Source organism: Petromyzon marinus, chromosome 12, assembly GCF_048934315.1.
Source record: "Petromyzon marinus isolate PM22_M1 ecotype Great Lakes invasive population chromosome 12, UKy_Petmar_22M1.pri1.0, whole genome shotgun sequence".
Classification (NCBI taxonomy): domain Eukaryota; kingdom Metazoa; phylum Chordata; class Hyperoartia; order Petromyzontiformes; family Petromyzontidae; genus Petromyzon; species Petromyzon marinus.
The window spans coordinates 3,082,164-3,211,968 of NC_133678.1; the positions used below are offsets into that span (position 1 = coordinate 3,082,164).

Sequence of the window (129,805 nt, forward strand, 5' to 3'; positions counted from 1 at the left end):
GCGCCGCGATAACGAGTTGTTAACTACCTCGCCTGGTATACAGGGGGTCGTGGGTTCGATTCCGACCCTGACGATGCCTGCATATTTGGAGTTTGCATGTCTCTGTCCCCGTGGTCGCATGAATTTTTCTCCAGGTTCTCCGGTTTTTTTCACTCCACATTTAGAATCAACATCATGCGTTTAGAGTATTTGGCTGCTATAAATTCCCACATGATAAGCCACTTCGTTGAGCTATCATGTGTGGCCAGGTCGCTTCTGAAAAAGGGATATTTAGCTCAGAAGGCCTTACCTGGTAACATAAAAATAGTTCATAGTATGTACGTATGTTGAACTTATTTTGCACCGTACGTAGCCAATCGGAGGTTCTAATTGAAAACCAGAGGTCGCTGATGGTGGCTCTCGTACGCGGAATGGAAAATAAAGCCAACGCATCGAAGCGGCGGCGGTGTGACACACCGTGCAGAAGCTGTCAAGGGCATTTTCATTGATTTATTTTAGCCGCGAAGTGAAAATGTCGGGACGCTGTCGTGGTGTAACGGATAGCGCACTCTGGACTTGCAATCCAGGTCGCCGTTTCAAGTTCCCGGCGAGACAGCTGAAACAACAGACCAGATTATTGATTTCCATCCCCCTGCCTGTGGTCTGCCTGGCATTATAAATCGCTAAACCAAAGTGAGTTGCTCAGCGGGCCACCTGTAGTTGGGTAATAGTGTGGGTGCTCCCGCCTCTTCCAGGGTGTAAAAATATGAGGCTAAATACCCTCATAGAGGGAGGGGGCTCTCTCTATAGCTCCCTCTGGTCGAGGCCCTTCCTCCTCCTGTATTATCGCCAAGCGATAAATTAGTGTCCACTTGAAGAACCCATCGAGAGCCCCCAAAATCGCGAAGAATTCAGGAGAAGACTACTGTTCAGTGAATGTAAATGAATATTTCAGTCACAGTCTGCGTTATTTAGTTTAAAAATAAGTGACGCACAAATTTCACTTCGTGGCTTTGAATGTTTTTTGCTTCTGAATGGCTTCTTGACAGTTGAAATAAAATGCCATAAGGATGTTAATGTCGAGTGGTGCTTGCACTGTGTTATGAACCCGTTGACCTGAGTTCGATACCTGGCCATGGCTAACATCAGTAGTGAGTGACATCTGAATGAATCCATGACCCTCTCCTTCAATTACATAACAACCGTCGTTCACCACTAAGTGGCGGTGATGTCACCATGGCGCTTTGTGCCATGCTATGTGCACTGTGAGGCCACGTGATGTGTCGTAGGCCCGCTTGCGGGAGGTCACGAAACAGACCCATGTGCCGTGGGTTCACTGAGATGGCTGTCAGATGCACCGATTGTATTCCCCACGCTGCCAGCTCTTTGCGCTTTAGCCACCCAGTGCGCTGCTCGTTGTTGTGAGCTTCTTCACTAACCCTATACTGACCAGCACAATTTAATTCTGGCCGAACGATTCCCCAGGGACATACATGGTGCGGGGAGACCGTCATGCAGCAGTGGGTTTAAAAAAATACGTATATTAACTTTCAAACCGATTCTCCAGATCGTAAATGACATCAAAATGTACATGTACAAGTATCGTCTACACATGCATGTAAATCAATTTAAAGCCAAGACGTTATTTTTACAATTCACAGTTTCACGACAGCTTGTAAAACGTAACCAAAGTTGTTGGCATTCGATCCGCTGCTGCTGCTTGCAGCTACAAACATTCTCACAGAAATCCTATCGCGTTGCAAATCGCCGTTGTATAATTATCATAATTGCAAACACAAGGCATAGTTTCTGCATTCCAAGTATAACTGCCATCCAATTAGTCAACAGTGACTCTTATGTACACATTTTGTGTTCAAACCCTTGCATTAAAATTGCATGACATTCTCAATATATTTTTTTTTGGGTAAATATAATCTTTTTTAAGTGTATAATTTCACATTAACAGGATTTGCAATTCTGTAATTATTAAATGCATTTACCGTTCACATTCTGAAAACTTGAAAAAAATGTTATTCAATGTGAGAGGGTGTATTTTTAAAGTGGAAATGTCAATTAAAATGATACAATATATTTTATGGGATATCCGATAAGGGACATTAACAAAGCGCATTCGTAAAAAAGTTACATCTGCAGCCAAATTGGTATGAAGAGTTCTCTTTCTTGGTTAAGGTCCAGGAGTGGGGAAGTATTACTCTGTAGACAAACAATATTTAAAATATGCAATGCCTGATGGTAACCCTAATGAGAATTACTTTTCCCACAATTACCTCTAACAAGCCATTAAACATGTCCACTACGACCGCGTGATGTTTGGTGACTCGGGATATGATCGATGGGGTACGCGGCTTTATAAATTGTGTCCTTATTCCGCCCGAGGCCATAAACATGTTGCACTGTGGAAGCTTATCTTTCTGTGGGAGTGTGCGATTGTTTGAAGTGGCAGTCTTCTGTGAGCTCTCCTTAACCATACCCCCCCTCTCCCCATCACCCGCCAACCATGAAACAAAAATAAACTTTCATGCTCTTGAGGCAGCGGGTACCGGCTGAGAGGTTACGATCTGGCGTCATGGCCCGGCTATCCCTCAACGATCCCGACAAAAAAACATTGAAGCCGGCTCCACATGTTCGCAGGGTTGCACAGCGTGATGGAGAGCGCCATCTCTAAAAAAAATGGGACGCTTAGACCATGTTGGCGCTTGTCTGCTTGAAAACCAGAGATATAATAAAGTAGGTAATAACCATTATTTGAAAGTTACAAAAATATTTTGAGAAGTGTTTTGATTTATCCGTTTGATGCCTTTCGTGAAAGGTTACCCACACAACCGTGCTGGCCTGCCAGCTCCATATATCACAATGGTTTAATGAAAATTGCATACTTGGGTGAAACATAAATAACATAAATTTGCAACTTATGTCAGGTTTTCTTGCAGTTCTGCAAATATGCATTCCCTACAAATATATACACATGTACAATCAAAATATGGCACTCATGACCATGACATAATTTTGTACTTGGCATGTTCACATGAATTCCTTTCATATTTTGCATTATTGCAGAGGTCTCGTAATGCAAAGCATTATTACAAAGCATTATTGTAGAAAATAACTTCTAAGGCAAATTAGGTATTGCCTTAGTTGCCTACGAAACCCAAGAGCTGGGTTATGTGTGTTGCGTTTGTTAGAATTAAAACAAATGTGAAAACTAAAAGGACAATAAAAAGGGCGTTTTTTAAAACAAAAAAACAGAGGTAAAAAAAAATCGCTGCAATTTTCTCACGCGAATAAAAAGGAAACATAATGCAAGAACTCGTCAACAATGCGCGACCTACCGATGTACATCAGGAGCGGAGAGAGGGCAACCAGCAGAACCAGGATCACTGGCACATCCATCCTTCTGGCTTCCCCCGTCATCGTCCACGGCACCAAGAGAGAGAAGAGAGAGAGAGAGTCGACACCTTCGATCGCTGCGCGAGGAGCGAGGTCTACTGGGCCAAAAGTCGACACCCCTCGAGGAAGTTCTTCTCCTCCCTTGCAACTCGAGCGTGAGAGTGGCCGTGCAATTCGGCCCCAGGCTGACGAGGTCACCAACGCAATCACCTGGATGGACGAAGCCAGATGTTGGGATTTTTTTTTAAATTCTACCTCTCTCTCTCGTCCGTCGACGTCCAAATTGACACGCATGCGTGCCGATATGCTGCAGCTCGCAAGTAGCACCGAGCAGTTTAATAGTAGCCCCCTCCCCAAATACCCGTCCCCTCCCAACTCTCTGGTCCAGCCCCAACGGAGGAGGCATTTCTTCTTGTTTTTATTTTGTTTTTATTTTCGTGCATCCTCTGCACTCGGGGTGGGGCTAGGAGTTACCGTCGCACCGTGCGCATGCCAGTATTCAGACCTGTTTGCGTGCACCTATCTTCAAAGCAAGGCCGTAATTATAATATATATTGGGGGGGGGGAACACATTGGGGGGGGGAACACATTCCCCCCCCCAATATTCAAATATGCTCAAAATATCCCCCCCCCCCAATATATTGATATAAGAATAATTGCTATGCTACGACAGGCAACCACGCACCGCCGTCCAAAATAATAATTAGCAAATGCAATCATAATCATAACTAAACTTAACAAATTGCCATTATTATTACTACCGGTTCTAGTATTACGGTGTACTGCAGTTCTGTGTGTGGTTTGTCCAAGTGGTGTTGGCGTACCCTAGCAAAAGCCGTTACTCGACTGCTGTGGGTAGGTACAATCAATGTCAAACACTGTCCTGTCTCTCCATTTCATTACTTTCAAATTTATTTTAAAAAGTGGAAAACTAGAATGTAATATGAGTGTCACGTAGGCTATGTCACTGTCGAGTGGAAATACACATTTTTGGTGAAAACGGGCCGATTTGCGATTGCTAATGAATCAACCATCACGAATGTTGGCTATCATAGCTACTTGGAAAGTTAATTAGGCACACATTCACCCAGCGGCCAACAATGGTGCTCACGAGCGTATTCAACTAAGGTTAATGTCTATTACGTTATATTTGTCAGTAAGCTTGTACATATGTATGGTTATACTTTATGAATCCCTAATTTCTGCCATTACATACAATGAAACAAGAAAAAGTAAAAAAGAGAGAAAACAGAACACTGTAATACAATACACTCTTAGACATTATTGTAAATAAAAAAAAGTCTATCCCATGTGTTAGTGCATTTTTAAATATTTTAGGCAGGAAATGGCAGGAAATGAGTTGGTCCCCCCAATGTTGACTCCATGGCTTGGCCTTGCTTCAAAGAGTCGTAATCACCGTCGGCCACGGTCAATCTACTGCTGGATGGAAAAGCTCCCCAAGTTGCCGCCCGCCACCTCTCACGATCCTGGGATGTATGTACGCCGTGTAATGATTTTAATTTATGAAACGCCCTTAAACAATTCTTCTCAGGGCGCTATATAGGTATGTTGTGCGTATTTTGAACTTATTTCTTACCGCACGCAGCCAACCGTGCTACAATCAGAGGTGCGGGGGAAGGACAACGATCTAAACACAAAAAAAAACTATATTCTTGGTTCCTTCGGTAGTCACTAGAAGAGAAACAATAAAATAATAAAAATAAAAAACAATAAAATTCTCACAACGTTTCGACTGCTTGTGTTGCAGTCGAAACGTCGTGAGAATTTTATTGAAAGAACCAAGAATATGAATCCCTGCAGTCACGAAAGCTATAAATCAAAACAAAAAAAACTGTTTTAAAGAAATGTATTTTTTTCATGTAATAATACACATAGCCCATGGATTGAAGTCGCAGACCACGCATGCATGAATAAAACATGAAGCAGTGGCGTGGTGTGGTTGGCATGGGCCCTCCTGGTGTAAGTGCAGTGACTGACTTGGAGACGTAAGTTCTTGGAGGCAGTACTTTAATCAACACCGAGCACACTTTGTACAATACACACCCTACACTGTTACACACTCCTCTGTCTCTCGCTTATACACAACTCTACACCGTATTCTTGGTTCTTTCGGTAAAGTCACGTTGAAGGGAAACAATACAATAATAAAATATATATAAAACCAAGAATATGAATCACTGCAGTCACGAAAGCTTTAAATCAAAATTTAACTCTACACCGTTTGCGAGCCTACACACAACGCTAGCCGTCTGACACTGACGGCGCTTAACCGAGACAGCCAACTACCGTCTGGCAGCACACTATATCAAGTGACGACGATGGCGACGATCTTCAACAGCAACAACGACAACGGGGATCCCACTCCAAACGACAGCCCTGAGGTCCCCTCCCGGGGCCCCTCTTATACTGTCAACGTGGCCTGGCTCCACCCTGGCCACGCCCCCCTTCTGGAACTTACGAGCGAGTTCTCGGTGTGCCCCTTCCGTAACCTTTCCCCAACATCCCTCTCCGATCTATCACGTGACCTGCTGTCAGTCAGGGCTGCTGTAAGCTGCAGATCCCCTTCCCTGCCAGCAGCGCCATGCTACTAAGTGACCAAGTCTATGTCACTACATAAGGAAGGAAATGTGGCCCCTTGTACAATTTCTCCCCCCTCTGAATAAGCTGCCATCTGGGCCTCCCTGGACTGCGGCTCCATGGTTGTAATTACATTGCCAGAGCACTGAAAACTATGCCATTTCCACGGAGACATAAAAATACAAATATTTTAATAAAAAACGCACAAAGCAGAGAATTATGATGTATCCATAATTGAGGTTTTTGGGTTAGATCGCGTACCCGACAGCCAATTAGTAAGGTTTGTCACGTAACAAACTTTACGAATTGGTTGTGGGTTTAATGACACGTTTATATTTACGCGATCTAGTCCATAAAAAAAAACCTCTATTATGAATATTAGTCACGAAAGCATGATTGTTAAATTATTATGTAGGACGCACATCGCACAATGAACTTGAACTCTGCTCAACATGTCAACTCCGATGTGCCAAAACAGTTCACGCTCAGCTCAATTGTTGTCTCGTGAAGCGAATTTCAAAAACAATGAATAATATAAAGAGGTTTAGGCTATAGATTGTGAAAGGTGGGCGGTGTTAGCAGATTCCCGGTGAAAAAAACAGTTGGTTGAACAAAGGCGAAGGGAGCAAACGCTGAATCAAATCGACTGCTGCAAAAGTGTCAGGCGGTTGTCGCTGCAACTTAGTAGCTCTGGTGCCCAGCATCTCAGTAGCTCTGGTGCCCAGCATCTCCTGCAGGTGTGCTGGCTCCCGAACAACTTGGATCGTTCCAGCAACTTGGGCCAAGTCAGCAAGCACCGAGAGCCCTGGTCCTAAGACTAACGCCCTCTGTCTCCTTTTTTTATTACATGCTTTCATTTAACTCACTCTGTTGTTGTTGTATCCTCAAATCTTGTAACTCAATTTTAACCCATTTCCCAATGTGCTATCGACTGCAAACTTGGTATACTTATGTCATACTGATGCCAATACTATATTCTATTATAAAAATATATATTTTTAAACATTCTTTTTTTATATGTCATGTTTCGGCTTGGGCCTAATTGTCCACGGTCAATTGACGTTGCCTGTAAGTCACCACGGTCCCCTTACGTTGTGGCAAGCTTCGGGGCCACTTCCTGGGGTCGTGGAGTTCTTCCGTTACTAGTACATTTCATAAAAGCGTGTTTAAAAAACAAGTTTTTTTAAAAATATTACGTATTTTTATACCTGTTCTCCTCGAACGTGGTAGTTCCTGAAGAACACCGCGTTATGGAAAAATCTCATTCGAATCAATACTTTCTATAGTATAGGGTAAAGCACAGTCCGCGATAATGCGTGAGATGCGTACGCAAGCTGAACAAAGACTGAGGCGCGTGGGTAGCATCTAGAAGCATCCAGCAGCATCCCAACGGCTTGTGCGATGACGCTACGCAGAGACAGCCGCACGACCGCTTATTCCTACTCACGCGATGTAGTTCCGTTCACTCAATCGCGTTATATCCAATTCGCATCCACGTTATATAAAAAGTGCTCCCTAATACGTTCATCGCGTTATGAAAACAACACTGGGCGTTATTAGGGAACTGGCTGTATTCGACGAAGGCATGGAAAGGATGTCTCTCCCCCTTGTCAGCACAGAGCACACGGACATTGCAGCAGTTGTGCAAGTCACTAAGCAGCCTTTGGCCTTATCGCTGATGGGATGTGTAAAATATACTTACGCAGGTTTAGGTAGTTGCACAGATATTTGAAGCAATATCGTTTGCTTATTTTTGTCGTTATAGCTTCCGCAACGATGCTTTGATTAATTTGCGTTATGTATAGTATAGTTTTGCGTTGAACTCAGAACCAAGTCTGACAGACAGGGTCCTTGCCAAAAACATCTGTAAACATCTATACACATAGATTATGTTTATAAACATCGATAAACATCTGCCAGTTGATCAGCATCGGTGACAGCAAGCCCGACTCTGCTGATGAGACACTGTGTGTTGAAACCGGTCCAGAGTTTGCTTGTATTGAACCAATACTACTGAAATTATGCACTCCCGGAGTGCAATGTGCACGTATGTATCTCGAACTTATTTCGCAACCCTACACAGACAACTGTGCTAATCGTCGGCGGTGTGGCCAATGAGATGTGCAAAAACGAAATAAACTCATTTCTTTGTCACGTGGAGGGATGGACGTGGGGAGAAGGAGTACATTGTCTGCTTGTTTAAACGTGTTCTTGTTATTCAGGGAGGGACTGCTCTCGGCCGGTCTGGGAGCCGCGCTCGTTAAAGGTGGCGAGAGGGTCCCTCGCTCTGCCCGACTATTTCCGCGCTCAAAAAAACCAACGGCGTCGAACGCCACCTCGACGGGACCGTGAGGCCGACGTGCCCTGGTGTCGTTCGAACAATTGCGGAGAGGCGGCGAACGGCTCCAGAAGACGCCCGTAATTTACAAGACAGCGAAAATGCGCGCAACTTCAGTCGGCGGTCGACGTTCGAAGCGAGAACCTCCACACCCTCCCCCCCCCCACCGTGACACGTAGTCCAAATCCACTCGTTCGTCATCGTTGTCAACGCGTGGCCTGGAATCTTCTCCAGGTGGTCTCCAGAGCCCGGAGGCAGCAGCACATTTCCTGTGGCGTTGTTGCAAATCCTCTCAAGTGTTCACATTTTTTTGAAGCACGCCTGTAAATCACTCGAGACAAGCCGGTGCACGGCACCGAGGGCAGTTCACGCGAATGCCGTCGCAAGATGTCGCAGACGTCTGGGGCATCGGTCCTTCGCCAACTACGCGTGGTGAACGAGTGGAATGGTTTGTGATAGATTTAGGCCCGGCATCGGTCGAAACGGGATGCTTGCCAGAGGCCCGCATCCGCCTGTCAGTGCTTCCTTAACCTGGGGGTGCACGATGCCCTTTCTGGGGGTGCGAGGCATGGCCAGATTTTATTTTAGAAGGAAAATCGTCGGACCAAAAAAGTGTTTAATCAAAACGATGTATTTCGATTCAAAGCTTTCGTGACTGCAGGGATTCATATTCTTGGTTCTTTCGGTAAAGTCACGTAGAAGGGCAACAATAAAATAATAAAAATATATATAAAGAAGGGAAGCAATAAAAAATATTTTTTATATATATTTTTATTATTTTATTGTTTCCCTTCTACGTGACTTTACCGAAAGAACCAAGAATACGATGTATTTATTAACTTTATACATGTATTATTTAACGATTGAGAACCAAAGGGATGCAAGGCTGCGGTAAAGCTTAAGAACCACTGGCCTATGGCAACCGGGGCGTGGCACAGTCGTCGCCTGCACAATCCAGGGTCGACTCTGGGTCGACGCGGCCACCACGGGACTCCGACGCGAGAGACGCTTCCAGCGGCTCCGAGAACCCGAACGTCCCGGCCACGACGGCACCGCGGTCCATCGCGGATGCGGCACCCGCGGCGAGCTCTGTCGTTCCAGGAATCGGCCTCTTCGGTCACTCACAAGAAAGGTTCCAATTATTTTTAAATCCTCTAAAAAAAAAAAGAAGTCCAAAGGTTGAAATGCCCACCGTCGTTATTAGAAAATAAAATACAGGAATCCCCCGATTCGGTCTCGTAGGCTTTTTTGGTCAATTGCCGTTCGCGAGCGCCTATAAAATGCCGGTTCAATAAAGAGGTCTGTCCATTGCTTTAGTTTGACTGATGTTTTGCCACACTGGACCAGGTGCATGCACTCTTAGGGGCCAGATTTTGCCAGAGAAGAGACAAAAAGTATTAGACAAATCTAGAGAGTAACGCCTGCTCCGTATATGTTAATGAAGCGGGCCTCAGCGTTGTCAGGATGGTGGTGCCCCCAAACAGGCACCTCCCCCCCACCCCCCACGTCACTAAGACATTTATTTTATGTTGTGGACAATTGTGTCCTGTTGCCGCAGTGTGGCGCACACACAAAATGTCTCCTGCACGGTATCCGTGCTGGAGTCTGCGGTTCTTCTGAACACGTGATCCATGGGCGGGGGAATGTATATGGTATATATACGTAAATATAGGGGATGAAGGCTGGGGCATTAATGCAGAGGGCAACATAATTTTCATATTACAAGCACACTTGAGCAGTCATAGACCCTGCTTTACCCTGCAGCGTTCACAAAACAGAAAAAAAAATCATTTTTTTCGGTAAGTCAAATGCATTTTTAATGTTCTGCGATAACACGATTGGCACAGTCGGCCACGTACGGTGCGAAGGAAGTTCAACGTGCATACGAAGTTCAGCATGTATGTTGACTGTGATATGCCGATGATGTTTTTTTTCCCACAGTAATATCAAGTCACTTTATATTTTGCAAAAATAATCATTCCATGCAAATGTACGTATCATTATGTAATGTTAAATGTATTTTACTGGAAATATGCGTGAATAATTATTGATCAGAATAATCATCAGCCCATGGATCAATTAATTGCTGTTATAAAGCCATCCCCATCCGTCCAAATCTCTCACGACTCTGCAATGCAACAATCCACACAGCACATAAGCTGCTGCAATCACTCCATCTCCTCTGTTGATGTTTTCTCAGATGCATTCTAAACCTTGGCTGTATATTTTATGTAACGTTCATTTTGTACGTTTTAAGTACCTCCCAGAAGCACTTTTTGGATTTTAGATTATATTTGATTTACGCGAATGTGAGAAATACAGCAGGCACAGATTAAAGTGAATGACTCGATAAGGTGAAGCTTTACAGACTTCTTAGACAAAGACCACAGAATGGGGCACAGACCTTAGACTTTCACACGATACAGTGCACTTTACAGACACATTGGAATTGTACATGTATACTGCATATGCATGGACACTGCTTGCAATGCATTAATTCTAGATTTGAATTCTAGATTTGAAGCTTTCGTGACTGCAAGGATTCATACAGTGCATTGGCCAGAGGTAAACACGAAGGCTGAACACAGAACCCATAGTATAAGATGTGTGGCTCCAGCTGCAGTGTATTTCACTCTAGAAAAGAAAATAAATGACCCAGACGATGCAGGTCAAAGCCTACAAATAAATGACCCTCTGATGCTCTGTAACCAAATTCTCACAAATATTTTTTTTTGCTTGCTGAGTTGCTTCAAATGGAGATGGGAAGGTGAAAAACATCGAGGACAGCTGGGGGTGGCACGACCAGCAGTGGCGTTGCTCTGTAACGACTCACCAGGCACATGGATCAATGCAAAGCGACAAACTCAAGGGTGACTGTCAGTGCTCGCACATGCACAATCGGAAACTCCGTAATCGCAGCGCGGGATGATCCTAGTAGCAAGAGTAGCTACTACGTATGTACAGTGAGGGAAAACAAGTATTTGATCCCCCGCTGATTTTGTACGTTTGCCTAACTGACAAAGAAATGATCGGTCTATAATTTTAATGGTAGGTTTATTTGAACGGTGAGAGACAGAATAACAACAACAACAAAATCCAGAAAAACGCATGTCCAAAATGTTATGAATTGATTTGCATTTTAATGAGGGAAATAAGTATTTGACCCCTCTGCAAAACATGACTTAGTACTTGGTGGCAAAACCCACCAAGTACTAAGTCAAAACCCTTGTTGGCAATCACAGAGGTCAGTTGGCCACCAGGTTTGCACACATCTCAGGAGGGATTTTGTCCCACTCCTCTTTGCAGATCTTCTCCAAGTCATTAAGGTTTCGAGGCTGACGTTTGGCAACTCGAACCTTCAGCTCCCTCCACAGATTTTCTATGGGATTAAGGTCTAGGACCTTAATGTGCTTCTTCTTGAGCCACACCTTTGTTGCCTTGGCCGTGTGTTTTTGGTTATTGTCATGCTGCAATACCCATCCACGACCCATTTTCAGTGCCCTGGCTGAGGGAAGAAGGTTCTCACCCAAGATTTGACGGTACATGGCCCCGTTCATCGTCCCTTTGATGCGGTGAAGTTGTCCTGTCCCCTTAGCAGAAAAACACCCCCAAAGTATAATGTTTCCACCTCTATGTTTGACGGTGGGGATGGTGTTCTTGGGGTCATAGGCAGCATTCCTCCTCCTCCAAACACGGCGAGTTGACTTGATGCCAAAGAGCTCCATTTTGGTCTCATCTGACCACAACACTTTCACCCAGTTGTCCTCTGAATCATTCAGATGTTCATTGGCAAACTTCAGACGGGCATGTATATGTGCTTTCTTGAGCAGGGGGACCTTGCGGGCGCTGCAGGATTTCAGTCCTTCACGGCGTAGTGTGTTACCAATTGTTTTATTGGTGACTATGGTCCCAGCTGCCTTGAGATCATTGACAAGATCCTCCCGTGTAGTTCTGGGCTGATTCCTCACCGTTCTCATGATCATTGCAACTCCACTAGGTGAGATCTTGCATGGAGCCCCAGGCCGAGGGAGATTGACAGTTCTTTTGTGTTTCTTCCATTTGCGAATAATCGCACCGACTGTTGTCACCTTCTCACCAAGCTGCTTGGCAATGGCCTTGTAACCCATTCCAGCCTTGTGTAGGTCTACAATCTTGTCCCTGACATTCTTGGAGAGCTCTTTGGTCTTGGCCATTGTGGAGAGTTTGGAATCTGATTGATTGATTGCTTCTGTGGACATGTGTCTTTTATACAGGTAACAAGCTGAGATTAGGAGCACTCCCTTTAAGAGTGTGCTCCTAATCTCAGCTCGTTACCTGTATAAAAGACACCTGGGAGCCAGAAATCGTTTTGATTGAGAGGGGGTCAAATACTTATTTCCCTCATTAAAATGCAAATCAACTTATAACACTTTTGACATACGTTTTTCTGGATTTTGTTGTTGTTATTCTGTTTCTCACTGTTCAAATAAACCTACCATTAAAATTATAGGCTGATCATTTCTTTGTCAGTGGGCAAACGTACAAAATCAGCAGGGGATCAAATATTTTTTTCCCTCACTGTAGCTACACAAGTAGCTACACAAGTAGCTACATATGTAGTAGCTACATATGCTACGGGCACCGCACTTTCAAGGGCACCCGCGCTAAACGCTTTCAAGCTATCGATTCCGGTTCAATGATTCTGCACTTGCTCTATTACTATAGTACTATATCGCCTTCAGCTTTTATGAACGACTTGGTGTTTAAGGTTAGCGATTTATCGTATTATCTGGCTGTATAGCCAATTAAAAAATAGATTACTTTACTATGCAAGTTTTAAAAAAAATGTGAAAAAATTATGGATTTTTTTTTTATTTAGGGCCCCTTTATAACATTTGCTACAGGCCCCGCACGAGCGTAATCCGGCACTGCGTAAGCCCAGAATGTAAAGTTGTTTAATGGTTCGTCTGCAACATCCATTACACGTATCCCGTATTGCCTGACAATATGCATTAAGTTGCCGTCGCTTTATCACACTGCAACAAGCGCCTTGGCTTTATGTAAAAAAAAAAACAGCTGCGCAATGAATTGCGGCGCTCCCTTACGCTGACGTGGGAGCACACACGTGTTGCACAAACCAGACCACACCTCGTCCCCGCTACCCGGTTGAAACGGGTTTGCGTCAAGAGGAGAAAAATGGGGAAGGTTGGGAGCAGTGCGTGTGTGCGCGTGTGTGTGTGTGCGATGGTCTTCCAAAGCACAAGCGCCACATGGACAAGGTTCCACTTCGATGTTTCCCGTCAGCTCACCTGCTCGCAGTGAATCGCGCAGCAACGCGCACATCTGTTTGCTGCTCACAGTCGTGCCTTTAAACTGGGCTAACTTAGCCTCCAGCTGGTGAGAAAAATCTCGCATACCTTTTGTGACTCAGGACATCAAAGTACGGCATTTCGGTTGCAATATATATAAAAAAAATAGACGAGCCTGCAACGCATTACAAAGTAGGAACAAAGTCACTCCCAATGCGGTCTCCCAACCTCTCATCTCCGCCACCCAAACAACCCTCAACCCGCAGTCGCCCCATTTTTATTTTTTTAGCGGAGGCATTCGTGAGGGATGACAGACCTCAGTTGTAATTAGTGTGAGGATGTAAAGCATCTCTCCAAAGTGGGGAACACTCCATTCTCATTTCCTGCGCAGGAGGCAGATGGACACCCAGTCAGAAATTGTTCCAGAAAGAGGACAGATGCTCGCCCATGCCCCCCCCCCCCTTCACTGACCCCCCTCCGCCCTCTCTTACCCATCATCACCATCCTAGAACCTCCGAGATCCTCACCCAGACCCAAACATCGCACCGCCTTCACTCTGACATTCATCCTCGGAGACTCCGGCGCAACCGTCCACCGGCATCACAGCATCGTCGGCAGGCCGATGCACAGCATCGCCTTCGTGAATGGAAATATTTAAAGACAAAGCCACAATGCGACTCTGTGGCCATGGAACTTCAAAACTATTGACCGCATGGTGAACCGCTGTAGTTTGTGTTCCTTCAATCGAAGAGCGGGAGGAGGGGGGAGGAGGAGGAACTGCACGAACTCTCTCTCCTGAAACCCTCTCGTAGCTAGCGGACCTCGGACTTTGGCATTTAGCTTCTGAACAGAGTTAACATACGCAAGAACAGAATAGAATTGCCCCAAGGATGCACCCACATCCACACTTGTAGTAAAGCACAACATCAACAAACTGATTTTAATTGCTTGTGATTGCTGGGGGGCTACGAACACGAGCTATATTTAAACGACCGATGTGAAGAGCAAAATACCAAAAAATATTATCTAAATCATGCCAACTAATCGTGATTAAATAATCATAATTGCTTAGATATTTCGCAAAAAAAACACCTTCAGATACCTGAAGGCATTTCAACTGGCCACTGGTCTCATTACTTGTTCCAGAAAAGCGTGTACACTTACACACAGTCCGCAGACATCACAACCTACACAGCGTGGCGCGTACTGAATCCACAATGGCTGCAGCTGTATTAATTTCTCATTATCATAACTTTACAGCCCCACGGGCATTAGCTTAACGACAACAATATGTCTGCACCCTAGCCAATAATCATGAGCACAAATTACACAACTAAAGCCTCACTTTCGCAACACTGCAACGTCCTTGTGCAAAGACCATTTTCTCCATATGTGGTGTTTCAGTCTCGGCCACCTCCCCCCGTGCATGTGCGTCAAGTTTTACATCCACGACACATTTTGTTTCCTCGCCGTTTCATCACACATATGCGATGTGCCGCGTGCATTGAAAACGCGGCGCTTACAATGTCACCGTTGAAGGCGAAATGTTAAAAGGGTGAGGCCCTGCGATGGCTTTCTCACGCCACTGCTGGCCAGAAGGGCCTCCAGCTGGAATAACCTCGAGAGAGAGAACCCTCGCTTGGAGTGTATGTGGCATGATCTGTCCTCACTGGGACGGACATCTTTTAAGAGGAGGGAGTGCCCACGTTTTACCACACCACGCGCGACTCGCTTCATGACTAACTATGTGGTCCGACAAGACATCATCGGTGCGAGGGCCGCCACACATTTGAAACTATTGGGGGGGTTCGACTGCACGATTATGATGATGATGGGGGTGTTGTCACGTGTTGTGTTATTGTCGGTGGGTCGCGTGTCAGTGGCCGCACTAAAGGCCACCAGGGGATGCCCAGTGGCCCGCGGGGCCTTGCACTGCAGAACACTGAACTTTGGTGCACTCATTTATACTGCTGGGTGGACAGAATGGGATTTTAATAAAGTTGCCCATTGTTTAACTAGCGATCTGGATTGTAAGTTCACCAAATAATGCGTTTGCTGTTCGTCATTACTCAAATGAACCAGCTGAGACAGTCAGATAAATATGTTTTTGTTTGTATCGACTGCAACGTTCAAAGAGAGACTGTCTCAAGAAATCTGCACGGTAACCGTTCCCCGTCCCTCTCTCTGACGCCAGTGGCATTGTTGGCGATGCATCACAAGCGAGAGGGGACTGCGCAATCCATTGACTCCAGGTTCACGGGGTACAAAGCGCCAACCCCTCCAGAGAGCACCACAGCTTCAAGGCCAGCCCCGCTGCTCACCATGATAATGAGTTTGCCAGAGCGGAGCCGCAAATTAACCCGCAAGCCACGATGGCATTTGGGTTCACGCAACTGGGGCCAATGACACATTTGAGGCTGGCGGTCACAATAGTTGCGTGGGTGAGGTCAGCGATGCTACATTGAGGTCAGCAATGGCCTTCTTCTGTGTTTATGTACCACGGATTTCCCTTGAAAATTAACTGGGTAACTGGCCTAATTGGACTTTCCACGTAACAAATAGACAGTAAGTAAACTAAACAAACAAAAATGTAGTTTACCAGGTACGATTAACTGAGCTAGGTATCAGCTCTTTTTCAGAAGTGACCTGGTCACAAATGATAGCTCGGCGAAGTGGCTTATCACGTGGAAATATATAGCAGTTAAATACTCTGAACGCGTGTCGATTCTGAATGTGGAGGGGAAAACCGGAGGACTCGGAGAAACATCCACGCGACCACTGGGAGAACATGCACACTCCAAATATACAAGCAGGCGTCAGGGTCAGGATCGAACATCTCGCTCCAAGTAATTGGTTTGTACTGCAGAGGCTTTCACGGTTGTGCCTTGTAAGCTATCCAATGTGTTTTCGGGTTGCGCCCCGGATGTTGCTTGGCACGACGTTCAATATTTCACTGCACGCGCTGGGAACTTGTTGACAGATCATGTTCTCCATCTATTAAAAAACAGAATGCCTGGAGAAAATGCATCGTTTGTAGGTACGTGGTGAAACCAGAGAACCTGGAGAAAGCTCACCTCCATGAATTTGAAAGCCTGATAAACAGTTTGGTAGTTAATGCACCCACTTGCTTAATTGCTATATATGTGTGTGTGCGTCTTTGTGTCTGCCTGTGCCTACAGTATGTGTATCTTCTTACGGCCAACAACACCAGTGACGATTATCTGAACTGGTCCTGGGCCTTCCTCTAGGTCGGCTCAACCTCAAATGAGTACCTCGTGCGGTGTGTAAATATCGCCACCCCCACGTGTGCCGTGCCGGCCTTCGTAGGTGCTCCCAGATAGCACTTGCCCCAACCGTCTATTAAGGCTATACAGTGGACCTTAGTCTTTGTGAGTAGGAGTGGTGGGGCAGTGATCAGTACACTGTGTTACGAACCTGGCTGATTTCAATGTCCAGCTATGTAAAGCAACACCTCCGATTAGCACGGTTGGTTGCATACGGTGCCAAAGAAGTTCGTCGTACATACATCTCAAAACCAGCGGGTTATAGCCATCTTCTCTTTGTCGTCACAATGTTAATTTCCTCACAGATGACCGGATTACTTTTGTTGGTCTTGCCGCTATTATGACTTCGTCAAGATTACTTTGACCTAGTCCACTGATGATTTACACCGTAATTCTCTCTCTCTCGAGGCGTATGGCAAGTGTGTGCAAATTACACGCTCAAGTTTAAGTCTGTGAGCCACGCGATAACTTCAGGAGTAGCGCGACTAATACAAATCAGCAGGCCGAAGAGCCGGCGTGGGATGCGGTTGTCCGCAACGTGGTCCATCATCTGGCTCGGGTGGCCGCAGTCACACCGTGGGTCGTCTTTAATTCTCCGCTCGTGGAGGAGGTGTGTGCCCAGCGACCTGTTGCTGTTCTGAAACGGTTGATGGAGCACCGTAGTTTTCTTGGCAGATCAACGCCGTGCGTCGCAATCGTGGGGTCGTCGATGATGGTTTTATTTGGAATGTCCACAGAACTCCACAGTGTTCGCCAGCGGTCTTTAATTGACCCCGCTTCATCCAATTGTCTCGCACGATCCCAGCTTGGTTTCCGGGATTTCAAACGAGTTTGTGGAGGTCTAGATTTGAAGCTTTCGTGACTGCAAGGATTCATACTCTTTGTTTTTTTTCGGCAAAGTCACGTAGGTAACATAAAATAAAATAAAAGAACTAAATTAAATCACGACATTTCGGAGGCAACACAAGCTTCCGTCTTCAGGTGGAACAGACAGCAAAATTCGCTGTATCCACAAAATGCTTGTGTTGCCTCCGAAACGTCGTGATTTAATTTAGTTGTTTTATTTTATTTTACCTACGTGACTTTACCGAAAAAACCAAAGAGTATGAGTTTGTGGAGGGTCAAGCACAGTTACTGGTGCTCATTTTAAGGCCAAGTCTACCGAAAGGGAGGCCACGGATCAGATATTGCTCGCCACTATTCTGTTCTATTCTTCCCTACCGCATTATCTTTGGGAGCTAAATGTTGATGTAGAGGTCTGCTGGCCACCAGAGGACTTACGCACAGTTCGTGTAGTTATGCTGTTCCTCTTCCATTGAACCAACACAGACTAACGGGTGTTTACTCTACGGTGCATAGATTTTGATTGCATAACCACAAATCGCACTGTGGCATTTATTTACATTTTCAATGTTATTAAGGAGATGCGCACATCGGACTATTGATGTTATGATATGACTGTTGTTAGCTGTGGCTGGGAATCGAACCCAGTTCGCTCGGTTCAAAGCACAGTCTGCTAACCACTCTAACACCACTCCCCTTTGTTGCTATTGCTATTATACACACTCTCAGACAGACACATAGCCGTCCAATTATTGTATACTCAGGATAAATTAAAGAACATTAGATTGATCAGCTAATGGCTGACAAAGAATAATGTTTTCCAGGGGCATTTGTTTAAACAAAACAACCTTGGATCCATTTCAGCTTCATTGAGCCAAGCAAGCAAAGTGTGGGCTCCATAAACCAATGCCACTGGCTAAGCGGATGACACAGAGTGGAAGCTCCCACCCGTCAACAACGAGGGGCCCAACGTATCAATTGCTACCATACACAGACATTAATAATAATAATACAAAGCTTTCTTTCAGCATCACTCGTTCGTTCGTAGCGCACAGTCAGCGAAGGGCCGTTGCACCAAACGCGCATTCGCTGCCACACGCTGACGTCTCGACCCCGCGAGTCACATGGGGACGGGGCCATTCGTTTGAGGGTCGCGGTTCCGCCTCGAACGTCGACCGTCCAACTGAAGTCCGCAACAGGACGGGGCGACGTGTACAACAAAACGACAGCCGTTTCTTGTGCAAAAAAAATGTCCAAAAATAATTTGCCAAAATAAATAGTTTTGCTCTCAAACATAAGCTGACCTCTTTTTTACGCGCATATAATCAAATCATCCCACATATGCATGATAGCATCAAATCTCCTAAGGTAAACAGTATTTATGCCTGGTTAGTAATTGATGGGAAACACAAAGACGTAGGGTTTGGATTGTAAAGCAAGGACGTAATTATAATATGTATTGGGGGACACACATCCCCCCCAATAATCAAATATGCTCAAAATGTCCCCCCCCCCAATATATTGCTATAAAAAATATTTTAAAAAAATTATAATTGCGATGCTATGTAGATAAAAAGAACAATTTGCTAAACCTTGGCCACAATATCTGGACTTGTCTTCATATAACAATGCATAGATTTCTGTTTATATGATTGTGGTTATGGTTGTACTTTATATCTCTGGCATTACATACAATGAAACAAGAAAAGATAAAAAAGTAAAACCGCAATGCAAAACAATACACTATTAGACATTAGTGTAAAAAAGTCCATGCCATGTGTTAGTTCATTTTTTTATATTTAAGGCAGGAAATAGCAGGAAATTCGTTTTCAAATTTTGTTTTTTTTTTGTGGGGAGGGACTCCCAGACCCCCTGGAAGATTTGGTCCCTCCCAATGTTGACTCCATGGCTACGGCCTTGTTGTAAATTGACTGGAGTTGGCAGTGAAGTAATGGATAAAATCTGTGGAGCCGAGTTATCATCCCCTCATTGTGGTTCACCTCAGGTACTCTGGTTCCCTCTCACGTGCCAAACATTCCTTTATGGAATTGGCCCAAACATGCAGACCCTTTTCAGCTATTATTAATACTCAGTGAGGCTGCCTTGGATAACACTTTACAGTAATTTATAGCCCTATGCCAATCCGTTGCTGGATGAAGAGCTCCTCGTGCCCTATCAATTATGGCAGTTCTTGCTATCGTACTTGGCCATGCTGGTCAGTGTGGGTTGGTGATAGGGGAGCAGGGCCAAGGACCAGTTCAGAGATCACTTGCCACCCGTGTTTGTTGTAGCCAGCAAACAAACTGTGGGTCACTGGGTTCACAGCGTAGTGCATCAACCAATGTGCCACCGCTGCACTCCATTTAAATTGCGATCACCATTGTTATTACCATTATTATACGAACTTGCAAGAGAAAAAAAAAAGATGCGCATTGATGATTTTGATGATGACGATGATCAAAGTACTGGGATGAGGTGGCGACTTCAGAAGGAACATCAAGAGAAGAATTCCACTCGAGCTTAATGACCCACGTGAACATGGCGCAATATCCGTCAATGTCCGTTAATCGTCGCATTGATGGCCAAGACAAAACACCGTCCACATGCTGGCACTTGTGCGTGTGGACACGCATGCACACGTGCAGGTGGGGGAGGGAGGGAGGGGAGGGAGGGAGGGAGGGAGGGAGGGAGGGAGGGAGGGAGGGAGGGAGGGAGGGAGGGAGGGAGGGAGGGAGGGAGGGAGGGAGGGAGGGAGGGAGGGAGGGAGGGAGGGAGGGAGGGAGGGAGGGAGGGAGGGAGGGAGGGAGGGGTGTTATCGGAGGTGGAATCGGTCGCCGAGTTGTCATCTGATTGGCATCAAAACTGGGAAATGACAACGTGTGATCTGGACTTTACCATTGTCCGTGGACAATAAACCAGACAGGTTACCTTCAAGTGCACCGGGCTATGGCAATCTTGGCTGACAAGCATTGAGAGATGCCAGACTGGGCTCTGCAGTGTTGCACCGAAAGATAAGCAGGTGTTGGCTCAGGATGGACTTGTACGACGGAAATTCCTGAAACGGAGGGAGCGTGCCAGCCAGGTGCAGTTCACTTGGGTGGTACCGTTTGTGTTAGGATACAACGTGCACATTCCACTTCAATAGTCGCGGCATTGTTTGGGCAGACACAAAGGGGATTGACTGTTACGTTCTACTGCACAAAAAAAACAATAATAAGAGTTGTAAAAAAGAAAAACCGCTAAATTAAAATGACCTAAATTTTGATTTAAAGCTTTCGTGACTGCAGGGATTCATATTCTTGGTTCTTTCGGTAAAGTCACGTAGAAGGAAAACAATAAAATAATAAAAATATAAAACAATACAATTCTCACGACGTTTCGACTGCAACACAAGCAATCATTATCAGGTGTGAAAACCACAACAAGAAAATTTGAAAAAAGTGGCGGTTATTTTTAACCGCCACTTTTTTTTACCGCCACTTTTTTCAAATTTTCTTGTTCTGGTTTTCACACCTGATGATGATTGCTTGTGTTGCAGTCGAAACGTCGTGATAATTTTATTGTTTTATATTTTTATTATTTTAAAATGACCTGTCTGGATGCCATTGCGATTGGGGTTTTTTTGTTCTTGTCAAACTAGTAGCCACAAGAAGCCTTCAACATTTCCTCGCGTTAATGCCAAGCCACAACAAACTACCCATCCTGATCACATTATCACGTTTTAAGGCTTTGTTAGGGATTACACTTAGCATGAATGACTGATTACCTGTACAGTAAGTTATAACACTGGTATAATAAGCAGTCGGGGTAGACCTTTATGATTCACAGATAATTCCCCATGAACAATGATCACCCCCTATATTACAATGGATAAGAAGGCTGATACTGTTTTTTTTAGTTTCGAACAATTTAGAGTGTTGAAATTGCATTTTTAAAAACTCATTCCAAGTCAAGAATTCCAAAGCTTGTGGAATACTAACTGGGATAGGAGTTCATAGTGCAGACAATATATTGGGGTCAAGCTGTGATGGCCATCAAACACGAACGTGAATTTGACATATTGAACAACAACTTCAGGAACACAAGTGTCCTGACTCGTGTCTCAAGTTGTGACGGTTTGCTTGCATGTACAGTTAGAAAATAATTTGAATGCTGGTAGTGAACTGCACTGAGTGCGGGAGTTGTAGCACGGTTGGCATGAATGCATGTGTGTGTCGTGACACATACATGTATGTGTGTGTGTAGTGACGTGTATGTATGTATAGTGACAACCATCACAGCAGCAGTCTTCAACCGGAGGCGTCTTTATTTCTTCAGGCACAAGACAGACGTCTTCAAAGATTCCCCTTTTTCTCCAAGCGTCCCGAGCTCTCGCCTCTTCTCTTCATATAACCCTCATGCCCCTTTCTCGAAGGTTCCTTGACCCACTGTTCCTCCAGCCAATCGCCCTTCCAGTATCCCGAACCGATCCAAACCGACCTCCCTGTCAATCACCCTCCGTTTTTCGCCCTTTCCATGTTGTGTGTCTCCCTTCATTTCCTCTCAATTCCCTGCCTCTAATCAATCCACATTCAGGCCCGTTAGGTACCAATCAGAGGGGCTTGTTTCTACTTCCTGACTCTCCGTGTCACGCCGTGTCCACCACGTTGGGTGAGTGTACGTCGTGGGCAGTGATACAACCTCCACGTGTGTATGTTGACCTTCTTTGGCACCGTACGGGCATGGATCATGGTGCAATAGAATGGGGACCCTGGTCCAGTGTCTCGACTTTTCATTGCCCTAGGCTTGGGGCCCCTCAAGCCTGGGGGGCCCGAAGAGGGCCTTGGTGCAGTTGCACCGCCTGCGCACTCCCGATCGCTGCCGCCGCTGGTTCAATTTCCACTGCCACCTCAGGTCACGGGTGCGATCGCGCACGCAGCACGACGAACCGCGCCTCTTAAAACTTTGATCAAGTCGGGGACCACGTGACCTTTGCAGGGACGTCACTTCTGAGTTCACGCGAGGACAACGCTCACCGCACGATGTTTTGTGATGAGCAACCGTCCCTGTGTCGGCTTGCAGGGGAAAGCACGACTTCATTATTTGTTCATCATCAACAATGTTCAATCCGCTGCTGCAATGAAGGCCTCCCAAAGACGTTGCCATTTCTCATGATTCTGCGATGCAATAATAATGATCATCCGTCCACTACATCCACGTGAAGACATTTTATCTTTCCACCTCAATATTTTCGAACGCATTCCATTCCCTGCCAGCCACTCTGTCGTGATTCTTTACCATCTGCCATCATTACTTCTTTTGACAAGTGCTTCCCATGCTCACTTTTGTTTTTATTATTCCTTAATTTATTAGTCTTTTTGGCTTTAAAATACACGATTAAAAGCGGCATCCCTGACAAAATACCACCTTGCTGCGCCCGGGTAAATAATGTGGGTCTGTATATATGAAGCCCTCCGACACTTTACGGCTGTGTAATTCATGATATCGTGTCAGTTCAGAAATGTTGGCACTGGCTCGTGGAATATTTTAAAGTTATGAAAGATATAGATTAAGTTCGAGTTATGCTGAGACGAAAACAAAGACCCTGCAGGTTGTGTCATAAAATACACGTGTGAAACCGGAGGAATGTGGAATTGTACTGAATAGGAAAATCCCGTGTGTGAATTTCTTTAAGCTGCCCTTAATTGTAACAAAATATAATAATTTGTGTCATTGTGGAGAATGTAAGTAATCATACAGTTAAGAAGCCAATATATCTGTCGCTTCACGTGATAAATAACATAACTTTGACACAAACCTCCGGCCTTACGGCCTTTTGGGAGCGCATAATTTCAGCAGCATTGATCCATGGCTGCTGAACGTAAATTTGAGTGCAATGTTTGTCAAAAACCGGTCCAGGGTTTGCTTTATTGGATTCAAGTTGCTGAAATAATGCACTTCCAGAAGGCCATGGGACTGTTGATTTGTGAAACAAAAATACTGTGTTTGATGTGGAGCAACAGATATATGAAGGAGACATTGCTTCCATATTTTGCCCTTGATTTTAGTGTCTTAAGCAAATGTCGCATGGCACAGTGGCACAGTGATTAACACAATCATGGTGACCTGAGTTCGCTTCCTGGTCATGCCCTAACACCGGTGGCAAGTGGTATCTGGGTCCTCCGGTTTTTCGCTCCACATTTAGAATCAACATCACGCGTTTGGAGGATTTGGCTGCAATCAAATTCCATATGATAAGCCATTTCATTGAGCTATCATTTGTGGCCAGGTCGCTTCTGAAAAAAAGAGCTGTATAGCTCAGTGGGAATTAGCCTGGTGAAATTAAAAACGTTTATTTTTATGTTTACTGCTAGATAATAAACTATTCTTTTAACTCGTGGGTCTTGAGTTACATGAGATCACAGTCTATGTCACCCTTTACATTTTCTACAATGCTGGACTAATAAAAGCCACAGTGAACAAGCAGAGAAGCCAGAACAGCAAAAAAAAACCCAGCTGTGTTATATGATCAATAAATATGAAACACTTCTTTTTTTACTAGCAATATGCTGGTATGTACAAAATGTGTGTGCACAAGTAGTCTATATTTTATCAACACACTTGCTAAATGCAGGCCCCTACCGCACCATGCGGGTACTGGGGATGAAATGACTGTACATCACTTTGCTGGCAAATGCGGGAACGCAGATGCTGAAGTGTAGCGCTGCACAACGGTGTTTTTTTTGTGGCGCAGCAGCAGCCAAGTGACAACTGTGTTATGCGCTGCCGGTCTAAAATGAGAGGTCTTTATCCTGCAGGGGATTACCAAACGGCTGTTAAAATTATAATGTTAATAAAATGAAAAAGCAAAAGTCAGGAAAGGCAAAGAGCACTTAAACCAGGAATGTTGATCTCCTTTCGGCCATGTGAATATTCAGTTTGGTGATGCCACTTTAAATGTACAAACTCAGCAGTTTAACACGTAGGCTTTCATGAGTAACCCACATTTTTTGTTTTTATAGCTCACCAGTGTGTATGCCTTCACAAGCACACTGGCCTGCGTTTATTATGGGAACAGCAGTGGCTGTGTTACAACCGATGTGTAAGTTAGGATGAAGCCTGCATAGGCATTCTGCAACACTCTCCAACCTGTGTTTGGTTTTAGAAGTATGTAATAATGGTACAGAAGCCGACGGGGTAGCTGTTAGCGCAAAAACTTTGCATATTTGTCAATAGTCAATTTTACCCTGCTTTGAGGCTCCGAGTTTTTTGGTCAACTTTTTTATTAATTTGGCTGATTTTTAACAGGACAAGCCCCAAACACCACCACCTAATCCAGCAGTATCCCCATTTACCTCTCCCCCTTTTACGTCGTCCCGCAAACGCGTCGTCACTTTATGATTAACACCGCCACCCGATTTGTGTCGCCTCAAACCCCACACTCGCTGGTGGCATCGCCCGTCCTTTCTCGTTATACGTCACCTCTCAGCCTCCACCACCACCACCCACCTTGTAAATCGCTTCGATTGACGCCGTTTCGATTTTCGTCGGCGTGGCACTTTTCAGGAACGCATCCCCGACGTAAACCGGGGTATTAATGTACTCTACTTTGGTTCATATTGGATCATCTTAATCAGTGTTATCATGCCCCCCCCATCCCCCCCATAATGGATGGAATGTTGGACAAGAGCAAATGCATAAACACTTTCAACCTCAGTCGCAAAGCAACAAAATGCTTGGCACGGCCACACGTCGATACTTTGCAGCTTAATAACACACGCATTCTAATCAGGTCACCTTTGCCACATCCTTGTGAAAGATAGCGTTGAATTAAGTGTTTAATTTCACAGTGCAACTGGAGACTTACATCTCACGTCGTTTCGAATGTCAACATGTGCGCATCCTGTTGTCGTGATGAGCGAAATTATGGATTTTCATGAAACTGGCTTGAGATATTGTGGCGTCAATGGGGGGGGGGGGAACTTGAACATGTATGCTTTTTTTGGGCACAGTTTGTGAATGTTTTCTCATCCAAATTTGATGTATTTAAACAAAAATTTACAGCCCTTTGTCAATGCACTGCTTGATGAAGGCCTCCCAATGCCGTGTCGGTCACGGGGATCGTTGACCATACTTCACCACGCCGGTCGATGCTGGTTGCTGAATTGGGGTCTTGGACCGCTCCGTGCATCACTCACCGCCGGGGTCATGGAGACACGGGCCAGGAATCAAACTCAGGTAGCTGAGGTCACAACCACTGCGTGGCCGCTCCGCCTCCCCCAAAGTCAATACCCAATAAAATGAACCAGAGGGCAGTTTTCCAGATATTGGACGCACATTTCAGACACTTTATTTTTTTTGGGTGATCGTTAGTATATTGGTGAAGTGGACATAACTTGAGCGTAGTGTGTAAACTAATTATAGTACTATAAAGCAGACGGAAATAATTGGTCCACTTTTTTTTTTAATAAGTAATGATCTCAAAATACCACAATGTTGGACGTACTCAGACAAACTGAATTTGTTTTCCATCCAGCTGGGGTGGTGATGGTGCATTCAATGTCTCGTGTGTTTATCAAACCATTAACTTATGCTATGATTAAATCACACTTTCTAAAACTCTTCAGTACATAACCATCTTCAAAATGACACCCATTATGTGTTTGTATATTGGAAACTTTAGACTGTGAGGTTTCCCAATTCGTGGAACTGCCACTGAGCAAATCGTTTCTCACCGGCACTCAATGGGAAAACGTTCACCGATGAATAATATTTTTCTTCTCAATCACAAGAGGGCATCCGCTGCGGAGACCGGGCGATGATATCGGCTCGTGTGCTGGTGCCGGGTGGATCGCTCGATCACGGCACCGTGGAGGATGACGCCGACTTGAGGAAGACCTCCTCCAGCAGTGGATTAACCGTGGCTGACTGATGATAATGATTGTATTTGTATGTTAAATGCCCAATTAGTGGGCATGAGTAATCTTGATTGTGCTTGGACTTTCATGGTCATCTACCGCCGATGAGGCACCTCCATCTGCTGGTTATAAATGTGAAGTGCAATTAAGAGCCTCGATGAAGAGTACACGGGTTGTGGGTTGATGGCACTGCGCAGGGATGCTCGTGGTCTCGTGCTCTCCGATGCACGTTGTCAAGTGGTACACGATGCAACAGGCTATATAGAGACCCCCCCCGCCCGCCCACCCCGAAAAAAATAATCTCCCATCAGAGTCGTGGGGTTGATGCTTCAAATGATGATGATGAACGCCTTCCTCGTGCAGACGAAGCAACCAAGGTTCACTCACCCTCCGGCCAGCGATGTTGTGTCTGACAAACGAATGGCGTCGACTTCAGTGTGTTGATGGAGATCGACGATAGGCGGGCAAGAGTTCAACTTGCCAAGTCAAAAACTGCGCCGCATCCACGATAACTGCCACAGGGTATTTTTTTTTTACACTGAACAAGATTTATTCACTTATTTACTTTAATCTATATAAAAATATTGACAAGTGCAGCATTGCAATTTTCAACAAGACTTCAGCCTCCGTTCACAACAATAAGACCAAAAAAGTGTAAACTTTAATTTACATAAAAACCTCCCATGTACGGAAACTACTTTTTTAATAAAAACGTTCCACAACTTCAAAGAAAAACCCCGCACGCTATAATACGGTAGCTAGCAAACGACAATTACGGTTGGATTCTTCTAGAGCGAATGTAAAAAAACCACCACCACTGAACTCGTGACGAGGATTCACACTTCACAAGAAGTGACTCTGTCTCTGGTCTCACGTGAAAAACAATGACCTCGGGGAAATAAATAAATAAATAAACACAGCTTCAAGACAACGGTGATCAAAGACGGAGCTCATGAAAAATTACTTACTATTACTCATCGTCAGTTTTCCACCACTGCTTTTGTTATTAAATAAATATACCCCCATATTTACATACTGTCACGGGCGAAACATCTTCATGTTATACAATACCAACGTCAATGGACACGCGCGTCCAGCGAATGTTGACAACGACCTACAGGTACAATACAAAAACAGCTGAGAAATAGACTTGTTTTAAGTGAACAAGGTCTCCATGACATGGCACAGCAAAATATCATTTTAAATAATCAACTTCCACGTTGGTCCCCCCCACCCCCTACCACCCCTCGACCTGTCCCAGCAGCAGCAGCAGCAGCAGCTAATGACCCGAGCCCTGCTCCGGTCCCTGGTGCTCCCTGAGACAAGGCGACTCCCGCCCCTCCGTCTCGCTCCTCGGAGCCTGGAGGCGGCCGCCGCTGCCGCCCAGCCCCTGGGAGCGCACGGAGGAGGCCGCCCCGCTCTGCGTGACCGGCGGCGCGACGGCGCCCGTGCCGTCGGGTCCGGCCTCCTGCGCCGCCAGAAGCGTCCGAGCGCCGCGCGGCTCCGGGCTGGCGGCCGCCGGGGCACGGGCCGCGCCGTCGCCCGGGGGCGCGCGATCCCCGGCCTCGGCGTGCGCGGCGGTCACGTGCAGCCAGAGGAGAGCCGCGCTCGGGAAGAGTCGAGGGCAGCGAGAGCAGGCGACCGCCGGCGCCGGCGACGACGACGGCGCCGGCCGCGGGCGCCCGCCGTCGCCCGAGCCCGCGGGGATGCCGAGGCCGCCCGCGTGCTCCCCCGCGGGGCCGACGGGCCGATCGGGCGAGGCTGCGGTCCCCTGCAGAGGCCCCCGCACGATGCCCTGGATGGGTATGAAGGTCATGGCCGGGGCGAGCGCGGAGAACTGCGTGGCCGGGAGGAGCAGCTGCACCACGGGGACTCCGAGCACGCCCTGCGCCGTGCCCAGCAGCGCCGGCAGCAGCGGCTCGGTGCCCGCCTGGCACACGAGGCCAGCAAGGGGCGGCCGGGTCGCCGCGGCGGGGAAGCCCTCTCCCGGCTGCGGCAGGAAACTCCGGAAGGGGGACGCGGCGCCGGCCGGGGAGGAACGGTGCCCGCCGAGCGGAACCTGACCCGGCGCGTAGCACCCCTCCCTACCCTGGTGAACGTGAGCGGCGAGCGATGGCCGACCCATCGGCGGCGGCGGTCCTTGGTAAGCGGGAGGAGACGAAGCAGTTGCCGAGGTGACGTCTCTGCGGCGATCGACGTCGGCGAAAGGGAAGGGAAATCTGGTCTGCGAAGAGCCTTGCGTCGGCACGGGAGCTGCCATCAAACCGACCTGACCTTCGTGGAATTCCTTCCCAGAGGAAAACATCAACGCGGGCGAAGAAGGTGCCAGCACCCCAGCAACTGTGTTCCACCCGGCCGGGTAGGCCACGTGCAGAGGAGGAGGCATGGGAGAGTACGCGGAGGGTAACTCCACGGCGTGCGAGATGGGGGCCAAGTTGAGCGCAGATGCCTTCCGCTCCTCTGCAGGAGCCGGAAGACTAGCGCCAGAGCCCTCGCCGCTCCGAGCGAGCACGTCGGGAGGGAACGGCTGACCCGGGGCACAATGACCCGGCGGTCCAGGCTGATAGGCAATGCCCAGAGAAGGTACACTTCTGGCGACCAAGTACGCCCCCTGACCGACGGCGGCTGGAGCTTCGCTCAGAGCGCAGAGGCCTCCCGCCGATTGGTACACCAAACCCGAGCGGGCGGCCGGGCCGACGTGCGGCAGCAGCGGGGACAGCGGCGGATGCGGCGGCGGGGCTTGCCCGCTCAGCAGAGCCGGACCGAACGCCGCAAAGGAGGGGGGTGCGTCGAGAGGGAAAGGGCGCGCGGGAGCGAGGCGGCCGTACACGGACGAGTAGCCCTGCAGGGGAGACGCGCCGGCCCTGGGCAGCGTGGCGCTCCACACGGGGGGCTGGACCAACCCGGCGAGCTGCGAGGGGCTCAGCCTCGCCGCGGCGCCGCCGGCCCGGAACCCGGCGCCTCCGAACGGCACCTCCTCGCTCGGGAACGACGTCGGCCCCCCGCCGGGTCCCGGCTGCCGCCCCGTGGGGGACCGGGCGCGGTCCAGCCGGGGGGCCGCGTCGGCGACGGGCCCGGCGCCCGCGTGACCGTCGGCCGTCGGCTCGGGCGTCCGGCTAGCCGAGTCGCCGGGCGGCGCGGCCGTCGTCGCTTCGGCGAGCCGCGGTTTTTCGGCGGCAGGTGGCGGCGCGACGGCGCCGAGGGGAGCGACGGGAAGCAGGGAGCGGCTGGGCTGGCGGGAGTGCAGTGGCAGGTGGCTGAACACAGGGTCCTGCTTCGCCGAACCGAGCCCGGCGATGGATCGCGATTCCGCTCTCGTGGGCAGCAGCAGCGGGATGACGTCGGCCACCAGGGTGTAGCCCGGCTGAGTCTGAGCCGACGCACGCGCAGAGGACAAGGGGGGGGGGGGGCGCGATTGACGAGACGTTAATTTGTCTGCGACTGAACAAGTGTCGCGAGTTGTACCGTCGAGGTCAAAAGTTTAAAGCGGTTTTTCACCCTCGATTGAGCATGGGGTAAGCCCTCGCATCTCACGCTTACGGCCGTCAGCCAGTGCGAGAAATGAATGCCACGTAAATTACATTTGGGAAAAATAGAAAATGCTACGGTTTGTCGATCGCCCGGTCGCATGTGATGGGGCAAAGTGTGGGTAGTCCCACCCCTTTCTAAGTATGGCAGAAAAGGCCAAATAAACCTCACCAACCCACACTGACTTGCACGGTGAAGTATGGTAAAAAAAAAATCTCCATGGCTGACAAGGTGAGAAGGAGGTATTTTGCTCGCAGTCAATTAACAAAGAGCTGTGAATAAGCATCATGTTTGACTACGGGGGGCTCTGTTGAGCTCCCTCCAGAGACTCAATCAGCTGTCACTGTCCCTGCAGGAGGACCGCACTGACTGGGAGACTATTTAGATTAATTTGCTGCTATCATTTCCACATGATGCGCCACTTTGTTGAGCTATCATTTGTGGCCAGGTCGCTTTTGAAAAATAAGGCAATAGCTCAGTGTGCTTTACCTGCTAAGATAAAAATGAATTAGTCTCATCTGTTTTTTTAAAAGTGATTTGTTTACCTTTCCTATACTTTGCACGACTATCGTGTTTTCGTACTGTTTGAAGTTGTAACGTTCTCACCCACCCCTACCGGACATCTGTGAAAAAGAGCTTTGCAGCTCATCGGATTCCTCCAGTATAAATAAACATTCTGATGATTCTGATTTCCATCTTACCCTGACGTCGTCCGAATACCGAGCAGCCAGGCACGGCGCCCCAGTTGCCGGGAAAGCGGCGCCCGGCGTGAGGTTGCCCTCGTCCGTCTCCAGGGGGGAGGGCGGTCCGTCCAGCGACAGCATCCTCACCACCTCGCACGGCGGCGTCCTGGGAGACATCTCCACGGGCGAGCCGTGCGCCGCGGCCTCCGCGCCCGCCAGGCCGCCGCCACCGCCGCCGGGCGAGCGGCACGGGACGGGCGAAGGCGGCGGCGGCGGCACCGAGTAGAGGAAGGAGCGCTCCGGCCCGGGGCAGCGCGCGTACAGGGCGGCCAGCGCGGCTTCCCGGGAGGGAGGCGCCCCGTAGCCGGGCGGGAGGCACTGGCCGGGCCTGCTCGGAACGTCGCCCGCGTCCGGGAAGAAGAAGGTGGCGGCGGTGGCGGACGACGGGCGAAGCACGGGCAGGAGTGTGTCTGGCAGTTGGACAGGCGACGGGGGCGAGCTCGCGAACATAGACACGGACGTCGAGGACGGCGGCGGCGGCGACATTTCGCGGGCGGCCGCCGGCCGAGCGTAGCGCGGGAACCGGCGGCAGCACTCGGGCAAGGCTTCCCTCGGGAATGGCGTGGCCCGACCGCTCAGGGACGAAGTTTCGAGCGGCGATGCCGATCCTCCCGCGGGGAAGGAAGCGGCGGTGGCCGCGTCGGTCGATCCGCCCGGCCGAGTCCCGGAAACGCTTCCCGCCTGGGTCAGGGTCTCCGTCGCGGGCGTGACCGACGCGTTGGCTGGGGCCTGGGGTCCTCCGGACCGACCTTGGTAAGTGGAACCGGTTGCTTCGCCAGCGTCCAAGGGGAGATCGCGCGCACCTGAACCGGCGGGGGGGTGCCCGGCAGGAGACTCGCCGATGCCTGCGAACGCTTGGGACGAAAATGCGGTGGCGGTGATCGGCTTCACCGGCCGTGGCTCCTGTGCCGCTCGGGTTGGAGACTCAGAAGCCCCTGCTGCGGCCGCTGTTGCCGCCGCCACTGTCCTGGAAGTGCGAACACCAGAAGGGCCTGCCTGAGGCTCGGGTTGCTCGACGGGCAGAGTGAACTGGACTGAGTGGCGACGGCTCTCGCTGCCGCTGTCCTCCTCCTGCGGCTCCTCCGGCTCCTCGGCTGCGTGCTCGCTCCCTCGGTTTCTCTCGCCGCTGCCCTCTCCTAGCCCCGGAGACAAAATAAACAACGGCACAGTAATGAGTCGATGTTAGAAAAAGAGTTTAAATGCGTTCGCTTCCGTTCGTATATTTTAGTTGTAATTTAATTCCAATTGCCCTGCGGGCATCATATCAAGAGACGATGACATTTAAACTTTACATTTAAACTTGAAACTCCAGAGGATGGAGTGCATCGCCCTGTATTTATACAGGTTGTCCTTCCCCGCACCTCCAATGAGCACCATGGGCTACATACGGTGCGAAAGAAGTTCAACATACATATATATTTTTCGGATGTGCAATCCACATGTCCCCTATCTTATCTCTCGTCACGGCAGTTGAAACAATGGTGCACGTTTCTTTAAAAAAATCCACACACCTGTGACACCAGCAGCGTATGATGGATTAAAGTGTGGGTACCTCTCACAAGATGCCTGGCCAATGTGGAAGAGTAGCCCAAAGTACCCTCGAGATCGGCTCTAGAAATACTTATAGCGGAGGCCCTTTCACCAGCAGTGGCATGAGCAAGGAGTTTCAGGGCTGCATCTTTACCTTTGTAATATTACACACATTACCACGCAGAATTTTAAAACCCCAATACTTGTTATGGTTGCCCGTGCAAGTTAAATAATTTCAGTGCATCAGCCCATTCCCATTCAGACGCTGACGAGTGCAGTATTTCAACAAGATGAGCGCACGGGCATAACGTTCCCTTGGAAATTGGTATGGTTTATCAGCATGCGTGCAGCAGCAACAGTCAACAAACTGGGCTTGCATATATATATATCCTTAGTCGCTTTTCAATCATTTAAAATTCCCCGGCACGGATGGTGGACCCAGAAAATGGCAGCTCTCTACAACAGGGTAGATGAGGTCATTTTGCAAAACCCACGGCCATGAACCAGTTCCCTACCCAAGGAGACAGTAGCACCCCTTTAGCCTGAATCTGCCAACGAATTTAGATATATTAATATATTTTTTATTATTTTATTGTTTCCCTTCAACGTGACTTTACCGAAAGAGCTAAGAATATGAATTACTGCAGTCACGAAAGCTTTAAATCAGAATTTAGATATCTCTAGGTTATAGTTAATAAATTAAAAACAAGAGAAGATAGAGATTCAGCCCTGCAATGTCTTGCACGCATCACTGCTGGCAGAAGGCCGCGAGTAGACGAAGCTCTATAGGGCCCCTCGTGTAGAGAGCCCCTCTAAAGGGAAATGTTGGCCTACTCTTCCATGCGTGGCAGTCGTCTTTAGAGATTCGTGGGTAACCACTGGTATTAACGTATCCATGACACCTTCAGTAGTGCTGTTTGTTGCTGACCACTGAGCACCTGGGTCTCTGAACCATGTGATCAGCGACCATGATACAGTGAGGGAAAAAAGTATTTGATCCCCTGCTGATTTTGTACGTTTGCCCACTGACAAAGAAATTATCAGGCTATCATTTTAATGGTAGGTTTATTTGAACAGTGAGATATAAATTACAACAACACAAATCCAGAAAAACGCATGTCAAAAATGTTATAAATTGATTTGTATTTTAATGAGGGAAGTAAGTATTTGACCCCCTCTCAATCAGAAAGATGTCTGGCTCCCAGGTGTCTTTTATACAGGTAACGAGCTGAGATTAGGAGCACACTCTTAAAGGGAGTGCTCCTAATCTCAGCTTGTTACCTGTATAAAAGACACCTGTCCACAGAAGCAATCAATCAGATTACAAACTCTCCACCATGGCCAAGACCAAAGAGCTCTCCAAGGATGTCAGGGACAAGATTGTAGACCTACACAAGGCTGGAATGGGCTACAAGACCATTGCCAAGCAGCTTGGTGAGAAGGTGACAACAGTTGGTGCGATTATTCGCAAATGGAAGAAACACAAGAACTGGCAATCTCCCTCGGCCTGGGGCTCCATGCAAGATCTCACCTCGTGGAGTTGCAATGATCATGAGAACGGTGAGGAATCATCCCAGAACTACACGGGAGGATCTTGTCAATGATCTCAAGGCAGCTGGGATCATAGTCACCAAGAAAACAATTGGTAACACACTACGCCGTGAAAGACTGAAATCCTGCAGCGCCCGCAAGGTCCCCCTGCTCAAGAAAGCACATATACATGCCCGTCTGAAGTTTGCCAATGAACATCTGAATGATTCAGAGGACAACTGGGTGAAAGTGTTGTGGTCAGATGAGACCAAAATGGAGCTCTTTGGCATCAACTCAACTCGCCGTGTTTGGAGGAGGAGGAATGCTGCCTATGACCCCAAGAACACCATCCCCACCGTTAAACATGGAGGTGGAAACATTATGCTTTGGGGGTGTTTTTCTGCTAAGGGGACAGGAGAACTTCACCGCATCAAAGGGACGATGGACGGGGCCATGTACCGTCAAATCTTGGGTGAGAACCTCCTTCCCTCAGCCAGGGCATTGAAAATGGGTCGTGGATGGGTATTCCAGCATGACAATGACCCAAAACACACGGCCAAGGCAACAAAGGAGTGGCTCAGGAAGAAGCACATCAAGGTCCTGGAGTAGCCTAGCCAGTCTCCAGACCTTAAAGTCCACAGAACATCTGTGGAGGGAGCTGAAGGTTCGAGTTGCCAAACGTCAGCCTGGAAACCTTAATGACTTGGAGAAGATCTGCAAAGAGGAGTGGGACACAATCCCTCCTGAGATGTGTGCAAACCTGGTGGCCAACTACAAGGAACGTCTGACCTCTGTGATTGCCAACAAGGGTTTTGCCACCAAGTACTAAGTCATGTTTTGCAGAGAGGTCAAATACTTATTTCCCTCATTAAAATGCAAATCAATTGATAACATTTTTGACATGCGTTTTTCTGGATTTTTTTGTTGTTATTCTGTCTCTCACTATTCAAATAAACCTACCATTAAAATTATAGACTGATCATTTATTTGTCAGTGGGTAAACGTACAAAATCAGCAGGGGATCAAATACTTTTTTCCCTCACTGTACAACGAAAAAGAAAACACACACCAGCCACATTTGTGATAGCCAAGGCGAGCATCGCTGTTGTTGTGTTTATGTAATTCCACGTGTCCTTAGAAAAATGGCTTTGGTCCACACGCAGATATGGGCCCACAACGTGCTTCGGGTTAAGCACTCTCTGTTGTGTTCAAATTGCTTGCACTCACTGCCCCGCCCCCCGCCAGCTCATACCTCACCCCATCACTCAGAAGAGTTCGACCTGCGGGAGGTCCGCCACATTCATTATTTATTTATTGTCACACTTTTTTCTCTCTCTCCGCCGCAAAATCCATCCCAATTGTGCTATCGGCGTCGCGTCAAGAGATGAGGAATCCGCTCAGACCTCTCGCAGAGAACTGCAGAAACCCCTTCGTGCCAGCGAATGGAACACGAGGAAGTGGATATCACAGAGCTGCAACTCTGATATCCTTTCAAGCAACCGCTGGTCCAAACGCTGGAGGGCGACACTTTGGAACCCACTCTGCGTATGAGAGTAACGTCCGTCCAACTGATAATTATAATCAAGCCGATATTTTAATTCTCATACGTGGAATTGAGCCAGTTGGAAGTGCAGAACCAAATTGAATGTGATTAAGTTGTTTGGATCGTCAGAATCTGAACATTGATATATACTTGAGGAATATTAAGATCTTTTTCACAGGTGTACAGTAGGGGTGGGTAAAAACGTCACAACAACAAACAATACAAAAACCATGACAGTTGTACAAAGTTCAGGAAAGGTAAACAAATCGCCCAAACGTATAAAACTAAACCATCGCCATCCTACCAGGCAAAGTGCACTGAGGTATTAACCCATATTTCAGAAGCGACCTTGACACAAATGATTAGCTCAACAAAGTGGCTTATGCGGACATTTACAGCAGCAAAAGAATCGAAATAATAATAGTCAATGGTGAACAGGCTGAAGCCATCAAATCGCGACACTTGAGGATCCGGTTGATCTTCCTGGTTCTCTCGGTAAAGTCACGTAGAATGGAAATAAAATAATACAAATAAAACATAATAAAATAAAATTCTCTCGACGTTTCGGCCACAACACAAGTAGCCTACTTCAGGTGAAGGAACAGAACTGTCGGGACGACAGCGCTTCAATGAACGCTGCTAAGATTCGCAGCGTCTTTTAAGCTAGGTGAGAGAAGTAAAGCGCCTTGACAAAGGAGGTTACATATCAAACAGGATAATTTAGCATTGAAATAGCTGTGTTAAAGTTGAGTTCAAAGATAGCATGCCTGCAATTGAACCCAGGACCTCAGCAGTGCCAGCTCATCGCTCTCTCATTTACTAGATGCCAACTCAGCCTGAGAATAACTGCTCAGCGGCTAATCAATTATAATAATAATAATAACTGCCCTTTGGGTTGCATCATCAGGTGAGGGGGCAGCGGTCACACCGGGACCCCAGATTGTTAGGTGAGGGGATTTACGACAAGCAGTTCACCGGCATTGATTCAAGCAAGGCTGACTCTGCTGATGAGACACCGTATGTCAAAGCCGTCTTGAAACAATACTGATGGGTTGTGTAAGAAATGCTTTGTGGTTTTCTTTTTTTACGTTGAGCGACGAATATGTGAAGGGAACGTGTCGTCTGCTTATTTATTTTGTTGATTATCAATAGGCGATGATCAGAGTCACTTTGGCGATGATCAAAGTCACTCCGGTGATGATCAGAGTCACTCCGGCAATGACCAGGGTCACTCCGGCGATGATAAAAGTCACTCTGGTGATGATCAAAGTCACTACGGTGATGGTCAGTCATTCCGGCAATGACCAGGGTCACTCTGGTGATGACCAGAGTCACTCCAGGCTGTACACACCCCATTATAACTTTAGTGGGAAACCAAATAAAATGTGTCTTTTAATTATGAACTCTTCAGCACGCAAATAATAACACAAATAATAAGGTCAGCAAATTGGCAAAGTAGTCACAGTAAAGGTCAGTATTATAAAGAGAGCAGGAATGTCAGACGGTCCACACTGCATGCACTTTCTAGCAAAACACTGCGATATTAAATAATATGACGTCAAAGGTCAACTGGTCATGTTGTTAACACGTTCAATGCCCACATTTTTTGTGCGACCCTCATGACTAATATAAACTAAACAAAAAAATAAACTCTTTTTTATTTTACCAGGTAAGGCCCACTGATCAATACAGCTCTTTTGTTAAAAGCGACCTGACCACAAATGATAGCTCAGTGAAGTGGCTTATCGTGTGGAAACTTATAGCAGCCAAATACTCTAAGCGCATGAACCTAAATGTAGAGGGAAAACCCGTAGGACCCGGAGAAAAATCCACGCCACCACAGTGAGAACACGCAAACGCCAAATATACAGGCATCAGCGTCGGGGCCAAAACCACAACCTCCTGCATACCAGGCGAGGTAGTTAACATCTCACCACCGTGGCGCCCTCTCCTCGGCATTCTAAGGGCCCACTTCCCCTGTGGTAACAAACCTGAAAACCGTGCACTCATTACTTTTGGGCTTCCACTGGTCATTGTGTGACAGGGTCCTTAGACTCGGACTGCAAAGATTTGGGCCGCTTGCAATTCAATGAATGGTCATGATTTGGGAGTCACGATTCAATTCGATAATGTGGTGTCCCTACATTGTGCCGAATGTAGCACATGCAGTGGTTGGCGAGGTCTCGTTAGTCCTTTAAATACAACTGAGGAATTGACAGGACGAATGGTCAGGACGAGACTAAAAGAACACCAAAGGAGTATTAAATACTCCCAAATACAACTGTCGGCAGTGGCAGAACACGCGTGCCAACAAGGGCACTGAATTGATTTTGATGATGTTGAAGTTACGTGCAAAACTAGCTACTACTGGCCACGACTAATTTGAGAATCTATCGAAATTTAGAGAATATAAAAGATCATTTTAACCGTTTGGGTGGCTACAGGCTTAGCGCTGCTTGGAAGCGAATCATCAAATGATATATTGTGTAAAATGCATACCTATACAGGTCACCATACATCAATGGGGATTACCTGTATGCAGATAATAACAGGTACTGCTATTTTATTGTACGCAAACTACAGGAGGTACAAGAACAGTGTGCACCATAATGTACATTTATTACCATATGCATAACACAACCGGCAATGGATACCCATTGTAATTTATATGCATGCATTTACCCCCTTCCCCCCTTCGCACGTGAAGGGCTCGCAAGTGATGTCATCACATCTATCCCTCTATTTAAGGGATGAAACAGGAAGATTTCTCCACAAATCTGGCTGTCGCCTGATGAAGCTAGTTGTAATTACTGGCGAAACGTCGTAATCATATTTTCAATGTTGTGGATTTGCTCTCCAACACACCGGTGTGCTGTACTAGTAACAAATTGGCATGTTCTGTTTACGTGATTAACCTTACTACCGTATTTTCTCGCATATAGCCCACAAACGCATATAACCCGCAGACGCATATACCCCGCAAAAATAGCGTTTTGTGTAAAACTAATTTCAGATAGCCTGCACCTCCATAAATCCCGCAGGGTCTTGTTTTGTTTGTAAAAAGTGGTATACCCCGCGGGTTATATGCGGGAAAATACGGTAATTGGCTGTGTCGGGTGGTGGCGGGTTTAACGACACATTTATATTTACGCGACCTAAGCCAAAAAACCTCTTTTATGGATCACAAAAAATGTATTCCCCCCCATTCACAATTTTACGCGTGTATCGTGGGGTAACCAATCGTCTTGGGCATTGCCGGTTTCAGAGAGGGTGTCCCTGTGTCCTGAAGCTCGTGTGAAAGTCTGCATTTTGTCACAGTCTACGATTGTCTGGCTTCATGCTCACCTCGTGATATAGGAAAAGGCCTGGGCAATCTGAGCAGTGAGCGCCGTTGAGGGGTTGGCTGGAGGAGGAGTAGCTTGGACTTGTTGGCAGTAGGATGCACCAACGTGAGAAATCAAGAGGTCACTCGCTGTGTGCGCATGGGCTAGTGGCCGAGTGGGCGTGGCTGTGTAAAAGTGGGCGTGGCTGACAGTGGGGAGCGGTAGTGTAGCGGTTAGCGCGCTGCGCTACGAACCTGGCGACCCGGGTTCGATTCCCGCTCACGGCCAACACAACTGACGATGATCTGAACCGGTCCTGGGCCTCCTCTAGGTCGACTCAGCCTCAAATGAATACCTGGTGCGATGAGCCACTAGGGAGACAAAGGTGGGCGGGCGTGGTGTTGGCCACCCACTCCCTCGTGTGCCGCGCCGGCCTTTATAGGTGCTCGCTAACAGCACTTGCCCCTACAGTCTGTTAAGGCTATATGGGAGATCTTTGTCTTTGTGGCTGACAGAGAGGCTGCCAGTTCACCATATGTTCTGATTGAGTCTCCCAGAAATGTATGCATGTTGAACTTCTTTCGCACCGTACGTAGCCAACCGCGCTAACCGAAGGCGCGGGGGAAGGACACCAAATGTGGTATCCTTAAAGTATTTCTTGAAGTCGACATACATTTAACTAACCGAAACGATGACCATTACACACCTGCTTAGGGTAAAGGTACCAAGGCAGGCGCGTGTTTGAGAACGTATTGGATGAGAGCAATGTTCACCTTCGACTGTGACTCCCTGCTCCTTGGGGGTGAGACCCAGCTCCAAACACTGCTCGCCATGCAGCTTTGATTTGATATGTTTCACTAGGTGTCCATTGGGAAACATAAAACAACAGGACAAAAATGTAAATACAATAAGTTTACCAGGTTCCTAATTCACTATGTAATTATCCAAGCGTCATTCATTTGTATTTTCTACACATCTTCGAATGAATGCAATTGAATGCAGTGAATATGTTTTAATTATAAGCGGCGTGTGATGAAGTCTACCCAATTACATTTATAATCACTGATAACCAGTAAAACAATGCTTACAAATAAAAAAAAAGCTCTACTGTAAAACAGTAAATTATTCAACATATTTGTTTATATTATTTGAATTTCAAACTTATTATTAAAAACCCAGCAACATAAATCCTACCGTGATCATTTCTATGACAATCAGCTAAATTAGGACTACAATTTGGAACCTGTTTCTCTAAACACACAGGCCCTCATTCCCATCGTTGTTGGTGTTAACCAACTGCCACCAGAAATGGGAATAGACCCATTTTGCTCTGCCCATAAAGCGCCCTCACCGATTGTTTTATTGGGAACAAATTCATGGCGTTCGCAGGCAATTTTGCTGATGAATGCACGAACATCGTTTCCAAGCTGTGTTTACAGGGTCCTTCTCGATTCACTAATTTAACAAAAAAGAAGAAAAAACAACTGCCGCTGAAACACTTATGTCAGCCACGACAAAAAAATCCAGCATTCACCACTAAGTGGCGGTGACGTCGCCACGGCGTTTGTACCAGGCTATGTGCACTTTAAGGCCACCTGAAGTGTCAAACGCCCGCTTGCAGGAGGTCACGGGACAGACCCGGGTGCCACGGATTGACTGACTGAGATGACTGGCAAATGCACCACCTGTTGCCCCTACTGTGGCCATTTTCACACAGCCACGGCCCACTCGGCCACGAGCCCTCTCATCGAATTCAGGTCCTACGAGCAGAACGGAGCAGAAACAACAATGACCAGCCTCGAATTCATGAATCTCACCCGTGGCCACAGCATGCCACACGCCCTCTCACCTGGTAGAGCTTCTTCAAGAGCACTTTTTTTCTCGAGAGCCACGCTCTGAACAATGTCCCCCGGGTCATACCCTCTTCCCCCAGTGTACTAACCCCGCAATCGCGGTTCCCGAAAACAAAGCCGAGAATTTCGATGTCTTTCTTATCTCTGCTCGTGTCTCCCAAAATGTGGGATTATTAGCGAACGATTTGGGCAAACATCGTGCACCCGTGGGAGTTCGACCGACATAGCAGCGCCCGCTCCCGGTTGACAAGACCACGGGAATCATTGCGAGATGATTTATTTCTTTGTCCTCCTCTTGTCGGTGAGCACGGCTAATAAAGATTGGAGTGCCGTGGAGAGAGTTATGGCCCAACGAAGGCCCGCGGCGCGCCGTTTGCACCACGTGGGTAAAGACGAAGACAAACATCTCCCGCGTAGCCTTAACAGGCTGATGGGGCAAGTGCTGTTTAGCGAGCAGCACCTATGAAGGGCGGCAGGGAACACGAGGCGCTGGGGTGGCCAGCACCACGCCCGATCGCCTTTTGTCTCCCCAGTGGCGATTTTTGTTTTTGTTTACACTCCACCGCATCCGGTACTCATTTGAGGCCGTGTCGACCTAGGGGAGTTCCAGGACCGGTTCAGATAATCGTCACAGGGTTTTGGTGTCCGCTCCCCCGCTCCTCATGTGTTCCCCCTGCCTTTCCAGGTGGAGTGAATCTTCCATGCAGAGTCGACTCCGCGCCGAGACGGCGCGTGCGTGCTGCGCGCGTGGCCGAGCCTCGCGCTCGCCACTCTCAGCGCCGCCTCGCGAGACCACGCCGCGCGCCTCTGAAGCTCGCAATGCTTCGTCCTCAATTTCACACGCCCTGCCTCGCATCATTCGCTCGGCCGCACGTGTGGAAACGTCCATTGCGTTTTACGTCCTGAACAATATATACCAGTCAGTGGAAACGGCTCTCAGATCTCGATAAAGGCCTGTTAGTTGAAACATTGACTTGTGCTCCTCTAGATCAGTGGAAGTGGCCGTATTCTACTTTCTTTTCTTTAAATAACCATTTCATAGAATTGTGTTCACTGCATACCGTACATATTCGCAAACTGCGTCACGGCGACCTGCAGTTATCTACTGCGAATCTGAAATACTCGCGATGGGAGCTCTGACTCATTCTTTACATAATGTCCAATTTATTTTACACGCCGTGCATTTGCATCTTAATAGAGAACAAGTGTAAAGAAGTGTTGTAAACACGGCTCGTGCACTCAACGCAGCCGACGTTGCTCGTCCTAGCCCTATCGCGACCAAGCTCTTCAAAAGCGTTGCTCCCTTATTTTGCATCATTCAGCCGGCGGTCACAGGGCCACAACACACGGCGTGCTACGCATTGCTCCGCCTGTGTGGCCTCCCGTTCATCCGCTCGCGTGCCACAGCGCTCGCTAATTGCCAATGCTTCACCCAGCTCCTCGTGCCTGCAAATTCACCCAGGGCTTTCCACGCTCACAGATTGCAGAATTATTATTTTTTCTACACTGCGGAGTGTTGCAACGGCGGTACGCGCGCGAGCGTCCAGGGTCGAAAGGGGAAAACGTCAAAATGTTTGCTCTAACGTTGCTGTGCGGCTCGTAATTTGGTCCGGTTTTCGTCGCTGCACGGAACGATCCACCCGACCGGCAACTCAACGAATCGTCACTATTTATAGTCACGATTCTTCTGCTCAAAAGACAATAATACCTACATTTTTTTTGTCCTGTGTTTAACATCTCATTTGTACTATCATTATTTACGTCAATCTTGTGTAGGTTTATTTTTACTCCTTTGGAACATCGTTTAATTTTCATGCTATTTGCAGAAGTCACGAATGCAGTTAATTGATGCTGCCGTGCTGTCACGGTTAGTACGCTGCGCTTGCAATTCAGACATCGCCGGTTCGACCCACTTGCTTGGAAGTTTAAACAATGGAATTTTAACCCCCCCCCCCCCGCCGCCTCTCACCACTCAGCAGTACAATGGGTATACCACAGTGGATCGGCTCTGGTCGTGTGTGATGGGGCAAAGTGTGAGTACTCTCACCTATTACAAGATCTCTAGTCAGCGTGGAAGAGTAGGCCAAATATTCCCTTTAGAGGGCTCTGTAGAGCTCCCTCTAGCGCAGGCCCTTCTGTTCACACTGGCGTTAGCAAGCGAGCAACTCTAAGAGTAATTGACCATCGTGCGCACGGCACGATTCGATGCCACTAACGTGATTTAAGTAATGTATTAGTTGACTGATAGCTGAATTAATGTCTAGCAGTCCTATGGACAGGGTTAGTTGCTGTTGCTCGCACTACCCGAGTTGTGTGTTGTACTCTATAATACACCAACCTCATCCACAATAGGTTTTAATGATTTTCTCCAGCAATGCCAGGGGGTGAGTTAAATCTGGACCGACTTGAGCAATAATGCTGCTTTATATTTTTTATTATTTTATTGTTTCCCTTCTACGTGACTTTACCGAAAGAACCAATAATATTAATCCCTGCAGTCACGAAAGCTTTAAATCAGATAAATACTTATCTTGTGAGCCTCTGATCTATGGACGTCCACATCGTCATGCAGAGGGATTGATAACACTATGTAACACGATTTTTGTTCCTGGGTACTAAGTGATATTTTCTAATTGTTGATGCCTCAAATGTATAGAAAATGGCTATTATTATTCCCCACAAACTTTGCTTTTGTTACCAGGACTTTACGTGAAGGAATGACACAAATGCACACCACGTTTTCTCATTGAAAATAGGTAAATTTCAAAATATCACTGTCCTGGTCACAAAAGCAAAGTTTGTGGGGAATAATAGCCATTTTCTGTACTTTGAGGCATAAGCAATTAGGAACTAACACTTACGACCTAGGAACAAAAAAACTATTTTTGTTACACAGTGTAATGTTCGGCCATGTATTTTTTAACGATAACGAAAAATAATAATTGGTCTTTGTTCCCAATTTAATTGAATTGTGCTATCACCATCTTGTCATAAGATGAATCATCCATTTGTAAACGGGACAACTCATGTGCCGGAGAATAACTGCGGAATACGTTTTCCACTTGATTTCTAAAAAAATCATTCAAGTTGGCCGTTTTATCCTTTAAAGATAGTTCAGGTTCCTACTTTCCCATACAGTCTGCCACTCCGCTGCAGGGGAAACAATGTTCATCACATTGCAAGCCAACCCAATATATTCAACATTCAATGCTGAATTCAGCCGAATTATGTGCCAAACCAATGATGGCGTGATAGGGGTTTTGTGCAGTTGTTTTTGGTGAACGGGCTGAGACCATCAGCTCGCTATATATGGGCGCCCTTTCAAACTATGGGCGGCTAACATCTGGAGTTGAACTCCACACCCCATTGATGCCAACTCAGCTTTCTGGTCCCTCAACCCCAAGTGTATTAAAAAAACACACATCTTTTTAATCTATTACAACCTAAGTTGTGCTTTCAGAACCATCTGATTAAAAAAATGTACGTGATATGTCTAATCATATATATCCTCAGAGTTGGATTAGGCTGCATTCGGTGAGAACTGATTTCATATGATGTTTTATAAAGCCACTGTTGGCTCAGCTAATATATATGACTTACCCCCATGGATAACTTGGTGTAAACTTGTGTGAATGACAGCAATAATTTACCAAGCCCTTAAAGTTACTGACTCGTTGCTCAGACATGGCCATTATAAACCGGAATGGTAGGTTTTCAACTAGGATTTCAGTATTGTCTTACCTTAATCCTGGTTTTACCAAGAAATATCATCCCGGCTCCGAATCAATACTTAGTGAACCCATTCCACTGCGACAGCACAGAACACAGAACTAACTATGCTCATTAAATGTAGTTAACTTTAACTTTTAACACTCATATAGGCATTCCCTCCATGTGATGGGAGCGCGGGGCCACCCATGCCACTCCCAATTTCTGATTTAAAAAAAGATCTCTCTTTTAGAAGCCATTCATTACAAACGAATAGATCCACAGGTGTTTTTTTTTCACTGAACATGAAAGAGAAACAGTGAATCGAGCAACTTTAAATGCTGTCAAGTGTCGTTGAGCCACTTTAGGTACAGCCGGCATGATGCAATTCAAACAGGAAAAGCCACGCGATGCATTCAGCAACTCTGCTGTGAAAGCATTGATTCAGAATATTTGCAAGCCCGATGCAAAATGAATACTTAATTGCCCTAATCGGTATTTTTAGGGCCTCAAAGTGGGTGAGCAGAGCGAGTAGTAAGGGCAACAAACTAATTTAATCTGCCGTCACATTTTTATGAAGAGGCCCTCTATCAACGCCCCGAATTACGAATAGAGCATTTAACTGGCTTTCATATTTTGAGGGGTTTTTATTTATTCATGTGATTTATATATCCTCAATTTCCAAGGAAAAATGTACATTCCCCCGTCGACCGGCTGAGTATTTTAATTTGCTCACCATAGGCCCAAATCGTTTTTCTTACTGCGAACATTGCGGAAAATGCGTGACGATGCTGTACGGCCCTGACCTATTCACACTGAACCATATTCGGACAAGCCAAGGTCAAACCACAGAATTTCAATCATTTTTGGGTTAGTGGAACAAGAGAGCACCTCGTATCGATTTTCTTGTTTATTAAAAGTGAAGCACATAGCGGCTGCCCCCTGTGTCCTTCCCAAGGATACACCTATAAGTGTACAATCTCCACTACCACGTGAATCAAAAGTCCGTGGGTGGTTTGATTTTACTTTTTACAACAGATATTTGTCCTCGTGAATATTAGCGTGGGGAGCGGTGGCGCAGTGGTTAGCACACTTTAACCAGGCCACTTGAATTAAATTCCTTGCCAGGGCTAGTGTCAGTGACGAATGATATCTGAGCCAGTTCTGAAATCCTCGATCAGCAACACAGAGTGGTGAGGTATGGCCAAAAAACTCACATGATCAAGGTAGTGTGGGGAGGTCTTCATCTTGTATTGAACTGACAAATGGCTGAAAATTATAATTATTTTGCACTGTCATTAGAAAAAAATATTGTACAAAAATATTTGACGTGGACAGTCTAGTGCCCATAAGGACCCTCTACAATTCCTCAATAAAGCAATTGCTTAATGGATTCGCATTATAAAAAAATATATATTCCTTGTACTTCAATGTCAAAGGGTGCCCATTCAAGTTCAGCAGCAACTTCCATTGACACATGCCATTACACGGGCACTCCCACACATACTCACATTTTGGCAGTGTTTTTTTTTGCTTGAGGCATTCCAAAACATATATTTATTCCACTTGCTACATTTTCCTGCTGCATTCTGGTAAAAAAAAAGTGAAGGGAGGCACAATCCAATGCATTGGCTTGGCATGGTTGGCACGGGCACTCGGCACAAGGAATGAAACGGTGCCCTCTGTCAAATTCCCCACCACCCCCCCCCCCTCCCCTCTACATAGCCCAGCATCTGCGCCCATCCATCCCGCGAGCCTGGGAGCAGTTGCACCGCCTGCACACTCTCGACAGCGACGCCACTGGCCCGATGTCCCTGCCAATTCAGATCACCGGTGCCATCAAGCACGCAGCGCGACGAGCTGCGCCTCGTAAATTTTGATCAATCGGGGATACCTGACCTTTGCAGGGATGTCGCTGGTGAGTTCCCGCGAGGACAACGCGTACGGCCAGATTGTGCCAATGTGCGGTAAAAATGATCTCTTCTAAAAATAAAAATAAATGTTGTTATTTTTCCCACCCCCCCCACCCCCCAAATTTATCCCAATTGTGCTATCAGTTTAACACGTAGGCTTTCGCGACCAATATTATTCGTATATAAATGTTTTTGGGTTAGATCGCGTTATTTATAAATGTGTCGTAACCCTCCACCACCCGACACGGCCAATCAGCAAAAAAGTGTCACGTTGACAAAAGACAAATAGTTCACTACTTTAGCCCACCGGTGTGTTGAAGAGTGAATCCACAACATTTACAGTTTGAGTACGACGTTTTGCTGGAAATTACATCCAGCATCATCGGGCAATTCCCCAGAATGGTAAAGCCCTCACTTGCTCCCGGTCTTAAATAGAGCAGCAGGGTGACATCATCATTTAACTCATTTCAGGTGCAGTGATTTGAGGCAGAGGGGATATTGTAATTATATAATCGATTGGTAATCAGTCAATGGTTATGATTAGTAATGAGTTGTAGATTAGTAATTAGTTGTAATGTGTTATTGTGATTATATGCTACGTTAGTAATCCGTTAATTAGTATGTATTTCCCCTATAAGGAATCGTAATATGTATTATTTAATAATACGCTTCCAAGCCGCACTGTGCTATCAGCATCACGTCACATGAAGATGTATTCCCTCCTCAGAGCAGTGTGACCCTTCATGTTGGAAAATCCCTCCAAGTGACCTCTGCTCCACACGCTGTAAAGAGCAGCAATTCCCATCCACTCTGTGTATGAGAGTAAGGTTCATCACATGGCAGGCAAAACCAATATTAACATTTTCAACGCTGTAATTTAGCCAAATAAGTACGGAACCAAATGTAAAACCTTTTTTGGCACGGTCTAAAGTGCTCAGGCTGATTCCATCAACTCATTAAACTTGAGGATCCGGTTGAGCCAAAGGAACTTGCCTGAAATTGAACGCAGAACCTCAGCGGTGCCAGATTTATGCTCTGACCTTCAAACCACCTGGCCATCTTCAATGACATGCCCCCTTGGGTGACCCAGGTAACAGGGGACTGGACCAGTGAACTGGGGCTCAGACAGGATTATCTGTAGGCTGAAGTTGTCAGGATTGTCAGGCTTCAGAGGAAGTCTGGGGAGTGGCAATGTATCCATTTGTCCTGCTCTCACGAAAATGCATAGAATCGTGTGTATGAGAACTGATGAGTGCTCATAGAGGAGTGACGCTCACAACAACAAGCAGAACGCAGGTCGGGGAGCACAGTTTTGCAATCTGCCAGCCATCTCAGTCAGTCAACCCGTGGCACCTGGGCTTCTCCCGTGACCTCCTGCCAGTGGGGCTTACGACACTTCACTTGGCCTCAAAGTGCACCTCGTAAGACACATGCCCCGTGGTGACGTCGCCACCACTTAGCGGTGAAAGGTAGTTGTTGTTGTTGTAGTTGTTGTTGCTCATTTCAAGTTCAGCAGCGATTTCCGTCGACATGCAGAGATCGCTATCCGTGGTGCTAACGCTTAAAAATAAATAAATACAAACCGCCACTTCTTCAAATGTTCTTGCCGTTGGTTTTCACACCTGATGATGACTGTTTGTGTTACAGTCGAAACGTCGTGAGAATTTGAATGTTTTATATATATTTAATTATTTTATTGCTTCCCTTCAACGTGACTTTACCGAAAGAACCAAGAATATCCAGAGATCAGTCGGCGGTAGATGTGGTGACTCCAGACCTGCCCGGCGCACCAGTTGCGGTTCTCCCAGCATCTTCGCTGTGATGCGTCTCACCGTTGCCTTTGAAGGAGACGCCACACACGTGGCAGTGGTGGGACCGGGGGCACTGCAGGGAGACCGACCGCTCGCGCAGGGCTCCGGGCTCCTGGCAATGCCCGCTGGAGTCGTCGCCGCCGCCGCCGCCCGGCCTCTCGCAGCCGTGGTCCCGCGGGAAACCGCGCTGCTCTGACGGAGGCAACCTGCAGCAGCGTGGGAGCAGAAGAACCACGTCAACTTAAACACAAAACTAAGAGATGGGCCACCATTGGACGAGGTTGATTTCGACAAGGTCGGCTGCGCCGTACGCGACCTCGGCATTGGCGTGACCCTGACGTCGATCAACCACTCGGCCGATGCCGGGACTGCTCTTTATCACAAAGCAGTGGTCGGCGTCGACGCAGGTGATTAGCAAAATGAGGCCTACCATCAAGGTGACCCTGCGCTTTCGTTTAGTTTGCCTTCTGGTTTGACTTCCCCCCCCATCTCGGCTGAAGCTATGTGGGCCATCAGAGTTGAGTGTTGGGATCGTATTAATTTAATATTGATTTTTTTTTACGTGACCTAGAACGCATTCCTTCATTGCCATTCTAGATATATAATATACACACGACCTGGCCACTGGTATTGATGCCATATGGTCGCTTACATAAGTGCTTCCAACCTTAGTTGTCAAGCATTACGTATTTTAACCGCCACAATGTTTATCCTTTAAATGGTATGCACAGAGACACAAATACCCGATGCTTTCTGAAATTGTCCTACAGTGTTTGCTCAATATACATATTGTCTCAAGCCAAGGCTTTACAGAAAATATCATAATATAATAGAAAAATAAGTATATGTTGCTCAATAAAAAATATATAAGGAATGCATCTATCACTCCGATTAGCATTGTTGGCTATGTACGGTGCGAAAGAAGTTCAACGTACATACATACAACGAAAGGGATTTATAGAAAAAATGTTTCCAGCGTTATTCATTTAAGTGGACAAACTCTGTAGCAATTTCACCTTGCTTAGTCTCATCAGCATAGTGCGGCTTGTCAACCAATGCCGCCGAGCTGCTTAAGACTCCAAGAACACAGCAGGGACCATTCAGCACAGTTGGAGCAACACTGTACAAAATGTATGCACGTTGTGTCGAATTGTGGATAATATAATTGGAACGTAAAAAGATAGACAAGGATTACGTTCGCTCGGCTAAACAGAACATTGGGCCAATGTTTTCCAGCAACATTTGTGTTTTAAAAAAATGTTTTGCTTAAAAGTTTGGTCCATTAACAACTGCCGCTGGATTTTTATTTTCTCCCAATGAGTCCATTGCCAAAATGTTACCTCATGCTTACATGGGGAAATAGACCCATGCTTGTTCATTCTTGTTTTATTTCCTACGAACTTCCACGGCAGAATTTAATTCATTTTATATGAACGTAAACACACACTTTGGGGAGGTGAAGGTGCAGCCTATGAGGGTCACCATGGCCGTGTCGGAGTCTCATTGGCTGATCGGACGGCCAATCCTCCTGGATTTGCACTCCCTCAGCGATAGCGGACGACCGTCGTGAACCCCGCGTCAGAACATCACAATGCAGGCCCAAGGTCACTCCAGTGTGAGTGTGGTCAACAGCTTCAAACAGCTTTGACGTAATGGTGTCCGCATAAGATAGCGCGTCACGCGGTCTCGAATGTGCTTGCTCGCGCGACCGCTGCAGTTGTATGCTGCTGGCTTGTTTGACAGGCGTGGGGAAATGTCGTGTAACCCAGCACCATTGTTTCACCGGCCGTGCCTGGAGATCGAGCAGGCACCATGGCAGCATTGTGTGTGTGTGTGTGAATTTGGTGTAGGTAAGGGAGAGATGGAGAGAGACACTGTACTTGGTTCACTGTTATTTGGGCTTGTTTTTTTTTTACATTTTCAGTGTACAATTATAAGAACACGTAGGCCTTTTAAAAGATGTTATGCTGTTTTTCGGAATATTTTTTTAAATGTAATATAATATGCATTTCTAAATCTAACAGCAAGGGAGGGTTACTGCCTTTGGGTGTTACCTTCCATTGGTCATTACAAGCACCGCTCGCTATAAAAGTACCTTAGAAAATAATAAAATGGCCAATGGGAATATTTAACATGCGATGTTTAGCATGAAAACTATATTAAAAAAAAGACTACAGCACACTTGTAGAATTGTAGACAGAATGTTGGTGCCAATTGAACATCGGCTGGATATCTGTGAAAAAGAGCTTTATAGCTCATCGGATTCCTCCACTATAAATACATATTCTGATTGATGTGTGCCACTGTTCAATAATACTATCACACCTCCGATTAGCACGGTGGCCTGCGTATGGTGCAAACGAAGTTGAAACAGCCATACATACAACTTTTACATGCAAACGCCCTATTATAGAGGTAAATGCGTGCCACCAGTGGTGTAGCATGGCTGGCATTGGGCCCTGAATAAGCTTCGGCTCAACAAGGCAAATGGAGCGAAACGCTGGGACATCAACCCGAGCGACACCTTGGCACAACCCGAGAACACGTCGGACAGGGAGACAATCGCTCGTCACAACCGTCCGATTGGCAAGGCTGGCTAAGTACGGTGCGAAAGAAGTTCAATGTGCACGCACGCACGCGCGTGCACGGGCGCGCATCGCGGTACCAACCCATCATCGAACGCGGCCCGAGCGGGCTCGCAATCTCGCGACGGAGCCTCTCCAGGAAGCGTGACCTCGACCCCGGACCCCGGCGCCCGCTCCGTGCAAGCCTGCACGTCCCCCATCTTGACCTTCATCTCTGAGCGTGGCTGAAAAATAAAATAAGGATTAATTTTAATTAGTTTGCCTTGCTCCTCAAGATAACGATGTAAGAACGTGACACACCACGTTTATAGGCAAGTGTCCTTAATACGTCAAACCGTTCTAAATATTAATTTCTGTGACAACTTGCTATAATTCTTCACGCTTGCATTTGGCAGAATGTCTTTTCACCTACCACTTACATCTCTCATCATATTCCACACGGCATTGGGTACTCATTTGCCCGTATTTGATATGCTGCTCACACCCATACTTGAAAATGCCTAATATCACAATTACACATACATATTCCATTCCCTTTTGTGAATTAATATGGTATCTGGTGTAAAGGACATCTTTCTCTCCAAAGGACATACAATATCGATTTAGCCTTATACAGAAAAAGGCTTCTGTAGAAAGCACTCCATTAATTTCAACTTTGTCATGCTTTACATTTTAATACAGTTCTTTTCGCGTGATGTTATTATCAGCGTTTTTTCTTTCTCCGTCTCATTTTAATCTGCGCGTGTGTTCCAGCAGTACAACACCCCAGGGCAGCAGAGTTTGAACCAAAATCCTCTATTCTATTGCCTACGACCAAATCACTTGTAAAATGCATCTGATATCGTTTTGGGTCTCAAACCCTCTGCGACGGGTCGTGACGGGCACTGCAAGATCCGAACGTGTCCGTCCAGTGCTCGCCGAGCTGCATTGGATTTCGGTGGCCGAACGAATACATTGTGAGGTCGCACTCATTGCACGCGAATTGCTTGCCACAAAATGAACCGAGGTACCTTGCTGATCTCAAGGAGCACAAACCATCACGCGAGCTCCGGTCTTCCTCGAAGCGGCGTTTGGCTCGCCATCGAACAAGGACGGTCACCGCATCGCGTGCCACTGGAGCTATGCACTTGTAAATAATGTAGATTAATAACTCATTTCTTTACAACTGCTTTTTGGTGCTTAGTCTGTTGTCCTTCCCCCGCACCTTTGATTAGCGCGGTTGACTACTACATGCTACGACTTCCCAGGTGTTATGGGCGTGGGGTTTCGAGGTGTGGGCAGGAGCTGGCAGCGATTAGCGTTACCCCTCTTACCCCCTTGTATACAACTTGTTGACCTTCTCCGGGTCCTCCAGTTTCTCCCCACGTGAAGCCAACCACTTGGACAACAACATACCAATGTTGCCCAGGAACCTCCTGAAAAGGTGCTGAGACTAGGTCATCAGCTACTGTTCATGGGAAATGTTATTTCCAGTACGTCAATGGTACGGTTGATATGTTTAATAAATTAGAGCAAGTAAGCATGCACGTACAGCATATGCTGTATGTATTTGTGATAAACCTATGACCAAATCAATCAGAATGCTCTCCGACACCCGTCAAATCCCAGAAGCTAAGCAGGCTTTTGAGCCTGCATTGTGCCTGGAAGGGTGCCCACTTTGCGTGCAGCAGGTTGTGTACGTTCCCGCAGGGCTGCGTTGTCAACAGAGGGCAGTGCAACAAAGTCCATTGTACTGTGCTATGCTCCGCACCACTGACCAGCGTGCTGAAGATTTGTCAAATGACCCCCGCGAACCGGATTGACGTGCACACGATGAACGTGGATGCTCAACTCTGCACGTGTATACGAACACCGCACTTAACGCACATTCATTTGGCGCGTGTTTTATTCCCGCACGTACACACCACGCTTATATTAGGTTTGTAATGTAACAACGTACTTTATATTTGTATTTTTTTTTAGCAGACAGGGAAATGCAATCGGGAGATCTGCCTACAGGTGGGTCCCAATGGCAAATGTTGATTCATGTTAGTGTGCGGCAGCCAACAGAGCATAGAAGAGATTGGCGTGACTGGGCCACTGAATGTTTCCAGCCAATTCCTGCGAATGTGAAGTGAACGCCGGCGACAACAATGTGTTTTTTCATCTCGCATCCATCTGCTGTTGATAAAAACCCGCCACTGTCATTACATCGCAAGGAGTATATATGTGTATATATTTGTATATATGTGTATATAGCTGTGTATATATATGCGTCTCGGCCACCTCATTATTGCAGCGTGAGCCACCGACGCTTAACGATACGTGGCCCGCTGAATGAAACGTAACCTTCATCGTCGCGACCCGGGGATGCAATCACCGCAGAGACTCGCTGGGGGGCTTTGTTAGGCAGAGCTCTCCTGCCATTGCCGCTGCCCAGGGGATACAATCAGTCCGAGGACGACGGGACGCATTGATACGCAAATGCGACTGCGCTATTTTCCGAGGCGAGTGACGGGAAAACCCCCGTTTAAAAAGTATTTTTTTGTCGCGCACACACGCGCACACGCACACACGCAGTAATGTCACCACACGGGAACCGGGGCTCCCGGAATAAATCACACGCTGGCACGGCCGCTTTAATTCATCAGGTGCCAGATTCCTCTCTGGTCACTGGAGGACCGCGGGTGGCCTCAACCTTTGATCCGCTATACGCGTGCGTGAGTGCGTGCACACGTGCGCTTGATCCCCCCCCCCCCCCCCTTGGCCCTTTGGGGAACTCGTTCCACTTAATGTTGCCAAAGAGAAAGAGAAAAACGAAATACACCCTCTCAGCTGTTGACTTCAACAGGCCCAGGAGGGACGAGGGAGTGAGGACACTCCCGCTCACCGCTAGCACCGTTCTCTTCCCCTCTTGCTCATTACCGGATTACTCCGCGAATCCCGAAGCGTAATTTAAATGCAGTGTGAGGCGTTTTGGAGGGGGCGGGGTGGGTGGGTGGAGATGAGCAATTTGGAGCCGCAAAGGGAATTCCGGGAGGGGGGGGGGCTCGCTGGCCAGGCCGCCCCCCTCCCCACCGTGAACTTCAGCGCTGCCGGCTCAATTAGCGGATGCCGCGTGGCCCACGTGGGCTGCAAAAAAAGGCATCGCCGCCGACTACCTCCATACCTCGCCGCCTTTGTTGAAATTATCTTTTGAGATTATAACGATTCGCGTTGGATCTCCGCCGTGCTTTCACGCGGTGGTGGCGGTGGTGGTGGTGGCGGTGGCGGTGGTGGTGGTGGTGTTGCCTCGTGCCGTTCCACCTCGCCCTCGTCGACGGTTTCTGCTCCGTGTGCAGAGAAGCTTCGTGGGGGGACTGAAGCAGCTCGGCGCATGGACTTAAATGTCGCAAATGCATGCCAACCAACAACACTTTTGTACGACCCACAAACTCTTACGTCGGAGGAACGAGAGAGCACAACCGATCTCAAAACTGAATATTTCTCCATCAATTATGACATACATCCTTGGCCATGCTTGGCCATCAGAATATTAAATTAGTTTTTGTTGTGCACTCCTGTGCATGGATATGTATCTGCTTGTATTAATATATTAGCATATTTAATGGATTATGTATTTGTTTAGTTATTTATTTACCATTTAAACTACTAATGTACACATATTTGGACATTGTCTTTTACTGCGTTAAAAACAATCGATGGGACTCATAGATTAAAGAATGGCAACATGTAGATTGTAATTTGCAAGCATTCGACAACGAGGGCTGAAGATTCCATTCCAGTGGAACAACATCTCCCCGACTAAAAACAAAATTATTTATTCAGCCCACCCGACCGCTTCAGTCTCCCAACGCAACCCTCATTACCATTCTCCCATCCGCCCTCATTAGACAGTCGCGGTCCCTTGACGTCAAGTGGAACGACCGAGCTGCGGGCAAAGCCCCCCTGTCCCCCTACCTGTCCACACGGAGACCTCCAAGCGCCAGAGTGGACCAGCCGCCGCTGTCCGGGTGCTGAAATCGCCGCCGTCGTGTACGCCCGGTTGCCCCTCGCTCTGCACCGCACCAGCGAGAGGCCCAGCGTGCTGGCGCCGCAGCCGCCCAGCGCCCAGTGGCTGTAGGAGGAGGCGCCCCTGCCGGTGTGCGCCGCTCGGCAGGGCTGCGCTCGGTGCAGGTAGCACCAGAACACGGTGGTGTCCGTCTGCAGCCTGGAGCTCTGGCCTCCGGGTGGAGCGGCGCTCTCCGGGTGCGACGCGGCGGTGACCTCTTCGCTCATTTGGCTCGGCAGTCTGGCACGCACCTGAGCGGCAGCTCCTTGACGTGCCTCCGGCGAAGTCGGGATGATGCCGCCGCCGCCGCCGACGGCAATACCCAAGCCTTTGCAGGATGGCTGAATCTGTTCGCTGGGGCCCGCTTGCTTGGACTCGTGCTGTCTCAGCTGCTCCGCTTCCGCGTGGATGCTGCGTTTCGCGTGCTCTTCCTTGTGCGTGGCGCTCGTGGTCTGTGCCGACGCCCGTGACGGACCTGGCATCAGGCGCTCTTGCCACGACGCTGGCTGCTCGACCCACCTTGACGTCCCAGCCACTTGCTCGGCAGTGGGAGTACCGGGGACCTCGACCGGTATCTGTCGGACCAGCACGGGCTTGTAGGCCTTGCCGAAGTCGTGCTCCTGTGTGTGGACGTGCAGCATTCCCGACACCCGCTCGGCCAGACTCGTCTCCTCCCTCACGCGTTTCTGCTGCTGCTTCTCCACCGTGATGTCGAGGCTGCTGGCGGGTGACAGCAGCCTCTTTCCCGCGGCGGAGATGGGTCCCAGCGGGGGAGGGCTCATCTGCTGCAGAGGGGTGGTGGGCCGCTGCGGAGGACACATGGTGGGGCTTGCCGGGCGGACGGGCATTTCGATGTTGGGAGACAATGAACTCTGCAGGGGGCTCATCAGCACGGGCTTGCTGCCCGTCAATGCCGCCTGCACCATAGCCCCGGGGAATTTGATCTGGTCAATCTGTGGAGTGGCTCTGAACTCCTCCGGCTCTCCGGCCAAATATTCCACGCGCGACAGGTGTGTGAACGACGCCGTCCCTTGCGCCGGCTGCGCCGACTGTCCCGCTGATTGCCTTCCGTGAGAGGGAGACATCAAAAATATCCTCGGCCTCTCGGTCACGCTGCACGGCGCGGTGACCGGCGCCCGCTCGAACGCCGCGTTTCCCGCGGACTCCGGCGGGGCCCGCGACGACGCCGTCTCCGCCGGTGCCGCGTGGCACTCGTGCGCCGGCGTCCCTGGCCGCGCGGGAGAGAGCGTGGCGGCGCCGGGGCGCTGGGCTCCCGCGCCCGTGGGCAGCGCGTAGCACGGGTGCAGCCGCCCCTCCGCTGGGGGACTCGAGCCGGGTCTCCGAACGTCCGCGCCGGGCTGCGGCTCCCGCTGCCTGGCCCCTTCTGGCGGCTGCCCACCCTCGCCGAGTGGTGGCGGAGGCGCGGGTGGCGCGTGCGGCTTCCTCGCCGTAGGCTCGCCCGAGAAGATCATTGAGATGGGTTGCGTCGACGAACTTGGTCCTGGGACTTCGGAATCGCCAGCAGCAGGAGGAGCAGCAGCGACAGGAGCTGGAGCGCATGGGGGATTCGGAACGGGCACGGCGGCTCCACCGGCGGAAGGCGTCGTGTCGAAATGCAGAGTTTGCGGCAGCGTGCCGTGAATGACGCCTTCCTCCAGCCGGCAGAAGACCAGCGCCGGCTGCGCGTTGAGCGTAGACGTCATGAAAATCTGCGGCAGGGTGGCGGCGTAAATGGCGTAGCCCATGGACGAGCCACTCGTTTGGACTCTGATTGGCACGAGGACGGAAGCCATCGGTTGCAGGAACGCGGGCGTGTGTGAGAGCACGAAGGTGTCGAGCTGTTGAGCGGGGGGGAACGCCGGAGAGGCCATCACAGGGATCCCCAAAGAGCTGGACGCCTCTTGCGCTTGCAACGAGTAGGCCACGGGGCTGCTGGGGGACAGCACGTACTGCGACTGCTCCTGCGGCTGGTATCCAGGCACGTACTGTGGCTGTGGGTGCAGCGCTTGTATCACATGCTGGGCGGACGGAGGTGGGGACGAGATCTGAGCTCCTTGTAGCCCCCACTCCACCGACTGGGCCCTCTGCATCGGGCACTGGTGCCATTGCTGTCGGAGCGCAGGTGACGGCAGGTGCATGCCCTGCTGTGCCAGCTGCTGCCGCTGCTGCTGTTCGACGGAAGACTGCCTCGGCACCGGTTGCTGCAAGTGCAGCTCTGCCGCCTGGTGGAGCTGCGGCACTTGCAGTGGAAGCTGTATCACCTGCTGCCCATGCAGGGGCCTGGCCACCTGTTGAATGGACAGCACTTGGGGCAGGGCTTCTGGGAGAAGGGATCCACGCTGGGACCAGACTTGAGGATACCCCGTTTGCATCGGCAGTGGACTCGGTGCCGGCGATCCGTAGCGATAAACCATTTCGGCTGGCGGCTGGGTAGCGGGCTGCTGCGGTCGTGGCTGAGAGCGCTCCGCTAAGCCTGCGTGGTGATGCTCCTGGGCTTCGGTGGATGCCGAGAGCGAAGCCTGTCGGGTCAGCGGGCTCCTCCTCGGCTCCTCCTCGGCGGGAGACGCAGCCGCTTGGCGATGCATGGCCGACATCGCGCCGATGTCCAACGATTTGCTCCGGATCTCCGTCGTGAACTGGGAGGTGCCAGGAGAACCCACGGCCTGTTCCGACACGGCCCTCCGGAGCTCGGAGTGGACGCTCGGCACCATGAGCCTGTGGCTGCAAGTCGGGACAGTGAGATAGTGGGTGGATTTGCTGGTGAAGTCTTGCTTTGCAGGCAGCCCGCTCGACGTCATGGCCTCCTCTCGGTCTATGGAAGTGGACAAACCGGAGCAGTGCGACAGAGAACTCTCTCTGCTTAGGCTCCGGCCGACTGAGGAATCGGTGCTCGACTCCAGCGATGATAGTCCCACCTCTGTGAGCCGGAGTCTCTTCTTCTTTGGCGGAAGCTTTTCAGCTGGAAGTTGAGACAGAGTTTCACTGCGCATTGGCCAGCAAGACTCCTCCTGCGCTTTCTCCTGCTGCTTTGCCTCCTCCTCCTGCTCCTTCTCCTCCGTGACAAGTATCTCGGGCACCTGAATGTTCGGCTGCCTCACCAGCTTGTGCAGTTGGTGCTGGGGTGACGTCGGGTAGACGAGCGGCCTGCCGGGGTCGAGCGGGGGAGCCTCTTTGTGCTGCACGGTGGCCGAGGAGGCCGCTTCGCTCTCCGTGGACTCCATGGCTTCCAGTGAGCTTGGCCTGCTGAGCGACTTCGTGTGCTGAATAACAGAAATCTGCCCGCCGCCGCCGCTGCCCTCGTGCTGAGACGACCCTTCGGAGCTCGCTCTCTCGAAGCCCCCGCCCGTCTCCGCGACGGGCGGCTGGGCTTGGGCCCCGGCCTCAACGGCGGTGGTGCCCCGAGGCTCGGAGGCCGACTCGAAGCTCATCTGCGTCTCGACTTGCGGCGGCGCCTTCGCAGGCTGGGGAGGGGGCCTCACCGGGCCGGCGGCGGCCGTAGCCGGGCAGCGCGCCGCGTGGCCTAGGCGCGCACCTCGCGCGGGCGCCTCCGAGTGCGACGCGGGTTCGCCCGTCGTGGGGCCGAGCTCGGGGCCGAGCGCGTTCTTGCCGGTGTCTTCCGCCGCCAGGGCGTCCTCCTCGCTGCCCAGGCTCTTCTCCTTCCGGCGCTTCCTGATGAGGTGCGCGCGCTTGAGCACCGTGCCCGGGTACGACACCTTGTAGTGCATCATCTGCGGCTGCTCACGGCCCTGCTGGGTGACGGACGGCCGCCTCCGCGGGGCGTGCAGCTCCGAGCAGTAGTACTTCTTGTGCGCTTCGAATTTCTCCAGCTTCCTGTACCTGGCCCGGCACGTCTCGCACTCGTACATGAGGCCCTTGCCTCGCGGCAGCCTCTGCAGCCGCCGCGCGGCCTCGCTCGTGCCCGGCGTCTGCGGCGGCTCTTGCTCCAGCGACCTGCTCTTGGTGGCGGAGAGCTGCCCGGCGCCGCAGGAGCCCCCCTCCTGCACGCTCTCCTCGGCGGACAGGGTCTTTTTAACGCGCGTGGCGGTTCTCGCCGGGAGCTCGAACGCTTTCTGCCTGACCAGTGGACGGTGGTGCGAGGCCATGGCGGAGAGATTGGGATCGGAGACGAACACGTCGTCGTACTGGGAAGCGGACATCCGCTCGTCGAACGAGTGGCTCTCCCTCGTCATGCTCGACGCCCGGGGCTCGAAGAACCCCGCCGTCGAGTACCCCGCCACGGCCGGCATGGAGTTGCTGCGCGTCACGGACAGGCCCTCGGTCGCGCCGTAGCTCTGCGGCACGTTGAGCAGGCATATGGTCGACTTGGACACGTCCGCGGACATGGACTGCCGCTGTGACTCCAGGCCCGAGCCGGCGCTCAGCTCGCCGGCACCGAGCGGCCGCAGGTCGAACTGGAACGAGTCCTTGAAGGTGTACGGCCTCGGCGAATCGATGCTGCCCTTACGAGTCAGCGAAGTCCTCCTGGGCTTCACGCTGTCCAACTCGGTGTTGTCGATGACGGCCTCGTTTCGGGAGATCAGCTTGTTGATGTGCTCTTCGAGGCTGTCACCCGTGGGTCCTTTGGAGGACGCGGTGAGGACCAGCGAGTGCTTCTGCGGCGGCATCAGGGGGCTGGGCGCGAGGAGGCTGGACCTCGTGCTCACGTTCTTGCCCAGCACGATCTCCTTGTACGACTGGGGGTTGGCGCTGCCGGGCTGCTGGTCCGCGCTCTCCGACCGGGAGAAGTACCCCGAGTCCGTGCTGCCCTTGCTCAGCGAGCTCGGCAGGTCGGAGCCCTTGCCGTGGCACTGCTGCAGCGCCAGCTCCATGTCCCGCCTCTTGCGGTCGGGCGAGCGTATCGCCAGGGCGAGCTTCATCTTCACCAGCTGGTGCGCCTCGGACCTTTGCGACGACGACGACGACGACGATGTCGGCGGCGGCTCCTGCTGCCTTGGCTCGGCGAACTCGACGACGCTCTCGGGGGCCTTCGCGTGCTCGATGATGACGGTGGGCAGTGGGGAAGACACGCTGGGCGCGGACTCGAGCGAGTAGCTGCCGCCGTGCCTTGCGGAATCCAGCGACCCTTGGGAGGACATCGACCGCAAGAGGTTGGGGCAAGAGGAGAGCAGGGCTCTCCCCTGCTCCTCCTCCGTGTCCGTGCTCTCGCCGGCCTCGGACCGCACCTCGGTGTCAGATCTGCTGAAGGAGGTGCCGGCTTCGGACAGGCTGCCGGAGTGCTCCGCGCTGCTCGTCAGGCGAGCCTTCAGCGCGTGCGTGTGCGACTTCATGTGCTTGTAGAGGTTGCTCTTCGTTTTGAACGAGAACCCGCACGTGACGCAGGGGTATGGCCGCTCTCCTGTGTGCGACCTGATGTGCTTTTCCAGCACACTCGGTTTAGCGCACGCCCTGCTGCAGAAAGGGCATATGTATTTTCCTGGCTTTTTTGGCTTCTTTTCCTTCTGCTGCTGCTGCTGCTGTTGCTGCTGCTGCTGTTGCTGTTGTTGCTGCTGTTGTTGTTGTTGTTGCTGTTGTTGTTGCTGCTGCTGTTGCTGCTGCTGTTGTTGCTGCTGTGCTGGCTCTGAAGACCCGGGTGGCGGCGACTGAATCACACGTGACGGCACGGCAAATTGTCCATAAAGAGGTACTACGATGTGGGCTGCGGTAGGAACGTCTTGAGCTTGCGAGGAAGTGCAGGGCTGCGGCAGAGATTTGGACAAGACCTGCAGCTGAGGCTGTGGCTGGTGAGCCAAGACGAGCGAAGTTTGCTGAAAAGCGGTGTGCTGCTGCTGAGGCTGTTGCTGTTGCTGCTGCTGCGTAGCTTCTCTCGTCGGCATGTGTGCTACATTCGAAAAGCTACTTTGTCCTGGTAACGCAGGCTGCAGGAAAGCCATTTGGGGCTGAGCCTTAGCTGCTGGGAGCTGACCGGCGTCCCTTGCTTCTTGGCCTTGCGATGGATCTCTTGATGAGAGTTCAGAGAGCACGGCGGTGGTGGTGGCTGCATCAGTGGTGGTGGTGGTGGTGGCAGCGGCGGTGGCGGTGGAAGGGTCCCTCTGGTTGGGATCAGACTCCATGGCTGTTAACAAGGCCTCGAGGGGAGCGGCCTGCGATAAATCTGCGTTGACTTCCACTACGTTGCGCAGGGGGGATTTACAATTCTCGGCCACCTTGGCCTGCGCGTCAGGACTGGCAGGAAAGCGTGGCGGCGGCAGTGCAGCATCCCTCGGAGGCTCGGGCGGTAACTCTTCCCCATGACACACCGGCTCCCCTGGTGCAGCGGTCTCGTTACGGACAGACTCCGCCTCGCTCTCCACGCGCGGCCAGGCCTGCCGTAAAACAGCGCGTGGCTCCTCGCTTATTTCGGTCGCAGGCTCATCGCTCACGCAGCCCCGGCGAGCCGGCAGGCCGGTCTCTGCTAAAACAGATTGCTTTTTGGCTTCGCTTTCCACGTTTCCATTTTGCACCGAGGCGGCAGCAGGAGCGTGGCTCTCCTTGGGATCGGTGGCCGGCTCACTCCCACGTTCTCTGTCATCCTCACCCACTCCCTGTCCCCTTAAAGCTGATGACCTTTCCTTGATGAGATGTTGCTTGCTCTGCCTTTGCACTGCGACTTCACTCCTCCTGTCCTTTTTCTGGTGCTTCTTACACGCGGTCCCTTTCGTGTCCTTTGAAACATTCACGCTGTCATTTCCTGCGAAGACACCAAAGGACACGTAAATCAACCGGCAGGATCTTTAAGCCATTGACAATTATTGACACACTGCACGTCACGGGGGTACAATTAGCCAGCGACACAGCGTACGAGAATATTATAATGCAATAACAGGCTGTGTAACAGACAGAAAAGGTACCTCTTCCCTTTGAGCAGGAATCGCTGTGGTCTCAAATCGCTGTGGTCTCAAAATGATTCACTGTACAAGTGACATTCAATTCAGCGCATGAGATGTATCAATGATTTAAAAAGGATAAATAATTTTAAAATATGAATTACGCTTTTAAAGAATGGAAATGAAAAAGGTCACTCGCAGTAAGTAGGTAATCGGTTAACAGAAAAATATAACAGTTGACTTTTCATTTTCATACTCTTTGGTTATTTCGGTATACCTACGTGACTTTACCGAAAGAGCCAAAGAGTATGGGATTCCTGCAGTCACGGAAGCTTCAAATCAAGATTTTCATTTTCAATTGCAGAGCCCGAAATTGACGTTTTTACATGCGTGATTATTTTTGTACCACCGCGCACACAACAAGAACGACAACAAAAAACGCCAACCGCCGTTTGACGTTCAACGGAAGGATTCCAACAGCGTTGCTTTCGCGTTCTGCCTCCCTTCCACGTCGACGCGAAGCCAAACTAACTCAGGAGGTGGCACGCGTCACAACGGCAAGGACCCCCCCCAACCCCCAGCTCATTTATTTATTTATTACCCCTCTCCCCCACCCCCCTTGCTTTGCCACAAACAAAAAACACGGGGCCGTTTCACTTAACACTGACCGTGGCGTGCAGAAAATATTTTATTTCCAAGCGGGCTTTGTGACGGTTCCGCGTAACACCCCTTTGGGACGGAATCGTTGAACGCAAAATAATTTGAGTTTCTTTTGGTTTTGGCACGCGGTTTTTTTTTTATTGCCCGCGTTTCCGTGACGGCATCCCCAGCGTGAAATATCGGCACGTTCCAATAATGAGGATATATATGCGGAGCTCTTTGATTCCATGCGCGTTCTAGGATCGATTGAGTCAGGAGACGTGTGAATCTTAATCAATCCGATAATGTGTGGTTTTTTTTTCTGGCACGGATGTCTTGCATTAATAATAATTAAGAGAATAAACCATTACGGATGGTACTTAACTCAAACAATTAACTTAAAGCCCTACGTCAATCCACTTTCCGATGTTTACCTTTCAATAGGAAAGTGGTGTTGTGGTAACTTTGTCATCCCGCCCCGACTAGACGTTTGTGAAAAAGAGCTTTACAGCTCATCGGATTCCTCCAGAGTGCATTCACTGTGGTGTGCGAGCGTTTAACAGAGAGTGCAATGGGTCTTGGGTATCGTGAAATCGGCGAGGCTGCCGAAATGACGTGGATGGTTAGAAGGGGGCAATGTTGCCTCCTGCCTGCCACCAGCAGACAATCACCACCGTCAACCACACGAGAACAAATGCTCATAAATGCCGGAGCGCCCTCGTAATTGCCTCCACTCAGCGGTCACACCGACGTAAAAGAAAAACTGAGACAAAGGACACGAAAGCACGACGCGTGATCGAAAGCAATTATACAGCCCCTGAAAACAGCCAACCGATTCGCTGATTGCTGCCGCTGAAGTTGTTGCCAAGGGATCTCGCTCGTAACGATTTGGCTTCCAGCGGGGGGGGGGGGCCTTTTCATTCGCGGGATTTCTCCCTCGCGGCTCGCGCAGACGGCGGGAGCAGCAGACGCGTCACAAAAGAGGCACCCTCGCCGGACGACCACGTGCAGCTCTTTGCCAGTCTGCACAGAGCCATTAAGCGTTCTCCTTCCCCACGCGTGCGTGTTTACACTCGGCGACGGCATTAGCTCAAGTATCGCAGACGCCACGGCCTTTCGAATGCTGTGCACCAAATTGTCTGTTGCATAACGCTGCACTCGGAGGCCCGCTTGCCTGCCCCCCTACACGACAACCCCGCAGTGCCCTAAGAAGTACATTTACAATGTTTCCTTGAACAACAGAAGCGATGCGGAGAGTTGGCAAGTGTGTGCCCCTTACTTCACAAAACTGAGGTTCGCTGGAACTCATCTCGACCATCTCGATCGCCACGTTTGAGGCCACGATACCGCTTGCCGGCACCGCTACCGTGAAGGGACTGATGTTCTCTTGACAGGTCTGGCCAATTTACTGCGGCAGCTTGCGCGAAAGACCTGCTGTTACCCACCACAGGGTGAGGCAATGCGTGCGTGGGCGCGTCAGCTCCGCGGAAACACAAAATGAGATCAGCTCGCGCATGTTATACCGTACACGTAAAAAGAAGATTAAGGTGCGCCACTGCTGCTGGAAGGTGCCTGCCCAAAAGAAAGCTCTACGGAATCCCCTCTGGAGTGTATATGTTGGCCTACTCTTCAGCGCTGGCAAGACGCCTTGGCAGAGGTGACAGCACCCATACGTGTTTTTTTTTCCCCTCCGCACGCAACTTGCCCATCGGCGAACTGCGGTGACCCCATCCATACTGCTGCTGCTGCTGGGTGGACAGAGGCGGGGGGATTGGTTTCAGCTGGCACAGCAGGAGATTGAACTCGCGACCTCTGTATTGCAAGTCCAGTGTGCTAACCACACACCGTGGCAGCATCCCCACATTGTGCAATTATAGAAGTATTATAGATGTATACGCAGCGCAAACCGTAATCCTATGCACGATACAGCCATGCATATGTACCATAATTTATAGTTGCGATCGGAGCTGGGATGACTAAACGATTAAGTAAAATAATCAGTTAAAAATTATATTCGTCTATAACCTACCGTCCAGCGGCACATGTGGGACAGAGGTGGTGACATTCCCCCAATTATGTTACCATTTTCCGATTAGTTGAACCATCAAATCGGTCGAAACATCGAATACTTAAATAGTCATATAGCCCACTTCTTGGTCATCATGTACCTATCGCCTCTGTCATAGCGGGAGGCCCTCTCCTGCGCCGCCCTGCTGAGGCGTCAAACAACAAATTGGGGCATCACGGTGGAAAGATGTTAACTATCTCACCTGGTATACAGGAGGTTGTGGGTTCTATCCAGACCCTGACGGCTGTATAAATTTGGAGTTTGCGTGTTCTCTCTGCCCGTGGTGACGTGGATTTTTCTGTGGGTCCTCTGGCTTTCCCCTCTAAGTTTAGTTATACGCGTTTAGAGTATTTGGCTGCTATAAATTTCCACGCGATAAGCCACTTCGTTGAGCTATCATTTGTGGTGGCCAGGCCGCTTCTGAAAAAAAGAGCTATACAGCTCAGTGGGCCTTATCTGGTGAAATAAAAAAAATAGTAAATGGTTTTAGACCCAGCAGGGCTCGCCGGTATTCCCTTGAACCACGGAGATTTACAGCGTAGCACGGGGGGGGGGGGGGGGTAGATGTTCAGCATAGACGTGCCCAATGCGGTCCCATCAGTGCCATAGGAAGGATGGGATGGGCGGCATGAGCACCCCTCTCGAAGGGGGCGCAGCCTCAATCTGTAGTCAAATTGTAAGCAGTGGCGGCTGGGGTCGTTTAAATATTTGGTGGGAGGAGGGGGGTGGTGGTAGTGGTGCTGCTGCTGCTGCTGCTGGGAGAGCGTGATAGTGGCACCTGGCACCTTGCCCAGGGAACTAAGATGTCTACCTACGGCTCTTAAGTTCCAGACGGCAGCTCCCCTCGTGGCATCGTTAACATGATAAATGTATATACCGCAACAATGAGATTTATTGATTGCAGCTCAGCGTAGCAGCCAGTGATTCATTTCAGCCAGGTACAGTCTGAAACGCTGTTTGGGAATTGTTTATAAACCTGTTTATAGGATTTGTATAAACTTGTTCATGAGATCCATAATACAGGTGTTTTGGATTAGATCGTGATCTAACCGAGACAAAACCTGTATTATGGATAATATTGGTCGCGAAAGCCTACGTGTTAAATTGTTCATAAGAGTATAGAAATATAGGGTATAATAATGTAGGATTATTATGGATACGTATACCTTATACGCTCGTAATAGTGCCTTATGCCGATAGCCCCTACTCCAAGCCAGCCTGTGAGCATTACAAAAATACCGAATGAGAGATTAAGCCGTGGTGGCTGCACGACGTATGAATGTGATTGATTGGCAAGGAAGGCAGGTTTGGTGGATCACACAGAAATGGGGCGTTCATGTGCATGAGACACCCGGCGGTGGACCGAGAGTTTAAACACCGAGCCACAAGACGTGGTCGGGTGGCTCCGGAGTCAGAGCACAAAGCCGGCACGGTTGAGACCTGGGTTCTAATCCTGCTCTCAGTGACTAATGATTAAACCGGGTAGTTAATTGTAGCGGATTAATGGGTCTAGGTCCTGTTTCCAATGACTGCAAAAAAACAAACCATCACCTCCAATTTGATTTTGTTTTACTTAATGTGGCTAAGTTGTAGCTTTGAGATATACAATTATAGATATAACATCAGATTGACTTCCACATAAGAAGCATTTCCTGCCTAGCAGGGTATGTGGGAAGTGTGCCCCGTGGAAATATTCTTCCGTGGGCTGTTCTCGAACGCATGTGGGGTGTGGAGGTATCGGGGTGTTCTGTGAGAGTTCCAAGTGGGTTCTTATTTGACATCACCCTCACAGAACAACTGGATTAACGTGTGTTTGGTATTGCACATCTTTGAAAATGATACCTGAATGTTGGACCAAAATTATTTCTACCAACCAAATGTGGTGAGCGATACGGAGATAAGTTGGCTGCAACAATGTTTTTTGGGCAAATCTTGATCAAAGGAAAGCAATGTGAGATACAAAAAAAACAATTCACCACTCATGCCATAGGGTTCCAAAAATATTGACATATCCATCGACCGTTGCTTGCCTTCCAGCTAAGCAATAGTACATGTCAAATGACCAACTATCAATACAGTCATCTTCTTTGACTCGTGAAGCAAGGTAACACAGGAGTATAAACTTTCGCATTATAATTCCCGTGCGTGAGATGCTCTCACCAAGATAAGTGAATTACCTCCCCAATACTCGTTCAATAATGACCACAATTAGCTTGTTTCGGAGATGATTTAATTTACAACAAAAATGATTTACTACGCTTCAGCTGTAATGAAAACGTTGTAATTATAATATCTTATTATTATAAATTGAGCTTTTATGGAAATACTCAAGGGTTTTGCTTGAAAAAAAACTTTGACCATTACTATAAGTTTAGGCAATTAAATATAAAATATGTATCCAGCAGTGAATTGCTAGTATATGGAAATACATTCAGATTCGCATTCATTTGTAACAAAAACATGATATTGATGACAATGATGAAAAAAACCATGAACGTTAAAGAGTAAATGAACGCCAACGCAGCAGCAAAACTTAAGGAACTAAAACCACACATCCTTATTGGATTATACCTGCAGAGGAATTGTACCACAGTTATCGTATAATTTCTGGGCCCACCATCCACCAAAAAACACTGACGAGTATGGTGAAGTAAGGTCAAACAACAACCATGACCAACACAGTGTGGGAAGGCCTTTATACATGAGTAGAATTTGACAAAGGGCTGTACTTTGAACAAAAAAATATTACGTGCATCAGAATGTGATAGAAGACATCATTTATTTATGTTTCAATGTAGTGTATGGATGCAACTAAATACAGCTCAGATTGTTGAACATCCAATTATATGTATTGATGTGCTTTATTCATCCAGGTAAGACCCCCTTGAAAATGAATGACCTCTGTTGCCAAAGAGGCTTGGATAATTGGGTAGTAATTAACACGCACAATGGAGTTGAAGGGGTGTGCGTGTGTGTAGAATCATTTTTTTCGCAATGACTCTGGCTCAGGATGTGCCTACCGTCATGAATTCTCAGAGGCGCTTTAAGATTTCACTGCACGCTTAACAGCGTGATGCCTTGGTAATTCCCGCAAAAAAAAACACATTCCAACAGGTTTAAGGGTTCGAAATAGCTGCGCGACATGACTGGTAACGAACGAGAAACGAATTAGATTTTTTAAAAGAAATCCAACCCCATTACGCACGCACACGCACACCACAAACCCACGCCGTCCCTTACGCGCGTTCACATTCTCAGGCGTCCCTTGCCTGCCGCGCAGTAAAGAATATCGCCTCATTTGGGCTTCCGGCGGAAAGATAAAAAAAAATGTGGCTCTTGAAGAGCAGCACATCGCACCGGGGAGTCAGATGACTCAGCGCGCAAGAAGCCAAGCGCGTGGGCTGTGCCGCGACGTGCGCCAATGAAAAGGGCATTCTGTTATCTGTGCAGGGGAGCGGGGGAGTGCCTGGCAGCCAGGCGACAACTCGCTGGCTCTCCACGAGGTGTGCACGGGGGATGGGGGATTCTACCTCCGTGAATAATTAAGTCTCCCCCCCCCCCGGCTCCCACGCGCGCGCATGACGCAGTGGGCTTTTCCACCCACGCAACGGAGCTATTTTGAGGCACGGCTCCTGTTGCCCCCTCTTGCTCCTCCATCCACCCACCAGCCCTCACTCCTCCCCACGCTCCCCGTCAACCCCACCATCTCCCCCCCCCCCACCACCACCACCACTCAACAAACCAGCGAGGCAACCTTCCCACCCAGATGGTGTGAACCTCTTTGCTCCTTCGCTCGAGGCTGTAAAATTGGACTACTCATTTATTTAGCTATTGTACACAAATATAGTAAATACACGCGGGTAAAGGTGCGGCTCTGGAAGATTCCATGATCCCACCACTGCTGGCGGAAAGGCCTCCGTTAGAAGGAGGTCCAGAGGAGAGGGTATTTTGGTCTATTATTCCACATTGGCCAGAAGCCTTGGAAGAGGTGAAAGTACCAATAATTGACTCCTGCACATGCGACCTACCGATCGACTTTACAGCAGTGAACCCATTTATATTTCTGAGTGGACAGAGATTGAGGGAGCGGCGGGGGGGGGGTTAGGGAACTTGCCCCATTGTCTCAAGTGCTGCACTGGGAGATTGAACCGGCGACCTCCGAATTGCAAGTCAAGGGTTGATAGCCATTAAAAAATAGCAGCATCCCACATACAAAGGGTGGCCCAAAAGTCAGGACACATAGGGTTCGTATATTTATTTAAATAAAAAAATCGCATAGGGTTATTTTATTTATTTTAACACATGTTAAAACTGACTTCCATTAACATTAATGCATGCGTGAATGCTCTTTAGAAATTCATTTCTCGAACTTTTTTGGTGAGGTTCACCAAATAAGTTTTGTCTCAATTCATGCACGGTTCATCTTGGTCGAGTTTTTTGGTATTTGAGGTGACAACTCCCACAGGAAGAAGACAACGAGACATTCGTGATGATAATAGATGAAGTGTTAGCTTCAAGAATAAACAATAAATTTCGTTTAATGCCTGTGTCATAATAAATTACATAACCCCCATGTGTCCTGATTTTTGGCTCACCCTGTTTATCCATTCAAATAGTTGCCTAGGGGGGAAAAAAACAACTAAAAATAAAATGTTACTCTTCTGTGCATCCTTTATCGAGTGCAAACACACAATTAAAACCACTTTCATTAAATCTACACTGACTCGTCAATAGTACACTTACTTAACGCTCACATAGAGTACGTTTATTTATAAAGAACCAGGTGAGGGCCCATTACCTGTCCGTGTAATGGGCCCTCAATTTATCACTTGCACATTTTTAATAGCCTTTCAATCCAGGTAATTGAGGCCACAACGATCGGTAATTGCACTCTCTGAAATGAAAAAAAAATATGGAGCAATCAATTTTCCCAAATCATATTTGTGGACATTTATCACCGTTTGATGGCGGCTTGGGTAAGCTGCGGCAATTGGCGAATGCGGCTGTAATGGACCCTTAACGGGGCAGTCAAGTGGCCGATTTTATTTTGACGTTCGAGAAGATACACGGGGAACACTTTCTGGAAGATTTGCGAGCAAGTGGCCAAGCGTGGGAAGTGTTGGCTGGGAGACAGCCCTGGACGAAGAAAAAATATATAAATTACAGAGACAAAGACCCACCACCTTCCGATAGCTGTTAACAGACTGTTGGAGCAAGTGCTGTCAGTGATCAACTGCGAAGGCCAACACCACTCCCGGCCGCCTCTGTCTCCCCAGTGCAGATGTTTAGTGTTGCACACCGCAGCAGGTAGCTATTTAAGGCGAAGTCAACGGACGGGAGGGGAGGGCAAGGACTTGTCCAAATTATTGCCAAAAGTTATTGGTCGTGAGCAGGAATCGAACTCGGGTCGACGGGTTCCCTAACCGCCACGCCACCGCTCCCCCCACAATTGTAAGTAAGTAACAAGCGCTCGTTGACAATCGCAAACGTGCAAAGGCAAGCCATTGGCACTGCCTTGGGATCTTCAAAATCAATCTGTGGGTCGGGTGTTGAGTGATTGCGAATAAGTGCGCCCCATCAATCAACATCTCCGGCATAGGACACATTATCGGCGCATTACAGCTGCAGACCCAATAATTATTGTCTGCGTTGGAGGCGCCGCGACAGAGTGCCGCACGTGTGGGACTGGCAGAAGAAGAGGAAGATGAGACAGAACGGGCACCGCAGAGTGCGCGGCTTAGAGATGATTATGGCTGCTGTAATTGCAGATGTAACGTATGAACGGAATTTCATGGGTAAATCCACTTGCATGTTATCCGGCATATTTTTTTTATACGTATCGATATGGATAAATAAACCATAGCAATATTTCATGCCTTTAGACTCTTTGAAATGACATATTTTTTAAATAATAACGAACTACAATTGTCCAAAAATTTAGTGTGGATTTTTTATATATATACATGAGAGTGTTACACTTTGATAACAAAAAAATTCCAGCTTTAAGTTTACATGCGTTGCTTTATTTCATTCATTCATTATTTAAGGCCACAATATTAAATATGTTTGGCAGAGTAGAGTGGTGGATCTGTGGTTAGCTATCAACCCGGCGATCAGTTTGATTTCCAGCCACAGCTAACATCAGTAGCAAGTGATATCTGACCCAGGCATTCCATTCTCACCCACACCCCTCCTCCCACGTATCTTTTTCACTAACCTACACTGACCAGCACAGTGAAGTATAGTCAAGCAACCCCCACAACCAACACAGCACGTGGAGAGCCTTCATCCAGCAGTGGACTGAAAAAGGACTGCCAATTTTTGTCGACACAGAGGAGATTGTTTCGTTACCTGTGCCGCTTGTGTTGATCTGGTTGTCGGGATCCTGCAGTTCCTTTTTGGCCTCTTCAATTTTATCTAAGCAAGAAAAATTCCAGAGTCAGAGGACGAAGCGGGCCACATTGCAGCCATTCCGACAGGCCTCCATTGGGAAAGGCATCGGCGTGGGGGATGAGACATTGCGGTACGAAATATTTTTCTTACGCGCAAAGAGAAACACGGATGAATCATCTCCCGGCCCTCGAGCACCGCTGTAGGGATGAAGAATAAGGTAGGCGGCTCTCCAAGAACATTCCTACACCTCAATTGTGCAGCAATGAAATATAATCAATAGCCCTTTCCAGGGCCATCTGGGAGCCGCGAAGGCCACAGGAATCTCACCGCCCTTGGCAAAGGGGGGGGGGGGGAGTAGGGGGGCAGCCTTTGGTTGCTGCTGCACCTCGGGGGGGGGGGGGGCGAATGTGATAAACCTGAAGGTCAAGGTCACGTAATCAGCATCGCAAGCTGCCTTGGGGTTTGGCGGTGAAGAATACCTTTGAGACAACCCCGCCGGGAGCCGATCGCTCCGGCTGGCCCCCACCGCAGATCCGTGCTCACTATCCTGTGATCCGAGTTTTGAGCCGAGGCCTGCTCGGGCCAGAGCTGGATAATTGAGTCTGAAGGGTGCGGCGCTGCAGAGCCTTGGAAGCGGCACGCAGCCCGAGTGCATCGGCCGTGACGTTTACATCGTCGGACGCGGGCAAACGACGGGTCCCATTGACAGACACCGACAGATATATATATGGCATATTCAGGTCCCATTGCCAAACACAGCCAGATACAGTTCCACTGATTGCTATAGGCAACCCGATGCAGATCATATTGTCAGACACAGTACATTGGGCTAATGTATGTCGATACGGGACCTATTGACAGACATAATCCCATTGACTGCTTTGCGTACGCAGATACAGGTCCCATTGCCATACATAGCCATACATAGTTCAATTGATTGATATACAGTACGTACGCAGATATAGGTCCCATTGCCAGATATAGCTTCCACTAGACACAGCCACACACAGTCCAATTCGCAGATATAGCCAAACATAGCATTCACTGCAAGATACAACCTCCACTCCCTCGGCAATGCCCTATACAGAGTCCTGGTACAAACTGACTGCGCCAAGTGCGGTGTTCTGGGTTAGGCTGCGTGTTCTGCACGGACTTCAGAATCAGAATCTGTATTTATTCTGGAGAAATCCGATGAGCTATGAAGCTCTTTTTCCACAGACGACGTATGAGTGGCTGCGGAAATCTTGTTATGATAAATTAAAGCCATCCTACGATTTTAACACTCAAAACAACGGGTCGTTATTTTTCAACATGTACTATCGGGTACAAAGTATTTGTATGTAGACCTGAGAACAAATAACACGCCAACGATATGTAAGTTCGAGGAGCATTTTTAATTGTCTATTTGTAACACAAAGTGAAACTACGAAAAAATATTTTAGAAGGTATGGCCCACTGAGCTATATTAGTTATTTTTCAGAAGTGACCCGGCCACAATTGATAGGTCTATGAAGTGGCTTATCATCGGGAAATTTATATCAGCCAAATACTCTAAAGGCATGTCTCTAAATGTGGAGGGAATATCCACGCGACCACGGGGAGAACATTCAAACTCCAAATATATCGAACCCATGACCTCCTGCACACAATGCGAGGGAGTTAATGTCTCGCCACAGCGGCTCCCAAATTTAATCAACTTATCTTAGACGAACCTTACTTTAATAGTTCAGTTCCACAGCACCATTAGTCCTGCGTCGAGCACGCAGAGATTTTGCAGCTGAAAGTGGCTGCAGTGTGTAGGCTTCTGACGAAGAGCACTTAGCGGGATCGTGTGACCTATTTATTTATTTATTGCAACCCACATTAATTAAAAGGGTTTTTTTTATATTCTATGGGTCTTTCGGTAAAGCCACGTAGATAGAAAAATAAAAAAAAGACGATTGCTTGTGTTGGGGATTGAAACGTCGTGATATTTTAATTATTATTTTTTATCTACGTGGCTTTACCAAAAGACGCATAGAATATTTATTCCTGCAGTCACGAAAGCTTTTAGTGAAGTTTTTTTTAATGTGTTTTATGGCAATTAATTTTACTTTTTGTGCCCTGTCAACAAGGAATTAGCTTTAATGAATATGGCCGCAGGAGTACGCAACGAATATTGACGAACATAACAAATTTAAAACTAAAAAAAACACGTGTGTGTGTGTGTGTATACTGTGTCACCTCCCCAAACAAGCACATCGAAAACTTGATTAATTCTCGTGAGTGAAAATGGTAACTAGCTGGTTCAGCTAAGTCAAGTGATGAGGATGGAACTAACTATAGAGTGGAGTCAGACGAGAAACTATGGCGTTAATTTGACTGTTTATAGGTTCCCAAACTCACTGCTCAGTGAATGTACGTTGAACTTCTTTTGCACTGTACAGAGCCAACCGTGCTAATCGGAGGTGCCGGGGAAGGACAACGAACTAAACACAAAAAGTAGTTGGAGAGAAATGAGTTTTCAATCTAGATTTAAAAGTGAATAGCTCCAGTGGCTTCCTAATTTCGGAAGGAAGAGCGTTCCAGACGGCCGCAGAAGCGCATCTGAATGAAGGCGCGCGATGCGGTGAATGACATCAATTTGTCGTGCCACTTCTGCGACTGGTGGCGAGCGACGATGCCCGCCACAGGACATTGCTCAGAAACAGAGGCTGCTCGCTCCACCGGAGAATCTTTAACGGGTGCGAACCACCTGCTGACAACGCGTGGTTCAGAAACGTGATCGTTAACGCAGACAAAATGGAACGGAGGAATAACAAAGTGCACAGAGGAGCCTGGAGGGACGCACGTGCTTGGAATTACACCGAGACGCATAAAGAAGAAGGCGTGGAGCAGAGGAAATCCCCCCTAGGCTCGTGACACGGTTGGCTACGTACGGCGCGAAAAGAAGTTCAACATATATACATAATTCAAAATGAATTAAGTGTGCTTTTTTGCGCAGGATCATACCCCGAGAAGGGATGATGGCCGATGGTCAAGAATAATCACAAAGTGGCAGCCAAGGAACGGAACGCGTCCGATAGGAGATGAAGCGTTGAAGTCAGCTCGGGTGCTCGGTGGATGAATACATCGCAGGATCACGAGAGGTGGTGACAGCTCAGGGAGGCCTTCGTATTGCAGTGGATTAATGATGCCCCTTTGCACAAACAACTGCTTACGTAGCAGCCTCTATATATATGGCTCTACTCCAGGCTTACACAACAATGACTGTAGCCGTGGTAGTGAAAAAAGACCGGGAAGCAATTGGATGGTGGGCATAGGTGCACTGGCTGTCACGGGCATGTTGCTCCAATTAAAACTTTGAAAATGGATCCTGCCATAATGCAATGGTGAGCACACTGCATTTACAACCCAGTGGCTGTCAGGTTGTTCTCCCATGGTAGCAGTTGAAACAATGGTGCAGATTTCTTACATCTCCCCTCCTCTATTCACCCACCCAGCAGTATAAATGAATGGCATGCTATAGTCACGCAGGTCGAAAAATAATAGATCACGACGTTTCGATTGCTGTGGTTGTCCCACCTGATGACGATTGCTTGTGTTGCGATAGAAACTTCGTGATCTATTATTTTTCTACTTATGTGACTGTACCGAAAGAACCAAAGAGTATGGATTGCTGCAGTCACACGAAAGCTTCAAATCAAGAATGCTATAGTCAGTTGATCGCCAACTCGTGTGTGGTGGGTTACAGTGTGATTACTCCCACCTCTTCCAAATCATCTAGCCAGTGTGGAAGAGTAGGCTAAATACCCAGAGATAGGTTTTCTCTAGAGCTCCCTCTGATTTGTGGCCCATCTGCCAGCAGTGACATGAGAGAGAAAACGCAGGGCTGTACCGTTACCTGCTACTAAAAAAACGTCATTATAAAGGAACGCAGTGACGGCGTGCGCTCAGAACGCAGGTGTTCGGCAGGGGAACGTCTCACTCCGAACATTTGGAACAACAACTAAAAATAACCACCTCCAGGCACCATCACTCCAAGCCAAGTTTCCTGCGAACAGGTCCATGGCTGTAATGCTACAAAAGCACCGACGCGTGTGTTCCTTATTCGAAGAGTCAGGTACGTGCGTCAGGCGGTTACTTAACTAAACTATTTTTTTTTGTTTCACCGGGTAAGGCCCACTGAGCTATGTAGCTCTTTTTTTCAGAAGCGACCTGGCCACGAATGATTGCTCAAACGAAGTGGCTTATCACGTGGACATTTATATCAGCTAAATACTCGAAACGCGTGATGTTGATTCTAAATGTGGAGGGAAAAACCGGAGGACCCGGAGAAAAATCCACGCGACCACGGGGAGAGAGACACACAAACTCCAAACACACAGCGGGCATCGTCAGGGTCGGGATCGAACCCCCGACCTCCTGTATACCAAGCGAGGTAGTTAACATCTCCGAGCCACCGCGGCACCCTACATATCTACCGCACACATAATGAAATTGTGACCTTTCAGACTTGCTAATTTTTTTGTTTTTTTAAGAGTGTGTAACAAAAAAACTTTTTTTATTTTATTGTTTCCCTTCCACGTGGCTTTACCGAAACAACCAAGAATATGAATCCCTGCAGTCACGAAAGCTTTAAATCAAAAATTCCTTGAGAGCTTGTCTGCTCGGGGAAGGGACATGTTGAATAATTGAACGAGAACAACCAGCGCTCGGCGCTCAGACCCTCTCGGGCACTTCAACATCGGCGTGGCGATGGGCCGCTTGCTCAACCCCGGTGGCTGTCCCCCCGCGCGCTTGCGAGCCGCCCGCGAAGCGCAGTGCACCACTCGCAGCGTCACCCCTTCAACGAGGACAACCGCGATCCCACGTTCGCGCACGCACGCGCGCATCTGTGTGCGTGCGTGCGTGCGCGCGTGCGCGCGTGCACACGTAATGTTCTCCGACAACTCGTGCGTTTTCACAATTGGATGTATAACGCGTTGAATGTATTCGGGAACGCATTTTTTTTTTTTACCGCGGACGCGGATTGGATACGACGCGATCGAGCGAACGGAACTTACGTCGCGCGAGTCGTCACAAGCGTTCGTACGGCTGCCTCGGCGTAGCGTCGCGCGAGTCGTCACAAGCGTTCGTAGGGCTGCCTCGGCGTAGCGTCGCGCGAGTCGTCACAAGCGTTCGTAGGGCTGCCTCGGCGTAGCGTCGCGCGAGTCGTCACAAGCGTTCGTACGGCTGCCTCGGCGTAGCGTCGCGCGAGTCGTCACAAGCGTTCGTACGGCTGCCTCGGCGTAGCGTCGCGCGAGTCGTCACAAGCGTTCGTAGGGCTGCCTCGGCGTAGCGTCGCGCGAGTCGTCACAAGCGTTCGTACGGCTGCCTCGGCGTAGCGTCGCGCGGGGCGGGATGCCGCCCGACGCTTTTCTAGATGCTACCCACGCGCTTCAGCCGTTGTTCAGCCCGCCGTACTTTGCTTTACCCTATACTACATATTAGTTATTGGAACGCGATTCATGCATAACGCGGTGTTCTCCAGGAACGCAAACTACTGTGTTATAGGAGCACATACTGCACTCACGCAACACACGGCCACAACTTTGCGCCACAAAATGCATCGGGGAGGCGACGGAGAAAAGGCCCCCCCCGCGCGCGCATCCAGGAGACATCGGTCTATTAGAGGAGGAGCACACTCATTCACACAGCCCGCGCACGTCGCCCGGCGCGGCATACATCCATCCACATTCACCGCCGCACATAAACAACCCCCGAAATAGCGGTGAACGAAACTCGCGCGCGCGCGCGCAGCCGAGTACACGGACACACACACAGGCGCGCGTATCTACACTCACATTGCTCGCGTTGTCGCAACGTAGAGAGAGAGAGAGAGTTTTTGCCGATTCGAGAACTAGTAGTCGCATTAATTTTCACTCGGGGAATTTTCTCACAACTGCCTGGGCTCTTCGCGACACCGAATGCCCTTCACTATGTTTGGTTTTCCTTTCTATAAAAAAATGGTTTGAAAAAAGTTAAGTGTCTTGAATTCCACCCCCTACTATAAACGGGTCCATCGCAGTTACTCGATCGCCAAGTCACGTGTGGTGGGGTATGGTGTGAGTACTCCCAACCCTTCCAAGAGGGAAGAGTAGGCCAATTTACCCTCTCTAAGGGCTCTATTATGCTCCATCTCGTGGAGGCCCTTCCACTAGCAATGGTGTGAGCAAGTCATTGCAGGGCTGCCCTTTTACCTATGTTGCAGGCTGAGCTTCTTTCGCACCGTACGCAGCCAACCGTGCTAATCGAAGGCGCGAGGTTACATTTTTACACGAGACGATTATTTTCTCGTTGGATGACACGCACGCATCTGAATTTGCATGCAAAATAAGGAAAAGCGGTTCAAATAACACAGCATTCCGTTGACAACGGGGCTTAAAATATCACGTGCATGAATCAGTAAAACTGCTCTTGAGAGGGTTTCTCAAGAGTGGCGGCAGAGGACAGTTGCTAAATAGAGAGCCATAGACGTCGCAGCACGACTAAAGCCCTGTGACATAATCGGAGTTCCAATTCGAGTCGGCGATGACGAAAATCGTTCGCCGAAGACTTTTGGGGAGCCTGCAATTCCGCCGTTTGTGAACGCTCGTGGGGGGTTGAGACGTTTTAAAGCCATCTCAGGTGCAGTTGAATTTGTGTCATCTATGCCCAGGATCCAAGAGGGGTTTGGTGGGGGTGATCGCCCCCCTTTAAATAGGGCCCTATTTAAAACATAAAATCAAAACATTTCAGGAGTTCTGCCCCCGTCCCATCGGGGAAATTTCCTTGATCCGCCTCTTGTCAACGCCCCAATTTTTCTTCATCCCTCCGCTAAGTTCTGCCTCGGATGCCCTCTGAGACAGCTGGCTTGAGACACGGACCCGAAGTGACAATTTACTCCCTTTTGCATCGGCGGAGAACAACTCTGTTCGTGCAGGTGAGTGCTCCCATGCAGCTGTCCCGATAGATTTAAGATGTGTAGTTGTTTTGTTCAAAGCGATGGGAATGCTCCTGCGGTGGAACGGTTGGAGTGCTGGACGCGTCATTCAGAGGTCGGCGGTTCAGTCTCCCGGAGGGAGAGTTGAAACAGCGGTGCAAAAGTTTATTAAAACCCCTCCGTCTCATCACGAGACCTCCTTTGCCAGTATTAAATTATGATAATAGGGTTTTCCCCTTTCTGGCAATAAAACAGGTGTTAAGATGTAAAAAAAATAAACTGAAACCTTTGCAAGGAATCATGTCTGCATTAACCACGTAAACTTGTGTTCACCACAAGTATGGTGAACACGTTTGCCCCCTCCGCCTCCGTACCACGTGGCAGTTATAAATGTAAACACCGCAGTTGGTCAATCGGCAAGTGGCGTGTGGTGATGTAAAGTGTTTGGTGCTGCCACCTCCTTCAAAATCTTCAGGGCAGCCAATCGGAGAAGAGGGGGCCATGCCTGCTGAGGTGTCCTCTAGAGCTCCCTCGAGCGGAAGCCTTCTGCGCCGGCAGGGACATGGGCAAGCAATTGCAGGGCAGCACCTTTACCATAAAACAGGTCCCTGCAGGGTGGGCTGGTAGGAACATTGGAATTTTTCACTTCGTTAAAGTATTGAAAGGGGACGGACGGACGGACACATTATCTATTGCAGGCTGGTACACTCAGTTAACAACTTCGTTCCTACCAGTAAAAAAAACAACTTACAAAAATAACTAACCAGGCCAGCTAGCTACGCTGCCCCTCATGACAACTATTAACGTATATGCTAATCGGTGGGGGAAAAAAAAAGCGTGTCAGCAAGCTCCCAAAGTCATCTTACGTAACGATACAGTATGCCGGGGGTCGGTAAACATGCGGTTCCGAAGCCGCATGCGGCTCTTTATTCACTGCTGCTTTGTGACGTTATTTATTAAGGACGACCGTCTCATATTCACCGCATGCATTGCGGCTCTTGAAATACATATTTTTTTGGGTCAAATTTGAAAAAAAATGGCTCTTCTTGTTATTTCAGTTGCCGACCCCGTGAAAACAGTAATAAAAATACATCGCTCCGATGGCTCTCCCAAAACCTGGCTGAGAGTGACTCTCTAGGCACAAAGACAAAGGTAATCCATAATGGATTAACAGACTGTAGAAGTACTGTTAGCGAAACCCTATGAAGGCTGGTGTCAACCTGTCCATGATGGTCACTCGTCCAAGCACTATTCAACTCTCCAGGCTCAAACCCGCTTAGCTGCTGAGATCTGATAATATTGTTCACAGCGCCATTAATATTCAAGAGTTAAAATTATACATGAGTAACTTATTAAGAAATCTACTCATTGCCTCCTATAATCACCCAAAAAATGTCTGTCCGTCCCGCGCGTGACGTCACTCCACATGAGGCCCACCCCCCTCATTAATAATCATGAGCTGAACAATTTTTCTAATTGAAAATTTCATATTTACTGGCAATATACATCCCGTCCTCGGACAGGCAACAAAGCTCGTGTCCCTTTCTATTTGTCTGCGAGGTTAATGCATGTGCATGCATGTTTGCGCTGGCTGCTCTCACCAGCAAACAGCGTTGGTTTTTTTAAACGTTTCAGATAACTTACTGAAGATTCAGGTCAATCATTTTTAACATCGAACAGCAATTACGCAGCAGCTGTTCCTTAACGACTTGAGCAGAATTTGCCAATGATCTTTTGAGAACACGACGAGGAGTCTAAATGAACTTGGAGTGCGCTGTTGTCAGATTTGAAGTGTGCGTTTCTGAACTGAAATGTCCGTACAGCAATGCGCGCCAAATGCGCTGTACTCGTTGCGCGTGTATTTAGTGTGGGCGCGCAGCTCCGGTACCTTTAAATTTGAATTAGTTCGTAAATGATTCACGTTTATAATCATTTCCATGAGCAAATGCGCACCGTATTCATTCACTCTGGAAGAGAGAGAGAGAGAGAATGACTCAGAGGCAGGAAGGCAGCCAAATGGTGAGCTGGTGCCAACGTTTGCCCAAGTTCTGCGGTCCTCAATATATGAAGATTTGTGTTACCAATTTAATAAGTGTTTACACGTAGGAGGAAACCGGAGCATCGGCAGTAAACACACGCCTGCGACTGCGCAACGCTGTATCCAATGTAGAAGGGACAGATTATATTAGTCTGCACATTACCGTATCGCCTTATCCTGTTAAGCTGGGGTATGGCATTTGAACTGCCCACAGGGAGTTTCACAACATTTTCCCTTCACCAACCCACACTGACCTGCATGGTGAAACATGATGTAAACCCTTCCATCACCAAGAGAGTGTGTGGCGGGATGGGGGGGGGCTCATCCAACAGTAGAGTGACATATGGGCTGAAACGTATGTATTTATGCTATTGCAAACTGTATGCAGTGTGAAGTCGCTTGCACACAAATCTGTATTGAAGCAGGCATCCAGCCTTGAAAGCTTTCAAGAAGGATCGAGTTACCATTTTGTGAATTACTGCTAATTCACGTTGGCCATTAGTTACGACACCAGGTCACATTTGCTTTCTGCGTTAGAAAGCTTTGCCATTTGATAAACGACCAAAAATGTGCGAATTGTTGTTGACAATGTTGATTTAAAACAAATGTTTTGTATTGTTTATTACAGAGGGAAGGTTTGATTTGGACTGATGAACTTCAATGCCATAAGTGGACCACTCACACTGGGCGGTGATTGGCACAAGTCCCAAGCAGCTGATTCGTGAGAAAAAATAGGCGTGCTTCCAATGTCAGATAAAATGCAAATGCGAATAAATATAACACACTGATATTAAATAAAGTTCAATCGTCAATTTCGTCTCCATCTTTTCTGCATAAATCTTCCCTCACTATAGCTCGAAGTTTTTCAACTTTTTTTGTTCAAATATCTCCATTCCATCGATAGACTTTGTCAGTATCTCTAAAAAATCTCATCTCACTCGCATTCTATTAATTGCTTAAGGCTCCCAAATCTGCTAACACCACACCTGACCACTCTACACACATTGTTTTTTTTTTTCAAAATGAACATTGAAACACCGACACACCCGTGTCTGTACGTGAACCTCGCCCGTGGACGGTCGCTTTATAAATCGGATTATTATTAAAAAGATAACGAGAGAGCACCGCGTTTCTTCTTATTCTTCTTCTTCCAAAAACACAATGACATGAATAATGACCAATACAGAATTACAACACAACAACACAAACCCCACACATTCTGATTGCAAACGCAACAACAATAACAACGACAAGGACGACGAATTGCCCCTTTTTTAGGATTTTTTTTCAAACGACCAAAAAACTCAAGAGCCCGAGTCAATCCGTGGCAGGCAAGGGTACACGCTTGCTGTCGCTGCCTGCTGCTGCTGCCTGCTGCTGCCTGCTGCTGCTGCCTGCTGCTGCTGCCTGCTGACTGCTGCCTGCTTGCTGTTGCTGCTGCTGCCTGCTGCTTGTTGCTGCTGCTGCGGCTGCGACCGCTCACTCGCTCGCTGCGCGAGCGGCATCGCAAGGGACGACGCCGCTCGCCGCTGTTCGCATCCCCGGCGCGCTCGGGAGCGAGGTGGGGCGGGGGGCATGGGGAGCGCAGAGAAGCAAACCGCGAATCAGAAGCCGCCGCGTTACGTAAGAGCGAGTTGCTCGCGGTGCCGCGCACGTGCAAGGGACCAGCTGCCTCCTCCTCCTCCTCCTCGCCTCCCCCCGTGTCTCCACGGCGACCGGGCTGGCGGACATGCGGTGGAGGGGGGGTTGGGGTAGAGGTAGAGGCTGGCCGTCACTCAAGTGCGGTCAATTATTTTGTTTTTGTGCAGGTAGGGGAACATCACGTATGTGTAAGCGCGTGTGTGTTGAACTTCTTTCGCAACCGCAAGTCGCCGACCGCGCTAATCGAAAGGTGCCGGTGGCGGGCGGGCGGGGGGGGACGATGACAACGACGTGAACCCAGGAAAGCAGTTCTGAAGACACGAATTCATCATCGAGATGATGTTAAAGTGCATTGCTCCCAGTGGTCTCCTCCTATCGCAAGGAAGAGGGCTCCAGACGCGTGACCGCCTTTGTTCGGTGGCTACCCAAAAAAGTCGCCGCTGCGAGGTCGACCGGAGTTTGCGCGATTAATTCACGCTCCGAGACGAGACCAGCGAGGCACCTCGGTTCACACGTGACAAGCGCGTCGTGTGTCATCAGCGCGACCTCACAATTGGGAGGTCGCCGTGGCAAGGAATGCCCGCGTGCCCACTCTCTCTCACTCTCTCTCTCACACTCTCACCCTCTCTCTCTCTCACACTCTCTCTCTCACACTCTCTCTCACACTCGCTCTCACTCTCTCTCTCACACTCTCTCTCACTCTCTCTCTCACACTCTATCTCTCTCACTCTCTCACTCTCTCTCTCACACTCTCTCTCACACTCTCTCTCACACTCTTTTTCACACTTTCTCTCTCACACTCTCTCTCACACTCTCTCACACTCTCTCTCTCCACCACGCTCGCAGCCTCTGACACGGGCGCTTACGTGACGGTTCACTGCGTCGCTTGCAGCGAGCGAGCGGGTCACGCCGACTGACCGGTCATGCAGCGTCTGCATTGCTGTTGTAAGCTCCATCGTTATCATCATCATCATCAGCTGCATTGCTGTTATAAGCTCCATCGTTACCATCATCATCAGCTGCATTGCTGTTATACGCTCCATCAGCTGCATTGCTGTTACCAGCTGCATCGTCACCATCATCATCAGCTGCATTGCTGTTATAGGCTCCATCGTTATCATCATCAGCTGCATTGCTGTTATAAACTCCATCGTTATCATCATCATCAGCTGCATTGCTGTTATAAGCTCCATCGTTACCATCATCAACAGCTGCATTGCTGTTATAAGCTCCATCGTTACCATCATCAACAGCTGCATTGCTGTTATAAGCTCCATCGTTACCATCATCATCAGCTGCATTGCTGTTATAAGCTCCATCGTTACCATCATCATCAGCTGCATTGCTGTTATACGCTCCATCAGCTGCATTGCTGTTACCAGCTGCATCGTCACCATCATCATCAGCTGCATTGCTGTTATAGGCTCCATCGTTACCATCATCATCATAAGCTGCATTGCTGTTATAAGCTCCATCGTTACCATCATCATCAGCAGCTGCATTGCTGTTATAAGCTCCATCGTTACCATCATCATCATCAGCTGCATTGCTGTTATAAGCTCCATCGTTACCATCATCATCAGCTGCATTGCTGTTATACGCTCCATCAGCTGCATTGCTGTTACCAGCTGCATCGTCACCATCATCATCAGCTGCATTGCTGTTATAGGCTCCATCGTTACCATCATCATCATAAGCTGCATTGCTGTTATAAGCTCCATCGTTACCATCATCATCATAAGCTGCATTGCTGTTATAAGCTCCATCGTTACCATCATCCCTGCATTGCTGTTACCAGCTGCATCGTCACCATCATCATCATCAGCTGCATTACTGGTATACGCTCCATCAGCTGCATTGCTGTTATAAGCTCCATCGTCACAATCATCATCAGCTGCATTGCTGTTACCAGCTCCATCGTTACCATCATCATCAGCTGCATTGCTGTTATAAGCCCCATCGTCACCATCGTCACCATCATCATAATCAGCTGCATTGTCACCGTCGTCATCGTCTGTGGATTTCTGTGAAAACTCCAGGACGTCTGTGAAAATAAGAGCTTCTCAGCTCATCGGATTTCTCCATGATAAATAAAATAATTCTGACTATGTTTTGAATGTATGACCGCCACCGTCAGCGGCATCGTCTTCGTCGTTTTATTTCTTCCGTGGAAGCCGCGTGGGTGAATCGGAAGGTCCTCGGCCGGGTGACCTCATTAAACGTTACATAAACAGAACAGCCATCGTGTCCATCAAATCCCTCGATAAAACGACCGCGCGCCTCCGCTAAATAATTTCACTGCAGGACACTGCCCCTGCAGTGGCTTCATATTTCCCGGTCCAATTTACGGTTACGTAAACGGAGACGGCTAGGTCAGGACGTGGGCGCAGCTGCCGAACAGGCACCGGGAATGACTGCGAATCCCGTGGAGGGAAATACAAAGTCTGGTGCATGGCTCGGCGCGCGACTGCTTTGCATCAGTTAACATGAGACGATTGTCACCCCCCCTCCCCCCCCCCCCCTGTAAATAAACACAGACTTGAGCTGAACATGCTACACACCGACTGCCAATCAGGACATGAACAATGCCAATGTACATCTTGGAGGTCTGACAATGATTTCCGTAAAATTTCGACGTTAAGCTGTTGAGGTATATGCTTAGAATCGCTCGTATGAGAACAGAAGTTTAGACATTCATGTATGTTGCACGTGCGAGTTCACATAGTCCCCTGCATCGATTCGAGACTGCGACATTCATCGCAATGGAAAAAAATATATCTTCGAATGAATCGCGATAATTCGCTATCTTCGTTCATTTCTCGAATATGATACGTGAATCGTGATCCTTAATCGTAATGAGTTAAGAAATGCCAAGGTGTGTGTGTGTGTGTCTGTTGCTCTCCGGTCGCCTGGGTGAAAAAAAAGTGAGCAACGTCTTTTGCCCAGTCCTGGCCGGCTGACTCAAAACTTAATTAAGGAATGAAATGGGTGAATCAGAACACCACTGTTGCATTCGCGATTGTTGAGTCGTAGTCAAAGATTATGAAAACGCGACCCTAAATTGATCGAGAGGCCAGTAAAGAATTACGCCGCTTTATTCGTCACTGGTTATATTTACATATCCGAGGGTTGACCCAGCACATTTATCCCGATGAACACAAAACGCATGGAAAACTCAAATGGAAATAGGAATAATTTGCATACCTTTTGCTGTTGTGCTAATCTCAGATATACACTAAACCTTAACATACATTATAAACATATTTTCGAGCGAACGCAAATCATTTAGGGATTTTTTTCTGTTGCTAACATTCAATTAACAAATATAACTCTGCACGTGAAGAGCAACCACATAGCTTTTGCTGGATTTCAGATGCGCGCAAGAGCCAATTGACTTTAATGCTACCGGGATGCAATAGTTAGCCCACCGTCATCGCACTTGAAGTTCGCTGGTTCAATCATCCGCCGTGGCCTAGTTGAAACAATGGGGCAAGTTTCTTAAATGCCTCCGCCTCTGTCCACCTAGCAGTTCACAAGGACGAAAGGACGGCGAGTCGATCGGCAGGCCACGCTTATGATGGGGTAAAGTGTGGGGACGGCTACCTCTTCAGTAATGTCTGTCCAGCATGGAAGAGTAGGCAAATGTAGCCTCTAGGGGGACATCTGCTGTGCTCCCTCTAGTTAAGACCCTTCCTCCAGCAGTGGCACAAGCATTGACATTGCAAGGCTGCACCTGTACTGTTATATACATACAAAAAAACATCGCCAAAGTTAGATTTATACACATTGTATTGTTTCCTTTAATGTGCCAAGGATGAAATGGCATTAAGCTGCATGAAAGTATAATAATTAAATACAGTATGTAAAATAATGTGAAACAGACCTCATCCAATTTCTCTATGCCCTTTCATTTGATTGTCCGAAATTTTATATTCCGAAAATTATATTATACTCGCAACGGTTCTTCCCATTGTCCACACTTGCATCTGGATAAAATAAATCATCGGGAAGTAGGAGGGAAATTATTCCTATAATGCACATTTAATAGTGCTTCTAACACGTGCCAAATTATTTGCTTTTAACAGGAGTCAAATTATTTGTGCTTCTAACAGGAGTGAAATTGCACGAGTTAGCGCAAATAACAACATCACCTCGCACTGAGTGTCCCCACATCACCAGCACAGGTCAGCAGATTCACAATGCACTGGGTCATCTGCACTTCCCCCTCTACAGAATAAATATGTGTATCGGTGACCAGGAAATCATCGCCAACGATTATAATCGGCTCTGCTCCACTCTACCGCAGAGCACTATGCTCCAGTCTGGAGTTCCAGCTCTCACCCAAACCTCATCAATACCGAAATCAACACTGCACCTCCTATCATCATCATCAGCGGCGGCCTGAGGTGCACTCCAGTCCCGCGGCTTCCTATGCTGGTGAACATCTCCCCAGCCAACGTCCCCACACGCAACGCCACGACGACCCGGGAGCACCACAATATGATGGACAACGTCGCTCCGCCACCTGAAAGAAGCCCCACGCCATCGGCCAAAGTCCAGGGAAACTTTCTGGATGTGCGCCTCCGCTCTAGCAGCCCCCCCAAAAAAGAAAAATCAGCACTCGGTGGCTTGAATCGTGAGCGGCTATGTACGTGGCAATGAACATGAACCTCTCCATTGAAAACTAATTTCTTCAGAACAGCTTTTCGTGTTTGGTTTGTTGTCCTTCCACCGCACCTCCGATTAGTACAATTGGCAACGTACGGTGCAACAGAAGTTCAACATACGTACACACATTAAAAACCCGACAGCGACTATGGGGCTCACTAAACCGCGCTCGGACGCAGCGTGAGAGATGCGCGGACACCTTCCGCAAAACGGAGGATCAAAGAATCGCCGAACGGCGAGAGTGGTGACGTTGAAACCATCAAACGCTTCACCGACGACGAACACGCCATCCGTGTAACATCCTGGCGGTGCCGCTGCGACCCACAGAGCGTCCTACTGCTGCCTCCTGGGATTGGTTGAACAAAAAAATGCAATAACTTAGCATTCAACCATCCTACCATACGAAATAAGAATCGTCAATGGAGCATTTTATAAATGTTATTCAATAATGACTATGAGTAAACTGAACAACATCATGCATGCCGATCTTGTGCCACTACCCACCAACGATTGAAGCGTGGCTTACTCTGATCATCGGACAATAACTCATTTGAATGAAGACGCAGACGATGATAATATCATTATTTAGTAAGTTTGTCAGAGGCAGTAGTGCATTGAGGTAGACCAAACATTACATTTGGCTATGTATGTTTATTTGAAGTTTTGCTGATTGGCTGATTTGATCATATTAATTGGAGATTGTGTACCCCTCACCCCAACATCTTCCAACTAAGAGTGGACTGAAACTTTTTAGTCGAACGTACCTAGAGAATAACGAATACATGAAATACACAGACTGAGGCCTGACTAAAATTCCGTAGGTTAAGGAAATTCCGTAGGTTACCGCTGAATAGACTTAAGACGATAACTAAAGTTTTTTTGTTATGCCGACTAAAATAATACTGACAGTGACAGAGGTCCCATAATGCAGTCAAGCCACGTGAAGACACACGGCCACGTGAAGACACACACACACGGCGATGATCCCCAATTGCCTTAACAGACTGTCGGTGCAAGTGCCGTTAGCAAGTACCTATGAAGACCGGCACGATACACGAGTGGGGTTGGTTGGCTCACACCACGCCTAGCCGCCTCCGTCTCCCCACAGCCGATGTTTCACACCGCACCGGGAACTCATTTGAAGCCTCGGGACTGGTTCAGATGATCGTCACCGGTGTAGGCCGTGAGCGAGATTGATCTCAGGTCACCGTTGTTTGCAGAGCAGCGCGCCGACTCCCTACACATTACCGCTACACACGAAGACAAAGATCCTCCCGTATAGCCTTGACGAACTGTTGGGGCAAGCGATGAAAGCGAGCAGCTATGAAAGCCGGCACGGCACACGAGGGGGTGGGGTAGCCAGCACAACGCCCGACCGCCTTTGTCTCCACAGTGGCGATGCTTTACACACCGCACCAGGTACTCATTTGAGGCCGAGTCGACCTAGGGGAGGCTCAGGACCGGTTCAGATAATCGTCACTGGCGTTGTCCGTGAGCGGGTATCGAACTCGGGGTCTCCATGTCCGTAGCGCAACGCGCTAACCGCTACACCACCAATCCCCCACGACGAAGACGCACACACACAGAGACACCACACTGAACGTCACGTGAGAGCAACACCCACACTGAACGTCACGTGAGAGCAACACCCACACTGAACGTCACGTGAGAGCAACACCCACACTGAACGTCACGTGAGAGCAACACCCACACTGAACGTCACGTGAGAGCAACACCCACACTGAACATCACGATTTGCCAGGGCGGTCTTTGGGACCAGGGGCCGATGCCCTTCAACGTGTGCTCACATAGCGCAGACGTTTCACTCTTCCCGACAATCCTTTCTCGTGTCCGTGTGTGGCTCAAGGAGCTCAATGAAGGGTTGAGTCCTTGCCCAACGAGCGTCTTCTGTTCACCAGTTTGTGCGAATTGTGATGTGCCGAGCATGCACACTGGAACCGGACACTGCCCCACCTTAGGTTGCATTCAGGCTGTACCACCCCAATTACTCTCCAAATAATGCTCCACAAATAAAAAGTACCCCCCCTGTAAAAGCACAACACGCTAAATGTGATTACAATCTACCGTGGTAATTAATATAATTTAATAAATATAAATTTTGATTTAAAGCTTTCGTCACTGCAGGGATTCATATTCTTGGTTCTTTCGGTAAAGTCACGTAGAAGGGAAACAATAAAATAATAAAAATATAAAACAATAAGTAAATATAATCATAAATATAATTCGATTGATCAAATTTAATCTTGATTTGAAGCTTTAATTTAAAAACCATTTACTTACCATCCATTTGTATTGCATGTGGAAAAAATAGATTTGAGTGGGGGAGGGGGGGCGTTAATATGTTTAATCCACAATATTAGGGTTTTTACAAATTTAAGGTGGTTCATGATCATTTTGGGGCAATGTTTAATATCGTTCGTTGATGCAATTTCTTGTCTGAATTTCTATAAATGCATCTGCTCGCGTTTCATGAGACCAAGTGAACTTGGCCTAACATTTGCATCTAAATTCAATCGGGTCTTCCTCATTAACAATGCCCCTCAGCTGCACATTTGATACTACTTGTGACATCGTTGTTTTTTTTGTGTACCTACGTTCTTGTAACAAAACACAAGCTTCCGTTTTTTAATTAAAATGCGCCGCTTTAAAAAAAAACACACACACACGCGCACAACAACAAGCTCACTACCTCTGTCGTTATCCGTGTCGCGTGTGTCGCACACTGCGATTTAATGGCGAGTTGCGTCGTTAAAAGGAAACAAGCTGGCAGAAAAAAAATCACTTCACAAATGATGTCGATGCACACGTGAGCACAAGAATGGCAAGGCGCGTTTGGGCCCCCCCCCCCGTACAATCCCTGCAGCGACAGCGGGAATGTTGTGACACCCACACATCACAATCGGGCACCATACACAATCTGGCGCAGGTTAAATTAATGTTTTATATCTGAAACATGTAAAATACATGTTGGATGTAAGATTAAAATAAAAATTGCAACTCATGATACGTAGTATATTTCCCATTCTTAACATAAAATACAGCATATCAGTTAGCATTCATTTATGCAATCATTTCATCTTCACAACTGTGGTGCAATTAAGAAACTGACAAACATATGAAAAGGATATTGTATGAACATAAATAGCGCACGACACTTTATTTTTTATTTCAAACACACACTGCCATATGTTACAACATCAATGGGAAACGAACATAAGCAGGTTACATAAGCAATGTGACAGCTCCCTGTAATACAAAGACAAATATCTCCCATGTAGCCTTAACACGATTTTTGGTGCAAGTGCTGTTAGCGAACACCTTTGAAAACCGGCACGGTACACGAGAGAGTGGCTGGCCAGCACCACACTCGTGCGCCTTTGTCTTCCTTGTGGCGATGTTTAGACACCACACCAAAGGCAAATGTCCCCCCATATAGCCTTAACAGACGTTTGGGCCATCGCTGTAAACGAGCACTCACCTATGAGGTCCGGCAGGGCACATGAGGGGGTAGGTGGTCAGCACCACGCCTGGCCGCATTTTTCTTCTGAGTGACGATGATTACACACGGCACCAGGTACTCATCTGAGGCTAAGTCGACCTCGGGGAGGCCCAGGAGCAGTTTAGATAATCGTCACTGGTGTTGGCCGTGAGCGTAAATCAAATTCGGTTCGCCGGATTTCGTAGCGCAGCATAGCGCTAACCGCTGCACCACCGCACCAGCTACTCGCGCACACACACCCTGAGATGTACAGATATTCTTTAAGCGCTACAGCAAAGATATTTCTTATCAGGAAGCATTCGTCGGCACGACTCTTGACTCCCGATCAGGAAGATGCGGCTGTTGCGAGTCGGGGGGGGGGGGGAATGGAAGCGCTACGAATCCGGCACTCGCTGAGAAATGCCTCTGTTGCGTTTTTTTGTGCGGCTCAAAAACAATGCCAGACAAACGCCGGCCTTCCGATGGAAGAACAAACATTAGGCTTGGCCAGAATTATTCTAAAACATATATAGATAAAACAATTTATGAATGTATATTTACGTTTACTCCGGCTGGGAGCTCTATATTTTCTTTCGCGCAATCATTATTTTATAGATTGAAAATCATTTATTTAGAACTGCTTTTTGTGTTTAGTTTGTTGTCCTTCCCCAGCACCTCAAATTAGCACAGTTGGCTACGTATAGTGTGAAAGAAGTTCAGCATACACAATATACATACATACATAAAAGTTGGCATCTGTTGGATTCGATGTTTCTCTATTAATCCGAAATTCAGAATCAGAATATGTAAATATATACTGCAGGAATCCGATGAGCTATATAGTTCCGATGACTATATAGTACCTGATGACGGTTGCTTGTGTTGCAATCGAAACGTCGTATTCTATTATTAAATGTATTTTATTTCTACGTGACTTTACCGAAAGAACCAAAGAGTAATTCCTAGTCACTAAACCTTCAAATCAAATTATAGTAATGCAGCCTTTCTGTTGGTTTTGAGAGTTTGTTCGACCATACCTTACCACGATAGCAGTCAGCGATGATTGGTGAAAGGGGCAGGTAAAGTTAGCTGTGACCGGAAATCGAACTGGGGTGGCTAGTTGCATAGCACGGCCGTAACGCTAACCATTGTGTTAGGGCTCGCTTCAATTTCTACACGAGGGTTAAATACTATTTAAAAAGCATAAAAAGGTACAAAAAACGAAAGTCGTATAACACCTGATGCCCCAAAAGGCTGAGAATTCACCAGGCACAAGCTTCATGTTGTGTTTCTCACACGTGCATTCCGAACAATAATTTTAACCCAACTACGTACAATGGAATTACGTGCTACCCTCGACAGATTTGTCTCAGATCCAAGTGCTGAGCTCCGTCACCACGGCAGTCCCACGGTGACTACACGAGCAGACACGGGGTGGTGGCGTGGTGGGGCGGGGTGTGTGTGGATTTGAGTGGGAGCGGTGTTGTATAGGGCCCCTTGGTAGCAGAGGCTGGGTGGCTATTAACGCACAACGCTCTGCCGGGCCAAATTTACAGGAGCAATTGGGGCAGCAGAGGCAGCGATCATGTGGCGATTGAGGGCTGTGCTCGTGGGTCAAACCCCACTGCCGTTCCGGCCACTCCCTGCAGCGTAAGCTGGGCCTCTCCTCCATGAGCGGCAAATCATTCGTGCAGGAGTATCACCATCTGGAGTGATGAAAATGCGGGCCCCACATTTAATGATAGCTTGTTGCATTGTAAAATCATTTACGCGTAAGTGGACATTTAAGTATTACATTTTTACAATTATTTATGAGTGCATATATGCATTCATAAATATACTGTATTGCTTTGCCGGATGCAGATAAAAAAAATTATAATGCATTTACTCGGGTTTCAGCCTATAATTTCAAAGCATCTTTGCTCACGTTCGAGTGCTCATGAATGTCCAATGTTATTCACATTTGCTCAGCCCGCACAATTTAACAATGTTCCCCCATTGAAGGCACCGGCCATGGGATAACCTGCTCCAAATGTCAGCCCATCAAACAAGCGGCGACCTTTCATTCACCACCGAATGGCCGAGGGTGGAGAACGGGGGCGCAACTTTCCCCCCCATCATTCCATCGTGAGAGTTACTCAATTTGGTGCTCTATTTGGCGGGTGTCTGCAGAGGCGGCTCCGAGAGCGCCCACTTACAAAGCTCTCCCCATTGACCTCGGCGAGCAGGATTGATTGCGGACGTGCGCAGACAAAGCCACGAAGTTCCTCTCGGTGGCATCTGCGCCAATTGCCGCGACGTCCGCGAAAAATGACGGCCGCACGCACGTTAAGAGGAAATTCCCCGCGCCTCCGATTACGTACGGTGCGAGAGATGTTCAGCAATACATACGTAAATACAAGGAAATGTTTTTTTACCTCCTCCAATATAATACGACAACACCGCTTTGACCCAGTCCGCAAACTTTACCTGCCACGGAACTTTGCTATTATCGTCGCACAGATCACAAAGGGCTCTCCAATGAAGCAACATTTCTACACTACACGGACATTTAACTTCACTCACTGGGGCAGTGAGCCCAATCTCCTCCCTCCTCGAAGTTCTGGAGCGCAGCGTTTGGGAATTATGTCCGGATGAATTTCTGTACCCCCTCCCCTACGTTTCTCCTGAAATATAATAAAAGCTTTTTTTCTTTTTGATTTAAAGCTTTCGTGACTGCAGTAATTCATATTCTTAGCTCTTTCGGTAAAGTCACGTTGAATATATATTTTATTTTTTTATTGTTTCCCTTCAACGTGACTTTACCGAAAGAGCTAAGAATATATATATACTTTTTTTCTTCTTTAAATACTCATCTCCTCCGAGAAAGTGGCGGAATTTCCGCTTTCCGACAGTGGGAACCGATTTGCGCACAGGGTAACCGCTCTTCAATAGGCAAAGAAAAAACGAGTTAATATCGGACTCTAATGCTACATTAGTGAAACCATTCTGAGTACCAATAACAAGTGAAAAACAATTACGACATCATTCTGTCATCTCTAGGGGGTGCCCGGTAGCTCCTGACCCCCCCCCCCAATCCCGCAGCTCCTCGTCTCCCGCCGCCGCCCCCCCCCCCCCCCCACGAAGTCAACACTGAGAGACTGAGGCGGCTGTGTGAAACAATGCAGATTTCGTAAACACCACGTGGAGGAACGGAGCGCGTGCGACTGGAAAGTCACAGCCAAAGGGCAAATTCCTTGCACAGTGAAGTCCAATAAATCCCTTTTTGGGAGAACGTACGCATCCAGAGAGCACGAGCGGAGCAAGAGAGGGTTAAAGGCGCTGCCCTGAACTCCTCGCTCATGGCATTGCTGGTGAAAGGGTCTCAAATGGAACAAGCTCGAGCGGCAGAGAACCCTGAATTGTCTATTGACTAACTTTGGTGGCACCCATTTACACTGATGGGTGGGCAGGGAAACTTGCACCGTCGTTTCATCTGCCGTGCCTGGAAATCCAACTGGCCACCTCTGGATCGCCAAGCGCAGTATGATAACCACTACACACCGCAGCAGCAGCAGCGGCAGAAGCAGCAGCAGCATCCATCCCCCCTGCAGAGCAATACTGACCAATAAATAAAGTCGGAGTGGGCCGGGTGGTTGGGGGGGGGATGCGTATCCATAGATACCGCGAACGACGATACAACGGAAATACAAAGACCGCGGTGCAATCGACGTGGCTGGGTTTCCCGTTTAAAATGTCAAAGTTAGAGACCCCGGGGTGGGGGGGGGGAAGAGAAATGTACAGCAGCCGGCCGCGCTGTCGGCCAATGTAACCGCTACCACAAATAAATTCGGTACCAACATTGCAGCGGATCTCGGAATGACACAAATGTCGTATTTCCTTTAAAAGCAAGTGTCTGCTATTCGCTCCCGACGACTGTGACCGCGTGTTGTGAATAACAGTCACCGTCTTCATCATCGGCCACTGTCGATCCACTGCTGGACTAACGCCTCCCAAAGCCGGTGCCATCTCTCAGGGTCCTGCAAAGTGGCGATCCAACTAGCACCTGCGCTTGAACTTATTTCGTCCTTCCATCTCCCCGTGTGGTCTTTTATAATTGACCTTTGGGGTCATCATCACTTACAGCCACGTGTCCTGTCCAAGCCCACTTACTTTATCTAACAAATGGACCACAGCACCTTGTTGTTGATCCCGTCAAGGGGCATACACCGGTGGCATTGCCCTGTGTGCGTTCTCTAATCCATGTGGTCCTCTTTCAGTCGTTCATTCTAATTCCAAACAGGTCCCTGCAGGGTGGGCTGGTAGGAACATTGGAATTTTGTATTCGGCTGTGGGCTGTGTGTGAATTTGCCACATCCCCAAAAGCGAAGTTCGCAAATGAGATAATGTGACTTCCAAATGTTGGGTGCAATAAGACATATCAAGTCTCTGCGCTGTCTATTGCTGATTTTACACCCAACAGCACGAGATTTCACTTCGTTAAAGTATTGAAAGGGGACGGACGGACGGACACATTAATCTATTGCAGGCTGGTACACTCAGTTTACAACTTCGTTCCTACCAGCATAATGCATCACTCCACGTGTCTTTGCGCACTGTTCAGTTTTGTGGTCTGTTTATTTCTACCCTCTTCACGAGTGTGTTTCTGAACCATGTCAAAGCAGGTGATACGCACCCATTCAAAATAATAAAGCGCTGAACTGTTAATTCGCGAGTAACAGTACAGTACTTTATTATTCTTTAATTAAATTATCATTCTTTAAGGGGTTTCTGTCATGGTTAACCATTACGGCTTTTTCCATAATTAAACCGCGAGGATGGTAATTAAGAGGGTGAAGACTGTTTTCTTAATATCCAGCCTTGACACCCCGCTGTTTGGCTAAACGATTAAGCACACAACAAATAAACTTGAAATGTGCGACAGTAGAATTTTTTTTTTATCTCCACAGCACCAAATAACATGAATACGAAGATAACGATTAATAATTTAAAAGCGATAACCCATCATGTACCCAAGGTTGTTCAGGGAGAATCTGTATGTTTAATGGTCGGTGTAGAATATAAATTAAATCTATAATTACCAAATCAACCAGAATGCACCCCCATCTCCTCAGATCTCAGAATTCAAGCAGGAGTAATTCTGGATAACGCATGGATGGGCAACCTCCATGCATAACAGGTGTTACAGGCTGCTGTGTGGATACACTGCGAGCAAAAAAAGGATAAGTGCAGTAAAAACCATTATACAGATTTTTTTTTTGGGGGGGGGGGGTGGGTTAGATCGCATAAATATAAATGCGTCGTTAAACCCGCCACCACCCGACACAGCCAATTAATAAGGTTTGTCACGGAAACAGAACGTGCCAATTCGTTAACAGTACAGCACTAACCGGTGTGGACGGCCCCTGACTGTAATAATGTATTAGTCTGTATATAGCGTGTAATAATAGTAGTGATAATCTACGACCCTTGGTCAATCCACTGCTTGGTGATGCTGGTCAGTGCGGGTTGGTGAAGGGGGATGCCCAGCACCGGTTCAGATGTCACTCATCAGTGACATTAGCGATGGCCATGAATTGAACTTGGGTGCCCGGTTTCACAGCACAGTGAGCTAACCACTGACCCAGCATGCACGGTGAGCAGGTCTGGCCATGAACCCCAGTGCCTGCTGACATAGTGTGGGGGAGGCCATCATCCAGCAGCGGATTTACAAGGGCTGCAAAAGAGAACATTTTAAAAATTCACGAATATTTTTCTATACCTTCCAGGCTATTTACAGATGTTCAAGGGCTTATTTTTGAACAATCAAAATATATTCTGGGGCTCCTATCGCGAATAAATAAATAAATCGCTACGTGGGTCCTATGTGTCTGATATACACCGGGGGCTATGCGATATTTTACCCAACCTTTCCGCTCTATAACAATTATGAGCCTCCTCGCTGCTGACGATGAATCGCCGCGCTGCTTTTCAAATCACATCTTGGTCCCGTTAAAAACAGAGGCCGCTGTAATAAGCGAATAGAGTGAGGCATTCACTTGCGGCCCGAGACGGTCCATTCTAAATGAGGCTGCTGTTCATAGCCTGCCGTGACAGCCTGCGGTTATTGGCAAATGTGTGGGGTTTTTTTCTTGCGATCCAAAAATACACCATGAATCACCACCAACATTTTTCTCGGTGCTTTTTTTTGGGGGGAGGGGGGGGATAATTGGAAACATTATATTGGCTTTATTTTTTTATTAATGTTTCATGCCACCGAGCTGTGTGACTAAGACTGGCTTTGTGTCTTTCATAATTAAATATATGCTGGATAAAGCACATCAATGTGTCCGGCTTTCATAAAAAAAAACTCAAATAAAAATCATCATAATCATTGTGCCAATTTACATTTTTTTAGACCTAAGAACTAAACAATTCAAAATGGCCACCAACAGGCGTTAAATAAGAGGTGCGCTGTCCTTAAATGACCTCATCGTGGAAGTTTTTCTAAAGCGGCAGATTACGCCTAAATCCGCCCACTTATCTAGTCGGCTCATTATCTGCCTCCTGCTGTTGATCCCCGTGGTCCCTCGGCGGCACCGTGGGTACGAGCGCCGACCCTCGTCCTGCCAGGGGACCGAGATGCACGGTGGGAGCTGTGGACGGGACCCAAATGTTGCCGACCGCAGCTCAAAACGACTCGCTCGCGGGTTCTCTGGTTGTTACCGGCGTGTTGTTCGGCACGGCGTTCGACGTTTCGGACATTCAACGTTCGGTTCCTTCTGAAGCTGTTATCCGCACGGGGGGTGGGGGGGAGGGGGAAGGAAATTAAACAGTGGGGCAACCCGTTTCATTTTTTGCACCGGGGGTCCACGCCAGCCACACGCTACATCACAACGTCGGTTGTTGTGTTCTGGTACACGCACGCACGCACGCGATGGATGATGAGTCAAAGCAGCAAAGGCTTAAGTTCTCACTGAATAGTCAGGCCCTGTAGAAGAAGAGACACCCCACACGTGGAGTGAATGTTTAGCTCTGGTAGAGGAAGCTCCGAGTACACGAAGAGAAGAAATGTTGGACATTGATGACAAACAAAAAATGATCAAACCCGAAAAGACATCAAAGAACTATGCAGCTACAAACCGCAAAAAGATACGCAGTAGAACTTTCACAAATCATCCATGGGAATGCGAGGTTTGGCTTTCCACTAACATAAAATCCTGTTTCTCAAATATATTTGTTGAGAATTCAAGACAGCCAGAAACAATATCAATTGGTCAATCGTCAGTTATAATTATCAGCTGGCAATCGGTAATCAGCATCAGCTGGTTTGTTATTGAAGGATTGTCCTGTAACGGGTCTCAAGGTTAAGATAACGCCTAGATTCCCTCAAATCAATCTTAACGAGATCTTCCCACAATGCTGCCATCGATGTTGCTGTTTTCCCTTTGATTCACCGGGTAGACCACAATAATTCTCCCGCTTGGAATTCCGAAGATACAACCCAATCTACACAAATTCACACTCCCTGAATTATGACGTCGTTTTCGTTGATCTATTGGAGAGCTCATAATCTGATTTTTGGTTCCGTTACAACGTTTCATTGTGAAAGCAAACCACATATATTGCACCCACTACCAATGCACCATTTTTTCACATTCATGTCTTATTCTGTCCGACTCTTACATCACACTACACTTCTGATAATAACGTAAATGTTCTTACCTTTAGTCCAGGCAATGATGCTCTCTATGAACGTTCAAATCAATAAAAACAGGTACATTATTTTTTTTCCGGGCGTCTCTTTTCAAACGCACATCCTACCCCATGCTGATTTATAATACAACAGCGATGCTAACCCCCTCTCGGAATATTACCGCCATTTGAAACGACCGAATTATGAAAAAAGCCCCAGCCCCAATCAACGCTCACGAGTGCGCCGCCACTGCCGTGAGGTTGAGGGCCCACGGCCGAACATCTTTTGCTTCATTCACGTCTCAACAAGCCTCCGTACGTGTGGAGGCATATGTGATTTGCAACAACAACAAAAAAAATATTCGTAATCGGTTATATGATGCCGGCTCTGCTTGGAATCCCACTCCTGCCGAGCGTGAGGCTTCTCCCGTGACAGCTCCGTCACAGCCACGACGCCCATTCCGCTGCCACCCACACCCCCCCTTAAAAAAAGAAACTAAAAGGGAACATTAACCACAAATCCGGCACACTCGGCAGCCCACCACTCAACGCCTTCTCTCGCCGAGATGGCGATGGTTTACTGTAGACGTTAAGAGAAACATTGTAAAAGCGAGTGAAACATCGCGTTGGCGTAAATCTGCGAGCACAAGTGCGCCGTTCCGTATTTTTATATTTGAGAAGTTCGGTGAAATACATCGCCGAGTTAAAAAAAAAACAATGCATACGAGTCTTGATACGTCTTACTGGGGGTTCTCTCGCATTTTTGAGAAATAAAATAAAATGGTTGCAGGACCAGATGGACAATATTTTGAAATGCTGCAAAAATATACATCGTTTTTTTATAGAATACTTTTCACGAGAATGTTTGGATAATGTCCACAAGTTAAAAAAATTCAAGCAAACTTTAGGCACCAAAAAAACTTCAGATAGTTTATCCCACAAAGTAATTTTAACAGCTATACTCTTACTGTGTATCCCATCATTACAAACAATATTATGAATATTTTACAGTGTGGATTTACCACAGTGTCCAAGCGCAGCTGCATCTTACAGTGAGCGCAGCCATCACGATCCACCAGAGGCGTAGCGACCGAGCATGCACGCGGAGCGATTGTCGATGTTGCGGTTGTCCGAACACTCGTGGCACCCACTGTCGTCTGGCACACGCGTGTCCACCGCTGATCAAGAGCCATGTCACCTGGTGAGAGCAAGCAGAGGCTCGCCCCACGTTTACACTTGTGTTCCCCCCCCCCCCCCCACGGAGTCTCCGACAAGGCATCGGGACCGCACGCAAAATGAATTCACTTCACGTGCCCTCCGTGGTCCGACAAATTAAAATGCCGTCACAACTGGCCACGCGGCCGCCGCAAAAAGTGAGCGCCCAGCCACCACGAGAAGTGAGCGCCCAACCATCACGAGAAGTGATCGCTCAGCCACCACGAGGAGTGAGCGCTCAGCCACCACGAGAAGTGAGCGCCCAGCCACCACGAGAAGTGAGCGCCCAACCATCACGAGAAGTGATCGCTCAGCCACCACGAGGAGTGAGTGCTCAGCCACCATGAGAAGTGAGCGCTCAGCCACCACGAGAAGTGATCGCTCAGCCACCACGAGGAGTGAGCGCTCAGCCACCATGAGAAGTGATCGCTCAGCCACCACGAGGAGTGAGTGCTCAGCCACCATGAGAAGTGAGCACCCAGCCACCATGAGAAGTGAGCACCCAGCCACCATGAGAAGTGATCGCTCAGCCACCATGAGAAGTGAGCGCTCAGCCACCATGAGAAGTGAGCACCCAGCCACCACGAGGAGTGAGTGCTCAGCCACCATGAGAAGTGATCGCTCAGCCACCACGAGGAGTGAGCGCCCAGCCACCACGAGAAGTGAGTGCCCAGCCACCGTGAGAAGTGAGCGCTCAGCCACCGTGAGAAGTGAGCACCCAGCCACCACGAGAAGTGATCGCTCAGCCACCACGAGAAGTGATCGCTCAGCCACCACGAGAAGTGATCGCTCAGCCACCATGAGAAGTGAGCGCCCAGCCACCATGAGAAGTGAGCGCCCAGCCACCATGAGAAGTGAGCGCCCAGCCACCATGAGAAGTGAGCGCCCAGCCACCGTGAGAAGTGAGTGCTCAGCCACCACGAGAAGTGAGTGCCCAGCCACCACGAGGAGTGAGCGCTCAGCCACCATGAGAAGTGAGCGCTCAGCCACCACGAGAAGTGAGTGCCCAGCCACCACGAGAAGTGAGCGCTCAGCCACCACGAGAAGTGAGCGCCCAGCCACCACGAGGAGTGAGCGCTCAGCCACCACGAGAAGTTAGCACCCAGCCACCACGAGAAGTGAGTGCCCAGCCACCATGAGAAGTGAGTGCTCAGCCACCATGAGAAGTGAGTGCCCAGCCACCACGAGGAGTGAGCGCTCAGCCACCACGAGAAGTTAGCACCCAGCCACCACGAGAAGTGAGCGCCCAGCCACCACGAGGAGTGAGCGCTCAGCCACCACGAGAAGTTAGCACCCAGCCACCACGAGAAGTGAGTGCCCAGCCACCATGAGAAGTGAGTGCTCAGCCACCATGAGAAGTGAGTGCCCAGCCACCACGAGGAGTGAGCGCTCAGCCACCACGAGAAGTTAGCACCCAGCCACCACGAGAAGTGAGTGCCCAGCCACCACGAGAAGTGAGCGCTCAGCCACCACGAGAAGTGAGCGCCCAGCCACCACGAGGAGTGAGCGCTCAGCCACCACGAGAAGTGAGCGCTCAGCCACCACGAGAAGTGAGCGCTCAGCCACCATGAGAAGTGAGTGCCCAGTCACCATGAGAAGTGAGCGCTCAGCCACCATGAGAAGTGAGCGCTCAGCCATCACGAGAAGTGAGCTCTCAGCCACCATGAGAAGTGAGCGCCCAGCCACCATGAGAAGTGAGCGCCCAGCCACCATGAGAAGTGAGCGCCCAGCCACCACGAGAAGTGAGCGCCCAGCCACCATGAGAAGTGAGCGCTCAGCCACCACGAGAAGTGAGCGCCCAGCCACCATGAGAAGTGAGCGCCCAGCCACCATGAGAAGTGAGTGCTCAGCCACCATGAGAAGTGAGTGCCCAGCCACCATGAGAAGTGAGTGCTCAGCCATCACGAGAAGTGAGCGCTCAGCCACCACGAGAAGTGAGCGCCCAGCCACCATGAGAAGTGAGCGCCCAGCCACCACGAGAAGTGAGCGCTCGGCCACCACGAGAAGTGAGCTCTCAGCCACCATGAGAAGTGAGTGCCCAGCCACCATGAGAAGTGAGCGCCCAGCCACCACGAGAAGTGAGCGCTCGGCCACCACGAGAAGTGAGCGCTCAGCCACCATGAGAAGTGAGTGCCCAGTCACCATGAGAAGTGAGTGCCCAGCCACCACGAGAAGTGAGCGCTCGGCCACCACGAGAAGTGAGCGCTCAGCCACCATGAGAAGTGAGCACCCAGCCACCACGAGAAGTGAGCGCTCAGCCACCACGAGAAGTGAGCGCTCGGCCACCGCGAGCATCACTCCCAACCACCCCACGCAACAACAACAACAATCCACGGCGGGGACTGCACCTCGACAATAATAATAATTATAATAATAATTCTCGAGGTGCTGCCACGCTGCGACTTCACAGCGCAGTTCGGCGGAGCGTGAAATGTGTCAGTGCCCGAGCTCAGGGGAGAATCTTCCAGCGCAAGATGACGGTGGGGGGAGCGAAGGGGGTGGTGGTGGTGGTGGTGGCACCTCGCCACCAGTTCCGAGAGGAATTCGACGTGGGCACATTTCCCGTGTTCGCACTGCTGCCCGCGCGTGCGAGGGACGGGTTCTATTTTTTTAAGACAATTTTTGTATGCGTTTTGCGTTGAGTGTTACGTGTACGCACGCCGTAATTTCAGCAGTCTTCTGAAAGAATCTGTGACCCAGAAAGAATTGTTACACCCCCAGCACACCGCATCCAGTGTACCTCTTGCTAGGGCTGTTGGTCACTCGTCGCTTGCATACTTATATATTCCAACTTTAATGCTCTACAGCTGTGTATTCTGTTTAAGTAACAGCACCACAGGTTTTGCGAACAGAAAAAAAACATTTCTGTCTGGTGGTATCCCCATCGAGTCCCCAAATGCCATTCCTCCTCTGAACGAACATTTTCCCAGGGAACTTGGCACCTAAAGCGGCCACTGTCCACCCGCACTTGCTCGACCAATGAACGCCTCCCCGTGCCACTGCCACCCCACGTGGTCCAGCGGTGCTGCTACCCATCCATGCACCTTGCCGTACAACGGCCGCCTCCGCGACGCTCGTGCGAATCCCGTGCAAAAAAAAGATGCAGAAGTGTCTCCTCGACGCACACCCTCTGCTTCAAGTGACGAGTGTCGGGCACGGCCTGTGGGCAAGGCCTATTGGCACGACGGCCACAACGGCGCACACAATACGTGGAGGAAGCCTGCGGGGTCCGATTCGCGATTGGCGGCGGTTGGCTACGTACGGTGCGAAAGAAGTTTCCGCGTACACCGAAAAGCACGACGGCCGGATGAATCGTGGCTGCTTTTTGCAGGTGGAAAGTTTCCAAGATCACAGCTCTTATGAAGTGTGTTAATCGGTGCTATACAACAACAACCTAAAACACGTGCAGGTAAACCAGTTTGTTAAGAAAGCTTGCTGTGCTGTTTCCCCAAAATAAACAGCCCTTACTTCATCATCGTCATGTTTCACCGTTGTCTATCCCCATGCCATCACCATCGTCCGTGGTGCAGTGGGTGCTATACCATTCGTCTCACCCCTGCCCACCAACTCATCACGTCGCTCCTTCTCCGCGATAGTCGACCTCTCGGACGCATTCTGTCCCCCGGCTGCCGCTCTGTCACCAGCGTCGTCTCTCGGCCGTCGTGCCGTCGAGCGGCGATGCATCATCTCAATGTGATGTCTCTTATTTGTGTCCGTCCCCCCGATTCAACGCATACGGGGCACACGTTATTCAACATAAACTCCACGTCAGGTCATTGCGATCGCTCCAGTATCACTGCCCTGTCTTAACCAGGTGCTTTTTACAAAGGCAGTCACAAAGCAAAAGTCTGTCCAGCGCGAATAAAATTTCACCCAGACACCCAAATCCGGCACTAAATTTGTAAATCCCCTGTCTTGTCTGAAATGGCTCACTGCACAGCAATTCTACAACCGGTCCATCCGCTTGTATTCCAGCTCAGAGAATTATCCCGCCTCTCCATAGAGTTATCCACATAAACACAAATATAGGTCACGGTGTACTTTCACAAAGTGTCCTCGTAGCTGACAGCCACACCGATGAAGGCCGTGTACTTTCAAGTATAGCAGTACGCGTTAATGAACTCGCTCTGCTGGTCCGTCCGCGAATGCTGAGCAGAGAGGCAACCCTGCTGTGAAAAGAACGGGGGTTGGTGGTGGGGGGGGGGATACAAAAATAAGCGATTCACTGACCGCAAGCCTCCACGCCAGAATGTGGCGTCTCACTTTGTGAAAATGGGGCTTCCCGCTGAGGCATTGGACGGAGGGTGAAGAAGGCTCGTCGAGAAATCTCGGCAGCATGCATATTCACCCTCACCCACCCCGACCCCCCCCCCTCCCCCAAGTCTCCGTCTCAGCGCTAACGCATCTGTCAGTGCCTCCCGGGTTTAGGGGACGCCTAGACTCAGGCAGCGTTCCCGTGGAACATCGTGTGCTCTACTCTATTATTAAAAACAGATCCACGGTGTAAAGTCCGTGCCGAGTGCTCACGTCCTACACGTGCATCGAAACGCGTTTGTTCACACGCTTTGCGGAAAGCAAATGTTTGCTTTTTGAGCATATGTACATTACATTATAATTGCTATAGTTTACTCGTATTGCTTTTGAGCATATGTAATATTCTCAAAAGCATGTAATATGCAATATGCTCAAAATCATATTACATATGTAATATGCTCAAAATAATATGCTCAAAAGCAATGCGAGTAAGCCATAGCAATTATAACGTGATGTAGGTTTATTTTCTGAAACAAATTCAGTAGCAGGTCAATTAAGTATGAGCTGAAATTATGTCTATAAGCAGAAAGATTCCCAATTGAAATCGTGCATTTTAACCTAACTATAGTCAAATCATTTTTTTTTTGGGATAAATGAAATTCTAGAGCATTTTCGTGTTGAGACAGTAGTTTTGAAAAACAGAAATGCGCGTATTTATAGATATGATAATGCGATATAGGTTTAATTTATAACACATTAATTCAGTACAAGCTAAAATTACATCTCAAAAAAACACACAAAGATGCAACATTGAGACAGTTTCCATGAATATATATTGTCACAAAATTGTTTTCATTTTTAGGATGTATGAAATTCTAGAGCAGTGCGGGACGTGAATTCATTGCCGGCGGTATTTCAATTCCTTTGGCCTCCCAGGACAGGCTGCAGAGAGTTGGCAATGTGTCATTTCATTATTAAAAATGATTTGCATCTTATCCCAGTGCTAGGTCAATAATGACCGATTTCTCTTGCCCTCTACATATTCTACCGTCCGCCCCCCATCGCCACAGCCGCCTGTTCCCCCCACACAGTCACGTGCACACTGCTCACCCTCCACTCCGACACAACCAGCGTAGAGGTAGTCAAAGAAAAACTAAGCCAATGTTTGTATGTATGTATGTTGAACTTCTGTCGCACCGTACGTAGTCAACCGTGCTAATCAGAGGTGCAGAGGAAGGACAACAAACTAAACACAACAACACACAAAGGCTTCCTATGCTTATACCAATTATCTCAATGTGTCCCAGATCCATGGACAAATATGGGTGCATGAACTCAGAACGTTATACGGTAAATATACAAAATACATTTGAACACTGTAGCAATATGACGAATAATTGTAATTATTCTATCATCTTAATTATTACCCACAACTGCGATATAATTAAGTTACATGGTTGTCCGTCATATAATAATTGCAGACAGATGACTGCGCCCGAAACTAATGCATGCTTCGGGTCACCAGCATCACCACCGGACACACACAATCACGTGATCCGCTCTCTCTCCACCAACAACCAGGGGCAGCCACACGTGAGCACACAGGTGATTAGCCGAAGACATCGAAATAAGCAAGCGAGCGAATACGTTTAAGCACACGTGCGCGTGTGTGGATGATTTGATCAAAGGCACGCCCGCGATATCTCCCCGTGAATAACAGCCCTCGGTCAATTGTGACGTTGCGCGCAACTTACGAGCGGGTGATTTTAAGCATTCCAATAATTGTTTTTTTAGCTGTGTAGGTTTGTGGTCTGCCACGACGATGTTCACTTATATATTTTTTTAAAGGCACGGCGCGTTTCGTGACAATACCCCATGCAAGCCCCCCCCAACCACGCATTGTTTACATTACATCACCGCTTAAGTGTAGAGAGGCTCAGTCCATTCTCCAAGACAGGAGGCCGAATTAGAACCACAGGAATCGGTGGACGGGACCAAACCACCTGAAAATAATTCAATTAACCTGAAGTTAAAAACACACACACACACGCACTAGGATCTGGCTTGCCTTTATTCTGCACACAGAATTCCTTCACTGTGGCAAAATGGAGGCATTTGCAGTGAGCAGTTGTAAGATCTCTGTGCTGTAATGCCTGGTGGCAGCCAGTAGTGGAATCCAGATACAGCCATTTAACCATTTAAAACCCACATAATACAGGTTTTTTTGGGTTAGATTGCATAAATATAAATGTGTCGTTAAACCCGCCACCACCCGACACAGGCAATTAGTAAGATTTGTCACGTAAACAGAACATGCCAATTCGTTACTCGTACAGCACACCGGTGTGTTGGAGAGAAAATTCACAACATTTACAATCTGAGTACGACGTTTCGCCAGCAATTACAACTAGCATCATCAGGCGGACATTCAGATTTGTGATGCCTTCCATATACACAGACGTGGGAAAGTATGGTGATCCTGGTGGTTGCACAGGGCTACATTACATTACAGATGAATTAATATTAATGTATTCTCTTCACAATTTAACTCCATTTCTCAAGCTCACTATCTCATGTAACCCTTGTGATGCCCATTATCGCTGCTGCTGCTCCTTTTAATGCCGCTCTAAAATTCAACAGATAGCGGCAGATGCAGAAGACTCACAAATCCGTGTGAAGGTATTTAGTAAGGTAGAGTCTAAGATGTATGATGATAATACTAATAAAGACACTAGAATAGTCGAAATATGGTATAAGGAAATGTCGAGGCTATTACCAATCCACACTGATCAGCACGATAAAGTAAGGTAAAAAAAAACTGCTTATAACTGACACGACATGGGGAGGCCTTCATCTATCAGTGGATTGATAAAGGGATATGAAGTATTATTATTACGTGACATTACAGCAGATATTACCGTTATTGGGCTGCTTGGTTGCTTTGAGTGATATCCGGTCATATGCATTACATTTCTCCAGGTACTGTTTCTTACTACATGCCAAAGAAACATAAATGGAAATTTCCAAACATCGCAATGCAGGAACTCTACTGAATAGGAATGTTATGACACAGTAAGACTTTCCGGGGGAAATTGAATTATTGTTATTATGGTACTACTGCTGGTATATCAGGATGCTTACAGAACTACCACTGCAAAGCTGAAACGACCACAAATTCCTGGCTAGCTCGGAGAGAGTCTCGTCGCTTATCCCATAGGAGGGAGTGTGGGCTAAATAATTGATCCACCTGATATCAGCAGTGATGGTTGTGACCTTCTCTACAGGGCATCTTCAGAGCACAGATCAGACAGAAATTGAACAGCACTTGTTTAATCAGAGATGGTGGTGTTGGTTCTGTCCCAAAATCGCATGCTCACGCACCCCCAATTCGCTCTAAAATAATATCAACATCGATCAGCCTCTTTGGTCGTCACAGCACATTTTGATTTCAACCCCACCGACGCATGTGGTGGACGCCCCTGGGTAAAGCTAAGATGAATTAATTACGAACGGAACTGACCTCCTATAAAATAGCCTGTAAGCACAGAGAGGGCATTAACATGAAACGTGACTTTTTTTTCATCTCGAGCCAAACTATTGAGTGGACAAGCATCCATGAGCAGTGGAGTGGTGGCTAGTGCAGTGGTGAGTGATATCTGAACCAGTTCTGGACTTCCCCCCCCCCCTCCACATTTTTCATCATATTGGTTCACGTGGGTTGGTAAAGAGGGGATACATGGCCAGGTAAGTTATTACCTGCCACCGATGTTCGTCCTGGCCAGGAATACAACTGAGGTCACCGGGGTGATAACGCAGTGCGCTAACCACTAAACCACCACTCCATTCATATTATTCATATTACTAATATTATTTTAAAATCTTCTTCCAAGACAGCTAGCCAGCAAGGAAGAGTAGGCCAAAAATACGCTGTAGAGGGGCCCCTCTAGAGCTATCTCTCGTGGAGGCCTCTCGGCATGCAGTGGCATGAGCAGGCAATAAGAGGGCTGCACCTTTTTAAAAAAGCGTATTTATTAATTATTTATATATCCGCAAAGACTGTATCTGACTGTCTGGAGGAAGGGCAAACAGGCTGGCGAGCCACACAACCACATAACGAACGAATAGCAGCAATCCCATTACTTGGGGCTACTCGAGTAAGGCAGCAAGAACCCTAGCACCTAATATACGATCCATCATTTTGATATGGGTCTTGAAATTCCTTGCTGTCAAAATGTGCAATGTAGTGCAAATTAGAGAGTATTAAAAATCAGAAACACTTTATGGTCAAATCAACACATACACGTCCCGTAAAGCCACCAGCGGCCACTGTGTTTTATTAATGCCCTGAAAAATGGGGCACACGCTAAGTAAATTTCAGATTTAATAAGTAATATTGCGCTATAAAGGGTGCACATCTTGTAAAAAAAAAATACGCCGAATAACCGCCCGCTACTGCAGTCCATTGCGGTGTAGGCAATCACCGAATATGAAATTGTTTAATATTGAATATTACATGAAGTTGTCGATCCTGGTTAAATGATAATTTAAAATATATATTTTTTTCCATTATTGGAGAAGGCAAAGATACATCATTAATGTTCCATCTGGGGCTCCGAGCCAAGCGTTCATCTTTATGTAAATGAGTTAACCTAATTGCGTTAAATGTTAATGCTGCTACTTTGTTAACAATACGAAATATTGTGACAAGAGCAACTACTGCAGCTCACAATATAGGGACCACAAGCGCATTGATGTACTGTACAACATAACTCCATCACAGCATTCAAGCACGGGCCGAATGATTAAAGAAAACCACCCTGAATATACCCATTTCGCCAAATCTCACAAGCTAAGCCGAATTAAGCCTACGTAGTACTTGGATGGGAGACTTCCTGGGAACGAATAGGCCTGCTCGTTATTGTAGGCTTGGGCTGCCAGGTGCCTAGTAGATGGTAGAAGAACGACGGATTCTTGAATGAATTTGTACGGATATTTGAACGTTTTCCTCTCATATTTGGGTGGGGGTATATCTTCTCTGGGTATTCCGGTTTTCCAACCACACGGTCTCACACTCATTCATGGGATGAACCACGCATCCCAATGTAGCAGGACAATTTTGACAGACGAAACATATCTTTTGCTGGATAAATAAATAACATTAATAACAAATGAATGCATTCTTAATGTGCCCCCCCCCCCACCTCTCATTACTTGGCGAATTGGTAGCACCTAAGTGGGAGAGGGGCGCGTTCATTGCGAGCTGCACCGGCGGTGATCCATTTATAGATAACGCCGCTGAATTTGAATAAGTAATGTAGGGCCCTTGTACATTTATTTTTTTATTTTTGTTTTGTCTATAACAGAGCAGCTATTATAGACAAAGTGTACCGAGAGAGTGTTGAGACTATTTAATAAGGGTTTTTAAAAATATTGATGTGAGAGACATGTAAAGGATTTCAAAATAAATGTTTTCCCTTCCGACTAATACAGCGTTGGAATGTCTCCCTATTATTAAAGTGTGGTAGCTGTAAATGGATCGGCCTTCATTCAGTCAACGGCAAAGCGCCCTCTGTTGTCCGATTCTAAACAATTATACGGTGATAGTAGCCGCCTCTTCTTCTTCTCCTCACAGTTAACAACTGCGTTGTGACGGAATGCCATATTCATATTTTGCACGTGATGGCTATAAGGTAGTACAGAGATGTTTAAGTTAACATTGTTATTATCACGACTGATCAGGGCAGCATTCGTGCGCGCGTATAACAAGCGCATAGGACATTTGCAATTTTTCACAATATCTCACGGGGTAATATTTTGGTATAATGCATAGAGGTAATACAATAACTCTACCATACCAGCGTATTGCGGCGTGGATAGCCGAGGTTTCTATTCACGATTCCGATTACTTTTGAGTGCTTTCGTTCAATTTGGCGACGCCGTGATTGGACACCGTGGGAATTCGTGGTCGTGCCGGGTTCCTGGACTGATTACGTTAATTAACTTAATTGTTATTAAACCACAGCGGCGACATTTGCCGCACGTGTTGCACGTTTACAGAAACCTCCGATTCGCACGTGCATACAGCCTGGCCCGCACGCACACACACAAAGACACCCCGTATCGCCTGCAACAGATTGCTGGGGCAAGCGGTGTTTGCGAGTACCCATTAAGGCACGGCACGACACATAACGGAGTGGGCAAGTAGCCAGCACCAAGTTCGACACACACACATGCAGACACTATCAGAGGGGTGTTAATTTCTCATTGACTATTTTTTTGCGGGATTCTCCACAACCCCCGGGAGATAATTTATTTTCAGACGCTTAGACCCGGACGGCTCAAATTGAACCCTAGATGTGATTGCATTGGTGACGCGTCCGAGTGTGCACGCGTGTGCCACGAAGCGTTCGATGGGTCTAATACACGAGCAGAGTGGCCATCCCTTCGTTATGCGCAGACTCCTAATCACATGATAACATAATAGGGTTTTTTTGTTAGATCGCGTTCTAACCCAACCGCCCCCCCCACCCCCTCTCTATTATGGATAATATTGGTCGCGAAAGTCCAGGTGTTAAACCGCATGAGAACAATCGACCCGTTGATTGATTTAAGCCATTTATTTAAGCCCGGTTGAGATGCCCGTGGACATGAAGTGCCTCTCTTATGCGTGGGCGACAGAGGCTGGCATAACACCGATGCTGTTTTTGTTCTTGTGCTGATGCACCACGGATATCCCCAACAATCGAGCTGGGTAACCGGTTAAACGGGATTTTCCGTGCAACTACTAAACACTGAATTGAATTTCCCGATGGAGGCGTTAAACGCGACGCGATATAATTGCCGTGCGTGGCTGTAAACAGCTGTGCAACAATTCATGGATTGCGTGGAATTCAATAAACACGATGAGTGGAGGGAACGGTGGCGCTGCGGTGAGCGCGCTGCGCTGCTAACCCGGGTTCGACTCCCCGCTCGGGCAAACATCAGTGGCGAGTGATATCTGAACCGGTCCTTTCACCAACACCCGCACTGACCAGCATGGTGAAGTATGGTCAAACAACCCCGATGACACGACACGCCGTGGGGAGGCTTTCATCCAGCAGTGGATTAACAAAGAATGCGGTTATTATCAATTAGTTAAGATACGAACATGCCATTTACGTGACATAAAATCACAGCCGCAAACCCAGAAGTAATATACTGTATCCCTAAAGGCGTATTCAATAGGGCAACGTTGAAAACAAAGTTAATATGGAGCAATTAAGTCACAATCTTATCAACTTGCGGAATTCTCACGCAAGATAAGGGGCATAATAATTAATGCGGGTTAAATGATCTCGTTCAGCCACCCCCACCCCTACTACGTACCCGTTCACTGCCCAGCCAACCAACCTTAACACAATGCACACGTGCTCGGGGCAAAAGCACACGACCACCGATATTAGATCTCTTAATGGAAACTTGCTGTTAGCGTGCACGCAGCACACACATTCACACACGGGGGGGGGGGGGCTTAGAGGTTCGCATCACAATCACCGCCAGTCTCTCTCTCTCTCTCGTCTCGACGTGCACAGCACAAAGACGACACACAACCCCGTCGTTGCACGGATGGACAGCGATGCACGCACACACGCGCGCACACACCCTTACCTTCAGCGCATTCCCATTACGATCCGGAGGGAGGGGTCCTGGTCAGTGTGTATATGTTGCGGCACCTTTTTTGTCAATCCACTGCTGGATGAAGGCCCTCCCGAAGCCGTACGGGTTGTGTGGTGAGGAGGGGGGGGGGGTTGTTATTTGGCCATACTTCACCACGTCTGGCAGTTTGGGTTGATGGAGCCCGGTTGCTATAGACTCTGTTCCTTGTGACAGCTACATTTGACGTGCACACGAGCGGCTCGGAACAATGACATCACCTGCTTGCAAATGAATATCGCAGTACGTACTGCGCGCTGGGCTGGGCTGACTTGCAGTACAACCACCCCCTTCACCACTGCACCCACCCACACCAACCGCCCTCCACAAACATTGCACGCAAGCAGTGTATTAGTAGTAGCAGCATCAATTGCAGTGCGCATATCTGTGTGTGTGTAGAGAAAACGCCATTCCTAGCTGCTGCGCTGCTTTCCTTACGACATTGCCTGCCGACCTCCAGCAAACACAGAGGCACGCGCATAAATCTTATATATAGATGAATCAACCAACCAATGAAGAGCTCGCTATTGTAAACATCCAGTTCACACTCAAGAAGATAGCAATGACAGTAGCAGCAGCAGCAACAAAAGAAGGCCCTTCGTACGCCGTGACGGTGAAAACCACACGGGGCATTGGGAAGATTGAACTCGAGCCCTAAGAGTCGCACATGCGCAAATCCAGCCGCGGCTCTGGGCTGGTCCACGCATTCTCTCTCTCACTTGCGGTGTGTGCATCGTGATACAAGCCCCGTGGTGTAGAGCTGAGCCAACAGCGGCAGAAGCAGCAGCACAGCTTACCAATATCACACACACACAGCAGCAGCAGGAGTAGCAGCAAGAGCAGCTATACTGACAAATATTTCAAAAACACATCAGCAAGAGCAGCTATACTGACAACTATTTAAAGAAACACATCAGCAAGCGCAGCTATACTGACAACTATTTAAAGAAACACAGCAGCAAGAGCAGCTATATTATACTGACATAAAAAAACAGCAGTAAGAGAAGCTATACTGCCATGTGAATTTCACACACACCAACAGTACCCACACAGCAATGTGCTATTTATCAATGTACCGTATACTGGTTGAAATAAATAGCACATATCCAATAATATATACCATACAGCGACATAGACGACATATAACACACAGGTAGGCACGCATAAATATATACAAAAAATATACAGTGTATATTAAATACAGAAATATATACTGTACTGTGTAAAACACACACACATAGCACATACACAGCGGTTAATACTATACAGCAAACATGTATTACGCACATATATCAACAGCACATCTACGGCAATATATACCATACATCAATGTATACAGCAGAGTATAAACTGTAAACGGGTAGGCGACACACGTTAATGAATACCCCATATTAACAACACTGCAATATACAGCATACGGCAGTGTACGCTTCATAACACATAGGCAGACATCCAGGCAGTCACACCGCAAGCAGAGGATGGTGTATGGGGTGTCACGGGGCAGAGGCGGGGCACACACCAATATATTATACCTTACAACAATTACATGATATAGACCTGTTAACACACGGCATTATAGTACCATGCTGTAAATACACTACATCTGTGATCCACGTGGACAGGCAGGCGCAAAGCAAGCACATGTGATGGTGTATGGGTTGTCACACACACACACAGAGGCATACACACAGCAATTAAATAACGATAGATGTAATGCACACATGAAGCAGGGGATATACATGGGTTGTCACAGGGGCAGCCAGGGACAGGCACACAGCAATAATTTATCGTGTGTGTGCTGTCACAAAGGCATCAATACAGTCTCTCTCTCTCTCACGTACAAGGCAGGCACACATGAAGCAGAGACTGGCGTTTGTTGTCAAGCAGCGAGATGGGCTGGCATAGGGGCAAACAGACAGGCAGGTGAGGCATCATACAGCGGGCAAGCCAGCAGCTAGGGATGATGGTGGTGGTGGTGGTGTTTGTGTTGTTGCGGTGCACGCTGCGTTGTAGCTACTCACAGCTCAGAGGCTTCGGGTTCCGCTGTTTGGTCCGGGGCATCGCTGCTGCTGCTGTGATGAGCCGCTCGCTCGCATCTACGCGCAAGCAGCTCCGCTCTCTCTCCTCCCTCGCGAGAGCTGCCGCCGCATTAATTGTGCCTTCATATTTACCCACTACTCACATCATCATCGTGATAGCAATAATAACAATGGTATTACTGTGCGTGGATTCTGTTTTTATTTCACACGTACCGCTCATATATATATTTTTCTCTGTTATTCATTACATCGCAATCGGATGGAGGCGCGTTACAGGCAGAAGACAACCACCCATTGTTGGTTTCGCCCGTCCAAAGATAACGGTGATAACGCGGTAATGATTGCAATGGTTACTGTTATTCTAACGGTGCTGCTGATGACGATGGTGTTAAGGAAGATGCTGTTGCTGCTGCTGTGCCTGCAGCAGTAACATGTCTCGATTGCGGAGTGACAAAAATGAGAACGCGCTTATTCCTCAACGCTTGTTGCATTGTGCTGTGCGCATACGACGAAGCAAGAAGCATATGATGATGATGATGCTGATGATGGTTTGGCAGATGATGATGACGACGACGACGACGCTGGAGGTGATGATTCTAATAATGATGATGATGCTGGAGATGATGGTGATCCTCCTCCTCCTGCTGCTGCTGCTGCTGTAGTAGTTTGGTGGTGGTGGTGACGATACAGATGACGCTTAGACGGCTGCTCGCCGCCAGGCTGTCCGAGCTGCATTCCCGTGCCAGGGATTTCCATCGGAGCAGATGCAGCGCGGGCATGACGTCATCGGAACTCCCTCTCAGCTCGGCTCTCGGAAGGCTGCTCAGGAAATCCCCGCGGGAATGGGAAGGGGAGGGCGAGGCGGGCTCCCTCCCTCCCTCCCTCTGAGTCTCACTCGCCTCCAACAACACCCCCCCCCTCCTCCATCACCAACCTCTCCTCGTCTCTGCTGCTCTCTACCGCACGCAGCTAAACAAAAAAATGTTTTTGTGATTCGTTTGCTGTCCGATCACCACGGATGGCTACTACGTACGGTGCGAAATAAGTGCAATATACAGATACATATGGGCGCCACTGGACCGATATGTTGACTTCCTCGCCTGGTATGAAGGAGATCGTGGGTTCGATCCTGACCCTGACGCCTGCTGTGTATTTGGAGTTTGCGTGCCTCTCTCCCCGTGGTCGCGTGGATTTTTCTCCGGGACTGACCGCCGGTTTTCCCCTCCACATTTTGAAACAGGCGTTTCGAGTATTTGGCTGCTATACATTTCCACATGATAAGCCACTTCGTTGAACTATCATTTGTGGCCAGGTGGCTTCTAAGAAAGCGACATGGCTGAGTGGACCGTACCTGGTAAAATAAAAACATGTTTTTAGTTTATATACAGGACAGATATATGAAAACGATGTATTTTCCAGCATGGCAACACTCTGACCAAGTGTTAAACGCTAAAGGGAATGAAAGATGACAGCATCTATTTGAGTCCATCTTGCCCTCTGTTCTGCCCCGTGTGCACATGTGGAAAGACTGCGACGTCCATGGATTTAATTGTACTCACGTCCAACCCCTAGTATTGCTACACAGTTTGTACTTGTGTGTAGTTACCCCTCTCGTGGCTGCGGGCAAGCGGATGAGCGTACGCTAATTCACTGAACTTATGCAGACACGAACCGTTTGGACGTTCTCTGAACTGCTTAAATTAAACTCCTGGAGGATCGATAACCATTTCATTAATTTACTTTCAGTAATCTACTGCTGAATCAAGGACTCGTGAATCATTGGTCATTTAGAGTTATTTAACCATACTTCATCACGCTGGTCAGTGCGTTGTTTTGGTCAAGGTGGGCAGGACCGATTCACATATCACTGGCCGCTGACTGTGGCCAGAAATCGGTGGAGAGCTGATCAGGTAGCCAGAAAAGTGTGTGAACCACTTCGCGACTGCTTTCGCCCAGTATAATTCATGCCAATTTGCTAAATCTATCCCTCCTGTGCCATGCATGCCATACAGACTATCCCACGTGTTCTGGTCATTAACAAAAGGTGGCGTGACATCGCAGTGAAATGTTTCGTGTGAATCTCTGCATGGAGATTTATGAGAAGTGGTTTGTGCTGTCATTCGATGATTCCACTGGGCACGTGAGGCTGCCCAAACCGACCCTGACGAGGTGGCGTGTCATCAAAGTGGATGGTTGTATAAAACCCCTTAAGCGCTTTGTTTTTACCTTTCAAATTACAAACTAATCAAAAAAGCCAACTTTGTGTTTTATGTCACCGCGCCGACGTGTTCTGCACAGAGTGTGGGTGGATCATTTTGGATAAGTATCACAGCTGTTTTCTGTGTCCACAGTCGATGCTTGTTATATGTTGAGGTTGTGTTTGTTTCCGTGAAGTGCTTGGAACTGAATTGTTCATCCCTCTTCTGGCCATGAATAAGAGTCCATTATAACGGAGTGTCTCTTCATACAAGTCGTTGCTTTTCTCAAAACGGAAAAAGGTTACGTTTGACAGAAATCTCTGATACTAAAACTGCTCATGTTGCCCGTTGTGTGCAAAGATGACATTTTCTAAGACAATTTGTTGGAAGGACGTGATAAACCATTTCGGTTCTTGATTGATTGTGTTTTCCGGTGACTTTCAGACCGCAGTCCATTCCCTGGCATTGCCTCTTAGTACCTTTCACGCGACGGTCAATGGTATGGTTTATAGCAGATTGTATAATAATAAATAGTATAACAGTGTAATGTTTAATATAATTTATAAGGTAATATATAGTATAGTAATTGTATAGTGAATAAACAGCAGTGTGGTATACAGTAGGGTTGGTAGAATAATACATAGTGTAATATTACAAGTCTAATATTATTATAGTCTAAACTCTAAAGTATAGGGTAGTGTATAGTAAAGCAGTGTATAATTCAATGTTGGGGTCTGCCTATGGCAGTTTATAATACGGGGTATAGTCGTGAGATGTAAGAAAAAAGATTAGTTGGAGGCATATTAATAATAATTTTTGTGACATAGAAGTGTAATGTATAATGACTTATTGTTCATAGCTCAGCTTATTGGAGAGTATATTGAGTATCGATTTAAAGCTTTCGTGACTGCAAGGATTCATCTTCTTTGGTTCTTTCGGTAAAGTCACGTAGAATGAGAATAAAATAATAAAATAAAATAAGACAATAAAATTCTCACGACGTTTCGGACACACCACAAGTAGCCTTCTTCAGGTGAAAGAACAGAACTGTCGGGACGACAGAGCTTGAATGAACGCTGTTAAGATTCATAGCGTCTTTTAAGCTCAGTGCGAGGCGTGGAGAGCCTTGACAAAGGAGGTTACCTATCAAAGCAGGAGAATTTAGCATTGAAATAGCTGAGGGATTAGCTTGTGACAGAAATAGCTGTGTTAAAGTCAAAGTTTACATATCAACAGAGGCATTTATTTAATGGACGGTAAAGGCCTCCAACTACCAACTATCATAAAGTAAACCGATGTGAAAAAACTAAATCTATATTACATCAATATAATAAATGTACTTAATATATTCTTCAATAAGCTGAGCTATTAATCACAAAGCAACTGGGTATACACTACACTATATAATGAATACCATATAGTAAACCAATAAAAAACAAAATATAAGCTCCCTCAATGTTATCAATAAACTCTATATACTCTCCAATCAGCTGAGCCACCAACAATAAGTCGTTAAATATCAATGCCATATAGCGAAACATGGTGTTTTTTTCCTTCCCCTCAACGCCAGCACCACGGACAGCGACGTTCAGGCAGACTAGTCAATCCATGCTCGGAACGGAGGAGGGGGGAGAGGGAAATAACTACAATGCGCTGTTATACTCCATGTTATAAACCATACCATTAACCGTGGTGCGAGAGGTATTAAGAGGCAATGCCAGCGAAAGAACTGTGGTCTGACGGTCACCGTAAAATACAATTAATTAAGAACCAAAATGGTTTAAAACATCTTTCCAATGGTTACTAAGCCAGAATCCATCTTCTCGGTTGATATTGTCTCTGTGCTTGTATATGTGGATGGCCTCATGAACGAATCTCTCATGGTAGCCAGTTGGCTGTTTGTGTTACAGTCGAAACGTCGTGAGAATTTTATTTTATTACGTTTTCTTTTATTATTTTATTATTTCCCTTCTACGTGACTTTACCAAAAGCATCAAGAAGAAAAAAAAAGTTTGTTGTTTGTAAATGCTAGCAGGTCCAGCATAGTGCCCGTGTCATTTCGTATTCTAACAAGGCTTTACCAAGGGAACATGCAGCAGTTGTTTCCAGGTAAATTATTTCCGATTTAAAGGGGTTTTATAAAACCAATCTAGCATGCAGTAGTGAGGAACCATGATCAGATATTCTCTTTCAGAATATTTAGATTAAACCCCACATGATTATAAACACACGTGGAAGGCTGCACACCACCTAAATGACATTGGCTACTGCAGATCAATGTTTCATAATAATCAAAAGATTGATTAGCTAAAGCACCTTCCCTTAAGCGATGATTGTGTATTGAAGTCATCTCTGATGCGAGGGTTATTTGTTTTGTAATCATTTTTTAATGTGTCTTCATCACAGCAGGCTTAACATTTTCAATTAACCTGTTGCAGTATTTTTCTATGCTGTTTTCCCCAGTGTTTTATGCATGTCCATAATCCAGTAAAGACAGTGACGTTTACACATTTAATAAATCCACTCCGTTTATAACAAATTATTTCGTGAGACAATTGAGACTGAATGAGTGTGCATTATCGTGATACTTTAATAAATATTTAGTGAGTCCAACTGAGTCGCAGACGTTGTTCTTCAGAGGCAACACATTTATCACACAACACGTATATACAAAAGGGGTAACTGCCCCTTTACCAGATACAGCCAAGGGTGGTGACCACCCAGCTAACTACACTACCATACAGGAGCTATGGCTACGACGGACCGGACCCCCACTTGGGTCCCGGGCCACGTGTTGGTGCCTCTTCAGACTTGGAACGTGGAGCTTCCAGCTTGCGGAACGAAGCGACCCCGGTCTCTGTCAGGGACCCACCTTATATCCTCCCGGGCCGGCTCCGCCCTCGGCCCCGCCCACCTTCGCGAGCGTTCCAGCTCTCTCTCGATCCCTCTCGAGAGCTTTGCCCGGACACGTGATTAAACCCCCCCCCCCCCACCACCTGGAGGCCTCCCTATGGACACTCCAGATCACGTGCCTACGGGGTCAACCAGAGTGCCATAGCCCGGGGCAACCCTTGCCCCTGGGCTGACATTCTCCCACTCCCCCTTGTGGGAGCCCGCACTGCACGCCATGCGTGGCGCCCTCGCTATCCCAGCGCTCACCAAGCCCCGCTAGGGCTGGTACCACTCCCGCCTACGGGGTGTACGCGTTGACGGCGCATCGCACGCCGTGCTCTGCTAGGGTAGGCCTCGCTCAGCAACACACACGGTGCTGTCCGCGATGTAGAGACATCGCACGCCACGGCCCTCCAGGGCCGGCACCACACAGTGACATACCCAATGTCACTACACATATATAGTGCACACAGCAGTAAAGTAAACCAACGGCACACATTCGCTCCCTGCTTAGCCAACCGTGCTAATTGGAGGTTTCCAGAAGGACCGAGGTTGATTTTTCTATAGAGGCGTTATTTTTAAATGCATACTTTACAGTATTCACACATGTTATTGCAGCGATGGTTTTGTCAATGAAATATGTGAAGGAGAAATGGATAGGAGATAACGGTACTTTACTTACAAAGAGGATTGACATCTTCTCTGACATTGATTGAGTCAGTGATCCAGATGAGTGTACGCCTCAAGAATAATCGTCAACCTCGGGTTTCACTATTTCACACTGACGAGTGAAATAGTGAAAACTCTGTTAAAAGTTCAAAACGTCATTCACCAACGTGGTTATTTGTACTCTTTGTTTTTCTTTCGGTAAAGTCACATAGGTAGAAAAATAATAGATCACGACGTTTCCATCGCAACACAAGCAATCGTCATCAGGTGGAACAGATACAGCAGACATGTCAGTAGTTCTCCTGCTGTATCTGTTCCACCTGAAGACGATTGCTTGTGTTGCGATCGAAACGTCGTGATCTATTATTTTTCTACCTACGTGACTTTACCGAAAGAACCAAAGAGTATTGATTCCTGCAGTCACGAAAGCTTCAAATCAATACTGCAATTTAGTCACTGTAGATCAGTGTTCGTCACTCCAAGGCCCGACAATAAACAACACGTGACAACACCCCCCCCCCCCCCCCATCATCAACATCGTGCTGCTGTCAACCCCCCCAATTGTTTCAAATGTGTGGCAGCCCTCACACCGGTGTCTTATTGGGCGAAAGTGCCCCCCTTAAAAAAAACTAGTGCAGAACACTGCTGTAGATGTTTTCCTGTATTATACTTGTCCCCCCCCCAATAAAATGGTTGTTACTTTGCACGTGTTACTAGATGCATGTTCCGAGTCACCTATCTCACGTGATCACATTGTCCTTGGCACCACATCCTGCCGTGTAAATAGGAATTGTCATAGGTTCTGACCTTTGCGTTAGAAACTCTGTTGGACACTTTGATCTGGTGTGGCACAATTGGAGGGTCGCACTTTACAAATTATACTGAGTTTGGTTGAAGGATCTGTGTGTGTACATCATTTCTGTCAAACACTGGATAAGGCCCTCCCCACACTGGGAAACGCGAGGGTTTTTTAGCCATACTTCACTACGTTGGCCAGTGAAGGTGGGGGAGGGGAGTCTAGGTGTTGGGGCATAGGTAAAGTACAATGGATAATCTGACACTGCACCTTGCTGACAATGTAGCTCCGTTGTATGTGCACAGTTGTGTAATACTAACAAGGTATTTTCAAGTGGCATAGTGCATTTGTTACGAAGCCAGTCGGTACATACAAATAGAGGAATGCAACATTTTATTGATAGTAATGAAAAACAATGTTGGGCTTTATTCCATCAAACATTTCAAATTCTTACCATATACAATAAAAAAAAATATTTCTGATACTATCGTGTTGGCTATGGTAATGTGATTCAGTGTGCATTGTTGGAATGATGTGTCCCTGCAGTCCATTGTGTTGCACACACGTGGTTGTGTGGTTACTGTTGCCTCCTCGTCCATTGCTTTATCGTTACCAGCAGATATTGATTGCTGATTATAAAAGCTGGTTAGCCTTTGTATTCATCTTCCTTGATTATTTTCTCCGCAACTTTTAGGAATAGAAAAAAATATAATTATTGTATTTATTACATTACACCAATGAGCTTTCGGTCTCATTTTCCACCACTTGCATTCATAACGTCTTAATCCAGCATAGAGAATGTGAATCTTTTAATACAGGTTCATTGAAATGTGAAAAGACAGCAGTTGTTGATGGTGTAAATGTTAACGACGTGGCGTTCTAAAATTCACTCACCCCAAAATAGATTGTTTAACTTCTTTCCCAGGATGTAAAATCCAATCAAAAGCATGAAGGAAGAAGAGAAAAATATGACCCTGGATTCGAAGCTCATTTCATTCAGAAATGGGTACGCCCAGATGCCAGAATAATATTTAACCCAGAGAATCCTGAAAATAAAGTGCATCAGGTTGTTTAGGAGATGTTATACTTATTACATGTAAAATGAACATACACATGCATTCGGGACATTTGATATACCCCTAGAGTCATTGTGGATTAATAGAAATCTGCCGAGCAAAGTTACAACGAAATACTCGTTTAATGTCTATCCAAAGTGCTGTGCAGTCAGGACATGTCTGCAGTCAGGATTGGTTTCATCCGTCAAATCCAAACCCATTCACTTTCCATTCAATCGTTTTGCACTCGCCAGGAACCATTATTATTATTTCCATGTGATGGCCATTACATTTGTATATTTGATTATGTTCATTTATGCATTGAGGTGTGTTTTGACGTTAGAACTGTCACGGCACATTTCATTTTGAACTCGTGAAACAATATACATTCTTAAAATGCGACTTGTGGCCATAAAATGTGTTGCGTTTGGTCACCATGCTCTTGGTAGGTCTGCCTGCTACAGTAAGTGTACATGTTAAATTGGTGAAATCACCAATCATTTTAAATATCCCTAACAACACTTACCATGACACATAGGTGATGAAGAAAGCAGCAAGAGTTGCAATGCCTGCATTCTTGGAAGGGTACACGTGTCGTGTTGCATACATCTCTACCAGCAATATTGGTACAATGGTGGTGTGCTGTGAAATAAAGGGAGATATTTTAACATTGCTGTTCATTGTGGACAAACACCTCTGAGTAAATATTGGAAACTATACTTGTAGGTACACATGTGCTTATAAATGCGATCTAATTGTAGGTTATAATTTTGTGGCAAAACCCACACGAGCAGATAAAAGGCACATTTATTAAGTTTTACACAATGATTCACTGAGGTGTATTACAGTAACATCTAAGTACTGTTAGCAGCAAAGGCCGACTGCGTTCAGCATATCTCCAATTAGCATAGTTGGCTACGTACGGTGGGAAAGAAGTTAAATATACATCTTAAGTCAAAATCTCAGCACATTACCATCGCGTGATTGTGCCACTGCTGTACAACAACGTTCAGTTTCTTCGGGTACACCAGCTTATGTTCGTTGCCATAAATTGTCCAGATTGAGGTCATTACAAACTGGTAAAAAAAAAAGAACAACCGTGAGGGTATTCACATATTTTTGAGTTTAACAACAATAAGTGTTAAACCTCAGAGGGAGAAATATGCGGTGCCTCTTAACTCACCACTGCCAGAGGGAATGCCAGGGTGGCAAATATGTTGTCTCGAAGTTGCGTCAATGTTTGCAAGACCTTTCCCTTGTTTTCCTTTCCTTTTCCTTGGATGAGTGCCAAAATATCGACCGACACGCAAAGACCAAAGTAGACCAACTGGAGAATCTGTGATATTAGAAACACAGCATTGTAACATTTGCAATGCAAATTCATATTTTATTTCACATCATTATACAAAAGCCAAAATATGGGATGTCTTTCACGTACGTTTTCTGAAATGTTTTCTTAAAGTCACATCCGAAATAAAGGGGTGGACGAATGTTCAAACCATGCGATGCTTAAAATGTCACCAACAACGTATTTTTTTCACGAGGACATTGTATTAGTATAATGGGACTAAACTAAATCTATCACACAATTACTCTAGATGCAAATTGCTATACTTTTGCCAAGCAGATGTTCAAGTCTCGCCCATTGATTTACTCCTTTGAAGAGTTTTACTACTTAACTGCTCACCAAACGAATTGGTGCCTCAAGCACCCTTCTCACTCAAAAACGGTGAATAAATCTAACTTGCAAAAATGTTCAGATACAGGAGTACAGTACCCCGTTATACATTAATTCTATTAACGATGATCCATTATTACGTTCGTCATAAATTAACACCTTTGTTGTTTGACGTTTTGTTTCGTGATTACGTTTTTGTTTTATTACAAATATTTCTTTGGTGGAAAAACACTAAAATACATTTAGTAAAATGCACATTATGTCGTTTGTCTGTGCGTGCATGCATTTTATAGTGTTCCAGGCCGTTTTGGCTGGCCATCGCGTTTCATAGCATCACCGGTTGCTTACAAGCCACGTAGTTGATACTCCTGTGCGTTCCACCAACGCTTTGGACTGAATGTTATTCCCCAACAGGGGGAAGCAAAACGCTCCTTGTGCCCCTCTCTTACCTTGCCAGTAACAACCTCCACCTCTCAACACCGAGCCGCAGTGCAACCTCAAACGATGTGCATGTGAAAATATTCTTAGTTGGTTTGAAAAGTGCTTGAGTAGTTTTTGGGTGGCTAAATATTTTCTTAAGTTGGATGTTGTGTTATAATGTTGTAGAGGAGTAATATGGGGACGTGACATCATGCAGAGCTCAGGGAGTCTGGAGAGAAGCCGGCTGAAGCTGTGGAAGGTGCTGCTCTCCCCGGTCGGTCGGTGTTGGCTGATCCCCCGATCCGACTCGAGGGAGAGAGCCCAAGATCTAGCCGAGCTAGGGACAGACAGAGCCGAGGGTCCACGTGAAGGACCCAGTGTAGGGCACCTAGCCCTGGTGGAAGTTATCACAACACCCTATTAATAAACTGGCGCAAGCCCTTACCTGAAGACCTGCCTCCTCGTCATCATTTGCACCACAACAATCTTACGGGAAAGTACGTTTCAATATACTATATTTCACTTTATGTACATGTTTTGAAGAACGCAGCTCAGACGTGTATCGAGGTATCCTCATATATATCATGGTAAACAGAATAATGGATGTTTAGTAGCCAGGAGCAAGAAGGGTTTTGGAAAGGTTTCAAAACTATCGACCACAAGCATGAAAAACAGGAAAAATACCAGAACATTGTTCGAATGTAATGTCTACTTTGGTTGGCATATAAAAAAATATCTATACTTAGCACTTTATAATGGCCACACGTCAGTTTAAAGGTTAAGAATTGTTTTCCAGTGACTAAACAATGGGTACAGATAGGTTTTTTTAAAGTGATATCTTCAAAAAATAAAGTAATAATTCTGTTATATTTGAAACACATAATTATTTATATATAGTGTGATGCCCTCCTCACCCCAATGCGTGCTGTTACTACTATGCAGTCGATAGATGCTACCACTATAGGCCGAGCGGGCGGCGAGATCGTGCCGGGGGGGGGGGGGAGTCAGGGGTAGCAGCCCAGCCTGCCAAGGTGTCACCTCGGCCGGCTGGGCAATCTAGGTGAGGCCGGAGGCTCTACACGGGACTAGGCCTCACCACGCCACTGTCAGGTGAGTACTTTGTGCTATAGAGTCGATAAATACTGCTATAGAGTCAGCATGTACTACTGTAGTGATAGCAGGTACCACCACAGTCGGTATGCACTGCTGTAATCATAGCACGTACCGCCAAAGTATGCACTGCCATGATCATAGCTGGTACCACCACAGTCGGTATGCTTTGCTGTAGTGATAGTACATACTACTATGGAGTTGGTAGATACTGCTATATACAGTTAGTCGATACTAAAACAGTCAGCATATACCACTACGGTCAGTAAATACTGCTACAGTCAGTACATATTACTATACAGTCAGTAGATACTACTATGGTCAGTAGCTACTGCTATAGCGTCAGTAGGTACTACTATAGAGTCATTAGTTACTGCTATACAGTTAGTAGTTACTAATACAGTCAGTAGATAGTACTGTAGGCCCAGTGGATACTACTACGATCAGTAGTTCCTACTGCATTGAGTAGATAGTACTGTAGGCCCAGTGGATACTACTACGCTCAGTAGTTGCTACAGTCAGTAAAAACTACTATATAGTCAGTAGCTACTACTGGCTCGGTAGATACTACTGTAAGTCAGTTTATTCAACTACAGAGTAAATAAATACTACTTACTTTGTTGTATGGAGGATGTGTACGTATATAGGCCTACGAGGGGGTAAATATTTTTCTTAGGGGGAAGGGGCGACAATTTTCGATAACCTTTAAATCAACTATTTACCCTCCACTTCAACTAAATCAACTATTTACCCTCCACTTTCTATACCTTTTGGGACTTCTGCAAGCTTCTTATTATTTTGTTTGTGGATAAATGGACAAACGGCCCTCCGGACTTTCACATTTGCTTGCTTTTTGTCTATGTATATGTTAGATTTTTAAGAGTAGTTTTGAAATATATATTTTTTGCCCGATCAACGCCGGGTACTTCCCGCTAGTACATTATAAAGTGGGTAAAACTTGACGGGGAGGATCCGTGGTGCTGCAGTCAATGAATGCACCACAACCACCGCCAGTCGTCACCACGTCCCTTGTGCCAGGCTAGGTGCACTTCCGAGGCCACGTGGAAGTGTGGAGGGCTCTCTTGCTGACAGTTTCACGGGACAGATCCTGGTGCCCGTGGCTCCATTGAGACGACTTGCAGATGCGCCACCTGTTGCTCCCTCCTGTGAATGATTGCACTTCAAAGACAAAGACCCCCCCGTTTAACCTTTCACGGCCTGTTGGGGCAAGTTTTCTGTTGGCAAGTAGAACCTGTGAAGGCCGGCACGGCACACGAGCGGGTGGGTGGCCAACACCACCCACGGCCGCCTTTGTCTCCCCAGTGGCGATGTTTTATTTTCGACCTAGGGGAGGCCCATGACCGTTTCAGATGATAATCGTCGTTTGTGATGGTGACGGTGAGCGAGAATCGAACTCGGGACACCGGGTTCGTAGCGCAGCCCGATAATCACTACACACTCCTGCACTTTACACAAAGACCCCCCCTCTATATAGCCTAAACAGCCTCTCTCGGTGTCGTGGGGGAAGGGGGGGGGCACGTGCTTGTGCGCGAGTGACACCTGTGAAAGCCACACACACACGGACGGACACACGGACACGCTCACCAAGTCGATGAAGGTCAGGTACTTCCAGTGGCCTCCGTAGCTCAGCGAGCCGGGCAGCGTGGCGGCGTTGTCCACGTGGAGGCTCACGGTGGTGCCGTACCACGCCGTGGCGGCTGCGTGCAGCGCCAGCAGCCCCGTGGTGCTCGAGCGGCCAACCATGTGGATTCCTCTTCGTCTTCTTCTTGTTCCTCCTCCTCTTCGTCTTCTTGTTCCTCCTCTTCGTCTTCTTCTTCTTGTTCCTCCTCTTCGTCTTCTTGTTCACTGCTTCCTGGGTGCTCGGTTGAAAATATCAAAGAGCAGCTGACACGATTGATCCCACGCCACCCTAATGCGTAACTAGGGATGTACCATGTTCGGATTTTTTGTTTAAAGATCATTTTAGACCCCGGGTTTGTTCGCCACGTGTAAGTGTAAATTGATCGCTCTGCTTTGCATACTTTTGGGTTTTTTTTTAAAGTATATGGTGCGTTCTATGAGCCTAGTATTTTTTTTTGTCATGTTAATGAACGACCCTTGCCATTTGAAACATGCATGTTGTTGATGTTGCTGCGAACAGGTTTCTATGGTATGACCAGGTCCCTCACCCCCCATAGAAAATGAGCATTGCCCAATGGGTTTTACCTGTGCCAACGTAAACCTATAAACTCAAATCTCACTTCCTTCTCGGTACGGGATGGTTGTTTACTGAGCATCTGAGCAAAAGTGCGTTGAAGCTCATCGGATTCAACCAGTATTGATACAGATTATGTTTTGTTTTGATCAGCACCAGGATACGGTAGTCATTGAGCCTATGAATTGTATTGTGTTAAACATTACTCTTCTTAAATGTCAGCGGATGGGGGAAGAAATATATGTTGACACTGTACTAATAAACCCCTGACCCTCCTACCAATTGACATTAGTGAAGCAGACGATAGTGATTCAGCTACATTCGCAAGTAAACCATAGTGAACGTAAGCACAATTTAAATATATTGTAAAATGGACTACATTGTGCTGGCTATAATTGTGTAGTTATGCACAGTTGTAGTATGCTGTTTGTGAACCTTAACCGTGATGGCACATAAACCAGGCTATTGTATGTGCAGAGTTTAAAATAAACATATACAAAACAAGTACACGTGTATGTGGGGTTTTTTTTCCAGCAGTACGGACCACACCAATTGAGCTTGGGTCTTTGCTTCACGAAAAATTGCTGGATAGAGTATTGCTTTTCGCATTGGCAACCCAATAGCATTTGTTGAACAGGTCCTGACTACCGATGACACCCAGAAACTCAAAACCTGTCCAGAGTATATAGTACTTGCTTCAACAAATGTGTTTGGAAAAGTAATATTCCCAGTTATTTACCCAGCAAATGCTCCACTGACTTCATGTCGCTTCTTTTATAAGGAGGTCCCTGCCAAGTTATCTCAGTAGCTGGAGCAATGATTGACAATTACACTCCCAATGGGAGTAATTCGCGGGTAACTTTTCAAATGTGTAAACTGTTGTAACCATGACGCCGACACACAATGGCCTAACTCTTCGAATGAGATGACAGAATGCTTTAATTTCCTCTGCAAAGCAGACAACGCGTACGTAATTGTTACTACAGCCGCAGTAGTAACCAGGGCGTCCGCGAGATTCAAACTGCGGACTAAAAATATCGTAAATTGTCATGAGGTAATACAGAACGGATACCTGTTTATTTGCTGTAAGCCTGTAACTAAATATATCGCAGTCACCACATTATCCAGCACTGTTGCTTTAGCGATGAAGGGGAAAACAATGGTTATTGTATTACATGAGACTAAAACAAGCCAATGGCATGTAAGAGACCCGTCTTATTTATTAGACCAGCAGTACCCCGCGTATTTGCAGGGATATTGAAAGTCATGAGATGCAAACGACGGACTCCAGCCTCACCTACGTTTAGGCCGCGACTCAACATAAACGCCAAACATCAACCTGAAACGCGCGTTAAATAACGGGGCATGAATGCAAAAAAAATATTCATGCACAGCCGGGGGGGGGGGGGGGGCGAATCATACGGAGTGCGTAGCAGACACGAAAAGGCGTTTGCCTGCCAAATGTGGACTGTTCCAACTGAGCCCGAGCGCCGGGGGGTGGCGGGGATAGCCCCTGGGGCATCTTCTACTCGTTGGCTAAGATTGCCGATTGCAAGCACGTTCATAGTTCATAGTTAGTTCATAGTTCATTTATTTTGGTATAGCCCTGTGAGCCATTCGGCTCTTGAATCGGGTGCAACCGCAACAAACAAAAAACATGAACAAGAAAAACATCTTAAAGTGATTATGTGACTGTGCAAACAGAAAATCCAGGAAAAAAACAGCAAAATATTCCTGAAATAGCACCGTACACCAACGCTGTGTGCAAAAATCCCAGTGGGATGCAAGTCAAACAACAACAACAACCACAAGACAACTAAGATTAAGGCCATCAGTCTACTAACTCCGTACTACAATAAACAAAAACATGGCCAAAACCCAAAAAAACTTTTCGAAATCACCAAAATAAAAGCCATAAATGCAATGTGCATAAACAACGACGGCTTGGTATTCGCGTAACTCTCAAACGTTGCACGGTTATTGCTCTCATCAAGTGCGTTCAACAACGGCACATGGACTCTTGACGTCCGCGATAGTGGTCCGTTCGCAAGAGGTATAGGCCATCGTTGATGTTGCCTGCATCTTGGTTCCAAATATTTAGCTAATGTAATTAAAAATGTTTTAAATTACTCGCGAATTTACTCCAATTGTGAGTGGGCAAAGAAATCATCGCTCCCTACTGCGATAACCTGGCAGGACCCTTCTGAAAAGAGTCAGTGAGGCTTTCCTGGGTGTAATGATAACAATGGAGTTCATTTCCATTCACATTTGTTTGAACTCTGAACTGGTTTCGACTTTGTGGGTCTCAGCAGTCAGCCCGTTAATGCTATCGACTTCCTGAACAGGTTTACCACTTCATTCATTGAATGGTTTCAAAAAGCGATCCATTATTCTACATCCGGCAATATTTAGTTTCCGTGAAGCAGAAAGCCTCAGCTTTATCGTTGTGTTCCATACTGGTGGTAATAAAGCACAAATTACTTGTACAGTACGTGTACGTGTTTATTTAAAAGTTTGCACATACATAGCCTGGTTTATGTGCCATTGCGGTTAAATGTCTACAAACACTGCATTGCACTACACTGCCCATACGTACATCCACAATTATAGTCAACACATGCAATCCATTTGTTTAAATTGTGCATTGTAGGTACATTCACTTTTGGTTTACTTGTGAATTGTAACTTGATCACCATCATCAATTGGTACGGTAGGGGGGGAGGGGAGTCAGATTTGTATAAAACATTATTTCTAGTCGTTGACATTTAAGAATACTGTAAAAAAAATTCCATAACAAAGGGGTTTTTTTGGGGGTTATATCGCGTAAATATAAATGTGTCGTAAAACCCGCCACCACCCGACACAGCCAATTAGTAAGATTTACCTGACAGGTATGTAGTGTATAGTGTAGTGTATAGTGTAGTATATAGTAGCGTAGTGTATAGTAGCAATCCTGTCATCCCATATGGTTTACCCTGTATTCTTGTACAGGGAAATTGGGTTCTGATGTCCATACGGGGTACAGCCGTTTCAATATGGGCAATTTTTTTTTATAAGTGTGTTTCTCCCTTGTGATTGGACTTTGTATGATGAACGTTGAGATGTTTAAAGGCACGGGGTGGCCTGTAATAAGGTAGGGGCACTGATACGGGATTGACAGGTATAGGTTTGCCACGTAAACAAAACGTGCCAATTAGTTTGGCGTCATCTGGTCTAGCAGCACTTGAGACTAGGCTCTAAAGAAAGCTGTCTGGTGTGGACCAATCAGTTTCAAGGACAATGCATATATTATCAAAGTGTGTTTTCTGTTTGCATTTTGACTGCAAGTATTGTGGTCAATGCAGACATGAATCCTTGTAAAACAAGGTGTCAGTTTTGTTGCCAGAAAAAAAAGGGGAAAACCCTATGATAGTTTTACGACTCCAGCACACCGGTGTGTGTTGGAGAGTGAACCCACTACAACATTTTACAATTTGAGCACTGCGGCGTTTACGCTGGTGATTACAACAACCAGCTTCATCAGGCGATTTGCCAGAATTGAGGAGACGTCTTCCTTCTTTCGATCTTATTAAATAGAGGAGTAAAGGTGATGTCATCATCACTGTGATCCTATCAGGTACGAAGGCCATATGGGCGGTGACCAGAAAACATTCATGGATAATGTTGGTCGCGAACGCCTCCGCGTGAAACTGTGATAATGTTTGACACAATGTGTACAATTAATGGGTTTCTGTCTGTCCATACTGGCGCGCTAATCTAACGCTAACATCTCGCCACGGTGGCTAGATGTTAACTACATTGCTTGGTATACAGGAGGTCGTGGGTTCGATTCCGACCCTGATGACGCCTGCTGCTGTATATGTGGAGTTTGTGTCTCTCTCATCATCATCACGGTGGTTAGATGTTAACTACCTTGCTTGGTATACAGGAGGTCGTGGGTTCGATCTCAACCCTGACGAAGCCTGCTGTGTATTTTGAGTTTGTGTGTCTCTCTCATCATCATCACGGTGGCTTGATGTTAACTACCTTGCTTGGTATACAGGAGGTCGTGGGTTCGATCCCTACCCTGACGAAGCCTGCTGTGTACTTTGTTTGTGTGTCTCTCATCATCATCATCATCACGGTGACCTGGATATGTCAACTACCTCGCCTGGTATACAGGAGGTCGTGGGTTCCATCTCAACCCTGACAATGCCTGCTGCTGTATATGTGGAGTTTGTGTGTCTCTCTCATCATCACGGTGGCTAGATGTTTACTACATTGCTTGGTATACAGGAAGTCGTGGGTTCGATCCCGACCCTGACGATGCCTGCTGCTGTATTTGTGGAGTTTGTGTGTCTCATCATCATCACGGTGGCTAGATGTTAACTACCTCGCCTGGTATACAGGAAGTCGTGGGTTCGATCTCATGCCTGCTGCTGTGTATGTGGAGTTTGCGTGTCTCTCTCATCAT

General features: G+C 47.7%; 2 protein-coding genes across 5 annotated transcripts; both read right to left on the minus strand.

The window, feature by feature from the left end:
* Positions 1 to 27,274: 27,274 nt before the first annotated feature.
* On the minus strand, positions 27,275 to 113,076 carry LOC116941679 (uncharacterized). Of its 2 annotated transcripts, XM_032952993.2 has the most exons (8): positions 112,302 to 113,076; positions 70,615 to 70,680; positions 54,642 to 61,420; positions 50,787 to 50,926; positions 48,139 to 48,323; positions 39,606 to 39,689; positions 30,865 to 32,042; positions 27,275 to 30,005 (listed from the first exon to the last, which is right to left on the minus strand). In XM_032952993.2, the coding sequence occupies exons 1-8, from the start codon at positions 112,339 to 112,341 to the stop codon at positions 27,915 to 27,917; spliced, it is 10,563 nt and encodes a 3,520-aa protein (XP_032808884.2). In that variant the 5' UTR covers positions 112,342 to 113,076; the 3' UTR covers positions 27,275 to 27,914. The 2 variants fall into 2 exon arrangements, with proteins under 2 accessions (XP_032808884.2, XP_032808885.2); XM_032952994.2 differs by lacking the exon at positions 39,606 to 39,689 and having other exon boundaries at positions 112,302 to 113,075.
* Positions 113,077 to 119,250: 6,174 nt separating this feature from the next.
* LOC116941677 (androgen-induced gene 1 protein-like) lies at positions 119,251 to 126,773 on the minus strand. Of its 3 annotated transcripts, none has more exons than XM_032952991.2 (7): positions 126,650 to 126,773; positions 124,743 to 125,010; positions 121,113 to 121,265; positions 120,904 to 121,005; positions 120,456 to 120,571; positions 119,769 to 119,920; positions 119,251 to 119,561 (listed from the first exon to the last, which is right to left on the minus strand). In XM_032952991.2, the coding sequence occupies exons 2-7, from the start codon at positions 124,899 to 124,901 to the stop codon at positions 119,521 to 119,523; spliced, it is 723 nt and encodes a 240-aa protein (XP_032808882.2). In that variant the 5' UTR covers positions 124,902 to 125,010; positions 126,650 to 126,773; the 3' UTR covers positions 119,251 to 119,520. The 3 variants fall into 3 exon arrangements, with proteins under 3 accessions (XP_032808882.2, XP_075922628.1, XP_032808883.2); XM_076066513.1 differs by lacking the exon at positions 126,650 to 126,773 and adding an exon at positions 126,425 to 126,630; XM_032952992.2 differs by lacking the exons at positions 120,904 to 121,005; positions 126,650 to 126,773 and having other exon boundaries at positions 124,743 to 126,400.
* Between the last annotated feature and the right edge of the window lie 3,032 nt (positions 126,774 to 129,805).

Bases quoted from the DNA above. Each gene is read 5' to 3' on its own strand.
- LOC116941679 (XM_032952993.2), bottom strand. From the start codon at position 112,341: ATGCCCCGGACCAAACAGCGGAACCCGAAGCCTCTGAGCT. The intron at 50,927-54,641 runs GTAGGGGGACAG...TTTATTTTTCAG, and splicing joins GGAGGTCTCCGTGTGGACAG to CCACGCTCAGAGATGAAGGT. The intron at 32,043-39,605 runs GTGAACATTGCT...CTCCGGGGCTAG, and splicing joins GCAGGGAGTCACAGTCGAAG to GAGAGGGCAGCGGCGAGAGA.
- LOC116941677 (XM_032952991.2), bottom strand. From the start codon at position 124,901: ATGGTTGGCCGCTCGAGCACCACGGGGCTGCTGGCGCTGCACGCAGCC. The intron at 119,921-120,455 runs GTAAGTGTTGTT...CTTTATTTTCAG, and splicing joins TTCATCACCTATGTGTCATG to GATTCTCTGGGTTAAATATT. The intron at 119,562-119,768 runs GTGAGTGAATTT...TATTCCTAAAAG, and splicing joins GTTAAACAATCTATTTTGGG to TTGCGGAGAAAATAATCAAG.